Raw genomic sequence first — 113,144 nt, forward strand, 5'->3', positions numbered from 1 at the left:
CCAGCCAGGAAGGGGTTAAGGGGCTGCTTGACCACCACAGGGCTCTGCAGGATTTAAAGGAAGGGGTGGGATCACTTCTTCCCCCTTCCCAAAATGGCAGGAGGGTTGGGAGGTTTGTGAGGTTGTGCAGGGCTGGAGGTAGCCCTCTGTTTGACCAGACCAGGGCTGCCCGTGGCTTCTTCCATGCTGAAGTTCCAGCAAAATGCTGGTAAAAGAGAGCTGTGAAGCCCTGGTCTGAGACCCAGGTACTCCTGTCCTCCTTTTCTCCTGGAAGATCAAGTTTGCAAAAAGCCTGGTTTCCTTGGTCTGTTTTTGTGTCCCAGGGAGGCTGGTTGCAAGTAAATACAAAAAAATTGTGTCTGTTTGGGGTAAATACACCTATGTGAGCTATGTGCAAATTGCATGTTTTCCTTGAGGGCCCAGGGAAGCTGTTGATGCAGGCTGCAAGGTTTGGGCATGGGTCTGGATGACAGCGTCTCAGTTTTGGTGGGTTTTGTGTGTAAGTAAGCGGCTGGCACACAAACCTAAGAGTGGGCCGGCTTAGTTCCTGGTGAAAAGGGGTAAATCTCCTTTGGAGAGTGTGCAGTAACTCCGCTTTGACTAGCAGCAAATCTGCTCTTTCAAGACTTGCTGTCTGCCTTCCAGTTTTATACTTCTATGTGTTTTGTTTTATTTTTTGTTGTTTAAAACACCTCTGTCAGCTCAGTGCATTTGTCTGGGTAGAAGATTTTGCATTTTGTTCTCAACAAAAGCTTGCTGAGCAGAAAAATCCTCAAATGCCAGAAGGCTGGTGGAGCCCCACTCAATTACAACACATCTCCTGAAGTGATTTCCTCCTCCAAAGAACTCTTCTGCTATCAAGTATGATTATGTGGTGTCACATTAGTAAGAGCTTTGCAGCTGTGATTCCAGCTGCTCTTTCCTGGACAGTATCCTTTCTGTGAATGATTAAAAAAATATATGAAGGAACAAACAGATTTGATCACTTGGTCGGTGTTGTATCAACAGACAACAGACTGGGAGGAGGAGAGGAGGCTTTAAGGGGAAGTATTTTAGAGCATGTTTCAGTGCTCTAAAATCTATGATCTATGGAAAAGATGAAAATGAATTACATTCATACACTGTTGCAAAATGTTGTCTATCAGTTCATTATGCAAAAAAAAAAAAACAACCCAAAAACAAACCAAACAAATGCTTGGAAAGCTTCAGTTTTTACAACCAGACATTCTCATTTTTCTTCCAGATCTGGTTCAAGACTTGGAATTTGCTTTCTGAAGCCCTGGAAGATTTGGGAGTCAAGGTAGGCTCATGAAAGGGGTGGGGAGGCAGTGTAGATTTTCTCTGAATGAGTGCTGGTACTGACAACTTGCAAATTATGGCTCGGTGCAATCATGGTTAATTAAAGGCAGCCTGTGCTGGTATTGAAAATGCAGTCACCTAATGAGGAAATAGGAAACACCATTCTCTCTGAACTTGTTGACGACTGTTGTTTCTGTTTTGCACTTCATTAGCCCTTCCTCCACACACCTTGAAGTTTGATCTTAAGAAGGAGCAGTGTTTCTTACCGTTTGGTCTTGGATTTTTTTTGGACTTAGAAGCTGACAGCATAGTCAGGATCATAAGTGGTCACGTTGGTTTGCCTGTCTTTGGGCTGTCCCAGGATGCAGGTTCTCATCCCTTGGCTGTCTCGCCTTTTGGCATGCGGCTGGAGAGGAAAGATGATGCCTGAGTACAGGATGGTGTGTTGCTCTGCCAGCTGAATGAGAGGAAAAACTTGCAGGAGCACCCAGTAGAAAACAGAATTTACAATCCACCAGTTTGGTTGTTCCTCATGTAGATATGCTTGAATGTTTCAGGGCCCCCAAAGGGCTGCTTGCAGTTACGTATGTCCCAGTTTCCACAGGTGATGGGTATTGCAACACTCAGACCACCAAATGAGGGCCAAGTGTCTAAAGCTTCCTCTCCTTTGCAGTAGCCATTCAACCAGGATGGAGAGACTCTGTGATATGCCATTGAGGTAATTCTTCTTTTAAACATATATACTTATCTATCTGTGTCTATTAATCTGTCTGTTAAAACAAAAGGTTGGAAAGTCTGGAAAGGTGTTGTAATTTTTGGTATTGCTTAGGAGAGGCTGAGTCTGTCAGAATCAGTCACACCAATACTTTGAAACAGCTGTGTTGGGGATTAAAAGGTGCAAGAGAATACTAAGGCACTGCAGTGCGTAGCTGAAGGCTATTGACTTAAAATTCATCCTGTGCCAGTGAGATCTGCTGGGTAGCTAACGTTGGTGAAGTAAGTGTGAGGAGAGCTGAGACACTGAGAGCTTTGAAATGTTACTTCCTCTGCAGAAGACTAGGTGAGCGAGTTGTGTCTTCAGAGGCCACGCGTGCTTTGTGCCGTGTGCCTGGTCCTGGAGACCTGTGCCTTCAGGCTGCATCTCAGTCGCTCATCATTTTCTGTGTTCTGCCTGTGCCACATACCTTCCTCCTCTTCCCACGGTGCTGCGGTTAGCACTTTTGCCCCCAGCAGTGCATCGGGCACTAATATATTGGTCTTTGTAAACATATTAATGATGTTCTTGTCACAGGGTTTTCGTTTAGTTGTTTGGACAGTGCTGTTGTGCGGGCCCAATCCTACTAAATGCACAGCATCCAAGGAGACACTGAGTGCCCTTGTCTCTTATCAGCTTCTGTAGGTCTTGGTATGGGGTCAAGCCCAACATGATTTGTACCAGCTATTGAAAATGAAATGTCTGTGATGCTCTGCAGCTCTCAGCACTTCTCTTGCATGTGCTGTGGTCTGGTCAACCCCAGATGCTGACCGTGTTGATTCCAGACATGTGGTCTCCCTGGACTTCTCCCTGCCCTGCTGGTCCTGCCCCTGTCTCTGTCTCTACCCTGCTGGCCCTTTAAGCTCTCTCAGCCTGTCTTTTTCCATCTTTGTTTCTCCTTTCCTTTGTCACCTCCCACCATGCAGATTCTCTTTTCCTGCTCTTCATGCTAAACAGCCTTGGAACAATATATCCTCCCAAATAGCTTGAAGCTATCTGGGAAAGTAATTTGACCAGAGTGATGTGAAATTTTTGGTAAAAGATGACTCGATGGAATTGTACTGTTTCAGGTATCAATTCTTGAATGGAGAGTTATCTATGCCATTGCAGTTTAGTCAGAATGTTTTATTTAAGCTTTGATTTCAGCTGCTTTGATTATAGTGGAAAATGTTGGCAAGATAATGCTGAGTCTTCAGAGTAGAACAGAGCCAAATTTAGAACTCTCTTTCACTGAGGATGAGACTTGTTTTTCCAGCAGTTGTAGGATCTATCCAAGCTTTTGCCTAATTTCATTTTCTGGGTACGGTGAGACACCCTAGCAAATGAATACTGTATCTTACTGAAGTTTGCAAAATCACAACACTGTTGTAATTAAGTTAACTTAAGGCAAGACTTTGTTCTTAAAATCTTGTAAATTTAACTAAGAAGAACTGAATTTTCTGAACACCGCTGCTAATTCTCTGCATGTTTGCCGTCATATTTTCTTGAAGTACTTTCTCCTTGGACAAGGCATCCTGTCTTCATTGGTTAGGGAAGCTGAAATTGCCTCTTTGGAAAACATTCTCTAATAGATTTTCATAACATGCTGGTTTTGCTTTCAGATCCCTTTCAGTTGCAATAATATTTTAACAGTTGCTTCTGACAATTGTGGGCAAATATTTGTAGATCTGTATGCTCTCTGTAGTGGATGTTGTCTCTAATCCTAAACAAAGCTCTTAAGACTGTGGGCTTTGGGTTTTCATGGAAGTTGCTTTTCATCATATCTTATATAGCTATAATTTAAGAGCAAAACCCTGTGAATACATGCTTATAAAATTGATGCTCTGTCCTTTAATAAATAAATACGTGATCGCTGTGATAGAGCACCCTGAGTAGTTAAGCTTAACAGCAGAACAGTACTGTGCTCTGCTCTGGGTTCCCAAGCATAGCCTTGCACAGGACAGCACTTAAGTATGTGCTTAACTTCAAACATAGGAGTAGTTGCACTGAACTCAATGCATCTACTGTGGGTTTGAACTAAAGCACTTGCTTAACTGCTTTGCGTGGTTGGAACATACGAAATTTCCATAAATCAGAAATGACTGCATTCCACCTTTTAGCCCTGCAGAAATTTGTTTTAAGTCCTTTAACACAGGCATTTTGCTACATCATATGACGCAGTGAGCTGTCCTGAAGGCAGCCTCGCAGAGAGCATCTCGTAATCATCTTCAACAGAGCACAGGGAAGCTGAAGAAGTTCGGGTTTAAATTGGTCATCTATGATGCCGCTTCTGAGTGCAGTTGTACGTGAGCCCTCAAGGAGGACTGGCTATTAGGAAAGAAAGGAGCTTGTCTGCAAAGCCCTTTTCTGGGAAAAAGTGTGTTCTCCTGACTCAAAGCAACGTTGCGTTATACTGTTTTAAAAGTGTGGATAAAAACATCTTTCACATATTCCTGCACATTGCACTGGGAGATGTGAAATCCTTTTCCTTTCATGAAAAGAACTGGTGCGGGGGGAGCGGGAGGTAACTGGTTAGCTTTGCAGCTCAGCTGGTAGACTGTCTGGAAGGGAGCCAAGGGGCCTGGGTTCAGTCCTCTGATAAGTCATCAATCTCTTTCTCACCAAAAACATCTGGTTTTGGATGCTGAGTTATGAGCTAATATTAAATACAAAAGTTTATAGCATCACATATATAATATTGTTGATTAGAAGCATCAAGTAAAGTAATTGACCAGAGGGGACTTGGTGTGAGCAGCTGGTAGAGCATCTGGAGGGGAGCCAAGGGGCCTGGGTTTAATTCTCAGGTCATCTATTTCTTTCTCACCAGAAACATCTGGGTTTGGATGCTGCAAAGCTACAGACTATTGTCTCGTGCAAATGTTTCTGGGATCACACTTTTTCATGGTAACGTGGTTCCAGGAACATTTCCATTAAGTATTTACACCCAGCGAATCCTGTAAGAGTGACGAGGAAAAGGTGCGTTCCTGGACCCTGCTAAAATCAAACGTTCACTTCTGTGGAGTCGCGGTGTTTAACCGGATTCTGTATGGGTGCTGTTTTGAGTAGCCCGAGGCATGTATTTAGGTTGACCCTGCGAACCTGAGACACGGCAAGTTAAGGTGACGTCGTTCGCCTGTCACTGGTGGCTGTGGCTGCCAGGGTGCTGTGCAGGGGCTGCGTCCCAGCCTGCTGGGGCTGGCGCTGCCCTGGCCCCGGCTCTCAGCAGCCTGGGCACTAGGTGTCAGAAGAGGCTCAGGCTTGCGCTGGCTGAAGCCTGGTGCCAGTCCCACGCCTCCGAGCTGTCACCGGCCCCGGGGGCTGCGCTGCTCCCACAGCCCCCCGCAGCCCGGGAGTTACCGCTGAGGGGACCAGGAGGGGCATTTCTCTGCTGTCTGAAAACGCCTTGGTAGAGGCTGCAATGTTGGAAAAGCAAAAAGCGAGCTCAGGTTTAGAGGAGGCTGTCGCTGCTCGCTGCTTGTCCTTAGCTCCTTTCCCCCTGTGATTGCTCCATCACAGCGGGAGGGTGGAGGCCTCTGCTCCCTCTGGGGAACCAGAGGGGTAAATACTCCCCAAGGGAAAGGAGGCCAATTCCTAAAAACTGCCTTTTACCCATACTGCAAAGTCCTGCCTGGATTTCCCAGGCAGCGGTTGCTGTTGGCAAGCGGGGGGTTGGCTCTCACCTGGGGCAAGCTTCATCCCCTCTGGTAACTGCAGCAGAGTGACACCGGTTAGTATGAGCTGAAGATCTGGGCTCTGTGAATTAAATCAAGGAGTTATTAATAACTTAGCAATGAGTGTGATTTGCAGGTGATCAACTAGGATGGAGGTATGGCACACAGCTCAGGAAAACTTGGGTTTTACACCATCCTGCTGTCTGTCAGCCTTGGCAGTTACTTTTTGGTGGTCCTGTGCCTGCGTAATCTGCCAAGGTCTCTCCTGAGCCAGCGCAGAGATGGCTCTGGACTGATCTGTTCACTGGAGGGACCCGTGATTGTGAACCTCTGTCTGGCTCAATTGCATGCCGGAGTTCAGATCGTCTCTTATTTAGCTACCCTTATTTAGCTATTGAGCAGTGCTAATGTGAGAAGATACTGAGGAGTGAGCCATGCTCCAGTGCTTTGGCATTTTTGCCTTTAATTTATTAGGAAGAGGTACAGCCTGCTCTCCTTAATTATTCTGCCAGAATTCTCACAAGGGTCTCATCTCGGTTTTGGTTAAAGAAATAAGTGGCCAAATGGAAATAAAATATTAGTCTACCCAAGTTTACCAGCTGAAATGGTTTAGAACATCATTACTAGGCTAATTCCACCATTCCTGCCCCTTCCTCTGAATAAAAATACCATTTAAAAAAAGAATCAGAATGGGACATTTCCAGAGGAATATTACATTTCATAAGTATGGATTTTAACAGCCAATCTCAACCAAACAATGCACTATATGGTGCCAGAAATAATAAATCAGTGCAGCCCTCAGGACTGAAATGGAGAATTCCCTCTCCCCTTGTAGCTCCTTGGAACTTTAATCTGAAATATGCCACGAATCAAAGGATAACTTATTGGTACACAGGAATTCCCATGCTTGGTCAAATCTGATTTCCACAGAGTCTAGCACTTTGCTGCTAGCGGTGGCCAGAACCAGATGCTGTAGAGAAAAGACCAAAAGGAGTTGTTAGTGGAAGAATGTTTGCAGTAACATGTCTGCAGACAACACTTAACTTTGCTAACTTTCATCATTTAGGAGGGACTTCAATGCACCTGACCTTAGCCATGTAGAAATTGCTGCCTGGTCCTGCAGACTTCCTTGTTAGTGGAGAGAGGCACAGGAGTCTCCAGAAGGCAATTCACCCCATTCCAAGATATATTAAGGCTTGTTATTGATTTGATTAGAGAAAGCCTTAATGTTGTCTGAAGATAAGTGCCTAAGCTAAGGCACAAGGAATCCTAGTGACCTTTTTCTGCCCATGAGGGTGGACACTTCTGTCATAGCATCCTTCAAAGGTCTTAGCTATGGAGGGACACACTCACCTCCAGATGATTTCATCTTACTTAAGACTGGGAGGGGAAGTGATCCAGTGGCTATTGCCCAGGGCTATTGCTCTGTTTCTTACACAACTCCTGTATTCTATAATTTGGGGCAAATCCAATAGCTTCAAGGCAGTTGGGAGGCAGTGAAAATGGTCGCAAACAAGGCAATTCTTTCTCATGAAGGTTTTGCAGGGTGGGAAATGCCCTTCTTGTGCCTGGTCCATCTGCCCTGCTCCTGGGAGGATGTTCTAAGGGTTTTTTCCCTGGTATTTTATTTGTTAATCCCTGATCCAACCCTGGCTGTGCTTCTGGGGTTGAGCAGTGGGGATAGTTGGTGAATTTGGTTTCAGAGCTGCTCTTGTAGATGTGTCATTCCTCAGTTCCTCTAAAAGGCCCATTTTTGTATAATGAGAAAATTCAAATAGGATATGGGATTCACCTTCACTATGCATCATTCTGTGTACGCTTTTAAGAGTTTCATAACTGTAGGAATTTGAAGTGAAAGAATCATGATTTTTGTGATCTCTTTGTATGATGACCTCACCAGAACTGAAATAATTCATGCTGTTAGTTGGGAGTTGTTTCTCAATCTGCCTGTTCCCTTCCTGCTTTGGCTGAAATGGTGCAGACAGGGTATTGCACCAGGGCAGGGTGTACATAGAGTGCATCGTATGACTTAGTGCTGCTCTCGCTTGAATTTCACAGTATTCATCTTTAGTTTGCTTATTTTGAGCACTGGACAGTGATTTTTTTTTTTCCAGAGCTGCCCACAATGACTGCAGTTTTTCTGAGATATGCAATTCGTTCAGGACTCATTTACTTCCTCTGTTTTTCACTATGCTGTATTTGTCAGGGTGAAATTTGCTCTTTATGAAAGAGGGCGGCTGTTATTTTCTCCTGACTCACCTTCCTGTATAATTATCTAGCTCCGATGCGCCCCGGGCTATGTAAGATCTCAGTATTATTGTTATTAATAGCACTCCCCCATCCCAAGCATGTACATTCGCAGTGACTTCCCAATGTATGCCAGCAAGGCCAACCACAGAGTCAACGGGAGGACTCTATTATACATGTGCTTAAGTGTTTGCAGGCACTGAAGCTTAGATTTTCACAAGCAATTAGTGATGTTGTGTGCCTCAGCTTTGATGCCTCGTTCAACACATTTTAGACGGGGCTGTTTATTGCAAAGCGCTGAGCTCTCGCCCTTTGAGCCCTGGGCCCCTTTCAGGAGTCTGGCTGGGCAGCCCGAACTGGAGGAATTTGCTGGTCAGTCAACTCTTGGATTAAGAGCTCTGGCTGGGAGCTTGTCAAACGGCGTGTGTCTCTACCTTGGATGGACTGAATACTAAATGAATTATGATACATACTCTTCCCCCTCCCTTGTCTTACAGTATACATCCACAGTTCTTTTCTGTATCTATATTAGTGCTGATCTCTTATATGATCCCATGTGCTTTCATGGGACATAGTTGTCATTTAGCATCCATTGTGGTGTGCTAACCTATTTCTGTCCCTCTCTGGACAATATATTATGTCTGTAGATATTTATCCCTATTTGAAAAAATAAATATATATTTTAAAAGCAGTTGTGTGGAAATGAAGTACTGAGTTTATTCTTTTCAGTTACAGTATAAAAGTACCACCTAATCTATCCTTACAAAATGCTGCTTGCTTGTTGGCCTGGAGACAATAACTGTTTGGGCAAATGAATAAAATACCTTTTATTTCAGTGTATATCCTGCAGGTATGTCTTAACAGAGGAATTTCCGTGATAGCGTTGCCAGGCTGGTCTAAGCTCATGTTCAGGGCTGGATGCCTGAACAGTTTTGAGGTAGGCACATCCTTGTTCAGTTAGTATGAGTTTTATACTTATTTAATTCTTTTAAGTGAAGAAATCTTGGGTTAAGCTTAGAATGGGAGAAGGATTAAATGGCTTTTGAAGAGGGGAGTATTGGCTGTCTGCTGGGAAAGGCAGTATAAAAGTGAGACCTGGGCTTGGGTTGCGTTTTGATCAAGAGCCAGTTTCAGGTGCTAGTGAATAGCATTTGAAAATGGCACTTGTACAGCTGATTGTACAGTCTGTGCAGCTTAAGCTAAAATAATAAGGCCCAGGACCATGCAAATATTTCAGTGGGATTTGGAAACCTGAGCTGGATCTGGGCCCGGTGCTGTGGTGAAGAGCTGGGGCTGTCTTGTGGCCCAAATGGCGGGAACCCCTCAGGGGATTGTGTTAGAAATATAATGAGCTATGTTTGATCATGGATTAACTTTGGCTGGCAGTTAACACGTCAGGCATTTTGGCAATGGTGAATCCTGTTCCTTTGCTCCAGTCCTTCTCCTTAGGGCAGACTTCAACAAAAAGTGAATTCTTTGTGTGAGCTGAACTCTCTGGAAGACTTAAGGGCCTGTGGTTCAGATGCAACTTTCCCATCAGTGCCCAACAGATGTGTTATAAAGTGCTCATGAACTATGTAGAAGTGCTGCTGTTTTGAACTCCTGCAAACAGTCAACAGATTCACATGGGAAATTAAATGAGTGTAATTTTGTGGAGAGATACTGAATGCGGCTGCTAAATGAGCAGCACAAAAATAAAACACAACCAACAAGGGCTGTTTGCTGGAGCAGCTGGGGAGGGGCATAAATGACAACTGAAGGATATGATGACTTGTAAATTGGCTCCTCTGCTTAAAAACTTGTCTTCACTTTAGAGAATTCTTGGCATTTAGTGGGAGCCCGCAGGGATGCCTTTGTGGTGTGGAGTGGTGGGGAGAAAGCCGTGTAGAGAGGGGATTTGAAAGGCTCGTGGAAGAACAGCATGGGCCAGGGAGATGTAAAGGAACTATAGGTGGGGAAGGGCTTGAGAGGGGTGGAAAGCCTGAAGCATGCTGGGGGCGGTGGGGAAAGGGGGCTATGAGTATAGTTGGATATGATATTCAGAGGCACGGCTGTTAGTGCGTGGCTGTGGCTCCAGGTCGTGGCATCTGTTAGGGCCCCGTCTAGCATATGTATAAATCCAAGCGTGTCCTTTACTGCTTCTTGCTGTGGAAGGATGCCAAATGGTTCCCATTGCGTGAACTTCCCAGGAGCTTCGTGGCATTGTTCCGATATCGCAGGAAGCACAGGCTGTCTCCAAGTTTGTGTAACCCCAACCTCTGCCTCTGCTCGGTTTTGAACCTCGCCTTCATCTATAATACCCAATTAGTGTTTTGAAGTGTGTGTGTGGGAAAAACCAAACAACCTTTCAGGCTGTTGAAAAATGGCTTTTTACTTGAATGGAAATTGCTGCTTACAAATACATTTTCATTTGTAATGCCTATTTAAAATAAAAAAATCAAGTTGTATCTGAACCATCTAAACAATATTGAACTGACCATTCACCTGTCATGTAACCTATAAATCAGGCTTGAATCCTCTTAATACTTTGGGTGTTTTTAATACATACTAAATAAGGACTTCTAGGGAAAAGTGAGATTGTGTAACTTACAGCATATTGACATGAAAAATTTGGATTTCGCTTTTAACTGCTTTTGGTCCAACTGTTTTCTTGGAAGCAAAAGTCAACATTTGAGCTAGGGCTCCAAAACTTGGTCCTATTTCTACTACTGAAGCTTCAATTGTGATCTTTTATTCTACTGGATAGCTGTTAACAAAACCATAAATTTCTGTGTGTTTCAGTATAGTTACCTCTGACTTTGGGCAGTGACCGGGAGAGGAGCGATGTGTCCTCAGAGCACAGGGTGTTTCTTGAAAACATGGTAACGATTGCCTAGCCTATGTGATACAGGCTTTTTCATTCACATCCTATGCGAATGTGTTCTCTTCCTTGCTGGGAATACCCGCTTGACCATCTGGTTTATGTTTGCTTTGCTCCTGCCGACAAGGAGGAGGACGTTTCGGGAGGGCTGGGGAGGAAGGGTCTTGCGGGAGTCCCGTTCCTCGTGTAAGCTAAGCCCCATCAGCAACGCGCCGGGGGGCCTGCAGGCGCTTCCCGCTGACCTTGCGCGGCCTCTATTAGCAGAAGCAACCTGGCACCCAAAGCGCGGAGACTGCGGTATGTGCTGGCCCAACATCTGTTGATAGTATGGGCTGTGTCATAGGAAGGAGTGCTTTAATCACATAATGAAAGCCACATTCCTGTAATTGTATAATATACGGACACAGCTTTGTAACGTCACTTGTCTGAATGTGATACAAATTGGATGCAGAAGCTTAGCCTCTTTGGCAACAGCTTATTTGAGGATTATTATTTTTATTTATAATAGAATTTCAGTTGACTCCCTCATTTGAAGCCCTTGTATTTACCTTGATATTGCATTGGGATTAACCCCTTAAAGCTCTGCTTACCTTGACCCTGCCTGGTACCCAAGTGATTGCACAGCTAATGGGCAGGTTGAGTCCTGGGTCAATAGTATTCACATCTGGGTGGATAATAAAAATATTCCCAACCTGAGCAGTTGTAAACAGCACAAACCCTTGTTCTCCAGAACACGAAGCAACCACTGGTTGATCGGGATTAGGAAGGAGTGTAGTACAGGCCTTTCCAGAAATAAATACTGATGGCCAGAAAGAACAAAATGGAGAGAAATAAATACTGATGGCCAGAAAGAACAAAATGGAGAGCTGGTCCATCTGGGACCTGACAAACTGCAGCAGATGGGCAGTGGACCTGCAGAGGACTTGTTCTGCTGGGAGCAGAGCCACTGCTGCTCTCTGCTCACTGGAAGAGCAGACACACAAAACCCTTGTCCAAAGCAACAGCAGCTTTCACCGTAGTACTGTCATGGAGTAAAATGAGATAGAAATCTCTTCACCTAGCAGCTGATGCTTAGACTCTGGTGTTCTGATGTCAAATTGCTTTGATGCTCCTTTTTAGGATGAAGGCTTGGTTTCAAACTGATTCTTTCTTTGCCTTCTATGAACTGACTTTTCTTGCTGGTGTCCTGAATCCAAATGGGATGCTACAAACCAGGTTGTGGGAGCCAGGTCTGCTGAGAGATTTTACAAGCTGCAGTGAACTTGAATTAAAAAAAAAAAATATTTCATATTTGAGTAGGGAAGTGGAGGAAGACGCTTGATTGCAACAAGAATCAATTTCCTCTACTTGCATTTCTGGCTATTTTTTCTCTCCCCTGATGATTACAGGTACTGTGTTTCTGGTTTAATTGGGGATTTTCCCACCCAGTGCTGAAGCAGACTGAAAGTTGTGCAGCCTTTTCCCACCCCTCACATAATCACCACTGGGCTTTTCCAAGGGGCTTTGGCTGACTTCTCCTTGCATCGTCATCCCATTTGAAGTGCAACACAATATAATTTCTTGAACCATACTGAGGTGTGCACTTGAGCTTCCTATTCCTCAGCTGAAGCCATGACTTCAAATGGGCTCTGGTTTTTGACTTGTTGAATTTGTAGGCTTGAGCAATTCTTAACTTCACACTGAAGACAACAGAAGGGCAAAGCTGCACGTCCTGCGGTGTTTTGCTTGTGCTGATAGCGATACGTTAGGGCAGCCTTTCCTTGGAGATTTAAAAAATTAAATGCTGTAGGCTCTATTTCATAGACACTAACTGGGGACATAGGTACTTTGCAGAGGCCAGAGAGTGAATCCTTAGAGAGTGGGGAAGAGTCTTCCCATGTCCTGACTCTCTGCCCACTGGGCCATGCTGCTCAGCCCGCAGGTGCTCAACCTCCTGTGAGCCTGTTGTGGCAGAGGGGTGCAAATAGTTTTGCTCCTGCTTGTACTAATGTAACTCTGGTAAATCTGCTGGATTGAAACAGCCTGAAATGAGGAAAGATCTGTGGATAAACCTTTCAAAAAGTCTAGGATCCCTGTGGGTCTGAGCTCTTGATAGCATCCTAAACTGGGTTTCAGCAGCCCTGCAGTTTGGAGGACACTGGCTGAATGACCTTGGGAAAATTGTTTCATCTTCCTTGGTTTCTGGAGCTATTGAAGTGAAAGCCCTTTTAAAGAAATATAAATGATCAGCAGGTGCTGAAAATGAACAGTGTTAGAGATTAGTGTTTCCTCTAGCAAAAAGCCTTCTCTGAGGGGGACCTGAAGAAGAGGGTGAGCTTAGCTGACCTCCTTTGGAGCAGACTGGTACAGCTGAAAGCATAAAGATGTTACTTAGACCCACCTCCTGGTGTAGGTGCTTGCATGCCTGCATGCGTCTGAACGCATGTCCACATACTACATGTATATACGTCTATCAGACCATGTGGATGAGATCCAGGCACCTGCATGTCTGTAGCTGCAAAACTGCTGCTTTTATAGTTGTGCTTCTTTCCAGGGAGCAAAGGGTGGTAGATGGCAGAGAAGAAATTTGTTGAGGAATATAGAAGTGGTAAGAAGCAGACAGTGTTTGTATGAGAGTCAAGTGGCCTGAATGTGAAATTTCACTCTTCAGGGAAAGCTCTGGACAGATAAGAAGCAGGATTGGCATGGGAAATACTTCTACTGCAGGTCCAGAAAGCCTAGACCAAGCACTGATGGTATAATATCCATTGAATCTGAATAGATTCCCTTTTGTAATGATGTAAATTAGTGCCATTTCTCAGCTCTTGTTGTTCAGTGGCTTCAGCAAGAAGTTACATCTGATCTCCCTCTGGTCCTTGTATGGGCCTTGCAGATATTTGAAAGTGGTGGAGCTACCTGCTGGGCTCTGGGCAGAGCAATGCCTGCTCCCTGCTGAGGGCTGAGCGTTTGGTGTGCTTGCTGGGCCCTGGAAATTGGAAAGGAGCATAGGCTGGGTAAGGGCAGCTTGTGCCTGCTGCAGCTGTGGTGTCTTGTGCATGGGAAGATGATGCTGTCAGTGTAAGGACCCCTCCGTTCCATCCACCTCTCCCCTTCACCCTGTTGTTTTCTTCCTTTGGGAGTTTCAGCAGTTAAATGTGCTTAAGTAACAGATCCCACCAGCAGATGAAGTTTCTCCCCTGGTTCACAGTGAAAGCTGGTCTGCTCAATCTCATGTCTCATTTGTTACTGCATGGCTTGAAAGTACTTCTAGTTCCCCGTTAAGTAGTGTGGCTGGTCTGATTGTGTCTTTGTCTTGTTCTCTCTTTTACTGAGGACTCCTGGATCCATCCTGGAGAAAGTGCTGTGCCTTGTGCAGGTGACTCCTGCGCTCAGGGTTGTGAGTGAAGCCAGTCCCACTGCTGGTAATTGGTGTGTAACGAACAGGGCCAGGAAACTTTGGTTTTTCTCTGGTTCTTTTTATGTTTTTGTTTTCCCGTTGGATACTCTTTCAGATGGCAGTGGCATGCGCGAGGACACTTGTGCTGCCACCTTCTGTGCTGTCCCAGGGATCAGCCAAGGAACATTATTGTCATGCCCCCATCGTTTCCAAACTGAATTTTCTCAAGCCCAGCAAACTCTTGAAATATTGCTCGAGCAGACCTGCTCTGCTGCATCTAGTTAATCCTTGAGATCACTCGCATCATTGCAGCTTCTCAGTAGTGACCAGTCATACCCTGAGGGGATGCACCAAGTGGAGAGAAATCTGAGCATCTCTTGGACCTTCCACTGGCTTCAGCTGGACTGGGGGTGGGTGCTGGGGGGGCCTCTGTGGTTTGTGTGCCAGAAGGGAGATGAGCTGGTGTACGTCTAGGAGGGACAGTGCCTTTGTGTATAAATGGAGATGTGGTTTGTGATTTGCAATGGCACCAAAATATGGGAAAAACCCTCTTTGTTTTGGTCTGACCCCTAGTGTTTTTTTAATCCTGATCCAAAAAAGTAAATATTCTTGCCAAGTACATTTTAATTTAACGCTGGGCTAAACACTCTGGTTTAAAAAATATATTTAAAAGAATGAAGTTACCTCTGGAAAATTTATCATAGTTCAACTCTGGGGCACCTGCCCCTCATTTAGAAGTGAATTACCATTTGAAATTTAATTTCAGTTTTTTTCCCTTGATGGAAGCATTAGAGGCATTTGACCTGAACTTGTGAAGGGCTTAAGTCAACCTGAAACACCAAACTGTTCATGAGCAGGATTTCATCCCTAGCTAATGCTTGCTTGCTTGATTATTATACCAGCCTGTCCAGTCATGTAGCAAGAGGTCTGAATCTGGACTATGGGTCAATTTTACTCAGGTAAAAACTCATTTTTCTCAAGGACATCTCCTATTCTGCATTGTTCTTCCAGTTTTCAAAATGCTGTCTGGAAGGAGGCGTGCTCTGCCTGGCTGCAGCAGTGGAGGACCACTGTGCTCCCAAATTATACACAGGACTTCAGTAAAAACAAATGGTGTGGCCCCCATGCAGTGCATGGCTTTTGCGGTACTGCAAATAATCCCAGATAATATTTGGAGATCCATATCTTATCCTTCAGCCCCTGAGGGCGTGTGAAATCTCAGCCCAAGTTTACTCTCTTGCTCCTGAAATAATTCATATAATTTCTGCCAGGGAAAGGCGAAAGGGAGAAGGGAGAGAGGGGAGCACATTGGCAAATGCTTGTGAAGAAGGAGACAACGTGGATTTATATTCTAATGGGGGGAATTTGGCTGTGGGACATCTGAATGAATACAATCTGATGAGTTTCATTAAGGCTACACCTCATTCTTTTAATTAACTTCTTGTTCTTGTCCTTGGTGAAGTAGTAATTATTTTTTAATTAGCCCAACACTGCATTGCAGAGCTAGTCAACCCTAGCCTCATCTCACAGAGAGGTGTCATAAGAATTAAGTTAATTAGCTTGTCACCATCCCTGTAAAATATGGATGTGTTTGGCAAAAAGGAAAAAAAAAAAAAGACCCTTTGCTGGTTCAAGGTTAATTAAAAAACACAGTGCACAAGAGTGTCAGGTTGGAGAGAGGCAGGTCCTGGGCTTTGGCTAGTGCTGTGATTTGCATCCTATGTGGGCTCAGAGGCAGAAAACCTACGTATTGCTGGCATAACTCACGGATTCCTAGTGGTCATCTTGCAGCCTGCAGCTCGCACTGCGAGTCAGCTCTGCAGCTGGGCCATGGGACGGTGCGAACCGCAGCACGGGGCTGGTGGCTGTGGATGGCGAGAGCAAGTCTAGAAGCTGCGGCCAGCCTGGGCTGCAAAGCGGAGCCCTCCTGTCCTGGTAGTGGTGGTTGTGGAGGTGGTAAGAGGTCTGAGATCTAAGCCTGTCACCGTACTCTTGTCTGTGCAATTTCTGCAGTTTTCACTGGTGAGCAAATATTTTTCAGGTTTCAGCATCTCACAGAATTTGAGTATTGGACCAGAGGAAAAAAAACCCACACACATTTAAGAATTTGTAGAACTGATCCATTCCGCCCAGTTGTTTTGATTAAACTGAAAAGTTCCGTAAAAATGAACTTTAGGGTTGAAAAAGCTATTTTCTCTGTCAAAGTCCATCTTGGTGAGAGATTTTCCCCCACTTTTTGGCAAGCCCTGGGCCCTGCATGCCCTAGGCTAGCCCCACGGCTCTGCAGGAGGCATGCTCACGAGCGCTCTGGTGCAGTGTGGCAGCTTCTCTGCCTTTCACAGAGAGCCCAGAGAAATTAGGCTTTTTCTTCAAGCCTCATCTCATGCTTATTTGACAGTTAATTTTTTTTTTTTAAAAGGCAATTTCTAGCTCTCCTGATTGAAGAGATGAACTTGAATATATGATCCCTGTGGGATTTAGAGCTGTCTCCTAAATCTCCCCAGATGATAATGGCTCCTCTCTCTTTGCTCCGAGTGAATCCTTTTTTCTAGCTGTGTTGCCAATTGCTGCTTCTCCTGGATGGACTCTGTTCATTAATACGTTGCCCTGTGCGGTGTCCCAGGACAGAAGGATGGTCCTGACACCCCTCCTGTTTGCCAGGGATGGGCTGGGGGTTAAATCCATCCAGGCAGTTGTCAGAGGCAATTCATTGATCTGTGCAACATTTCACCAAGGGTAAAGGACCTCCAGCAGCTGAAGGAGCAGCTGTGAGGGATGGGTTGACTGGACGTGCTATGTGTTGGTTCAGGGTTCACATCAGAGCGGTGCAGCTGATGCTATGGGATTTTTTTGTGATTTACATCAGTGTAAAGGACACCTGATATTTGGCACAGTGTGATTCTAATTCTCGTGTCACGAAAGTTGTGCGCAAAGAGCGGGAAGGGAAAGCAGGAATTTCTTGAAAAGTTCTTGGCATAGGATGGAAATCCTCCATAGATAGAATGGCTTCAAAACAGCTATTTGTTGATTTGAGCTACACTTCTTGACAGTTTGCAGTACTGGTCTGTGGCACGGGGTGAACAGAGCAGGATGTAACGTGGGACTTGGAAGCATCAGTCCTGCCATGAGCAGAGATGGGGAAGGAAAGCATGAAAGGAGCAGGGGGAAGGCTGTGAAAATGGCATGGAAGAAGCAGAGCTTTAGCCCCGAATGGGTGTCTGGAGCTGCCGTGAGCTAGCCTGTGTCAGTCACAGGCTAGTTCAAAACTGCTGCTCTAGGGGCTGGCCTGTGGCAGAGATGTTAACCCCCTCCTTGGCTGTCTCCGGCAGGTATCCCCACCTTCTGTTGCTTGGCCAACAGCACTCCTCTGGCTCCCGTGACATCTCTGAATGACTTTGACTCAGTGCAGAAAAGGCCAATAACACACAGAAAACATCATGCTTCGTTGCGTTGTAGCCATTGGCTTTGTGGGGTTTAGGAGAAACTTCTGTGGAGAAACTTGTACCATAATTTTCTGTCTGATAGTTCTTGAGGATTTCTTCAGATCAGAGCTGAAGATACTTTTATAAAGAGATTTTTGGAATATTTTATAAACTGGGAATAATTTAATGGAAAATACTGATGAATATGAACATAATTTTGCAGAACATCTTTTTCCAAGAGAATTCTGACTCTTCACTGAAAAGCAATTATCTTTGATCAGAAGGCGAAAGCTTTCTGTCCAAAATACAGAATCATTCAGGTTAGAGACCTCTGTTTTTTTCATTGCAAAGTCAACATTTTCTGTAGGCAGCAAGCTGCTTTTTTGCGAAGAATGTTATGTAATGAAAAAAATGTATCTATCAGTAAAGCTTTGACAGAAAACTTATGACCAGCCCTGCTCTAGAGCAGCTGGCCACCATCAGAGACAGGATACTGGGTAGACAGGCCCCTGCTCTGATCCAGCAGAGTGATTTTTATATTCCAATGTAAATAATCATTTAAGAGAACTGTTTGGGGCTCCCTTAAGCTTTCAGCTGGGGGTCTGCAGGCTCTGTGTTTCTAACTCAGCAGAGAAGGCTCTTAGTAAAAAACTGAAGGGGGAAAAAATAATTCCAACAACCCCAGTGGTCTCCTTCAGAGAATAAGGATATTAACTTCGGCTTTAATAAAAACATAATGTTAACTAATCTACTGTGAAGAGCTTCAACTGCAAACCGTAGCAATTTACAAGTGAAAAATTGGAAGGGGACTGAGAGTTGGAGGGAACCTGGAGTCATTAGCTGCAGATTAAACATGAATTAAATTACTTCTGATTGTGTCAATCCATCTATCACGAGGATGGTACCTTTCCAGCATTCCTCTGCTGAAGGGAAGAAAAGGAAGCTTTGGCTGGATTCGATGCCTCGCTGTGGCGGAGATAACATGAGAAGGTGGGATGTGGGGTGCTTGTGAGTGCACAGATATTCTGCAGTGTTTGAAGTGGCCAAGGCTTCTGGTGTCTCTGGTTCTGCCACTGCAAATACTGCTTTTAAAAGTCTGTTTTTGGATCCCAGAACATACATTGTGGCCATGTATCTCCAGGATATGAGAAGTGCGAAATGAGAAGTGTTTCCAGCAGTCAGGTGGGATAATGCTGCATCCCCAGGCTGGAGAGCAGAGGCATCCATTCCAGCTAAACTTCTAGGATAAGATGAAGATCAGTTGAGGGGCAGTGCTGGGATCAGGTCCACTCAAGGCTTGTGTATTTGTATATGCTTCCAGGCATTTTTCGCTGGTGTGGGGCAGTCAGTCATGCAGATACCTTGTGATGTGTCAGGGAATGGCTGTCTGTGGATTCCTCAAGTCTCTGCTAAAGTAAGAGTCACTGGAACAGCCCCCTGAAAAAGACCTGTTCCTCTGACATCTCATAAAATACATGCATTTTATTCGGTACAACTGGTTACATTTATTAACCACATGGATCCTGTTGCAGTGCAGATGAACGCTCAACCCAAAATGACTAGAAAGTCTGAATCAAAAGCCTGTGTCCCATTTTTGAGGGCATCTGGCCCTTGTGAATGGCCTTTGCCTGGAACTGTGCTATAGTAATGGATAACCTAATTCTGAAAATTTTGCCTGCTTAAATTGGAGGGAATATTGGATTCAGCATCCATTCCACTCGGATCTAAGGCTTTCCTTCCCCCTTCAGGATGTTTACTACTAAATATGCAGTCTTGCCTGAAAATACAGAAAAATGTCAGCAACCTACAAGCATCCAAAAGACCATTCCAAATTGTGTGAACAATAAGCAGAAATGAAATCCTAATTGCATGGCATATGGCTCATCCCTACAAACCTTTGTACTCAAAGAGCTGGGGGGTAATAACTATTCAAACAAAGTGGAGGACATGTTAAGGCGATGCCTGTCTGAGCTATCAAGCCTCATTGCTTGCAAGAAACACATAATCCCTTTTAATCTCATTCCTTGCATTCCATGTAGCTGTAAGGCTGGTTTTCAGTAAAACTGATTTTCTAGTTGATGAGCAGAATTGTAAAGGAGCTCAGAAGGTGCTCACAGCTCACTGTAGGGCACAGCAGGTTTGTTGCAGCATTTGCTGCATGAACAGGGAAGAGATAAGGAGCAGAGCTATAGCCCAGGTCCAGCCTGCTGATGTAGCTTCAGGGTACAGGGATGGCTGTGTCCAGGCTTGCCTGGTTAGGAAGTGAATTTCAGGTTGTAGGTTTTTAAATGAAGGAAATGGGAATAGTCTTTTCCCTGTGGGATTAGACCAAGGGGCCGCTTGTGGCCTTGTGGTAGGTGGCCATATGAAATCGGTGGTGTTTTCTGTAACTGCGGTCCCCTAAAAGTTTTCAAAATCCCCCATCAGGTTTAGTAATACTCCCTGTTGTTCCTATAGCTTTTGCACTGGTCAGTAGTCAGCTGAGGGCATGTCTTTTGTTCCTATAGAGGAATAGGACTCTAGATGATGATTTTATTTTAGTGAGGTAAGGCATAAATCTTTTTCTCTGGGAAGTGAAAACACAAAACCAAAGTCATCTCTCACCTGAAAATTTCCAGTTCCTGAGATCTTTGGGGAGAGCTGATGTGGGAAATGCTGATCTTTCGAATGAGGGCGATCCGCGTGTGAGTGGCACTGTACAATATAATAAGCCTAGGGTAGTGGGGGCTTCTCCCATTGGGGAAAAAAAAATTAGGTTGTACCTTTCAGAGTGCTTTACTGCACACCCAGATTTATGGGAATGAGCAGTATGGGCTCCGGGGAGGATGTTGTGTTGCTGGATTAGCCTAAACTTGAGTGGGGAATATGTTAAATCCTGATGTATAGCCACTAAGGTCCAAGTTCGTTTTCATTTAGGAGCGGGGCGGAAGCTGCGGTACAGGTCTACCCTAGTGAGCAGAACCAGCTTCTAGGTGGGGGTTCAGATGAAACCCCCTTGAGGTTTAGCATGTGGAAGCAAACTCCAATGCTTCTATCCAGACACTGTGATGGGTGGTGTAATGTGAATGCTTCAAAGATAGCAATTGTAATAAAAAAAATCATCCACCTCCACCTCTCACTATTTCCCTGTATAGCTCCCCAGAGACCAGTGGGATTTTTAGCTCAGCTTCAATCCTAATCAGTTTTCTTCTCTTTAATAATCTGCTGTTTGAGAATCCCAGACCAACTGTGCTGCTCCTAAAATGGTCAATTGTAGCTGTTTAGTCTCAGTGAAATGAATAGGTTCTTTGAGCAACTCCAAGTTTAGCAGAGCTATTCCACAATTGGATCTGTCTGCAGGACTTAGTCTGAGGTGTTCAGAAGAGCTTGGGAGGTGTGGGAAAGACTTGTGGCAAGTCCTTTTCTTGTGGTAGCTTCACCTCATGCTGTAAGCAGCAGTCTGGGTTTTATTTTTGCTTGCATGGCAGAATAAAAAATTAAATATGTCGGAATTGTCATTGGTGGAACAAATCGAAGTTCATATGAGGGTTACTTCATCCTCTTCATTAAAAGTGGGTTAGTCTCCAACTAAAAATATAATTTGGCAAAAAAGGAGTTGAAACACTCATTCTGGATAATGTTGAGATTCAACATAGTGACCTTCCTGGCTCTTCTCCAAACTGTTTCACTCCTTTAATATACTATTTGCTGAAACTTTATCTTTTTGGTCTGCCCTGGCCCATCCGTTGCTGAGCCCTGCAGATGGGATCTAGTTGAGCCAAGCACTTCAGCTGTCACTGAGATGCAGCACAAACTGATGGGCTGAGCTTAGTAAGGACTTGTTTTAGAGAGGGCTACCTTTGATAAAGCCTTCCTCTGCTAACTGGAGTTGTTAAAGGTGTTTTCTTTTTGGTAGGCTTCGTACCCGGTGTGCCAAAGCTGAAACGGAGTGAAGCAGCCTGGGGAGAAGCTGAGGGTGGGATCATGGGATAGGCTGTGCTATGGAGGGACCAGAGTGCTGGTCCACACCGGGACGTGTTTTCTTCTGCCTCTACATCCCAGTCTGCCTTTAGCTGTACTTTGACCTCCAGGTCCCTGTAAAGGAGGTCACCTGTTTTGAGCTTTAGTGAAGGTTTTTTTGTGGGTTTTTTGTTGTGTGTGTTGTTGTTTTTTTTTTTTTTTCTTCTTTCCTTGGGCAGCAGACTGGAATGAGAAGCCAAGCCCAGAGAGGCAGACAGTGACCTGTGCTTGGGGGGAGCAGCAGAGCCAGGTGAGCAATTTCCTGCTGTAGGAGCAAGCAGGACCGGGTCTCCGATGGGAATAATTCCACTGATTTCACCCCAGGAGCTGGCTCCGTAGTGGCTGTTGTACATTTAGATGGAGTGGAGTCTGGGATGTGTAAATCACAGCCGTGGAATATTGTATTAGCAAGTCTCCTGTTTGGTTTTCATGGATGGGGGGGAAAAGAGGGGAGCGTCCCCTTGTCACAAAATATTGCAGCAGGTGTCACTGATGGGGCTGGGTAGGGAGAACAATACAAAGATAATGACAGTTCTCCCCCCCTACCAAGCACCTCCCTCCCTTTCTTTTTTTCCCTTCCCTCTTTGTCTCGTGTTTCTGAGTTAAGAGGATTTTTTAGGCACAGTAACGAGCTCTCGCTTTGAACTTGGAATATGCATGCTGCAAAGAAAGCCCCTGGACCGTCCTTACTTAATATGCCCAAATATGATTAGTGTCAGACTGTGAAATATCGCTTCCTTATCTCTAGGAGCCAGCAGACAGGAACATTTCTAGGGATCAGGGTCTTTTTATTTTTTTGGCAAAACGCAGACTTTGAGAAGGAGATGGCTTGTGTGCACAGTCTCTTCACTGGCGTGATTCTCGTAAGCCTCTGGAGAATCTCCCTGTTTCTCTCTCTCCCTCTCTCTGCTCTCTTTTGCTCATTCATTCCTTGCTTCATCTCTCAGCATCTGCCTTGACACTAATTCATGATCAAGGGACATCATTTTCAAAATGGCAGATGATTTGAAGTTGAATTTTGTTCTCAGCCATGTCACTGTCTTGCCTACAGCTGAGGAGCAGCCCCTTCGCTCCTGCCCCCCATCAGAGTTAGACGTGAAGAGGTGCTTCAAGAAGATGCCCTTGTTGCAGGAACTAATTATTTGGGCCATCACACAGGCTGCATTGTTGCTGTTTATCTGCTTTGACGAGAAAAAAAAAAAATGCCCAACCCAATTTATTTACATATTAAGGGTCTTGCATGTCAACAACTGCAAACTGTGGATAAAGGATTTGTATCTCCTGTAATTTCATGGATCTGTTCAGTGGTTTTGTTGAGCAGAAAGTGAGAGAGGAGGGAAGGAAATTAGTATTAAAATGTGTTTCCATCCTTGCTTCTTAACTGGCTGCCAAAATCTCCTTCACCGCCCGCCCCCCCAAATCCCAACTGTGTAGAATAATAGGAGAAACTCATTACAAATGTATCACTTCAATGCCTTGGAATGCTTTTGTTTTCAGTTCTCTTTGATCTTCAGATGGGCTAAAGATAAGGACTGAGACTGCTGTTTAATATCTTCAGTACAGATCTGGAGCTCACGATGTATGGAAAAGAGTTCTGCTGAAATCAGACGCTGGATTTTGAGCTCAATCAAGTAAGCATATTTGAAATGTAGGCTTTGATTGTGATCTATTTCTGCTTGCAACTTGGAAATGTTTAGGATTTAATGTATACCAAGTTTAATACTCTTACATGCACCATTGGCCTCTACTGGAAAGGATTAGAGTTCTTCAGTTATAAGTTCTAAACCTTAATACTACTCTGAAAGAATCTTCCATTTAAGTAACAGCATCCAGCACTGGGCTTTAAGCTGCAGGAGCACTGATCCTGCTGCCACTGCATGCGTCCAGGCCTGGCTGGTTTTGTGCTGACCAAAATGTTTTATGCAATCATGTCAAATGTCCAAATTACATCAGAAATGTCTTTGCTATTTTAGATGAAATCATGAAACTGCAGGTACTGCTCTAGATGGACCCATCTTTTTTGAAATGATTCAAAGAGTAGCTGTCCTAGTTGTAGCCAAAACTAAAGGAGAAAATAGCGAGATTACTGCGAGAGGGATCATGCTGAGATTTTAGCTCAAAGATTGGGCTGAACCCTGAAAATCAAGGGAAATGCTGGCGTAAGGAGTTTGTTGGCTTTGAACACTGGAGTGTTTTTTTTGAGCAAGGGTTGATGGTCAGGGATTCGGGAAAGGCCTGGTCCTCCTCCAGAACAGTCTGCAGGTGAGTGTTTAGAAAGACCTGGGAAAATGTGACCTATAAAAGAGAAGAAATTCTGGTGTGTTAATTTAAAGATGAAAAGACTGAGAGGAGACAGAAGGAACAGACTTCATGAGTGCAAAAAATTGTAAAGACGATCAGGAGGACTTCTTAATCATGTTGCCCTGGGTTTGCATTACAGGAGGGGCTGTAACTGGTAGGTGTTAGGAGAGGAGTGTCCAGCCATGAAGGCAGCAAAGCTCTGGAGGAGTTTGGAAGAAGCATGGAACAAGTCAAGATGTTTAATAATTGCTTGGGAAACTTCTAGCAGGAAAGACATAGGCAGAATTCATCCTGCTTTGGGGTACAAGCAGGAGATTACAACAGCCTTATGGCATGCCTTTCATCCTTCTTCTGTAGATATTAAGAAATACTGCTTTTATTCTTGATTCGCTTAATAGGCACCTTAAACCACCTCAGATTCATCACAACGAACTGCCATAGGCTGTAGGGAACATGTTACATTATAGTATTATTTCTTTTCTTTTTTTCTTTTGGGATCATTTACCAGCCTGCTTTGTTCATAATGGGCCTCTTGTTTGACGTATTCATTGATAACCAAAGTGCTATTTTCTTGACTGGAAAATATTGACTTTGAGGTTAGGGCCTTCAAATGTGTTCAGCATTTGCCAGCCCTTCTCCTGTTGAAGCCTGTGGCAATAATCCTCTTGATCGCAGTGGGAGTGGAATTCATGGGAACAGAAAATAAAGGGAAGCCTTGGAAATCCTGCTCTGAGCATTTTGTGACTCAGATGTCAGAGGAAATATGATGTAATCCAGTGTCAAAGGTACTCTGAAACCTTTCATGAAGAATTTTTTTAAATAAAAGTGACCTTTTAAATAGATTAACTTTTCTGAAGCAAAAAAAGTCTATTAGCATGAAAATACAGGGAGTTGAATCGCTTCTCTCAAGGTGTTGGAACAAACCCCAGGATGTTGTCTTTTTTTGCTGGGGGAAAAAACTTGACCTAAGTGAATATATTTTGAAATACAGAATAGATTTTCTTGTTAGCTTTGTTGCCAGCAGCAGGTAAGCGGACTCTTGGTGGAGAACAGGAGGAGCCTCACCAGAAAGTAGAGGATTTGACACTGTGGAGTTGTAGTCATCGTGATGGGTGAGCATCTCCCTGTGCAGTGCTGAGTCTTGTGTGATCACCTGCCTGGGGAGGGAGCCTCCCATGACACTGGTGCTTTCTGGACCTCAGTTGCCCACTCCTGTGACTCTTGCTGAGTGTGGTGCTGCCCTCGGTGGTGGCCAAGTACTTAGATAACGAGCAGGTTTCTTCCATTCAGACGTATATAGCAACAGGAGCAAATATTTGGAAAGAGAGGACATGACCGATGTAAATTTCCATTAGTCTTACTGTGAGATCCTACTTTTTTTTAATTGTGAAGCTGAAGGATATGGTTGTTTCCCACTCTGTGCTATGGAGAGTCCTTCTTCAAATCCTTCCACGGTTCTTCATTCCTCTGGGCTCACAGGCCACCTTCTATATTCCCCTGCACCAGTTCTGTGAAATGGTTGGCTGGGTAAAATAACGAAAACTGAAAGATTGCTCCCATCCTTTGCGTCAGCCTATGTTCAAAAAGTTCAGTTCTATCCACGAAATTTGCTCTGTCTTTTTTTTTTTGGAACCCATAATAACATTTTCTGTGAAAATCTTCAAAGATTTTACTTCTCCCTGCTTGATTTATGAACACAAAAAAAGCTGGTTATAAGTTCAAATGCTTGGATTTGTGGCTGCGATTGATTCTTGTATGTATACTTTGCTCTTCTCAGATTTTCAGTTCTCAAAATACTGACTGGAATAGTATACCCAATGTGACCCCTGTAATCTTCCGCTTGGGTTTAAGTTCAGCAGAGATTTCTGCCTCTAGTGGTGCTGCTCCCGTTCAAGTACGCTGGATGGCAATAGCTCCTCAGAGTCCTGCGGCTCAGCTCTTGCTTCCAGCCTGAGTTTTGCTAGTGTTAGGGCAGGTTTGCACCATTGTATGTTGGTGGGTTTGGTTCTGCTCTTGGCTTCACAACAGCCTCCTGCACAGCCTCGGACTGAAACGAGCCTAAGACAGTAAGCCATGCCAAGCCTTAGATGTGGGCTTTGCAGCCAAAGGGCTGCATCAGGACTTTTCACTTCTTCAGAGTGCTGCCTGGAACCAGAAGAATTAGATATCAGATACATGGAGTCAGTGCTTCTGGTCCCCTGGATGGGACTGAGCCCTGTGGTTAGATGGGTCCTGTGTATGGTTCCCAGCCCAGATTTGCCTTTTGAAAATAGGTGCTCACGATTTGCTCTCAGCCTTGCCATAGATTCACCCTCGCTTTTCTGTGACTCTGCTGAGGCATGTTTCCTGCATAGCCAGTGTCCGTGGAGCTCAGGGAGGTCTGTTCTATCCATTTCTCCATCAGAGGGGATTCAAGCCCATCTCTTCCACAGCTGGGGCAACCTTGTTGCTACAATATTTAGGTGCCTGCAGTGGGTCCAAGTTTTTTCAGAAAATGTGGAAAGTCTTATTTGCATGTTCTTTAAATTCAGGTTTTTACGGAAGAGAGAGAGGTCCATACCCAAGGATGTAGGCACGTGTCCTTGCAGTAATTTACACAGAAAATGTGAAGTGCTCTGTAAATGTGAAGTAGATGCTCTTATCTTCTGGTTAGAATTGCTATGGCAGTGCAAAGTGTTACAGTCTAAAAACAAAAAAAGCTTGTTTGGGATTTAGAAATGTTTCTTTTCTGAAGGCAGATTGGTATGAGGTGTGAATTATTGATGGGAACAAAGAACAGTGGCTGAGTGAAAGCTTTCCATGCAGGCAGGTGGGACAAGACAAAATTCTATGGATGCTTACTTTCCATCTAATACAGAATTTGGGAAAGTCTTTGCTTTGCCAGTAAATGGATCCCATGCAGGCCATGATTAGGTTTTTGTGCAGGAAACATTATGAGCTACTGTACTTAAGTTGTTTTCTGACAGCAGAAACAATTAAAAACTGACACACCGCATGCTTTCCATCTCCAGCTGTCTCACTGCGCTAACTGCTGCCTTCATACCCTGCTAAATTCATGCCTTAGCTTGAAGCGAATTTGCCAATGTGTCCAAGGAGACAAAAGAGCAAGCATAATGGTGAGAATCATTGTTCGAGGCTCAATCCAAAATTGCTTTCACAAAAGCCAAATGTCAGGATAAAGGCAATGGCTTGCAGGGAAGCTTCCCTCTTCCTCTAGAAACAAGCAAGCAAATAAAATAATAAGCACACAGCTCCCTGTATATGTGAGTGCAGTTAAAGTGCAGCATATTGTAGGGAAATCTCGTACAGCATCAAATTCTCGCTGTAGCTTCAGGGGATCTGGCCTGTGTGGCACTAATCGATGCCTGTTTGCCTCCGACAGAGTGGTGATGTGAGGCCGTACTCGGGCCTCTTGCAAAGAATTGTAGTGGCTTTGTGGTGAGTTATAACCCGGGTTTATCCACAGTTTCCAGTCAAAATGCTGTGGTGTTACCACAGGGACTGTGTGCAGTTTGTGTTGTGTTCTTCAGCTGTTGTGTAAGTAACTCGTGTTGCTGGGATCAGAGCGTTCCTCCTGGATAATAGCTGTGATGGGGTTTGCTCAGTGCTAGAATCATCCCCTGGGTGTAATCTGTGCTGGGGACTCCTACCAGTTGTCTTCATATGGGAACTGCAAGGAATATTAATCTTCCCCAGTTTGGGGACAGATTTGTGGTTTTTGTTTGGTGTATTTCTAGACTTCCCTGTTTTCAAGAAAGACAAATATCTAAATGCTGTCCAAGGCTTTTACGATGTGATAAAACAGCTCCAGTGTATAGCTTCTGCAGGAGCCTGGGCTGTGGCAGAGGAGACGGATGATGGAGCATGGCTGTTGCACCAGCTGATGTCTGGGAGCTGGACTTGCTTTGAGTAACTGGTCTCAGTACATGTGAAAACAAACAGCTTTTTTCTTTTTCTCATAATCATCTGTATGTGGCCTGCACATCTCCAACTGGCTGTGCCCGTCCATGGGAAGTAGGAACTGCTTGAATGGAGAGAGCTGGACAAAGAAGGGAGCAACGAGTCTGTCCGTGGGTCACCCTGACTACCCGTGCCGTTCTGGCCACCTCAGTCCATCACATCTGTCACCTTGGTTTAGTGAAGAGAGGAGTAAGATTCCCTGGAATCGATAGGATTTGCATTGAACCAGTGGATTCCAATAAGTGTGCTTTAGGTGTTGTGTTCTTTGTCATTGTATTTGCTTCAAAACCAAGGAACCGAACTTTTAATTCCTGAAGTAATTGAGTAAGTTTTCACGGCCTTTTCCAGCCCTCTCAGATACTGTGAAGTTTTGGGTTTGGATAGGTGCTCTGCTGTCAACACTTCACAGCATTCTCATATTGGAAATCTGCTGTGCTCTGGCAGTGTTAGATTGCTGGGTACCGGGGAGTTATGGGGTGGAAGGTGTACCTCATGGTAGCCACATTGAGAAGGACATGGCTTAACCCTTCAGGTATGCTGAGATACCACCTCTCTGTGTGGCTAAGGATGGACAGATAACTATATGACCAGATAGAAAAGATGCTGCTGCAGAGGCTCGATAGCAAAACTTGTTTGAAGGGCCACATTTATCACTGTTTCTAATCTGTCCTCTCTTTCTCTGCTTGTTAATTCAGAAACACCAAACCGAAAGCCCCTTCATAGCTCTAGGGCAGGTGGCTAGCTTAAATCCACCTCATTACTTTTAATGAATAAGACTTTTTCACTTTTCTGGACAGGTGGCTAGTACTAGAGTCTGTAGCCTTACTTTGAGGCCAGGAATGTGCTCTGGCCCTGTGTCAAACCAGCAAATCTTCTATGCCAAAGGACTCTAAAGTCACTGTTGTGACATTTCAATAGATGAAGAAAACAAAGTCACAAAGGATGAGAAAGCAGGTGATGTGTAATGGATGGTGATCAGTGTTTGCAGCACCTAGCATGTGTTATCCCGTTTATGTTATCTAGTGTGTTGGGGGAGCTGAGTAAATAAAAGAAATGCAGAGAGGGGGTTGTGAGTTGTTAGTGGAGGAACTTCTTCAGTCAGCTTTGTAGTACTTTGTTCCTGTTAGCTTGAATATAAACGATGGCTTGATGTTAAATTGTCCCAGACAGATAATGCATACATACAAGTTTGTGTACATAATCAACAAAGGTCTTTGGAAACGTATACAGTCCTTTATTGTTTCCTTATCCATCAACAAGCTACCATCTTTGGTCTTTGAGGTACGTTGGAAGATGCCTTATTATTTGGCTGAATTGCTTTTAAGAGAGGACTTAATCTTTTTCTTGCTATGAAGACCCGCTTGTGTGAGCCCAGAATAAGCCTGACCTGAAACGCTATTAGCGTGAACCTGAATTCAGCCTTTTACCATGCTCAAAAAATGTTGTTAGCTCTGCTCTTTCATTGCCTTTGGCCTTCCTGGGTTTGACCATACTGGAAATTGAAATGCCAAATAGCAGCAATAAAACTAAGCCCTCTTGTGATACTTCCAAGAAGAACAGGAACTTCCAGAAATCTCCTGAGAAGGGTTTAGCTCATGAGGTTTGCAGCCCTGTTCAGCCTAAATCAAGGAGTTTGGAGAAAGTTCAGAGGAAACACCCAAGCTTTTGAGCACTTCATCACACTGAGCCCTTGTAGGGTCTCCCATTACTGATGTCTGGTTATATACTGTTCCTCATCAGAGGCTCAGCATGTCTCCTCCACAAATGAGCACTGTTTGGCCCCCCTTTTCCATCCCGTGCTGTCTTCCTTCTGAGTCCTGTTTCCTTTTAATTGCCTCTGAAGAAAAGTTACTTGCCGACATAATTTTCTCTTGGAATGATATTACAGCTTCTAAACCAAGCCTGGGTCAGCAGTATCACATGGAGAAGAGACTCTTTCCTTCTCATGTGATACCATTTTAGTAGAAGATTAAGCTTTTAACCCTGAAATAAAAGCAGCTTTCCCTCTTTTCCCTCCCTCTCTCTTGTTATCGCTCCTGCTCTTTTTTTTTTTTTTTTTTCCTCAGGCCCCATCGTTTAGATACGACATCAATTCTGGCTGCTGGTCTAGTGAGCAATCCATCCTGAGACTTGATCTGGGGACTTAATTAAGTGTGAAATTGAAGGGAGAACCGGCACAAGAAATGGACAGGGTCCTGTGAGGCAGAAATTTTATAAGTCGCTAGAAAGCAAAGTGCAGATGGATATACTCCAAGATGCCAGGAAGTTATTGACTGTTACTGCTCAACACCATGATGATGAAAGATAGCATATCTAGAAGGTATTGTCAGGGACTAGATATTTTGCTGTGGGCCTCCTGCATTAAGTGAATACCACTGCTGGCTTTGTGGCTGAGTGGATACAACAACCTACCTGTGGCCTTGGATTTCTTGCTTCTCTTATATAAGGCTTTGCAAGGCAAGAATCAGCCTCAGAAATGAATGCTGCGCTCAGTCTGAGCGAATGCTCTTAGCTGCACAAAGATAGTCCTTTTGTGGCAGGAGGGACTGGCTGATTCCTGCTGGGAAGTCACCAGTGCTGCTTTGTGCTGGGATAGTCCGAGGTGCTAAGTCCCCAGGTCTCCAGCTCTGCTCCACGTCATCTTACAGCCTCCCTCTTTGTCCCCAAAAGGATCTAAGCTCAGAGCATAATTTCTTGGGATGATGTAGTGTCTGTCCTGTTGCTGTGGTGCTGGGGAGGGCTCCTCCCATCACCTTGGCTGCTCTCCTGGGCTGACCTCTTGGGGTGGGTTTGCAGCAGTAGTGAGGGACTGGACCCTCTGAAGCAGGGCTGTAGCTGACTTGCTCCCATGGGTGTTGAAACCCTACAGCTACAGGGTAGATCACCGGCTTTAGGGTTTTCTCTGGGGGAGATCTGTTATATGAAAAATCATTGTGGGTGGGTTTTGGCCTGACCTGTGCTTGGCTTCCAGACCTGGACACTTTTGCTTATGTTTGTTGGTAGAAACTTTGTTTGAGGGCTTTATTGTGGCAGAAATATAGTTGCTGGGGGCCTTTGAGGACTGGGAAGCTGAGCAGGGGTTGAGAATTCTCTGAAAGCTGCAGCTGATACTGAACACCACAGGTGTCAATGCTGTTCCTGCACGGGGGAGCGCGAGGCCGCGTTGGAGACCTGGGGTGAGCAGGGCATCCACCGGAGCGGGCTGGGGCTGTGCACAGATCTGCCGGGGATGCTGGCAGCAACGCTGCTGTATTGTGCAATGCGGTCTCCCATTGGGGCTGCCTAACCAGCACTGCTGTGCGACTCCTGCGACCCGAGTCAGCCCGGCTGGGCTGCCCGGGAGCTGCAGGGTGGAGAGGTCCCAAAGCCCCGTGTGCAGAACCAGCTCTGTCCCAGCACTCTTTCTCCTCCAGCGCTGCCACTAAAGATCTTATTTCTGGCCTGTGAGCAGGAGGTTGCTTTCCTCCCACTTTGCAGTGCTGATAGCTCACTTTGGTCAGCGGTGGGTTGAAGGAGCAGGAGGGCATCAAATGTTCCCACCTGGCAGGGAGGCTGCTTAAATGTGCTCAGCCCAGAGCCAGCAACTTAATCATGTCAAGGCAGGCTCCCTCCTGCTGGCCCTGTGAGCTCTGGGGTTTGCAGACCAAATGCTAATGCTTCCAGAGAGCGGTGCCAGTGATCTCTATCCCCCTTCACACCACTGTTCCCCCGTGCCTCATGGAGAAAGGAAAAGAGGGTGATGTACAGTAATCCGATCCCTTTTAAGATAATATATTGTTCAAAGGCACTTGCTACCCATTAGAGAGACAAGGGAGCATCCATCCTCAGGGACCTCTGTTTTTTCTCACTTTGCTTTCCTCTTCCTTCATCCTCTTCTTAATGTCATGAGACAGGGTACAGATTTGGAGGGGCTGCAGGTGTGCAGTGAAGGTGTCTGGGTGCTTGGATGTCGGAGTGGGGCAGAGCCTGTTGTGTGCAGGGACTGGCTGCTGCTGCAGGGTGCAGAGCTGGCAAAGGTCCTCCTCCAGGCAAAACATCTTCCTCCCCTCCTGGCCTGCTGGAGAGGTAAATTCCCATGGGAAACGAACCCAAACAAGGTGAATGGCTGTGCCTGCCTGGGGTGGGCAGGGGTTTAGTCTTGAACAGAGGCCAAGGTTAATATTTGAGTGAGGTCCTCAGCAGAGTGTGGAGAGCAAAGTGACAATAGCACTGAATCAGCAGATCCCTGCTGGTTGTGGGGAGACACAATCAGCCTTTCTCTGTTTTCCCTGTGTACTGGCCTGGAGGACCTACAGTTCAAGGAAAGCTGTCACATTTTGTGGGAGTTACAGCCCTGCTGCAGGGTACTTTCTGCTGCACCTACAAAGCTTTGCTTTAGATCATGGGCAGCGAGTGTATGGGGCATGTGTGGCAAGATGCTTCTGCAAACTAGGTCTCTGGGGTTGATGCTCAGTGCGTGGAAGATGCTGAAGTGTTTTTAAGGTGATAAATCTCCTCAAACAAGCCGTCCCATGGATGCAGATCAAGTTCATGAGAGCAGATCTGAGCCTCGCAGTCGTGCCTTGGGCATAATTTCCTTTGTGTTGATTGAAAATTTTCTGGAGAGTCATAAGGAGAGTCAGTGAAATCACTGGTGCTCTAGTATTTTACATCACTTGAGGATCTGGCTTTAGGCACTGACGATAATTGCCTGCTGAGATGACACAGCAGTAAATATTAAGCCTCAATTTAATGTTGTATTTATGTACAATAGAAGCTGACAAAGCTTCACTTCAATAAATTGCTTTTCTCATAAGCTCTCTAGAAACCTGGTGGTCTATCTACACTCCTCAGCAAAGGTTTAGTAACAGATGCCGTAGCCGTGTTTAATGTTAGCAAGATTTCATTAGCTATATATAGCGTGCTCCTCTCATTTCACTGCACCATGATGTTTGCTCAGAGATAGCTACTTGAAATTGAAAAGGAGAGTATTTTGTGATGCATTTATTTGTACTTCTCTTACTCCTTCTAGTCTGAAATATTCCATGTGGTTTCCTTGCCTTTAGTGTGAATTAGTGAGGTACTGTTGTATTAATCTCCTCTGGGCTCGATTCCAGTTTTGTTATTTGCACCAGCTAGGATCTGACTCCAAATGTGGCTTCCACAGGACCATTTGTGGATTAAGATACTGTTCCGCATAAGCGTACTATAATCCAGCTTTAATTATGTTTTTATAGTGACTGTAACAAAAGACTTAGTGGTAATGGGTAACTATAGACCTTCGGATTTGACCTGAATAGCAGGAAAAGCTTTGCAATGAATCTTGGAGAAAAGATTGTTAAAGACAGAGAGGCAGGGAAAGTAGGATGGGATGCGATGCAGCTTCAGTTCAGGTGCATTGGATTGGTTAAATGTGACACCTTTGTAAGCTACCCTGTCTTTCCTCTGTCTAGAAAAAGCAGGTATCTTATCCGTGGTTGTCCAAGTATTTGTTATTGCGCCACATGGGAAATTATTAGTTTCACCATAGGAAATAGGGATTAAGGCAAGATTTTAAAGTTGGTCTAAAGGGAACTGCTTAAAGGACATGTGACAGCTTTTGTGATAGGAGAGCTGTCAGGACAAAAGATGTTGTGAGATGGAGTCTTGTGAAATGGGCTTTATGGCTGATTTTATTAAATATTTCTGTTAGTGAAGTTGTGGCAGAGAGAAGGAGCATGCTGATGATGCACTGTTGGGAGGCATCAGCAGAGGAGGAGGATTGGAGAAGTGGAGCAATAGAAGTGGTTTGACATTTAAGTGCAAGGTGATGAATTTATGGATTAAGATCAGGAATTTTTGCTGTAAATTGGAGGCTCGCTGGCTGTCAGTGACAGAAGTGAAGGAACTGTCTGTGTAAATCAATCACAGATGCCTTCAAGACACTGACATAATCAGAAATGCAGTATGCAGGCTGTCACCAGCAGCGATAAGGAAGCGCTAATGTCATGGTACACGGTGGCCATGGGATCTGGGAATCCCGTGTGTAGTTCTGCTTGCAAACTTTCAAAAAAGGGAAAAATCCCAGTGGAGCAGGTCCAGAGAAGTCTGGATGCTGGAAAAGATTAGGAACAGGGTTATTTTATGTGGGCAAGGTCTTGCATTCTCTCATGCCACAGGTTTTCTTGTGTTTCAGCCCTAGCTTGGTGTCATGTCTGATCTAGTCTGTAGATACTGTAAATGTCCAACTCTGCATCTTCCCTGCTATTTTGGGATGAGGGCTATGTATATTGCAAATTACATATGTATTTGATGCTAAAAGAGGAAATACTACAAGTTGATAACAGGGGGAATGGAATGGATATGTTTTAAATTTGATAACTATCCCCAATGGACTTTCTTGCAACTTCCAGTGAAGCATCTGGACGTGGTTATAATGGGGGTAACTGGACAAGGTGTGCTGCTGATTTATCCAGTTGCCATTTCTTGTGTTCAGTGTATTAACTGATCAAAAGGTGCTGGAAATACAGAACAGAAATAAGAAAAAGAGGTGGAAACTAGAAAAAAGCAGTGAACTCCCTTGTGAAATGATAATCCAAGACACACATACCAGAAGAAGATGCTTGAGTGTTGGCAAGGCTGAGAAAGTATTGAGCAGATCTGATAGGAACCTGCAATGCACTAAGCAGCTGGTGGTTTTTGTGGTGGTTTTTGTTATTTCTTATTTTAGGGAAAAACAGTGCATTTTTTAACTGCCTCTGCATGCAGCACACCACAAACCAAGCAGGTGATGGTTTCTTTCGCTATAGGAATGAAAGGGAGCATTAATCCTTGGTTTCTTTCTTCCAAAACCAGGCAGGTGTTAGGTAAAACTGCAAAGGTAAATTGTGGAAGGCTAGGAGGGTTGGCTCATGTGGAAGGAGGAGAGGGATGGGTGAAGGAGCTCCCCTGGGCAGGAGGGATGTGATTTGGTTGGGTAACCTGCAGGTGTGGGGGGAATAGGGTTACACAGCCATTAAGGGGCTGGGAGAAGGGGAGCAGTAGACCTCAAGGCCATCAAATCAGCTTTAACTTTGTCAGTAATAGACTAAAACATAGATGAGGTGCCATGCTGAAAGAGATCCCTAGCCCCTGCCTGCTTGTGAGCATTGCAGCCAGCCCTTCAGGGCAGGGCAGTAACACCCGAGTCATTTCTAGAGTGAGCAGAGCTGGAGGTGGGCCAGCAAGAGCCATCCTGCCCCAGCCCAGAGGTGGCCATGAAGTGAACTTCTCTTTGAATGTTGTTAAAACACATTAAGTTTGTGGGAGGAAGGACTGAACTCCTGGTTTGTCTTTCCCACCTCAGTTTTCTTCATCTTTCTACCAAACTAACAAATCCCTCAAGCTTTTTGGAAGCTTGACAATATCACACCTCATCCTCTGTTTCTCAAGCTTGGACCAGTTCTGCATGAGCAAATACAGTCGTGTTCCCCACTGGGCCAAAATAAGAAACGTGGAGGAAAGCCAGAGGGGAAGGCTGATCTGGAAGATACCCAGTGTCAGGAGCTTCATGTACGTTCACAGAGCTTCCAGGCTGCTGTGGAGGCTGTCTGGTCTTGAGGCTTCAACATCCCTGGCCTTGTTGACATGCTTGGTGGCAAGCAAATACAAAGAAGTTCTTCTGTGGGGCTTATCCTCTTGGGTTCAGCATGGGACCATGCACACTGGGCTCCGATCCTACCATTTCAGAGTGTGTTTGGTGCAAGGTTATGCCTGCATGAAAAATACCAGTTGTCTGCTTCTTGCAGGTCAAGGAAATGACTGGACTAGCCCAATGTGGGTGTTGGGTGCTTCTTCCTCAGAAGGGCTCTCGTTGGCTCACTGCGTCTCAGCGGCTGCAGTGACGAATGATGCTGTTAGGATTTATAGCTGTGTTTGCAGAGTGGTGTACATCACCTCTGCTGGGTGTAAGTCAATATTCTGCTGCTAGTTAGGAGAGGAAAACACGGAGAAAGGTGATGGCAATCAGTGAAACTTTAAAAGAATATGAAAGGGAGGATCTTGCCCTCTGTGAGTAGAGCATGCTTCTCCCTGATGCATCGGGCAGAGGTTCTCAGCACGTCATCCCAACTATTTCTTGTAAAAATAAGTGGGTTTTGATCAAAAACATTTAACATGTATCAACATTAGGGATTTTTTTTTTAATTGCCAATCCAAGAAAAGAGGTAAGTCCCACCAAGGTGTGAGATTGGTGACTCTAGCCAAGACAGCAAAAGCTTTGCTGTTTGAAGAGCCAAGTTAAACAAGACACAATTAGGACTAACGTGCCCCCCACAGCTCCCAGAGGCCGGTTTATGGATCCTGAGGGGGCTAGAATTGGACCTTGCTGTGTCTTGTTTGCCTTGGCTACATAACATAGCAAACCCGTGTGCCTCTTGCTTGGCGTCCTAGGCACAAATCACACCTGCAGGAGGCTCAGGCACTGAGTCTTTTTTCCTTTCTCCTCCTCTCTGTCCAAGTGGTTTAGCTCTGATAAAGTGCAGTATAATCCTGATGCCATGGTGCTGGCTTTTCTGAGGAAGAGGGCTCACCGACGTTGCTGTGATGACCCAGGCTCCCACATCTTACAAGCAGCTCTTTCCCTCAGGATTTGCCCATGTTTTGTGTATCTCTTGTGGCTGGCAGTTGTCTCTTGCTCTGGTTAGAAACGGAGAGATTTGGAGATTGCTGGTGCATAGGTGGCATTTCAGGGACCTTTTTACCTTCCTTCAAATATTTGACCTTGGTGAATACTGGAGATGGAGTGGTAGGTTACCACCAGATTGACTGTTGCTCTGATAGGGACATGCAGCTCTAATCTCTTTGGTATTGCAGATCCCACTCTCACCTGAGCTCAGGGGAATTTTTGGGTCCATTACAACCTTATTTAGGAAGTTTTAATTCAGGCTTTATTGCTCATGTGTTTAAACTCTAGAAGCTTTCAGTCTTAATCAGGATGCTGTCTGTGAAATGTGCTCCTCTAAATGCTAGTTTTTCAAGGCTTGTCAGGATGCTTCATACACAGACTCTCTTTGGATTTTTGGCTGTAGAAGAGTCTAGTATCTTTTTTTATTTGAAACTCTTTCCTTCTGTATGAACACCACCAGGTACAAAGATGCTTTCCAGCCACTATAGGGAGAAGATAGAGAAGAAGGTAGGCAGGAAGAAGACTCCTGACTTACTGGTCAGGCCAAGCTCAGGCTGTGGAGGCACAGGTAATGCTTTATTTGTCCACCTGACATAGCTGGAAAACACAGACAAGCTTTCATGCCTGCAAACCCTCCTGCAGAGCTATTGCTTGCCTTGTATCATTAGGCCATATGGCTGCAGCCGCACTACATTAAGAAAGAGATACTCATCCCTATAAAGCCAGTGACACGTGACTGCAGAGGTCAATGTGCATCAACTTAATCATGTTGTTTTAGTCCTGGAAAGGGCTCGGAGGGGCTGAGGAGCCTCTGGTCTCAATAACTGATAGGTTGAATTTGCAGGCAGTGCTCAGAGGACCTGGGACCATCCTCAGTTTAAGAGGTTAATGTGTAAGCCCTGTGTTAACACTTTGTTCTCCATCTTCTTGTTTAGCATCTGTACCATGTCAGCAATTGTTTGTCTCTGCTTCTGGGCTCATCTGAAAGGTGTTTTATCTTCCAGAGTCACGTGAGGACCCCGGGAGGCTTCAGAGGGGCAGGGTGTTGGCGTGGATGAGCTGAGACACTGGGGCAAGGACTGATGTGATGTCAGGGAGGTGCCTTTGTCCAGCCATTTCCTCCTGTGGCTATTAAACTCACCCACAAATTAAAAAAGCAATAGCAAGAGGCATTTAATGGCTCCCCGGTGAGAGTGAGTGAGAGAGGGGGCACTTTTTCAGCTTTCCCATCGTTTTCATGTGTGCTACTGTCCCCGAGGGATGTGCCCTGGGTGCCTGCTCATTTCAAAGATGCAGATGGGAACTGTTGGAGGATTTGTTATCCCATGTTACAACTCCTTTGGGGGCAGTTTGGTATTTCTCACACCTCCACGCAGAGCAAGGTTTCCTAGAGACTCAAACTTAGGGACGATGCTGAAGTCACAAAAATGTTTCCTGGTGTCGCTTTGCTCCACCGCTGGCTTGTACGAGGCCATCCAGGGCTTCACCCCACCTCGCTGCGGGGCTGTGTGATGCTGTGCAGCGGAAGGCGGTGAGGTGTGAACAGTGCCGTTATTATCCCGGGGAGGTTAGATGATGGAGGCAGCACAGGTTGAGCCGACTCCGGTGAATGAATGAACTCATTATAGTTCACCGCCTTCAATAAAAAAAGTTGTGAATCTTAATTAAAAGCACAGTCGTCTGCATTTGTGGAGACATTGTTTTGGGCTGTTTCTTTAGCTGTTAACAGATTGTAAAACGTTTTTAAGAATTTTTTGTTTTGAGGGTATTACCAGTTAGGCTATTAAAAATGTTTTTATTATCAAAAAAAGAAATTTGAAGGAAGATTTAGTGGTTATGGAAGTAAGGACTTGAACAGACTCTTTGCTTGTATTGTGCTTGTCTCAGTCCAAAGTGGAGTTTGCATGCAGTGGCTTTGATCATGGACGAGCCTCGTGGTATCCTCTGTTTTGCACTCACTGTGGACTACAAGTTTTCTCTGCTTCTCCAGGCCACCAAAATATCCCCAGCATTCTCTTGCTCTCCATGCATGCGTCTGGGTCCCTCCTGACGCTGCAGCTCAGATAACCACTGTCTTACCTGCTCTTCCAGCTGTGGGCACGTTGCAGGAGGAACAGCTGCTCAGGCCCCGCAGTGTGGGCTGCGTCCCAGGGTGGTGAGCTCTGGCGGGGATGCCACTCAGTGTCTTTCACAAGTGACCGTCTCAGGGTTTCTACCGCCAGCACCTGGAAAGCAGGTGGCTTCAATCTTTTTGGGTTATGAAAACAGGACTTGTAAATGCACATGTAGCAGAAGCAAGGCTTAGGGCATGGCCTGGTTCTAATTTTTCCCCATATTGATTTTCCCATGTCAAGTTGCTCCCTTACCTGAGGGGAAAGAGGGTTTGGCTTGTAGTTATGTGAAGATTTCTTCTCAGTGCTATAAAGTCTGCAAAGGCAGCAGGTTGCAGAGCTCAGACCTGTGTGGTTTTCATAAGTGTCACTCTTATGTTATAACACGTCTATGTGGATAAAATATGCTTTCCGGATTCCTTTCCACAGAAGAAGAGGTGGAAATCTTGCATCAGCCAGCGGATTCGAGCGAGCTATTTTTGCACGGAACATAGAAATTGTTGGGTTGTTGTGTGAGAAAATTCAACAAAGATGACAAGCGTTCTCCTTTTTTGATTAATTATATACCAAATTTTTCAGTTGTTTGCTAAAAAGCCCCCTCTCTTTTTCACTGAACATCACATTTCTGCTGCTTTTGTTTCTCCATTGGAAACCTGAAATTTCCTTATGTAAATGGATATAAAAAAAGCAGTCCCTTTCATCGAAGGCTGTTTTATCTGTAGCAAAAATATTTTGATAGGCGCTTTTTTTTTTCCACGCCCCGTTCTAGTATCATTAACCACAGTGAACAAAACCCTGTTGTTGTGTGCGGGTTTCCTGTGGAATGACCTTGCTCAAGTCCGCAGCCTGAACGTGTTACCGCGAAGCAGCGCAATGATATGATCTTATAACAACTGAATGTTCGCTCCGGGTGAGATTTCATGGCAGGTGATATTTCCCCCACAACAATACCATCTGCAATTATTTCCCTACATCCAGTGTCACTGAAAGGTCTGTCCCAGTGAAAGGCTCTGAATGGTCTGTTTTCACTTTCAACACTCAAACTTTCACTTGGAGGTGAAAGTTCGCTTGAACCACGTCTTGGTGAAATATCATAATATCCAATTCCACAGCAGGTTCAGAGAGTGTTTCATAACATTTTTGAACCAGATGTCAAGCTGATCTAAGAGGGAAAATGGGGGCATCTTTAATGTGTCACCGTACTTTATCTTAGAACAAATAAACCTTCTAATTCTGCGAAGGGAGGTTGTGGCGAGGAAAGCAACTCTAGCCCTTGTTTTAGCGTGCCAATGACACCAGTCTGCCAGGGCAGTCAAAACAGCTGGAGCCCCATCCTGTGGGTGTTACTCAGGTAAAAATCCCAGTGATCCTCACTAAATGTTTTGCCTGATTACCAAGGACTGAACTGCTTGAGGACTGGGCCCCTGTGTTTGTGAAGGGTACAGTCTCTGCCGGATCGGCATTTATAAATAAAAAGCATGTTGTGTTTTTACTTGTCACTTGCTTATTTAACTACTTGGGTGATGGTTTGGGGGAGCGACAGGTATCTGTCCTGTGGCAGCCTCTCTGCTCTGGCCTTGGAGTCTGGGGTGGATATACCTGTGGAGTTACAGTACCCAACTACATTTTTGCAGCATTGAAGCTTTAATTCTCCAGGATTGCTGCTGGACTGATGCTGGGTTTGAGTCTAACTGGGGACAGAGCAGCTGCGCTCTCTGCTTTCATCTTTTGCTGGTCTTTTTGTTTCATCCCCTAAAGAAAAGAAAGGTTATGTAGCTGTGTATTTGCAGGTCTGCTGCTATCTATTTGCAGGCCTCTAAAATAGCCTTTGAACTGCAGGCCGATTGCAACAAGATTTGATGGCGGGAGTGAGGTCCCAGAGCTGTTGGGCTCATGGCTCTTTGACAAAAGCAGGTGATGGGGTAGTGGAAAGATGCGGCTGCGGGGAAGAAACATGGTGTGTGTTCGGGCTTTAATAAGCATCACAGAATATACAGGGGAAAACAGATCTGTAGGAAACGAGGCTTTGCTGGTTTTGCTCTCAAATAATGTGTGTGTGTGTGTGTGAAGCAAAGATCAAGGGAGCTGAGGCAGCGGTTCAGGCAGCCCAGCAGCAAGATGAGCAGTCCTTTGGGCATCTCTGCTTGGGTTTGCAGGGTTTGGCATCTGCTCTCCCTGCCAGGTGTGGCCGAACACCTACAGGGTCCCGCCATGCGTGCCGCTGACCCTGCCTTCCTCTGCCCACTCCCATGTGTGCACTTCAGGGCCGAGGGCATCCTCACCGCTGCTCAGCCCCGCTGTCCTCAGACCCCTCCACCTTCTGCCACCTCGAGACTGTGGGCATTTTCCCCCGCCATGCTGTGTTTTGTCCATGAGAGAGCAGCATCCCTTGCTCCGCCTGGTTAACCCCAATCCTTCTCCTTCCTCAGCCCCCAAATACAGTTGTTTCATCCATGATTAAGGTAATAAAACTACTAGCTGGAATAAGGCAAATATATCATGCTTTGGGTGCGAAGCTGCAGTGGTCAGGTTTGCTCAAAGCCCTGGGCTCTGCCCCTGTAGAGGAGGTGGGGGCCTTTCGCTCCTGAATGTCAGTTTAAAGCAATTTATCCTAATCCGATTAGGGACTAATTCAGTGCCAGTCTGCTTAGGGCAGCCTGGTTTGTGGGGGCTCAAGAGCTGGTGTTTACCCTTCAAGTGCAGGGTGCTTATCCGCTCAAGGGGGCTGGCTCTGGGAAGCCGACAGCTTCTTTGTGTCCACGTGTGCCGGATTATAAATAATAATAATAATACAGGTTCAAAGCACTTGCAGGCAGAGGCTGGGGCTCCCGGGCTGCACGGCTTTGTCTGCGCTCTCGGCTCTGCTTTGGCTGCAGAAGGGAAACTCGGGGGGTCGTTTTCCTTCGGTGGAGCGGCGGGAGAGTTAAGGCTGAGTGAATGGCTTGTTTCATTTGGATGTCCCCCTTTGGAGACATTATATGTGAATAAGTTTGTTGCCCTCTGTTTAACCCTTTTTGAGACCTGCCTTTCTTTTTGAAGTGTCCTTGGGGATTTGCCTGATTTTTCCAGGTTGTTTGCTTGTGGAGGGACGCTGAGCTGACCAAGATGGGGCAGTGACTTTATCCATTTACCTCTCTCTCTGGAGAGCTGTTTTCTGGCCCCACCAGTACAAGTTGTGGCTCCAGCTGGTTGCGGAGCTGCTTTGTACCCACCATGGCACTGGGGTGTCCCAGCTCAGCCATCCGGGTTTGGGCTGGTGGATGTGTGATACCAGTCCAGCGTACGTGCACACAGCTTGGCTAATCCCTGCCTGCGTGATGGCTGGTTTAGACAAATGCTCTTTGATTTCCTATTTCTTTCCCCGCAGGCTGGTAATACTGAGTAAGGCATCAGGAGAGATGGGAGGGTGCTCCAGGGCCTGCCGTCTGGATGTGAAATGGGATTTCAGCTTGTGTGGACAAACCTCTGGCCCCGCTTGGGCTGTGTCTGCCCTCTGTGATCACCTGCTTAGGACAGAGCTTGATTCTTGATAAGAAGAGTAATTATTCATGGCTGGTAGCAAATACATGTGCAAACCCCAGTGAGGACACGGCATCGTGCACGTTTTACTCCTGTGACATGGAGGGAGGTTTAGCTGTTAAGACATCAGTTTGCGCTGTTTGCTCTGAAGTTTTCCAGTGAGCTGTGTCTGTGTTAGCTGTCATGCTTGTGAAGACACCTATTTTCTGACCAGGATGGGATCCTGACCCTCCAGGAGCTTTGTGGAAACGTTTTGTAAACTGTCTGGCATGGAGGGATCTCCATCATGGTTTGGCTCCTGAGAGTACAATGTACAGATATAATTTTTGGACCTCTTGAAGTATCCTGGTCTAGCTGTCTATGTGAGCCCAGACTTCAGGAATTGTTATAACAGGAATATTTACTGCTGAAAGTTACGATTTATGGGCCAGATTCATTCTTTCTTGTATTGCTGTATACCTGGAGTTTCTTCTTAGAAGCCAGTGGTGTAACAGAGAGGTAAATCTAGGATCAGGTCCACTATTTTGATGTATGATAGACCATATGTTACCTTCTTCATCCTTCAGATATATTTGTACCAACAGACTTAGACTTCTTTTTATTTTTTTCTATGTCTTTTATTTAAAAAACCTAACCAGTGAAAGATCTTTAATGTATTACCAATTTTCCATTTTTCTTAACAATGTAGCAAATGTTCATTGATTTTTAGAGATGAGATCAGATAAGGGAATAAGAAGTAGAAAGACTCACGCCAGGAAGTTTAACACAGTTAATATGATGACCTTTAGATGTCAGTATAATCAAAGAATAACACAAAACTCGGGGCAGATTTGGAAATCTTCCTGTGTGGTGGAATTTGGTGGAGTCTTTCCTTCCACTAATTTGTTGGTCTCTGGCTCCTGGGAAGTTTGTTGCTGCTGATTTATGCGTTTGTCCGAGGTGCAGCTAACATGAAGGCTAGGGGTGCGTGTAACTAAGTGGCACGAGACCTTCCTGAGTGTTTCCCTGTGGCAGATGGTCGCTGAGGGATTTTGGCTCTGCTGGCCTCTGGAGCAGCAAAGCTTCTGCTTGGTCATTCAAAGGGGAGGACAAGGGAAAGGGGAACAACTTCAGTGGCATTTTGCTCTGTCCCAAATACTTGTAATAACACAGATAGATCAAAATAAAGTTTTTCAGTAAGAATTGTGGTAAATGCTTGTGGAGAAATGAATCCAGCAATTTTTTTAATCTGTAAACCCATTTCTCCACCATTACTGATATTTTATAAGCCCTTGGACAGTAGAAGTGATATTCTAGTCCTTAAGGATTTTTTTTTTTGTCAGAGTGGCTTGCTGTATTGCTGCTGACATGATGGGTGTGCTGCTCTGTTATTATAGACTTGCTTTTGAAGTGTTGAATTTTGTGTGCAAAAATGTGCATGTAAATATTCTTGTACTTGCCCGTCAGTGGTAGGTTACGTGTCCTGCGTTGCTTTGGTCACCATGTGCTCATGGGTTTGAACTTCCCACTCCAGGTCGATCGTGCTGTTCTTGAGTTCTGGATGGCGACTACTTATGGGTTATGCGCGATATCTGCACATAATATCTGCATATGAAGCTTCTGTATTTTCTTTTACTTCACTTTGCATTTTAAAAGCATACTTATATAAAGATCATGCAGAATTTGCAAAAAGCCAGGCAATGAGCTGGAGACCATTCCAACAATCTACCCTATCCACTTTAGTGTCTGTCCTATTGTTTTGAAACACTTTTTTAATTGCAGTTTTCCGAGGCAGTATTTCAAGGGATTGACAGGACCCCATTAAGTCAAATTTGGCCCCTGAATTATGTTCTATTTAAAAAATCCAGCACCCCTCAACTTCCACAAAACCGAAGACCAACAGAATGTTTCCATTAAAAGGAAATCCAAATGGAAACAGCTTTTAAATCTATCAAATATATGTTCCTTTTCTTTATTTGCCTGTCAGACTTTGTATGTGCATGAAGGCCAGACAGTGAATTGACTTGAAACATATTATTACCTAAAATGATATTGACATCAGAAATGCAAAAGCACCAGTGAAATAAGGTGGCCAGAGCTGGAAAATTCTGCTCTGGGCTTGGGTCCAGATTTTGAAAACCTGCTGCCTATGTTTTGGTTCAGGAGCTTGGGATACAGGGCTTGCATGTGAGCCTGGATCGGGCCATAAACAGTGATGAGATTTTGCTGTTTAATAGTCTCAAGCAGGGCTGGCCAGTATCTGGCTCATGAGCTGCATCTGGCCAGCCAAGACAATTCGTCTGGCCTGGAGCCCATTCCCAGCCACTTGCTTTCCTGAGGGCCTCTTGGACACAGGCAAGGAGTGGGCTATATAAATGATGTTGACTGGCCTCAGCTAGATCATAGAATTATACAATAATTCGGGTTGGAAGGGACCTTTAAAGGTCATCTAGTCCAACCCCCTGCTGCAGTGAGCAGGGACGTCTTCCACTAGATCAGGTTGCTCAGAGCCCTGTCCAACCTGACCTTGAATGTTTCCAGGGATGGGGCATCTACCACCCGTCTGGGCAACCTGTGCCAGTGTTTCACCACCCTCATTGAAGAAAATTTCTTCCTTATATCTAGTCTAAATCTGCCCTCTTCTAGTTTAAAACCATTCCCCCTTGTCCTATCACAACAGGCCCTGCTAAAAAGTCTGCCCCCATCTTTCTTATAAGCCCCCCATTAAGTATTGAAAGGCCGCAATAAGGTCTCCCCACAGCCTTCTATTCTCCAGGCTGAACAACCCCAACTCTCTCAGCCTGTCCTCACAGCAGAGGTGCTCCATCCCTCTGATAATTTTTGTGGCCCTCCTCTGGACCCGCTCCAACAGGTCCAGGTCTTTCTTGTGCTGAGGACCCCAGAGCTGGACGCAGGGCTCCAGGTGGGGTCTCACCAGAGGAGAGTAGAGGGGCAGAAATCCCCTCCCTCGACCTGCTTGGCCCTGTTGTGTAAAATAGGGGAGTTGATAGGGCTGGTTGGAAGGAGAGCTACGCAGCCCCAAAGGGAAAGGGCACCCAGAAGGTTTGCAGTCAATGGGTGGGTACAGGGTGACTGCTGTGGATGGGAGGAAGGCTGTGCAGCCTGCCATGGTAGAGGGAGGGGTTGGTCACTGGTGGCTTGAAACATAATGGCAAAGCTAAATGATAAGTTCAGCTCAAGAAGGATGATGCAGCAATGCAACAGGGGCTTGGAGGCTGTGAAATCTGTCTTTCGAAGGTTTTCAATACTTGACTGAACAGGGCTCTGAGCAACCTAGTCTGGCTTTGGCGACAGCCCTGCTTGGGCTTTGACTGGATACTTTCAGGGGTCCCTTCCAGCTTAAATTTTTCATTGCTTCCCTAATTGTAAGAACAGCCTTACTTTTGTTACATGAATGTACAGTACCAAACACATGGGACCTGAGTGCTTGCTTGGATAGTACGGCAGTAGGAACCACAATGTTGTCAGAGTTGGAAACCATGTGCAATATCGAATGGGTGGGGAATGGCAGCTTAGTCAGCATGAACCACCTCTTCCAGCTCAGAAACTGAGGCAATGACAGATTTAGTACTCATTAAGTTTCAATACAACTCAAAGAGAGGAAGCCTTGTCCAGTGTGAAGATATCCATTGAGACTTTATAAAGTCAACATTCAAGATCTTGGTTTGTGTTGAGCCCATGCTCATCATCTCTTGGTTCCCCCATCAGAACAGTGGGGACAATAGTTCTTCCCTGTCTCCCAGGGCTAGTGATGGTGTCAATGTATGAAAGGTTACAAGGTGCCCACAAATTCTAAGTGTGAAATACCTAATCCATATGGATCAATGTCCCATTGAATTTTCCTTTTTTTCTGAGGCTTTCTGAAATGTCTGTGATTTATTCTGCTTTGAACACCATGATTGCACTGTCTGCCAGGCAGTGCGGATGTTCTCATTTATAACTATAATATCTTTTACTCAAATTCCTGAGAACATGTTCCAGAAACATATGTAATTTGCCAGGTGAGGGTCTATAAAGATGGGATGGGTGAAAGAATACAGATGGAAGAACAAAACTCCTATCTCCCCGAAGAGTCTTTGAGAAAACCTTGCAAGTGAAAAAAAAAAAAAAAAGTTTCTTCTTCTCATTATTTCATCTATAATTCCAAGTTTCAGGCCAAAAGCAAAATGATGAGTGACATGGCCCATTGTCATCAGAATATATCATTATGATCTTGTGCTATTTCTAATTGGTCCAGAAGCAGGAAATTCCAGAAACCTCCCAGGCAAGCCCACTCCTCTGGGATTCTCAGTCTGTGCTGGCATCCTTCTCAGGTTTGGATCAGTTTTCGTTTAAAAAATGATTACGCTTCTAATTGTTGCTCTACCAAAGAGTCTTCCTACTGTAAACCAGCGCACAGCTGTCCTGCTAGCTAGCCCAGTTGGGATTTGCGCAGCAGTGAGTGCCGTGAGAGGAGATGAAGTCATCCAGCTTGGGGTAAGGGGCTGGGGGATTGCGGAGCTGGAGTCTGTCCTGTGCTTGGCTGTAGGGGTCCGTTTGCTCCATCTCTGTGTGTTCTCAGAGACATCTCAGCTCGTGACAAAAATGGGCAGGTTCCACGTGGAAGGTGACTGTGCAAGATGCTGCTGTTCCTTGATTGCTGTTTTGAGAGACGGAAGTAGCAGCTCTCTGAATTTGGCTCAGATTTGTGAACAGTTTTGATGAACTAGGTTCTGTGTTTTTCAGCAAACAGACTTTACCAGACGTTTTTGCCTCTCTGATTCTCAGCGCCATGAGGAGGGAGGTGTGCAGGGCTCGTTACAGCCACTGAGGAGGGAGGCAGTAATACAGTTCTCCAGGGCAGCTGGGGATGAATAACGGAGCAGAGCAGACAGGGCTCTGGATGGCAGGCCCTATTGCCAGACAGGGCTCTGGACCTGTTGCTGGCAAAGCTGTTTAGCCACGTCCTCTCTGTGTGAGTATACAGAAAGGAAGCAGTAAGGAAAAAAAATTGGTTTGTGAGCAGCAGAATGCTCCCTTCCTGCAGAGCCAGGTCTTGGGATTGGGTTCTGTGGTGCTGACTGCAGGAAATATTTCCCATAGTTGGGAGTATTCGAAATGTTTGTCTCGCATTGGGATTCCTCGGTGCCTGATAAAGATTGGGCTTATGCTACAGCCTGTCTCATGAGGTCTTTCAGCATGTATGTTCATGTATGTGATGATTTTGAAAGCTCTGCCCTGCTGTTGGATCTGGGTGAAAGAGGCCACTGGGCTCAGAAGTCATTGGGCTGGGTGGCCAAGAGAGACCTGTGATCTTGCAGCAAGGTCGTAAGATCTGCATTAGCAGGGTTGTTTTTAGCACTCGGGCTGAAAACAGCAGAGCAAGGAAGCCCCTGAAGTAATTCCACTGCCTGCACTGGCATCCCCCTTTGAGTAACTATGTGTATTTAGTTACTAGTCTTCAAAGGTGTTTTGAAGTGTTAACAGGTATTGCAAGTAAGAGTGATCATAGTATTGAGATTTGTGCACACTTTCTGTCCATGATCCGTGACAGCATCCCTCTAAACTATAAGCATGCTTTCTCTAATAGTCTTTTCCAAGGGCCTCTTTGTGGAAGCAGCAGCAGATTTGGAGCAAAAGAATAACACAGCAATAACTTCTAGTGATTCCAGCAGTGATGGTACAGTTTTTTTGATATACAGTAACCTCCTTCCCCTTATGAAAAGTTTTTCCCACTGCCTGACATGATCCTTGCACCCTGAAAAATCACTTTCCTATTTAAGGAAAACTGGTTGAATTAAGCCACATGTATGAAAGCAGAGGCTGGAGGTTTAAAGGCTATCACAGAATACCAAAGGTAGGATATTGCATGCAGAGTTCTCTCCAGATGGGACAAACTTCGTGTAGCTTCTGGATCAGCCAATATGTCAGTCTCAACAGGAAAGTTCTATAGCCTTATCACCATCCTATCTGAGCCTGGCAGTCTCAAGAGGAGCTTAAGCAAGTTAAGCCCTCAAACCACTGGGATACAAACTTCTACCTCTCTTAATATCCCGCCTGTCCACAAGCTTTGAGCTGGTGTTGGCTTTCCCAGATTCCTCTGACGTTGTACTGACGAACAAAATAGTTATGCTTGGGTTAAATCCATTGCCATTGCTACCAACTGCTGGACATGTTTCTGTCCTTGTCAGGCAGCTCGAGTGCCAAGGAAGGCAATAGTGAATTTTCAGAGACCTGCATTCAGGAAAGGATTAATCTGGGTTTGCCAAGATGTGGCTATGTTGGTGTGGGGTCTCAGACACACAAGTTGTATGTGTAGCGCTGGCAGTGTGGACAGGACCCCTGAGCAGGAGGCTGAATGTATGGGCCACAAGAATGGGGATATCCGTTCTTATGGTCCCTGAATTGGGAGAAATCTCTCACTACAGCGATAGTGGAATAACTCTTGGAATTTTTTTCTTTTTGTAGAGGTCCTGTGTAGCCAGGGCATTGATGAAGATCTGTCTGTAAGATGTTGAGTGCGTATCTAAATAGAGCTGGAAATTAAGCCGTAATGAACAGATCCGTTCAACTGGTCAAAAAGAGAGGTTTCAATGTCTTTGGGTAGTCATTAAAAGTGAATGTCATCTCTTGCAGTGTCACTAGCCTACATGATGAAAATGGGATTTTTTTTTTTTTTTTTTTTTTCTAGCAGGCTTCTGGGAATGATTATTCAGTGGGGAAAAATATATAATTCCTCGATAATCTAGAGCTGTTGGAGCTTTCAGTGAAATCTCTGCAGTATTGGCACAATGATGAATGACCTCTTCTGGAATACAGAAATGTATAAGACACGAAATAAATCCTTCATGCATTGCAGAGCTTTGGTGTAGTGCTGCTTATCTTAAGGGTATTATGCAAATCTGGTGCCTGTTTAAATCTTGACACTCTCATCGGGAGCAGGTGTATTAGAAACTTACTTTTCTCTGAGAAGGTTAATTTGTCAAATATTGACTTCTGATTTCATCTCAAATGACTCATCGTTCCCATGAGTTCCAGTCCAGTTCCTGGCCCAGCTTTCTTCCAGCTCTGCTGTAGGACCCTAGGAGTGACATTTTAATGGCAAGCTTCCAATCGTGAATGCTTCTAGGTGGATGGGGATCCAGCTTTCACTACCTGAAAGCTGCTAAAGCTGAACCTTTCTGAGGACAGAAAATGCAGTAGGAGATAGCCATTGATGACAAACATAGTATGTGTGCTAGGAGTCACAGAAATCCTTGCAGTGGGGTGAGCCCAAAGGATGCTGTTTGGGTTTCAGCAGGGAAATAAAGACTCGTTCAGTTAAACGTGCTGTCTAATGGTTAAGCGTCTTGGATGATAACCTGTTAATGATAATCTAAGCTGCATTTGTGGGATGTTACCATCGTAGTGTTGGAGTCCATTCACCTTGATATTCTGTATTGGATACCCTGGGCTCTTTAGACATTCTCTTACTTGTCTTTAGGTGAATTTCTCACTGTCACAAGGCAATGTCCATCTCTCTCAGTGGTGACATCAGTTGTCTTGCCTAGGGCTGATCCTCCTAATTATCTGTGGCCATTCAAGCAGCCATAAGAATGCTTTCCTACTTGTATGCCTTGTTTGGGAGTTGGCTGTTCTTTCTTCTTGTCCTCTGAAAGGACAAGAGTACTTCTGCATGAACAGAAGGATTGATTGTTTCCTCCCTTCTGTCTTTATAAAGTTTGCTATCCACTGAGGCAGTAGAAATGATATTGTACGACTTTTACGAGCAGTCTCACACATGGGTAATGAAGAGCAAACACACTGGAATGAATGGTCTATTGGATGAAAATGATTCATCCCAGCTCTGGGGTGAGCAGCTTTGAGTAATGAAGTCATGGGCTGGCTCACAAAAACTCACGGACTAGTTCATAGATGATGAAGATTGAAGCTACAACGACTGCTACTTGCAGTTAATTGTTTGACTAATCTAGGGGATAAAGTGAGAAATGGTGATGGAGTTTATTTTGTGCTGGTTCCGTTGGTGCTCATGAAGAGAAGGAGGAAAGTTAGTTTCATTCAGCCACTGCTCTTATAATATGTTCTGTCAGATGTTTTAAATGGTTAGGTAGGGCTGATGGAGAACTGTCCATTAAAACTGCTTCTCAGTAGAAGGTTGGTTGCGTCGAGCTAAAATTTTGCTGAGACATGTTAGCTTGCTATTGCAAAAGCTCATTTTTTTTTTTTCTTTGTGGAAAGGGTCAACATATTTCTGGCAAAAGTTCCTTTTTGGCAGGAGGGGTTAGAGGTTTCCAAACTCATTTCACTTCCATCAGTGTTTTCCCAGGAATTGACTCTCCCCATCCTTTGCCTAGATCTTTCCACTTGGCTAGATGTGAAAATGATGCTCGTTCCTGGCTCAGGCCCATCCTGTTTTGGGGTGGGTATCCCCTGGCCCTCAAGTAGAGAAGTAATTTCCTATGCAGATGCAATTATGGCCTTCATGTATAGCAATCCTCAGGGCGAGTTCCTAGCTGCTGTTTTGAAGGGCAGAGCACTGTGAGAGCTCAGCCCCTCTTTTCTTTTTGCCTTTTCCCTTGAAAGAAATGCATTCGGGCAGCAGCTGCAGACCTGCACGCACCGCTTGCAGGTCTGGTGGTTGGGTCCTTGTCAGGCTCTCCCTTGTGTGCTGGAGGACACGTGCGCGCTGCTGTGTGATTTAGCCTAGCCTTGGCCTGGCCCTTGGGGCTTTGTCCTGGCTGCTCGTGGTTCAAACTGAGTGTTCAAACGGCAATGTAAGATTTCTGCCTTGGGAGTCAGCAGAGATCTTTGTAAGCCAGAAAAATGAGTGCTGGCTTGCCAAGATGACCCAATGTAACCTACAGCCCGGGAGTTCAGCTCTCTCAGACCCAAGGCCTGGTTTGGTGCAGCACAGCTGTGTGACCTTGGCTCAGTTTTGCTGAGAAAATTGTTTCTGAGCTGTGAGAAAGTCCGTCAGCTAAAGACATGCAAGGTAGGAAAAGGGAAGACAGTGTAATTGTTGAGATAATGATTCGAGGATTCAAGAGGGAAACTGTTGACATGAAAAGTTATAAAACTGTAAGGAAAAATGTAGAAAAAAAGGAAGACGGCAGCTACGAAGATTGAGAATCAGCCTGTTTGAAGAAGGCTAACACATCCCCACCTGACTTTTGGCCAGCAGAAACTCAATGGGTGTGCTAATAGTTAACCTAGTAGCACATAACTCCTAGAAATCTAGTGGGGATATTAAAAAATAATTATTCTGTACCCATATATTGCATGTGTCCCACCTGCAGAGCTCTTTGCACACAGTGGAGGTGTCTGAACAGAAGTGACTCAGTTACACCAGCCATATATTAATGGTGCGCACATGGGAAAGTATCATTTGCCAGCGTTTCTTCTGGATGTCAAGGATCTCATCAGGCCCTGAGACGACACTTAATGAGGGGGTTTCAGATATCTTCCAGAATGTCTGTCCTTGTTTTCAGCCAGCCATTTTCGGTTACTGAGGCACAGTTATGGCTCAAGTGGCTCCTTTGTGAGGTGACTGGCAGGAACATCTTGGTGCAGAAAATAGGTCTGGAATTTGCAGCCCTTCTTAAATTAAGGCCGTGACAATGTCTTTGCTGAATATAACCTAGATAGCGGTCCATTCCATAAAAATGCCCAGCATGTTGCAGGCAGCTTAGAAATATAATGGACACGCCAATGGGTCAGGATGGTAATAGTTTGCAACTAAGGACTGTACTGAGAGTATCTTCACACATCACCTTCAGTCAAATATCAGTCAAGTTTAATTGTGGGGGAGGATGCATCTCAAAAAGAGAAGGTGACAATAAGGTATGGTTAAAATAATGTCCAGAATATGTCATCAATCAGGCAGATGACAGCAGGTTACCTGTTAAGTAATAACAAATTGTTATTTAACCCTAATAACTGATCCCGAGTTCCACATTACTAGCTCTGGTTAGGCTACCAGCCATCTCCTGGCTCTCCTTTGTTGATGCCTTAAAGGACAGATGGGTGGAGGAAAAGTGGAAATCCCAAACATGGCAACGTTACATGGCTGAAATGTTTTTGGCCTGCAGTCTGGGATTTTTTCTTCTCTGCTTAAACCAGAACCTATGTACTGAAGACCCTCAGACCCATAGTGGTCCCAGCTGTTGCCAGCAACTGAGCTGCATGAATGAGGGCCCCGCCATGCCAGATCCATCGCCTCAGGCTGTGAGCGCAGCTGAGTCAACAAATGAAAACAGAAGGAAAATTGACTACGAAGATCTTTGGAAAAAAATAAAATTAAACAAAATGATGCAGGCAGCAAGGTGCACTCCATCCTGGGTATGTATTATTTTTCTGAACTGCTGTGTCCTTATGAGCCGATGTGTGAAATCCTGCATCCTCTGAGCACCAGCCTGCTGGAGCAGATGCCTTGGGTGAGGGTGAATAAGCCCATGTGGTTACCATTGCTCCACTTCATCAAAAAACCCTTCTTACAAGGGGAAGTGAGCTCAGCAAGCTGGGAAAGTGTCATACCAGGGGCTGGAGGAATGGCTGGAGGGCAATAGGAGAGACTTTATACAAACCAGCTGGCATATGGGTGTGTTTGGTTACATCATGCTGAAAGATAGATGGATCCCGCAAGGTCTGGGTGCGTTCCAGGCAATCCCGAGACCTCCTCACCTCCGGTCTCCTAATAAAGACTTTGCTGCATGAGAACTGCTATTCCTTCTTCTCTGCCTTTCCCTATGAATCACTCCTTTGTAGTCTTATGCGGCTTTTATAGTTAATGTGAACCAAGTGGCTCATGTAGGAAAGGGAAAGGATTTGCCTCCCGTCCCCTTCCGTCAGAGGTGGAGATGTAGAGGCTGATTCAGGCGCAAGGGAAGTCAACAGGAGACTTTCATGTCAATGGGTTTGAATTGCAAAGTGCTTGAGGAGCGTAGGGACAACACCTCCCATAATCTGACCACAACAAAATACAGCTCAGTTCACTTATTTCTGGGCAGTGGCAAATTGGCATTGACTTCAGGGAAGTTATGATTTGTACCAGTGAGGTATTTAACCACATTTTTTTTTCTGGAACAGGCAGATATGCTGCGTTATAACCAGCAGCAACTGGATTTTTTTTCTCTCATGGGTAATGTTACCCATTTTCTGGAGACAGGGGAGAGGCACTAGAAATTGGTGTGGAGAGTATGTTTGGCGTTTTTGTCCCTTAATCATGGAATGCTCTTTCTGGTCTTACCTGTCACTAAACTTCTCGCTATACTCAAATCTTTCTTGAAAACCTCATGTCACCAATTGGTCAGATTGGACCAGTTAGACCTATGCAGTTTTGTGTCCTGTTTCTGGGACTGGATTGTGCCTCATGCTTCCTGAGAAATTAAGGCTAGGTGATAGCAGGGTTTGATATCTCCTCTAGTATTCTTATGTGATTTTTTAAATATTAATACGTAATATTAAATATCGTCTTGATTCCTGCTGAGTCTGTAGCCTGGATAACTTCTTGCATTAGTCAGTTTTGTGGTTTAATTGCATGTTTCTTTGGATTTTGATTTCTCAACTTCTGATGTCCTGGAATATTGCCTGTAAGGAGTGACGGGATTGATACATGGCTCTTCCTTTTGTCTAAAGGCATTCTTCTTCGGATGACTGCTTCATCTAATTGTTACTCTTGTCCTTCCTCTCCATGTTGTTGGTCCACTTGTGGTTCTGTTTGTGGCCCTCAGTCGTGTGATGCCAAGTTGGGATTTGGTCGTGCCGGTAGGGCTTTGGTGACTGACAGAAGAGGACTCTGAGGAATGAGATTTGGTGCTTTTCTCTGGGCCTAGGCTGTCAGTTCCTCAGTTGGTGACTGAAATCAGTTGGAGCTGTGAAACCAATCTCCAAGATAGAGTATTTAAGAGGCAACTTAGGCAGCACAGTGAAATAACGTTGCAAGTCTTGCGTGAATAGCACTGTTTGCCTCTGGCATTCTGCAGTTAAGATATTACACTTGATGACTTGTATCTCTCATTGATATTTGAAACAAAATTTACCATGAGGCTTTACCTCCTTGGGATTTTTAAGAAAGACTAGAAAACAGGGCTTTTTAGATGTTATTTAAGCTTAATGAAAAACCTTAAGGCTTTACTGATAGGCTAAAAGCTAAGAGGTCAGCTTCGTATCCAGAATTTATTTACCCAAGAGGTCTGGGTGATTTCATAGATCATAAAAACACAACTTCAAAAGTCATATTTTATTTCACAGCAGTGGTCTCTGCCATAAGGTAAGGTCAGGTCAGGAATCTATTCCTGGGAGAGAGACAGCAGCCCTGGAAGATCTGCTTTCAGATCTGCGGAGGAATGCCCTGGCGTGCCCTGAACCTTCCCCACACGGAAGCAGAAAGAGCAATGCCTGTGTATGAGAGTGCCTCGTACTCCGCTCCCCGTAGGGACAGGGGACATCTGCTGCTGCCTCTGGTAACATATAAATGCATCTTCAACTTCTTCTGTTCGTCTAGGCTGCAGGTACCTGTTGCCAGGAGTGATGGGAAGGCAGCACAGATACTTGTCAGTGTTGGAAAGCTTCAGAGATAAGATGTCTGTTTTCTCTAAAAATGAGCTATATTACTCATAATTATGGCCAAGGTGACCACTCTAATACTCTGCGGACAGGTTCTGCAATGCCACTCTGGTCTCGTCCAGCCCCAAACTGTCCCTTGTTCTATTACCAGCCACTACACAAAAAAACTATGGACCAGACTTGCTTGCTGAAGATGTTGCTGGAGGCATTTGCTTGGCTGTGGATAAAGGGTAACTGCAACGATCAGAAATATGCTTATCGCAAGAGAGCTGACAGATGTGGCTAACAGGATGCCTGAATTAACGTCATCGGGGTGATGAGATGTGAATGATACCAGAACTTGGCCCAGGGCTAAACTTAGTGCAGTGCAGGAAGCCAGAACAGCCAAACGGAGAATGCATTGGAGAAGGACCTGTGGGCATGCTGAAACTCGGACTGATGCCAGGTTTTGATACAGGAAAAAAGATCATTCAGTGAATGATCAGAGGTCCAGTTGCTGCTCTTTCAACAGAGCCCAGTGTCCAGCTTCAGGGCTGACCTACAAAGACCCTCCTTTGCATTGTGGAATTGCCTGTGCAAACCAGACACTTCTCTTACTCATTTCTAAGGGATAAAATAAACTGAAACAGAGATGGAAAGGTCCCAATCTCCTGTTCTACTAGTTATACAGTTAGATCGCAATCTACAGGAAAAGAATGTCCTTTGTAAGCCTTGGAGATCATACCCACCTTGTTCCCCATTCTGTATCAGTGCTGTCAAAGGCTGTCATACTCTAAATCCCAAAGCTTATAAATTTATCAACAGACACATAGTGGCAACATACCCTTGTTGTAGGGGCCTTGATCTTAAAAATACCATGGCAAAGGGCTTTTCAGGGTCCATTCTTACTCCCTGCTAGACTGGCTGGGTCTCCCCTGTGCAGGTTGGCTATGGCAGGGGTGAAGATGGACGTAAAAAAGGAGCGATTGTTCCAATCTGCTCTAAGCAGAGGAAGTGGAAGGTGATGGCTAATTAACTTAGCACTCAGCGTGGCTGCTGTCCTGTGAAAATAACAACTGTAATGAATCCCTACAGGATTCGCTTTGGTCTGGAAACGAGAAGAGATTGATTGAGGTAAGTGAGAAGGAAAATTACACTAAGAAAAAGATGTTGGAAGAAAGGAAAGAAAGGGAAGGACCAGAGATAGCTCTTGCTTGTCTTGCTCAGCTGTGGCTCCTTAAAGCCAGTGCTGAAGGTTGGCTGTCCCGCTGTTCTTCGCCACCATTTGGTGTTGATGTCTTGGACAGAACATGATGCAATGAGAACTGTCACAGTGTTGGTGATGATAGATCTGTTATGCCAATCTTTGCTCTGAAGTTTAAAATGTCGTAGAAATCTTAGTATTTGGGAAATTCTTATCTGCTCCATAACTGGTTAAAAAAAAAAAAAAAGGTAATGGTGCAAGGGATTGTTTCTTGCCTGCTGATCCTGGATATAAGTCCCACCTAAATAGAATGGGAGCATGTCCCATCCCCTGCTGCTGCCAGCAGGGAGGCAGTGGGACATCACAGTGCTGCTGGTGGTGGGTCCCTTGCTGGGTGGCTCCAGGCAGGCTACCACACTGCATTGGATTTGGTTTCTACTGAATGTTTTTCCTCTCTTATAAAATGCTGTTTGAGACCAAAGCTGCCTGTGTGAGAGAGCAATTTTTGACAGTTGTCTTAGTTTGCAAGTAACAAATTTCAAAGTAGGGGAAAAGAAGCTAAGAATGGCCGTGCTGGGATAGGTGATGGCCACAGCTTGCGCAGTGCCAGACTCCAGCACTGGCTGCAAGTGCAGGTATCAGGAAGAGCAATAACAAGGCAGGCATACCTGATAATTTCTCCCAGCACTAAAAATTTTCAAGAGTTTTCAATTCAGGAGTTGTCCTGCAATAAATGTGGATTTTGTGTATTCAGTAGCACTTGATGGACTTTTCTTCCATGTATTTGTCTCATTTTCTATTTAACCAAGGTAAACTTTTAACATCCACAACCTCCTTTTGCAGTGAGAGCTAATATATTCAGGGTAGAGAGTCATCTGCTTCACTGAATTGGAACCTGGCACCTAACAGCTTAATTTGATGCTCTTTCCGAATTCTTGTATTGGAAGAGGGAGTGAGCAGTATCACCCTCTCCATGTCACTTGTGGTTTCGTAGACTTTTGTCCTTTCTTTCCGAGAGTCAACTCTTTTCTAGGCTGGAGAGTCCTAGCTTGCTTGACCCTTACATATGGGAGCTGCAGTTACCTCTGACCACCCTTGTTGCCTTTTGCAACGCCGCGGTATCCTTTCTGAGACAAGGGAACACCAACTGCACGTGGTAATTAGGCTTCAGGTGAAGCACAGACTTATACAGTGGTATAATAGTATTCTCTGGTTTGTTCTTTACTCCTAATAATTTCTAATGATGCATTTTTTTTTTTAATTGTTGCTGAGCAATGAGCTGATGTTTCACAAATCCGTCTGTCACAACCCCAAGGTATTGCTCCTGTGTGGTTGTGGTCAGCTTAGAGCCCATCATTTTATATAGGAAGTTTAGATTGTATTTTTTTTCCTGGGCGAGTCCCTTTACATTTATCTGCATTGAATTTCATCTGCCATTTTATTACCTGTCACCATATCATAAAATTGTTTTGTAGTTCATCACAATGCTCTCAAAATTAGTATTGTCAGCAAACTTTCCCACCTCACTGCTCACACCCTTTTCCAGGTCATTTATGAACACGCATTTTTAATGGCACAGATTTCTCTAGGCCTCCATGTCGACCTTGCTCCCTTGCAAGATCTGACCATTCCCAGTCTTCTAGCTTTTAACCAGGATTTATCCTTGCAAGGACTTTTTTCTTTTTCTCTTGTGTTTGCTTAGTTTCCTAAATGGCCTGAGTCAACATTTTCTGAAATAAATTTAAAAAATCTGGTTTTGGCTGAAAATAGCACCTTGCCTAAAGACAAACGAACTAACCACATAAGGATTAAAACAAACCAAAACATCCTCCCATTTTTTATTCATTCAATGAAGTTTCTCCTCTCCTTCCTGTCTTTCAGCACCTGAAGATTTTTGAGACTAAATTTTCATCTGATTTTGTGTGGGAATCTCAAACTCTACTGGGAAGGGAAAATTGCTTCCTGATTGCTTTTCTAGTGGTAAATAAATATGCTGAAATTGAACTGTGCTTCCTCTCTCCCCCTTCATTGCTCATTTGATTAAGTCTGGCTAATATTTGATATGGTCACACTGGATAAAACTGTGATTTTTTTTTTTCTAATAACTGTACATTCAGAACTGTGTTGGCATAATTGTAATAGTGTAAGGACTTAGATTGGTACAGCTTATTTTCCCCATAAGGGGGTAACTCCACTGGTATAAAATACCTAAAAATAAACATTTATAAGTGTATTCACATCAGGAGGTTTATCAGCCTGCAATTAAGTTCATGTGGTACAACTTCCTAATGGAGGACAAGAGATTCAAGTCCCTTTTGAGCTTGCATGTAGTTGGGAGGGTAACTCATGCCATGCTGCAGATGCTGTAGAAATGCCCCCGCACCTCATGTACAAACCCCCAGTCCTGTCTGCCCCCCTAAAGTCTCTGGGCCTGAAAACTGCATGGGGTGTGTGCGTATTTTCTTCAAAATTTTCCAAAAAATGTTCTCTGCTGAAGTGTCAATGCCAAGTTTCGGCAAGAAGGGAAAACTTTTATTGCCATTATAAACCTTGAAAATATGTTTTTTATAAAGCAATTGCCAGCATAACCTTCAGTACAGCTGCGGTAACAACCCTACCTGATTTCCAGGGCACGTCTAAATGAGAAACTCCTAAACAGTGCAAAGAAAACAACTGAGAATTTACAGTGTAAAACCAGCCTGGTAATTGTATTAACAGTCCCTTCTAAGCAGAATCAGGCTCCCAGCTGTAGCTGAAACCCATAAAAAGCACGCCATTAATTTTATGAAGAGAAGTAGCCGTTTTAGTCCTCTGGAAGCTCTGGAGTCTGTAAAGATAAGGTGATGGACTTTTCTCACAGCTGCAAGAGCTACATCTGGAGACCAGGTCTGTACTGCACCGTTGATCTGTAGGAAGCCCGGCAAAACCATATCCTGCCAGAGAACGGTCACCACGGTGGGATCCCTTGGACGGTAACGTGCCCATGTTCACCTGTTCACCTGCAGCGTGCTGTGCCTGGCGTGTTTGCTGTTGGCATCATGTTCCCAAAAGGAACATTTTGCTTCTAAAGAAAAAAGGACAATCCCCTGCTGTCTTGAGCAACAATAGAAAGGCCCAGGATGAAAAGGGGGAAAAAAAAATACCTGCTGAATCTAATTTCATAATTACCTGCTCTTGATTTTTGTCTCTTCTAGCTGGCTAACTGTCTAGATTTCATAAACACTACTAATTTGCTGTTAAATTTGCCATTTATACGATCCTAGATGATTTGTTAGGCCTTATTGAACAGCAAAGAATTTTTTTTTTTTTTGGAGATGGCTTTTCACACCATCAAGGCCTCTTTCTCAACTTATTGACAGCTTTATGAGCACTGTTGGAAAAGCACCAGCTTCCTTCGTTTCACGGCACTCTGGCTTTCCGTCGAGTGAAAAGGCAGTTTCTTAATTAGGGCCTGAGAGCCTTTGCTTTGCTCCAGCATTCCCCAGGTACAAAGCAATACACTGGCTTTTCTGTAGTTAATCACTTTTCCAGACTTAAGCCCACTAAAATTAGGTGGACTTTTTGGTCAAATGTTTGCCTGGCTCGGGGCCATCTGAAGAACCTCTTTGGGCTGACACATCTGCACTTGGCATGTGTCTGCGTTCTGGCTGCGCTCACCAATTAACCAGGATTGCAAAAAATAAAATAAAAAAATGAAACCAATCTTGCCCTGCTTATAAAATGTCCTATTTTCAAGCTAATTCCTGCATGCACAAAAAAGGAAAACTCTTTTGACGATTCTCCTTCTTTCTTGCTCAGGTTTATAGTTGTGTCTTTGTTATTACTTTGTACTGGAGTAGCTCACATTTGCACCAGTTCCTCTGGCTCCCTTTCAAATCTGTTTATGAGAGTTTTAAAGTTTTATATTTGTGGTTACATTTAAACTCCTCATCATCATTATAGTCCTACGAAGCCAATTTCTTCCTCTTTTAAAGGGATGGTTGCAGCTTTATTTTGCTCAGGCGTTGCAGCAATGCCGTAGGCTCGGTGGCAGCTCTGTGTGGTGGAGTTGGCTGTATTATTTTGCCGTAGCGATGGCTCTGTGCTTGAAGCTGCCTAGGTTGGAGGAGCTGAGGACAGTAAGGTGCTGGCGTCTCCTTTGGTCGTTGAGAGTCCCTCTGCGGGAGCCTGAGGCAGAGCAGCAAACAGTTGCTGCTTGAGAAGACAGAGCCAGAATCTATCGGATTTCCTTAGGAAAGTGTCTATGTCCTCAACCAGAGGGGTATTTATACGGCTGGAGACTTAACCTCAGGCTGCAGCTGTGCTGGCTATTGCAGTTATTTCTTCCAGCTGTTTGTCCATCCTCTCCCCCAAGTCCACCCAGAAAGCTGCTCCGGTAATTGCTCCCTAACCTGTCCCAGTGCAAGCAAGTCTGACCAGGAAAGAATTGCTGTTTATACTGGTTGTACTGTTGAAATCAGGGAGGAGAGAGTGGCTGATGAGCAGTTGGAGGCGGTGTCTTGTGAGGATGAAAGACTGCAGCAGGAGGAGGGTCTGAGATGGGTGCAGTCTTCATGAAGGACAGGCTGATCCTGTCCTTGCTTCCATGGAGGGGCCAGTTGCACTGTGTTGTTTGTCCTGTAAGGCTTCATGGGAAGGCAGGAATTGTCCAACTGGTTCCGTACCTCGGTGTTAGTGCAGGCATGTGCTTCAGAGAAAGGTGTAAAGCGAAGAGTTGGGGTGGGAGATGCCCTTTGTGCAGAGGCATTGTATTAAGCCTAGAAAAATGTGATTTTTAGATCCTTTCCAAAACTTTTTTTTTTTAATTTTTCCGAGTCTTTATTGCTGTGAATATTATCTGGTTCACCTGGAGCCTGGAAAGGACCTACCACAGTGATGGGCAAAGGATGAGCATCTGCAGAGCTCATCTTGCCCTAAGGCTACAGAGCAGCGATCAGGTGGTAGCAGGCTCTGAGTACATGCTGGAGCTGGGCCACCCCTGTCCAACTCATCATATCGGTGATGTGAATTCCTAACCATATAATAATCTCTATCCGTGTAACCCAGAAAAGAGCTGGTCAGGAATGTCTGGGAAATGTAAGTATTGAGAAATCCAGTTTTTTCAAATAGCCCTGAAATGAGAAAGGGATAATTTGAAGGGATAATTTGACTTTTATAATGTTACAGAGTTAAATTTGAGCTCTAGCAATGACTTTTTTTCATACAAATGCTGTCTTGCTTTGGAATTATCAGTAATCACCATTAAAACAAACCCCAAGTTAATCTGTCTTGTTATTTAAAACAAAGAGGAAAGAGAAGACTCAAGCTGGTTTGATTTCAATTAAAAAAAGCATTGACATCAGCTCAATTCAGTTGGTGTTGGCTCATGCAACTCTGTCAAGGTGTGTGTGGTGTTTTTTTTGTTTTGTCTTCTCCAGTTTTAAGATGGGAGGGAGAAAATATTTTGTATTAGAGTGTCAGGAGCTGGCAAATATCCTGCCCAGCTGTCATCCTTCTTTTCCCTTTGATCCCCTTACCCCCAGCAAGAGAAGAGATGCTTCTTTCTGAGCTGTGCTAATTGTCAGTAAGAAGAGTAGAGGCAAACTGGGACAAAGGGGAGAAAGATTGTGGAACAAGCAGAGAAGGGGGAGTGAACACGTTTGTTTTGAGATTTACACTGGTTCTTCCAAATGAATTACAGACATTGGGCCATAAAATCTTCCAAACTGTCCATTTCCCTGAAGTTAGCTTACCACTTTCCTCCTATTCCTAGTGAACGGTGACAAAGAAATCGCTTTTTCCACCCGGGGCAGGTTGTGAGTGCAACGCGATCACAGGAGCTCAGCTCTCTGAGATGTAGCCTGTGCTCTTGCTCTGCATGCAGCAGCATGAGAATGATATGTTTTGGTAATGCCAGCGAGTGTTTAATGGCATTAAATGTGTTTGTTTAGGGATTAGAGCAAAAATCCCCTCATCTTCCAATAGGGGGGAAAGCTTTTTTTTTTTTTTTTTTTTTGCTTTAGAGGCTGCTTTGTGCTTGCTAGGCTGGAGTGGAGTGAGTAAGCCACAGCTACCGGCAACTGAACTCCAGCCTTTCCAGGGAAAACCACCCTGCTCCGTTATCCTTGTTTGGAGTCAGGAGGGCAGCACGCCGTGCCGGGATATCCTCTGCCCCCATCCCCCTGGTGCTGGCGGTCACCCCTCCTTCTCCACTGCACTGATTTCTCTTTTCTCAGCCTCTGGCTACTTGCTGTTTTCCTTGCTGCTAAACAAATTTCTACCATTGCTTTGCTTTTAGCTTTTCACATTGCTTAGCTGGGCTGGGGGTGATGTGGAAACTCCCTCGTGGACTGTTCCCTCCAGGAGTGGGCCCATTCGGGGGGCTGCTTCCCATATGGGCATTAGCTGGAGGGGAATTAAGTTCGCCACAAATAACTTGGAGGGAGCAGCTTTGTTGAAAATCCCAGCTTGGACTAAGGATCAAAGGAAATCTTTGCTCCCAAATGTAGCTGAACAATACCTGTCTGAAATGCAGTGCTCTGCTCTTCACCTCCCTTAAAGCAGGAGGCGAATATGGGAAGTCTTCCCTTACTTTGGCAGCAACAGAGAGATCAGCTTATTGGATAGAGCCCATGAGTTTGCCAGGAAAATTAGACTTTTCTTTTTCTGTCCCCTAAGAAGTCGGTGCTGTCCAGAGAAGAGAGGATTCTTGCGTGGGACATGTGATGGTGAAATCCTCCTCTCTGGGTCCTCTGCGTCTTTGCTGCAGGAGTGATGGAGGGTGCTGGTTTTAGCCAGTGCTTCCAGGAGGGGACACATGGCACTGGTCCCTAGCTGGGCTGTGTCACTCCAGCAGCACTGAGGCAGCTCTGGGAGTGATGAGCTGCCCAAGAAATGTCTCGTTTCCGTAGGAAAAATATTAGCAGAACTTAAGGATTATCAGTTTTGTCAACAGAGCTGACACTCCCTTTCCCAAATGGGAGATCCTTAGAGCCCATTGGGGTTGTTCTGATTGAGCTGGAAGTGTTTAGATTATTCTTCTTTAAAAAGAAAACATAAAAATAGCTTCCAGATTTTTGGTGTTCTGTCAAAAAGGGCTTTCCCACCAAAATTACTCTTTTGACAAAAATAGCTGTTTCAATTTTTTTAATAACAAACTGTTCGTGCTCCATCCATCACCGATGTGCACTGCTGTGATTGCACAGCCCTGGGCCCTGCCTGGGATGCCTGTGCTCCCATCAGTTTCTCTGCAATTTTTGCCTGTTATATTTCTTGTCAGGTCTAGATCATGCCTTAGGAGGCTTAACTGAGGATTGAGTACATTTTGGGACGTGCCCGTGTCATTGTGTGATGGAGACTGGGATCAGTGGTTTGTAGTAATAACCCTGCTATTGATTTGCCACTACAACTACAGAGCTGGGAGCTGCTTTGATGTATCTGATTGGAGACAACAGCAACCTTCCCTTTCTGTCCTGATATGAGCACCTGACAGGCGAACGGGGAAATCTGACCCTGTTTACACCGAAGCTCCTGGTTTGGTGGCTTGGGGTACAGCTGTTTGACTGGGGTTGACCCTAAGTCCTTGCTGTCTCTACCCATCAGCGCTGGGGAGAAGTCAGACGTGCCTGTTTGCTGGATTATTGTGCTGTAATTCCTCCTCTGGCAGGAGAGGAAGAGCGAGGGTGGAAGTGCAGCCTCCTGGGTCCAGGGGATGCTCCGGCCACCCCTGTGGCGAGCAGCACACCCCAACGGAGAGCTTGGGGCTGTCCAGGTCTTGCACCCTTGTGTTGGGCCAGATGTGCCCTCCGAACCCAGGTCCAAATGCTTCCAGCTGTCTGGAAGTGCTAATCCAGCTGTAATCTGGAGAATCCAGAACCATTTTCCTACTAACCAAAATATAAAACAAAGGATTTATGACTCGGTAATGGTGGTAGACAAACCCTGGCAAAGCATCTGGGGCCAACCGGGAGCTAATTGCCTGCAGTTTCCAAATGCAGGGCCTAATTCCATAGTTACGATTCAACCTCCGCAATAATTGTTGCGTGCAGAAAAAAGAGAGCTCTCATTTTATTCTAAGCATAATATTAATGGGAAGGGGCTTTTCTGTTGTGTTTTGTTTTGCCAGTGCCACTAATGAATGTGTAAACACCTCCTGGCATAGATTTCCCAGTTTACTGAGGTTGGAGTTCACGCTGCTAACACGCCTCCCTGTATGAAGTGCTCCATTCGTTAACCTTGTGCATCCACTAATTAGTGGGTCACTTGCAGGTCAGAGGTGTGCTTATGCTATGCTTCTTGGCTGTCTGTTGTATTATTACAGCAACTGTAAATGCCACATGCAGCAGACTTGAAGAGTGTGTTTGGAAGGCTAGCTATATAATTAGGGTACATTATCCCAAGGCAGAGTATTCCAGCTGACATTCAAGAGGCAATAAAAACAATGTTGGTTTTTTTTTTTCTTCTCCTTCCTTTGCAACACATTGGCTGTCAATGAAAAAATGTTGAAGTGTTGCTGATTTTAGCAAGTTTGGGGTGTTTGCTCCAGGACCAGCAGCTCAGCAGCCCCACCATCCATCCATCAGTCAATCTATCAGCCCATCCTGGCCTTAAGTTGCTACAACGGCATGGTGTATGGGGCTGAGCAGTTGCTTCCACTTTATGGAATGAAAGTTTATGGCATGAGTTGGGCCCTCCTTCATGAAAACATAATCATGAGTTTAGTTGAGGTTCTTAAAAACACATTTTTGGCTTCCTTTCATTGGCCCTCAGTTTTCTGGGCATTTGCTGTCTCCATTTTCAAGCTTCGTACCCATCCACCCCTTTGCAGAAAGTTCTTTGGAGGCATTTTCTGCTTGGCTGCGATCTTAGAGAGCAGCGTTATTTCTCACACCGTCGCGTGACTCCTTGTCCTGGGGCTTTAAGCTGGTCATTAAACATGTTGAGTGCTCTGCCTTTGCTCTTGACACAACATGAAGAATATGATGAAACTGCTTGGAAACAATTAGATGGTAAATAAGGTTGTTCAGTAAACACGCACAAACTGCTCTGGCTACATCCAGATGTTCTTGCTTTGTCAGATTTCCCTTCTGCAATGCAAGACTTCTGATAGTTATCAAAGCTGTTTGAACATATATTACCTGCTTCTTCTCCACCCTCGAGATGTATAATCAAATCAGGAGAACTGGTCAAAATATGCAGCAGAGTAGCATTTTTTGGTCTCCTTTAGTTAGCAGAAAGTGAGTATAAATCAGAAATGTTCTTAGTGACATTTTATTTTGCTTTTCAGTAGTCGAAGTGACTGCAAAAACTACATAGAAATGGCAAATTGGGCTCTTTGTGCTTTATCTGAAGCCTCTATATGCCTGTAAAAATCCCCCTAAAAGCAGGGAAGAGAGGGGAGAGGGAGTTTAAAATTTTTTGGAGGAAGAATGCATAAAATGCAGACAGAAAGGAGGTTGAAATATGAGCATATGAGACACTCCAGAGGGTCCCTGAGGTAGCTCAGGAAAGCCATGGATCCTGTTTAGTTTGTGAAATTACTTAGAAAAGGAAAGAAGTTTATATTCTATGCTATTCCCGCATTGTTCTGTGCTTAGCAAAATATGTTTAAAAGAAGAAAAAAAAAAAACAACAAACCAACAAAAAGACCTGAAAAACCAAAACTCCCCATTCCAGTTGGTTTCAGGCCTCAGCCAAGAGCTTTGCAAAGTGCTCTAGTCCCGGAGGGCTGTGCATGCTCAAGTGTGGAGCATCGCCCTACGCCGGCAGGAGAGATGGTCCTCGCAAAATGCCAAAGAATTACTGTACTGGAAACTGGGGACAAAGGAGCGATTTAAAAGGGAAGGAAGAAAAAGGCAGCTCACAGCATGGAGACGCTTGCTCTGTCTCTCCTGTCTATAGTTGATATGTCGGGGAACAGAAGCAGCCGCACAATGAGGAACAGGCTGTTCCCATGTCGGGCGGGAAGTGCATGAAATCCCATGAGCAAGTCTGTGCTTTATAATGATTTCCAGATGGCATCCTAGCCCAAAAGTGTTGTGGTTGTCTGGATACGCATTCACACATTGCGAAGCTTCTACACAAAATCAGAGGATCTCCTTTAAAATCATACCTTGGCCTGAACCAAGAGCCTTTGATGTAAAGATACATGTGGTAGGTTTGGCTTCCCCTCTACCAAGGGACGTTCATGCTCAGCCTATGGAGAATGTACTTTAGATGATTGCATAGAACTTGCATTTTTGGGCATTTTCCACCACGAGCTTGATCCAGACGGCAGAGTGTACTTGGATTTCCAAAAAGCATTTGTCGAGTTTTCTCATCAAAGGCTCTTACACTAAGTTATGTTAGGAGCTGAAGGCATGTCCTTTTGTGGGCTTCTATCTGGCTGAAGGATACGAATAAACGGTCGGTTTTCCTGGTGGAGAAAGGTCACTAATGGAGCCCCCCACGGCCAAAGTGTGTGGTGAAGTGACAAATTTTGCAGGTGATAAAAGTACTTAGGATAGTCAAAGCTTAAGTTGTAGGTGGAAATGATAAGAAAGAAGGGGGTCTGCCTCCACTCAACTTCATAAATATTAAAGTTTGAGCTCTGTGCTGTTTACCCAAGGCTGACCAAACAGCAGGCAGGGCAGGCTACGTTCAATGATGACTTGAACAGTTGAGTTTGTGACTCTGTCTGTCCATCCTCACTCCAGTTTAACTCATCTCCCTGTAGTGGTGCAGCGTGTTGGTAGTGTGCTCCTTGCAAGCATTTTCCTGGTGGAAATCTTCCAGAAAGGAAGACACAAACCAACAGTGTGGTATCATCAAGGGAAGAGAGATGAGTGGCCTCCTTTGTGCCATGTTAAACCAGCCTTTTAGGCAGGTAAAACTTTTAATCTGGGGAGAAAAGATGGCACGCATGCAGTGCTGCTAAATGCTACCCGTCTGCCATCCCTGCAGCTGCCATGCCATGAGATGTAAACTGCAAAAGGCCAAATGCAAATCTCTGAGTCCTAATGTGTCAATTATCTTTCTGACAATTACATATGGATTTCATTAGCTCGCTAAATGGTACCTATTACAGCATCTCACCAGCTGGAGGGATTTCCAGTAGGAAATGTGAGATGGCAAATGCTGACAAATCTCAAATTCCCAGAGGCTCTCTGGAATTTGTGCAGATGAAGTGTGATAACAGCAGCCTCGAGCACCCCTCCTTGGCTCCGTGCAATCCCATCTCCTTGGAGCGAGGAGGGGCACCCGGGTGGATCGGTGGTGGGGCGTGCCTGTGGATGCAGGTCTGGTACCTTGCCGTTACTGCAGAGCGGGAGGTTATCCTAGGGCAACCCAGTGATGCTTGCCTTCTGTGAAGAGCTTTGGCACTGTATTTTCCTGTAGTTTCAGCCTTATAAATTGTAACTTGAGCTGGAAGGTGATGGGGTAATTCCTGTAATGAGCGTATTTGAGTGAATGCTGCTCCAGATGGTGAAAATGCCCAGGATGGGTTTGGCCTTAGTGGTCTTTCTGCTGTGCAACCTCTCTGCAGTGTCTCCCTGAAAGTATTTACTACTTTCTTCATCTTTGACCTTGCTCTTTCCAGGGACTCATCAAATTGGAGCAGTGAAAGAAAGGAAGGGGGGGACTAATGAGTTGGAGAGGGTTTTCATGATGATTCCTGTGGTGCACCTTTGCCATCTAACCTAGTCCTGCTGAGCTCAAATGGAAGCTCAGTGGCTTCCTGGAGTGACCCTGCAGCCTCAGAGATTGACTCCATAGCTGGTGTGCCCTCGTGTCAGGATGCACACCGTCTCCTCTGGTACAACACCCATACAGCTAGCAGTTCAGGGACTTAACAGGAAGGGTAGTCGGCTTCCAGCGTGGTTGGGTCTTGCAGAAACATGCTGGGGACTCTTTCCAGGCTCGGGTGTGCGGTCTCCACATACCTCTCCTGGTGCTCCACGCTGCTGATTTTCCAGCCACCTCTTGGAAACAAGGCTCTCCCAGGTGGCTGTTTAGCTCAAGAAGCTCTATGCTCCTGCCAGCACATTCTGGATACCAGCCCCTCTAGCAGAAGATAAACTAAGCTTGGAGTGCGAGTTTACAGATGATAAGAAGGGGCAGAGAGGATTTCTGCAGGAGCGGCTGGTAAGCGGAGTGCCTGGGGGCGTGCGGCTTTCCTCAGCCCACCACGCTGGCTCCCGCTCTCAAACCGCAGTGTTGAGCGAGCAGGGCGTGTGTGGGTGTGTTTTTAAGGTGATCAATGTGACTCAAGGGCAAAGACTTGCCCCCACGCAGTGTGCTCTAGGTGAAAAGCCTGGAGAGGAATGATGCACTTTTGGTTGATGCGTTTCTTGAGAATGTCATGGGTCTTGTGAGGCTTGGAGGAGAAGGGACTGCTGTCTTTGGGATGCAACCACAGGAGAGCGCAGGCCCCCTTTTTCACTGCCCTTGACCATGTTCAGCTTCCCTGTTAAATGTTCTGCTGCTGTTTCTATGCTTGGACAATTTATCTCACGTGTTGAATTATGCCTGTGAGCCTGGCTTTCCTCTGGCCAATTCAGCATAGGAGCAGGTTAAAAACATATTTAAAGACTAGGAAGATATATGTTCCTTTACTGTGACACTTTCTACGCACCGGGAGAAGTGCAAGCAATAGGGATAGTGACTCTAAGGAAGCATTCTTAATTTTGTCATAAAAAAGACCAGCTTTCAGGGCTTGGGAGGGAAGCCCAAATGAAATGCTGCTTCTGTTAGTGCTTTCACTGCGGTGCCATTCAGCTGGTTTGCCTCTGGGATTAAGAGAGAAAAAAAGAAAAAAAGGTGGCTGCTGTGATGGAAAAGGATGCCTTGAAGGCACCTTCATTTATTTCACAGTGCTGCTGATGCCAACTGGGACTTGTGATACCAACTGGGACTTGCTTCCCACAGCAGTCCTGGTACATGGGGAAGGCGCTGCCTCCTCTGGGGTTTGTTCTATTTTCTGTTGAAGTTTTTCTGCTCTCCACGCTTAGATGTTAACTGTGGTTCAGCTCAGAGTGCTCTTTGGTCATGGCTTGGAAAGCATGCTCTAAATCACCTCTCCAGCTTCCCCTGTCCTGGGTGTATCTGAGGTTGGAGCACAAGCCAGAGATGTCCCTGGAGCCTCCGGGGAATCCCTGTTGGCAGGACTGTGCTCCAGACCTTCCCCTTTCCTCCTGAAGCATCCAAGCCAGGAAGGGCTGGGGTAGCCTGCTGAAACTTTTAGTGTCATAAAGGCCCGAAGGCTTTGCTGAATTAGAGCCTCAGGAGCTGTATGTAATGTAATGTAGAATGTAATTCTATCCCCATGAGGTGTGTGTGGACGGCTGTGGAGGCTGCTGGTTTGTACCTGGATGCTAAGGAAAATCACCATATAGACACAGCGAGACAGCATGCTGAACTGCAGTTAACATGTAAGTTAAATAAAAAAGTTAAGGAAAACATGTAACCTTACAATCCAGTCACCACCCCTTTAAATGAGAAGCCAGCCCAAAGCAGACCCTGTTGGGTGGTGGTAAACGCAAACTGCTTTAAAGATTTGATTCTGGTTTGATATGTGGCTGTGAACTCCTATATGTCAGACCCCATCATGTCTCCGTGGGGTATCTCCACCATCCGGGGGTCAGGTGTCTCAGTGTTAATTGTCTGGAAAATCAAACTAAAAGCTGCCTTTGATGCTTACAAGATGTGAGTGCCTGAGTGGCAGCTGGCTGGGGTTGGGGCAAAAGATTGAGCCGTTTCTTCCCCAGGTATCCTGCTCAGAAGGGCACAATCACAAAAAACGAGGAAAACTCCAGATTACATTAAAATCTTGCATGCATAAAAAAGGGAAGTTCTCCCTGCAGTTGCTCTCTCCTGCAGTGTGACTTTTCCTTGAATTTAACCACCATCACCAAACACAGAGAGATGTGTCTTTAGCAGTTGAATACCAACTTAAGTGACCAGAGCTAAAATAACCGGTTCTCAGAGCGTTATGGTTTTTACATATTTTTACATGTGCACAGACCAGCCTTGGAAGGAGCGCTGAGATGAAGAGCTGCAGCAAGGCGGGGCTGAGCGTGTAAGGCTGTCCCAAGTGTGCAGGTGCTATGGGCATGTTAACCTGAACTGGGACATGGCAAGTGTTTGGTTGTGTCACCCCTCCTGTATTTAAAAGCTAAGATCCTGAGGCTCAGCAGAATGAAAAAAAGGAAAAACTTGATCAAATTGCATTTGGGCTTCGGGATGTAGGCGATCTTTGCATCTGACTGTCTAAGACTAAATACATGGTTACCTCTCACGTTACATGGCATAAATGTATAATTGCAGTGTTGGTATCATATGTAGATATTAATATTACAGATCACATCTCGGTGTCTGATCTTAAAACTGTGATAGTAAGGCAAGGAAAGCCTAGTAGGTAGTTGTCAGCAATCTGGTTTTTATTTTTCTCTGTAAGCTAACTTTCTTGAGCTAAAGAAGACTTAGCAGCGGACAGACACAGAAAATGAGGGAGAAGAGGGGATTGCAGCACTCACATGGCATGGTTGTGTTGCTTGTGAAAGTCAGCCGGATCCATCCTGGTTTTGCACGCTCTGTGTGTGCCAACCACATCACCTGTGCAGCAGTGGTAACCCTATAGCCCACCGTGGACAAACTCAGTAATCTGCAGAGCTGATTTATCATGGCTCGTTGATCACCTCAACAGCCCTCTGCACACCAAGACCTTTTTTACAGGCACTGCTTATACTGATCCAAACTTGTTCGGCAGCTTCAAACAGCTGCCATTTTGAGAGCAAAACCTTCCAGGGAACCCTGCTTCCCCCAGGGCTCTAAATAAAAATGTCTTCTCTGCATTACATTGATTTAAACAGCACATGCAGCATTTGGCTTTGGTTCAATCCCAGACTAAAGGTCCTCTACATTATAAACTATCAGGGCTAGAAAGATTTGCTCTATAAATGGCTCCGTATGCATGCACACTGTGTATATATATACATAATGGATCTGCGTATGTCATGGAGCACTTCAAATATCCCTTAATAAAATAATAGACCCCTAGGTAGCTATATATACCGGCAGAAAGTGGTTCGGCCCTTTGGAGCCATGGAAAAAGTTAGCACTCCTAAACATTTCTTCTTTTTCCTCCGTCTGGTTTCCACTGTGGGTAATTAAAACCACAGAACATCCTGGATCCTATTGCATGAAGGGATGCAGTCGTGGTCCTCTGAACCTGACAGAAGCAGAAATGGAAACTGCTTAAAGAGAATGTGAAATGTGCTGCTTGTCTCCTGGCCGGCCTCGGAGGTCGATGAGCAGCACTGGAGAGATCTCTGATGAGCAGAGAGAAATTGTTTCTTAGCTCGGTTTACAGGGGCTGGGACATGAGACGTCACTGGCAGGTTCACAGCTTTTTAGCGCAAAGCTGTTGTTGCTGGTCGGAGAGGTCTTTCCAGCTGTGAGAATGACCCCCTGGCTGATCCTTTGCTCTGGAACGCATAACCCCTGACGCCCAGCGAGGGTGAGGGATGCAGCCAAGCAGAAAAGCTGTTTTTCCACGAGGGTTTGTTGGCTATTACCCGACCACCAGGCTATGACTGTTGTCTTAATCCAAAAAGGGGGTCAGGGCTCCAGGCTGTTGCTTGTCTCTGCAGGAATTTCCTAGGGGAGGAGGGGGGCTCTGTGAGTGCACTCGCCCTGCTCCTGGTGGCACTTAGTGAACTGAGAAAGGAGAAATAGCAGGGGAGAAAATGCATATAAATGCTAATTAATGGGTTGACTGATGGGGAGATACCCCTGGAGCAGGGGAGGGGAGAGCTCTCCCTCCTGGCTCTGGGGCAGTAGTAGTACTGCTCAGCCGGTCCTTATGGATCCTTCCCATAAGGCTGCACAACAGGGATGGTGTCTCAGAAACTGCTTGCCCAAGATGTCCAACCTTTTGTCTCTCCTGGCTAAAACCAGACAATAAATACATGGCTAGTTTTGCCACAACAACTGAAAACAAAGATTGACTGCCAAGCCGTGAGCACCTCTCTGAATTTAGCTTTCAATTCTCCCTTAATTTATTATTTGCAGTTAATTTAATCCATATTGAACTGCCTCAAAGAGAAAAAAGCTCTAGATTTGGTGAAAAATAATCTATTTTTAATTATTTCTGATGTAGAACACTAGCCCATAAATAAATTCCACTGCTACCCAGTGTTTTTTTTGCTGTCAGAACTGTCTTGTTGGAATCAATAAACAGTTGATTAAAAACCTTGTTATTTAATATATTCAGTAACCCTAATCTATTCATTAGAAACTTAATCACTTTCATGTCACCAGCTGCTGTGATGGAGAAAAGAGCTGTAGCTAATTATTAGCAATTTTACAAAGCTAATATTGAATTTCTAATGGGTCTTCTGTGGCCTCTATTTCAAGCAGTTTGTATATGCCACAAACACGTGCTCTGGCTCTGGGCAGGGCCAAGCATCTCAGACTCACACCCTTGTGGATAAACTTGAGACCTAGCAACCAAACCTCTGGTTATTTTGCGAGAGGAACACGTGTGCGTGGCGCTGGCCCCCGGCCAGGTCCACCCTGATGCTCCTCTGCACGATGGCTGGCCGTGGGACAAGGAGCTGCCGCTCGCCCGCGCTCACAGCGGCGGGAAGGGGCGCGCTCCCCTGTGTCCTTCACATGGAACGGGATCAGTGGATTGAGGGGGAGCAACCGTGTCCAGCTCTGGGGTCCGCAGCACAGGAAGGATGTGGACCTGTTGGAGCAGGTCCAGAGGAGGCCACAATGATGATCAGAGGGCTGGAGCACCTCTGCTGTGAGGACAGGCTGAGAGAGCTGGAGTTGCTCAGCCTGGAGAAGAGAAGGCTCCCAGGAGACCTTATTGCAGCCTTTCAGTACTTAAAGGGGGCCTCCAAGAAAGATGGGGACAGACTTTTCAGCAAGGCCTGCTGCGATAGGACAAGGGGTGATGGTTTTAAACTAAAGGAGTGGAGATTTAGACTAAACACAAGAGAAAAATTTTTCATGCTGAGGGTGGTGAAACACTGGAAGGTGTTGCCCGGGAGGTGGGAGATGCCCCATCCTTGGAAACATTGAAAGCCAGCCTGGATGGGGCTCTGAGCAACCTGGTCTGGTTGAAGATGTCCCTGCCCATTGCAGGGGGGATGGACTGGATGGGCTGGAAAGGTCGTGCCATCCCAAAGCATTCTGTGATTCTGTGAACTGGGCTGGGGCAAGGGAGAGCTGCGGAGGGTGCGGGCAGGTGTTTGGTGTGACCTGTGTGCTGCCCATCTGCCAAGAGCTTTGTTTTTTGCCTGCTCAGTTGGTTTTGCTCTTTGGTATTGGAGCCACTGGTTTGGCTACGTGGCCATGCAAAGCAGAGAGGAAGCTCTATGGATGAGATAAAAGTTTTAATTTTCTTTAGGGCTGCGTGAACTTTAAGGCCGCTCATCTGTCTGGATTGTTTGCATCTGCTATCACTGGACTTATATCCTTACTATTTGTGTTCTTGTGAGCATTGCTCTTATTATTTGTATTGTGACAGCACCTGCGGTGCCTTTCGTTGTACCAGACAGGGTCCCATGCACAGGGAAAAGACAGCATCTCCCCTCAGGAGCTTGTGCAGGACAGGGTGTGCAGGGCCACGTCGGTGCGCACACACCAAGTGCAAAGCTAAAGCACGCGTGGCTGCAGCAGGGCCTTGTGCCACTCAGAGGTGGTTGAATTGTAAAATATTTTCACTAAATGTGGAACCAGCTAAAACTTCCTATAGGTGAGATACAAGAAAAAATCCTGGATTGGAGTTGTGCAGGTAATGAGCATCGCTGTACTCTGTGCTGCGTGGGAGCGCTGGAGTGGGTGGGGAATGTCAGAGCAAGTGGCAGGCTCAGGCATTGGGGGGCTAATGGCCTTTTTCCTTGAAAGGATGATTGTTTCACACCTCTGTCCTGTGGGTTTCTTGCTGTCCCTGCTGATGGTGGTCATTACTGGAGCCGATACGTGGGCTAGACCACGCCCTGGCCATCAGCCCGTCTGGCTGCTTCTGGTGTAGCTGTTCTTGGGTGCCTCCTGCGATGTTCCAGGTTTCTGGTCTTTGCAACACTTTCTGCATCAGAACATAATTAAATATGCTCTAGGGTTCTGGTTTCAGAAATTTAATAATTTGGTCTCCTTTGCCTTCCTGTTCCTGCCCTGTTTTGCTGTCGGATAACTGAGCATGCAAGCTCTTAGGTTCAGTTGAACATAAAAAGCAACAGCGCAGGGCTAAAGGTGTCCTGAGCCTCAAGGCAGATGCAGACAGAAGAGCACATCCAGTGATGTCGTTCTGACATCCTCGAGCTCTGCCCGTGCAATGGCTCTACACCACAAGGCATCTTACTGAGGTGCTCAGGTCTGGATGGGTGCCTGTATGCAGGTGTATTGTGGGTCTGGAACCTGTGGTGTTACCCTTTCTCTGTGGAGCCTCTTCAAACAGCCTCAAGGGGAGAGAAAGGCTTGAACCATGTTGTGGCTGGATGTTGGGGTTTTAGCATCAGGAAAGCCTGCAGAGCTGCCTCTGCAGTATGCTGGGACCAGCCACCCTTGAGGTTTGCAGCCAGCAGAAGGGTCCTATTTTCCTTTGTGTGCCGTCAAAAGCGACAGCATCTTCTCTAATCTTCTATGCTGTTAGAAGCGGTGTGTGCTCTGGCTAAGGGTGACTGATGGAAATCCTGTTTCAGGAGGGTGGTGCTGAGAGGTGACTGAATGCAAAAACTTCCTCCCTGGGGCTTCAGCCCTCTGTCTTGGGAGGGAATTTGCCAGATGGAAGGAAACAAATACACAAATATATATGTAAACTCTTCCAAAATGGCTTCATGTTCTTGTTTTCGCAAATATGTGATTGAGCTTGTTTTATGGGCTTGGCGAACTTCTGGCGGCATCTGGCTGAGCTAAATATTATACTTAATAGCCCAAGACAGCAGTGATTGCAGAGAGCTGTCTGCATTTCATGTGTGTTTACAAATGTGCTGTAGTAATTCCATGGAAATTAGCATAGAGCCTTAACAACAAAACGGGATGGAGAACAAAGAGAAATGTCTCTCGGCCTCTCTCCTGTTTACAGCTGTATCGGTCCATGCATCTGTCTATGCATCCTCATGCATAGCACTATCACTCTGCTAGTCCGTCTATTATTATTGGTAGTTTTTGTGCTCCAAACCCTCCAACCTCCCCAAGTGGCTTTTTTCTTATGTATCAGATACTAGCCAGGGGAAGCCTTGGCAAGAGGTGGTACCTGGATTCTTTTAAGTTAGTCTGAAACATGAGGTTTTTACCCTCTTGTATGACGTTATGATCTATGAAGTTGCATAATAGTAACACTGAAAAAATATTTAGGGGATGGAATTTGCTAGTTTGCCAAATAGCCTGTTTAGTGAGGATGTTTTTGATTTCAGAGGTTTGAAGGCACAGCATCTCTGATGAGGAGCCCAGGGCTCCATGAGACCATGGCTCCAGCCCCTAGCAGCTCTCCCTGGGCCACGTCTCTGTTCTCTTAGGTGGGGAATTTCAAACACCTTAAATTTTGGCTTGAATCTGAATGAAACAAAGAAAAGGAGTATTGAAATCCTCCACAAAATGAAGTTGCTTTCCTTCAGACAGCTCTGATAAATGTAATGTGATGCAAGATTTGCCATCAGTGTGAAATGCTGCAGCAGAGCTGAGACTCTGGTCCGCCTTAGACGGTGTCAGTAGCAGCTACAGGGCATGTGGGAGCCAAGCGCGTTGCTCTGTTTGCAGGGTTGCTGTGGCAGGTAGGCTGGGCTGTTGACACAGGGAGCCTTTTTTCTTATGACATGACCCGTGTCAAGAATGAATGGGTCAGTTCTCCTCCTGAGCTCCTGCCATGCGGTGGCTGTGAGCATGGAAATGGGGAAGACCACGCTGATCCAGCCGTGGCAATGCAGTGGCTGAGCAGACCACGTTTTTTCATCTATGGTTTTCTGCGAGGAGCATAAGGTTATTCTGAGGATGCCTGGAAACGCTCCGTGGTGACGCAGAGGGCATAGCAGTGTCACCAGCTGGCCTGAGCTCCAGCTGACATTATCCTCAAGCAATGGGCTGTGCCTCTGGCAACACTGGGCAATAGGGATGGTGGCTGCTGGGCCAGTGCTTGCTGCCCAGGGAAGTGGGTTGTCTTGGCTGCCACAGACCGATGGCACATGTAGAGGAGCATGGAGGCTGTTCAGTTTTGTGCTGGAAGCTGTCCCAGATTTCAGGTAGCCCAAAGCTGGGGAGGAGCCATCAGAGGAGTTATTTAGGTGTGCACCCACACCCCACGTGCAATTAAATGCACCTGGCCTAGATCATCAGTTCATGTAAATAGGCAAAGCTCCATACCAATCTTCTGAGTCTTTGCATCTGCAGATGATGTATTATTGAATTATGCTTGATTAGCTGTTTTTCTGTTGCTTAACAGAAAGCAAATCTCAGCATAAATGAGATTAGTATGTGCCCTCCATGTACGCCAGCTCTTGCTCCCAAGAATTTAACATTCTTAATAGAATGACTTTTTTTTTTAAAGGAAGAGGGGGAAAAAAGAGTCTTTGAGGCTCCTGTTTCATTTGCCAGATTATCCGAACATTAAATTAAGCAAATATGGAAATTCAAAATATAGCTCTTCTACAACATGTGCTGACACTGGCATAACAATATCAGTAATCCCCCTTGACAGCCATTACAGCTTAATACTCTAAGAAAATGAACTACTTATTTTCTTTACCCCACATACACACTGTTTCAAAATCTTTCCCTGTCTTCCAGCCAAGATGACTCTTTGAATTAATCTCCTCCAGGTACCAGCTGTGTTTGTCTCATCCTGCTGAGCAGCACCGATCGCTTTGAGGCTGTGTCACCTTGACAGCTCAGAAAATCCCTGGCTGCTCTTGAGGACTTCATTGCACTGGGTTTTTGTCATGTGATAGAGGTCCTCAGACATCCTGAACTTGGGTTCGTGCCGGGGCACCCCTCACATCTTGTAGAGTCTTGCCCCCTTGTCTTTTTGTTGTGCCTCGTCTCAGTGCAGCTGAAGGAGATGTGGAATCCATGGTCATAAAGCTTGTAGGGGTTTTCAAGTGTGAATGAGTTCTCTTTCTGCCTGTTTTAAAGTTGTACCCTTCAAGAAACACCAGGGTTTGGTCTTTGAAGGATGCTAATCTGCAGCTGTGACAGTGAAAGCGTCGTGTTGAGCTAAGCTTTGAAAGTGTTGTTGAGTAAGGCTTGAGGAAAAGACAAGTTATGTTTACTGGACATGGCAACTGAGCCTGTTGCTTGTGATGAAATTTGTATTCTTGTCCTTCTCTTTAATAAGAAAGGCTGTTTTTCAAGCATCACCTTGCCCTTGGTGTCTTCGGGAAGGATCCGGAAGACTTGCTTAGGAGACCTTTTTTGGGATCATAAGGACTGTTCAGCTATTTCTTTGCCAGGTCTCTGGATCGTAGCAGGTCTTTGGCCCTCCAGACTGGGGAGGTCTGGGAAATCCTGGGAACTTCTGTTAGGAAATGAAGAGGCCACAGAGAGATCACTTGAGAGTTTTAAGGGCTTCTAGGAATAAGTGGTTGTGGTTTCAGGGACTTTCAGATGTGCTTTTGTGAAAGGAGGTGCTTAAATTCCACGAAAGTTGAATTTTTGGTACCAAATGAGCTTTTCTCACACGCACCACTGAGCTCAGATTTACCAAGATATTTAGGTACTTAATGGTGCAGCTGGGCACCAGGTGGGATTCCTAAAAGCCTTTTGGGGAGCTGGACTCCAAAGGTGGCCAAGGGCTTTTGGAGCAGCCTGTGGACATTTGCACAGGTTATACAGAGACCCAGTTTTGTTGAGCCATTTTAGGCCATAAAAGGACTTCGATAATTGTTTTTTCCATCAAAATTTTACTAAACAGTATCACTTCTTAGCAAGAGGCCATCTACAGGAGCTGAAGGAGGCAAGTCAGCTTTAATGGGCCTGATCTCAGCTAGTGTAAACTAATTTCCCTCCTTTGAATATACTAGAGGCACGGTGATGTGCATGAGGACTTACCTCTTTATCATCAGGGGTGTTTTACAGCTAATTCATAATGAGAAGAGAATTTCCACTGTCAGATCATTGTACCACTGAGCAAAATTGGAGCAGCTGCCTTGTAAAATGTGAAATGGCATCGATATACTATGCTGCGTTTCAGAGCATGTGACTGAGAAGGTGATTGCACTCGTTAATAATGAGCCACTAAATTGGATGCAATTGCAATAGCTCATCATTGGTATAGAAATATTATGCTTTATAGGTACATTACTGGGCTGTATTTTATAAGGCTGTTAAGCTTACGCACTTTCCCTTGCAGTAAATGTCAGCAAGGTTACAATAAAATTTAATACAATATTATTAAAGCTGAAGTGCATCAGTATGGAATGATCATGTACACACACTAAAAATTCTTTATTATTGCTTCCTTAACCTTCTTAAGGAACTGCTTGTTTTAAAATACAGCAATGAAAGGGATCAAAGCTTGGAGGTCTCTCTGTCCATCCAAAGGTTCATTAGAATTTTCAGTGTAGATGGGAATTTTGTGACCCATTAGTTCAAGTAAATTAAACATTAAAATTTCAGCTCTGCCAGGAAAATTTCAATACAGCTGCAGATTATAATACAGGTGGTGAGGTCTCCTCACATTCACCTTAGCTTTCATGAGGTGGAACTGATTGGCAGATTGTTGGCCTCCGAAGAAGCCAGGCATGCCCTCCATGGTGCGGTCTTGGAGGGGTGGTACACCTAACAAACCTTCAGGGGTCTGCCATTACCATGACAATGCCAACGTCCCTCCCCTTGTAAAGAAATCAATAGGCCGCAGGGCTCCGAAAACAATTTCCCTGACCTCCCAAGGTTGCCAAAAGCAAGGTCAAGCAGCAAAGATCAAAGGCCCAGTGGAAAGAGGCATCCCCTCCCTGACCTGCTGGCTTGGGGGAGGGATCAGTCTTACCTTGAATTATTTTCTTCATTTAAGAAACTGGTATTATTTGCACACACTCTAGCCAGAGGAAATCAGAATTAATCCCAGTGAAATCTGAGGCATTGTCTCCCAACTGATTAGATTTTGAGTACCATTAGGGTAGTTTTCATGGTAAAACAGCATGCAGAACCAAATAGCAGCCCGAGACAGTTTTGTTTGGGTTTTGGTGCAGAAGAGGAATGTTAAGACTCAGCTGTGTACCTTCGAGAAAACATCAGTGGTTGCAACTATTATTGGTGGTCACAAAGCTAATCCTTAAGTATTTGGAAAGAGCAAAATAGACCTTGACTACAGGAATCTTACAGTCAACTTCTTCAGACTTGTCTGATATGAGTAGCTGATGTCAAAAGATGTATTTCAGATACAGTCTCTTATCAGTAACCTTCAGCTTCCCATGGGCAGATCACAGGAGCTCCAGAAATGACTCCCCGCTTGAGATACATCAGCTCTGGGACCAGCTCAAACAGTCTGCCATGTGTTCATCTTCTAATTAGACGCTCTCGGTCTTGCAAATTACCTCTTATTTTCCTTTGTCATGAAATGGATTTTGACTCTCGTCAAAATATTTTGGTGCTTGTGAGCTCCCAAAGAGGGCAGGTTTTAGGCAAGCGGGTACTTGGTGCTTCCCAGAACCCTGGTCCTAGCAGGGGTTTTGAAGCGGCAGAGACCTGGAAGTGCTGTTGGGGATCATGGGCTCCTTTTCCTTTCCAAGCAGCAACTCCTGGAGGTGGCAGTTGGCTCGCATGAATTAGGTTCCTATCTCTGCCACTTCGGCTTTTGACCATGCTTTTAAATCACAGTTTTAAGACCTTGTGTCAGAGATTTCATCTCTGGAAATTTATGAGGAGCCACTGCCTTTTGTGCAGGCGTGATTTTGCAATAGCCCCACTGCAGAGCACCGTCCCCAGGGCGGCCCTGCGCAGCGGCAGGGTGTGCTGCGTCCCCACGGCCGCAGTGATGCGGGAGGAGAGCAGCAGCTGCTAAACTGGAAAAAAAGCAGGGATGGGTTCAAATGAAGGTGAAGAGACCTGCGGTGATGCTGTGAGGCCAGTGGGCAGGGGAAGGGACGGGAAAGAAAAGCAGGGGGCATTTGTTTGCAGCAGGGAGACCTTTGGGTGCCATGTGTCACTCCATTAGTGCACAAGTGCGTGCACACACTGGTCATACATCTCAGGTGGGTCTGCACACAGAGACAAGCATACGCATATAGACACACACGTGCACATAAAACTTGCTCCCTCTAGCAATCTCTTTCAGACGAAGACTTGTCCTAGCTTTTTCTTTTCAGCTTCTGGAGTGCCAAGCTCCTGGAAGATGACTGGGTCTGTTGTTGCTGCCCTGCATTGGGTAAAGACTCTTGAAGACTTTCTTTGAAGGCCAGCCCAAATTTGGGCATCCTACATAGTCCGGTGAGTCCTTCCTGTGCGCAGAGCTTGTGCTAGTGGTCACCTTGTGCATGTGGCATCAGTGTGTGGTGGTGATGGGAGGATAGGAGGGGATGGGGAAGGGCCACTCTTACCAAATAAAATCTTTTATTTTTTTTTCCCCCCCTTCCCTCTTGCAAAGCTATAGAAAGGAAGGGGTTATGACAGACCTCTGAAAAGGGTCAAGGAACAAATTTGCATGAGATTAAGCCCCAAAATCTTGCTCTAAATGGATACAGAGCATACTGCAACCTTTCTTCTTCTCACCTCGCTTGCTTGCTCTACTCTCCCTTCCTCCCCGCCCAGCCCCTACTGTCTGTTCTCCTGGTTGTCTCATCGCTGTAGTGTGGTACCTGAACAAAGCGCAATCCTTTTTCCCATGCGTGGGTGACGTTGTGACAGTGGCGTTCAGCTGCCGCCGTGAGCTCCCACCAGCTCCGAGTGGTCAACAGCCCACCTTGCAGCGGCTGTCCTCTCTATCTCCTCACTGCTTGTTTTCTTCTGCAATGATCCTCCACTTACCCTTCCGTAATTACTTTCTGGGGGTTTATTTTCATCTCGGTGCCTGATGTGACCGAAGTACATAAGTCTATATCTATTGATTTCTGACAGCAGAGTCTGCTTGTTCTCCACTAATATTTCTAACATCAGCATTCATCTTCCTTTCAATCTAAAAGATATGTCAGTACCACATCACTAAGGCTTCAGTTTTTTCTCCCTGTCAGCAGCATTCTTTCCTCATGATTCATATCCATAAATTGCTGTGGGAAAAATTAAGCTTTTCATCAAACCCTTAAATATTTTGAGACTCCACAGTTCTTTCATGCTTTCAGGAGGGAGGCCACGGCCAAGGAAGCTATTCCTAGTGATCTCTCGGTTTTTTGGGAAAGGCCTCCCCTTGGTCTGGTGTCTGTGGTCCCGTATAATCAAAGTCATCAGTTCCTTTAATATATTGAAGCTTGCATCCACATGCACACACACTTTGTTTTCACCATGCTTGAGGGTAGCCCATAGTCATCGATAGCCTTTTTTTTTTTTTTTTTTTTTTTTGACACTAACTCTGGTATTTCTGGGGGTTGTAGCAATGAGCTATGTCTGTCACTGTCATGTATGATGTAGGTTAATAGGTGTCTGTCAGTGCAATTCCCAGCTGCTTCCACTTTAGCCAGGGTTGTGGCAAGATAAATTCGATGTACACGCCGCAGAGGCTTGGTGGCAGGACGTGTGCATCACTTCTACCCAGTGCAAACCCACTTGTTCACTGCTGCTGTTCACAGTGGTGGTTTCTGTTTACAATGAGAAAATCACAGTGAATTTGGTGAGATGCTCTGGAGTTCCTTTATCTGATGGCAGAGGGGGATGTATTGGATATTTTGAGCAGCCTGTGAAATGCACAACCAATGGCTGCTGAAACTCTATTTTTTCAGTGACATGAAGGATGTTTTTAATTTCCCCATAGGTGCCTTTTCCATCTCAAGAACCAGCTGATGGTGGCATTAGTTCTGCTTCTATCACTTACTTCATGTGTCTTGAATTATGGTGTGCCACGCATGACCATCAGAGGGATGCTATGATACTTACAATACTTTGCGTGCTCCTTCTCTTGAACGGATTCCTTTCGTTGAATTGGCTGGCTGATTTCCAGGCATCAATATATCTTTACAAATTTTTCGCCTGAGAGCAATACCATGATCGCTGATCACTTTGAACAATTCTGCTGATTTGCCTTGGTGCGTGCCCAGGGTTCACGTTCAAACTGACATACGCAGTTTCCTCCACCCAGCTGATGTACCTGTCTCGGAGATCTCCATTTTGGGTTGGGGCTGCTGGACGTACCTATTATTTCAGGAGTGTTTCAGGTGGTGTTTGATTCCTGCACCCTCAGCAAAGTTCCTATTTTTATTGATCTTTTACTGCTTTCAGTTGGAGGAGAAGATTTGCAGTAAGAAATCTTAGTGCTGTGAAAAAACACCTAGTAAAACAGAACAAATGGACAGCAGTGGGAAACCTCTCTGTCTCTCATTGCAAAGTACCACAGTGGGGCACAGATAAAAATGACCCACATAAAGCACTTTGCAGTAGACTTTTAGGCCTGAAGGTTCAACAAAGTATAGTGTGGGCAGGTTCTTCCTGGTAGGAGGAGTTTATGGTAGGAGTAGGAGTTGGAGTAGGTAGGAGTTGCATTTATGAAGGTGCTGAACTGGATTTTGGGGGAATTATAGTGCGTGGAGGGAAAGGAACAAGCCATTTGAAGCTTTCTAAGGAGATGGCTGGAGCTGGCATTTGGAAAGTAAAGATGAAGGGACGCTTGCTGTTATGTCCAGACCATTGGAGAAGCATATGACAGATACACGTGGCTTAGGTAGTAACGGAAGAATTGGGTTCAATTTATGGCGACAGGAGTTGGATGCTTGGGATGAGAGAAAGTGTCGTTTATCATTGGCAAACCGACATCAGAGGTCACTCAGGGAGAACCCAGTCTGTGGGAGAATCGCCACAATCTGCCTTGGAGGGCCTCCAGTCCCTGCGGTGACCATGAAGGTTCCGTGCCCCTCTGATAGCAGCTGGTGGCAGGTGGTCAACAAGTCCTTCAATGACATGAAGAAGCATTTGTTAATGAAATTGTCCAGCAGTTTTTCTAATTGGGAAATTAATATTAGAGCTGGAAGAATAAGCTCTCTTAAAGAGGTAATGGCAAACAATAGTCTGTTTTTTAAAATGATGGAGATGGGTTTTGTAGGTTATCTTGGCTGCTGTGTTCACCTGCTTCCTCTGGATACTCGGGTCTTTAGCATGCGATGTTAAGACAAAAGACTGAGCCAACTAAGCTGACTGTGCTCTGGAAACTGTTTGGTGGCCAAAGGCTTTCCAAAGGGCAGGTTGTGGTCATCGTGATTTCAACCCTAACGCAAGCAGCTTAGAAGGTAAGGGCTGCTGCCCAAGGCTTGTGCTTGAATCAGTAGCTGCCTGGGTACTGCCCGGGACTGGGCGTGCTCATGAATTGTACTCCAAAATGGAAGCGTTCCTTGATTTCACATATTCGTGTTGTCAGCTTTAGGTTGCACCAGGATGACTGAAACGGTTGTTGAAGTAGCAAAGAGTGGAGGAGGAGTACTGGGAGGGGCCAGGGCGCAGAGGTGAGTGCTCAGAGTCAGGGGAAGATACTCTGGGGCAGCCCGGAGCTATAGATCGACGTCTGTGCAAACAGCCGTGTTTCTCCCCAGGGGAGCGCTCTCCCTCGGTGGCTGCTTCTGAGACTTCGCAGGGTGGCGGTGGGCTCGGGGTCCCTGTCCCCCCTTCCCATCACCATATGAGCACTAACCCCTGCACGCAGCCAGGAGAGGGAGAGCTTCAAAACAAGCCACAGATGTTTTGCGTTACCCCTGCTAATGCCTGGAAAGAGATTACACACCCATCCCCACGTGATGGCCGGGGTGACGCTGAGTGTGAGTGGCTGAAGGTGCAGGGAGCCTGTGTGGGTATTTGGCATGATAAATTTGACTGTAGGCTTTCAGGAGTCACAGAAGGCCATTTGTTGAGGAAGGTTGCTCCAGAGGGAGCTTGGGGGTGTCCATTCCTCTGCTTTCGCCCTCTGTGAGTAGCGAGGACACAGGGGCAGATTTCCTGGCACGGGATCAGCTTTTTGGGCTAGTGCTGCCCGCAGCATGCGTGTCCCTGGTCCCCTGCCTTTCCACCCAGCTCCTCCTGCCTGGCACACATACAAGGTATAACACAACACATCCATCCTCTGTATTCCATCATCTCCATGAAGCTTCTGCCTATTTTTTTTTTTTTCTTAAAAAGGGAAGATTTTATTTCAGATGTGTGTTGAGCTAAGACTTTGGCTCTTTGTTTTATTCCCTGTGATGGATTCCTGAGCTGTGGTAGTACAAAGAGCCCGATGCAGTGTCGCACTGCAGCTCCGGGCTCTTCGCAGGGTCTCCAGAAGGACACTGAGAAATCACCAATCACTTCTCAAACCCTTCAACAGGCATCTGCAGGGAATACCCACCTAACTAAAGGTAGTCATTGCCATGGAAAGGAAATTGTTCCCCTTTATTCATGGGATATGACTGCAGGATAAATAAAAAGTGAGAGCAAGTTTTAAGTGCTTACACTGAGAGGGTTAGAGGGGTCACTTGCATTTGTGAAATGTCCGTGCCTCTTGTCCCCTGCATAGCTGACAGATGGAAATCATTTCAGCTTGGGGGGTGTGAGTTGGGGTCAGCGAGGGAGAGAGGCAGAGCCTGTAAGGAACAACTCATTAATACCCTGGGGCCAAAGAAGCACCTTTCGGAGCTGTTTTCTTTGTGTTGGTATAAAAGACAAAGGCGAGCAGGCGGACCCGTGGGCTGTAGGAGTTTAAATCAATATGACAAATCCATAATTACATAGTGACTTGTGCAGTGAGAACATCATGGGTTTATAAGGAAAAACAAACACCAGTGTGAAGATGCAATGTTGTATATAAAATCCAGGTACATATATTCAATATATATAAATGCATATTTGTCTTATTTTGGATATTGTGTACACGAGTGTTTTTCTAATGTCTCTGATCTTTCTGCCTAATTCATAAATCATAACAGCAGATACAATAAAATGAATTAGGTGATCATTAAAGTAGTATGCACTGGATATATTTTTCCTTTCCTGTTTCGGTCTGAGAACTCATTAAAAGCTCACTTGCCTCTTGAAGTATCTTGACACTGAAGATGATGATGAATAGAGCTGCAACGAGTGTTAATAATTTGAAATACATTGTCAGAATCACATGATGCTGCTATAGGAGATTGTTACAGTGGAGTTATTTGTGTTTGTTTTATTCAGTTATCCTCTAATCGACCAAGATTAGAAACAGAGCATTAAGCTGAGCAAGTATTTATTTTCTTTCTTGAAGGACATTTTAATTAAAAATGAGCTATTAAAAAAAGAAGTCTAGGCAGGTGAAAATTATGGGAATGACAGCATCACGGCCAAGTTCGCCAAACCATGCTTAATTCCAGTCCCTTGCCAGAGTCTCCTTTGCTTCCCAGGTGTAAGTGCTTTGCTGGCTGGGGGACAGTTCCTAACATGCTGAAACTTAAGCGTATGCTTAAGTGCTTTGCTGAACCTGTCCCCCCGCAGTTGGAGCCATCTGTTTGTCCTTGGCATGGGGGGACGGTGGGCTGGACGTCCTCACTCCGCACTGCTCTGCTGACAAGTCCTGTATCACAGTTGGCGGGATTCTTATCATGGGGAACAGCTTGTTTGCTCTCCATGCAAAACTCTCTGCTGATGCTGATGGAAGGAGCACCTTTTGCTGCTAGGAGGGGACTTCTCCTCCATCCCGATGAGTGGAGTTCAGCTCATCGCAGAGGCGTTTTCAAAGGAGCCTGTACAACTCAAGGGTGTCTGTGGATGGGCTTTGTCTTCCCCGTTTGAACCACCTGAGATTCATCCTAATAGAGTTGTTTAATGTATTTAGGAGGACTTGTCCTGGGGAGAGACCATTTTCTGCAGGGAGCACAGAGGCACGTGGGCAATTGCATCCCTACATAGATGTGGCTGTGGTTCAGCCTCATGCACCCCAAAAGAGGTTTGGGACCTTGTCCCTTGAGCTTAGGCTGTGCTGGGGGTCCAAGCTGTTTAAACTCCGTGAGGTGCAGGTTTCTAAATGTTCAAATTGCTTTTGGTGATGGGAAGAGTGTGCTTAAATCCCCGCTGCTGATTTGCAAAGGAAATTGGGTACTTTGAGAGGCATTTCCAAGGCGCAGGGGGTGGCTGCCCACCTTCAAGCTGTGCTGCCCTTTAAGTGCTTTTATTTCTTTCCCACCCAGCTTTGCATCCTGCAACAGGGAGGCAGCGGCTGCCTCCCCGAAGCACATTACTCATGCCAGGCCAGCTCTTCATTTTCCTCCATCCACTCGATGGTCTCAGATAGAGCGTCCTGTAAATCATATTTAAAAATACATTAGTGTAATGTTTCTGGAGTTGATATTAAGCGAGCTTTGGGGACCCTGCTGGCTCCAAATTCCCCTGTCTCAGACTAATTTACAGTATATTTCACTAGGACAGGCATTTCCATATCCAGGGACCCACCCCGACCCTTTTCTCTCTCTCTTTCTCTTTTTTTGTTCTATTATTCAGCTGTTTTTAGAGGATGATTGATGGCTTCTGATGTCGATGCTAGATTGCTCTTCTGTTTTCCCACCTACCACTGTAAAAGGAGAGGGAAAGAATAAAAGGGAAATGCATTACATGGGGCAGGCGAAAGCGCCAGCTGATCCCCGCCCCGCGGTGGCTCCTCCGGCCTTTGCCGGGGAAGCGTCGCTCATGCAAGGGGCACAAAGCGTTTCAGCAGGTGGAGCATTTGGCGCGGGGGCTCGGCGCTTTTGTTTTCTGCCATGGGACGAAACACTGCCTTAGCAGGAGCTGTTCGCCTGCTCTGCTCCCCGGCGTCGGGTGGGGACTCGGGGGCAGCCGGAGGGCTTCAGGCCGCCTGTAGCAGCAGGGATATTGTTGGCAGTTCCTACAACCACACGGAAGCCGATGAGTGTTTGTTCAAGCAAGAAAGTTAAAGCAATTTAGTAAGGGAGAAAAGATTTCTGCCTCTGACATGCGCATGTGAGAAGTGGAGAGCCCCACAGTCCGGGTGAAAGCTTAGGAAAGGGAATACAATAATAATACTTTGCATTTATATAAAGCTTTTGTAGAATGGTTTCAAAGCACTTTGCAAATAATATGGACCTGAGCCTTGCAATTCCCCTGTGAGACAGGCTGGAAATTCGTCAGGACTTAGTGCTGCTAAGAGAAGTCCGCAGCAGGAAGGGAACGGGGCTTCTTGCAGATCTGTGCTTTGCTCTCTGGCAAGGGAGCGAGCAGTTTGGTTTTTAAATGTAAAGGCTGATCATCATCTTCAGAATACTGATCGGCCCATCAGGTGCTCGGCCTGTGGATCTGGGCAGTGCAATCATACCCGTTCTTCAGAAGAAATCTCTTTAAAGCAAATGAGATCTTGGTTGGACCAAGGAACTAAGAGGGAAACCTTGTGTTTGCAAAATGTGCTCCCAAGTTGAAGTCTCAGTATTTGCCTCAGTGAGAGTGCACAGATTTAAGGCATAACAGTGGTTCATGTCTTTTATCCTTTTATCCTTCATGATTATTAGGCTATGTATTTTTTTAGGTTAAATACTTTTTTAATACAGGTGAAAATCATGGAGAATTTGGGCTCTTGGTTTTCTTGGCTGCTCTTCTGTAAGATAATGTTCTTCACCCACTGAGCCTTTGGGGCGAAGGATGAGCTCAGTGGACTTTGTTCCTTGCTATCTTTAATTTGGATGACAGCCCACTGCAGAGAAGTCCTGTGAACTGTGGTCCTGGTGCCCTACAGCACCTTTGGGCAGCGATGCGTCTCAAGGTGAAATAACAGCTTGTTTTGTGTGGAGGCAGTCAGACCTTCACAGGGCCCTCTCACACCTCTCTTCCTGACCTCACCTCGCTTATCCTGCTCTGTTGAATTTGAAGTCACTCCAAAATACGTCAAGAAATTGTAACAGTCATATGTTTCAAATCTGGTTCACAGGGCTGGCACTAGAAGCCCTGACATCCAAGGAAGCTCCCTGGAGACAGAAAGCTGATAAAACAGCAAAGCTCACTCCTGGAAGCCGGGCGGACTCAAAGGCCTCTGCTTTTACTTGGTCTCCACCGAAGGTGATTGACTTTGAGTGAGCAATTGCTGCAGACTCTGCAACTTGATCCTGGAGTTTATGTACTGTGTAAGTAACCTTGAGATAGGGATAACTCATAACCTTTACCTGACCCTGGCTGTGCATCTCAAGTGAACAGGAGCTCTTTGTTTGAGGTTTTTGGAGCCATGGGAGGTATATTTAGCTCGTAGTCATGAATTGACGCTAAACATATGTGCTCAGAAGGCTGCTCCTTCATTTCATCTATGAGTAAGTATTGATTAATGGAAGTATAAATTTGTACACGTATTGAATTGTTCTGTGGAATTGGTACCACACCATCAATAGGTTGACTTGGTCTTTTTTTAATAAAATGAAACACTTGTTTTGAGGGAAGAGGGACTTTGGATATTGATAGGTGAGTGATGTAGTGAAGAAAATCAAGTGCAGTCCATGCTCTACATATTGTGAAATTGCCAACAGATGGACAATTGATTTGGCATATTGCAGGCTTCCGAAATGCCACGCAGATGAGGAATGCTTTGGTGATGATGGAATGTGTCGTGCACATACGCAGTCAAGTTGTGGCAGGAAAGCATATGCTTTCATGGGAAGGGGTTTTATCGAACCAGTTGGGACCAACAGCCGTGTTAGGAGGTTAATGAAGGACTGTACAAGTTGTCTCCTTGATGATCACCCAGCTCCTGCGGGAAGAGTGATTATGGCGTTCCTTAAACATTTGGTTTCAATCCAAATTTGGTCTAGTCTGGACATACAGACAAAGCATTTATGACTCAAAATTAATCTTGGATCTTGGAGGTTTGCGGGGAGAGTGACCTTCTTGATAGTAGTAGCAGTGTCTGTGATAAATTCCGTTTCAGTGCCTCTTTGTCTGGCAGTCTGAGGTCTCGAGCTGCTCTTACAGAGGCACAGCTGCAAGACTGCCGGCTTCATGGGCGGCCTTGAAAGCCTCAGAACATGACTGGTGTTGTCCCAGGCTTGGACAAGTCCTTGGCCTATTGCTTTGATGGGTCTTACTCAGAGCTAAGGACATGGTATGGTAAGGACATTCAGCCCATGGTATACTGCTCAATAGCTTTGCTCCAAGCCTAGAGCTTCTGGAAGAATGTGGGAGTCCCACCTAGTTTGTGGCAAATCTTCAGTTAAACCCAGGCTGGTTCAGATCAAGCATTCAGATTAAACATTTTCAGGTCTCAACCAAATATGTTTTTTCTAATCTGCTGTGTCTCCGATTCAGCACTCTCACACCTCTCCACTGGGCAGAAAATATATTGTGTCAAAAAACCCCATGACCTCACATTTTTTGGTGCCCTAGGAGAAGCCAGAGTCTTTACACCTCTGGCTTTTAAGCCTTTTTTTTTTTTTTTTTAAGAGAGTTGCTAGGTGATGACCACTACAAAACCTGCAGTGCTGCCGCTCTGACAGCAAAACACCCAGCAGCGAGGTGGGGTGCTGGGGCCAGCCTGCCCTCTCTCGCCTCTTGGGTATGGAACAGAAATTGTGTCTGCTGCAAGTCCCCCAGGATCCCACAGGCAGTGGGGTGGAAGGAGGCAGCTCTGCAATGCTGTAGGAGGTGAAGTTGAAAGCACAGGTCAACTGTATACACCAGGGATTTTCCTTTTCCAGTAAGATGTTTGCACAGAAAATCAACTCGCATTCAGCCTCCTGCAGCAGATACATGTTACGTGCAGCCATGCAAGACATGCGTAAGTGATAGCATGAGTTGTGTCCCTGCTCACCTGTGCAAAAGTGCACACGGAGCTGCGTGTGCATATCTGCAGCCTGGATCTGTGTGTGAAGGTGTTCAGGAGGATGCAGGCTGACTTTGCATCGTTGCACACGCATGTCCGCATTGGACCGTCCGCACACACCACACCCCCAGTCCCAACCAGCTGGCTAGGAAAGAACACAATATCGATAATCCAAATATCAATCCTGATATCAGTCAGAGGATAAACTGTAGAAATTGGCTCCTTTTTTGTGACATTTTATGTTGCAATTGGTTCAGGTTGCAGAGCGCCCATCAGTTTCGGTCTCTGAGCTCTCAGACTGAAGCGCTGATGATATGCAGGCTGGGTAAAAATGGATTATGGAGGGTTTTGTCTGCATGATTTCCACATGCTGATACTTTTAATCCTTTGCATCAGCCAACAGAATAAAAAAAAGGGTGAAGAAAAACAATTTACATGAGCAAATACTAGAACTATATCCTATCCTATTATTTTAAAATGTCTCTGGGGAATACAATGTTTTCTGTAAAAGGCAGGGTGCCTGGCTTCATAAACCCTTCTAAATTACCACCTCGCCTCCAGCAGCCATCCTAGTTCCCCCATTCATTTTTAGCATTTGAGAATTAAAAAGAACGCAAACCGCAGGCTTTGAAAGCAAAGCTCCCAGTGGATCCCTTGCCGTGGGGAGGGGGCTGACATTAGCCAGCCCTGCCAAGGAACAATAGGATCAGAGAATAGGGGGATTTGCTAAATCAGCTTGAACTTGTGGAACTTGTGTTTATGTGCATTTGCTTCCAGTGGAAAACAGTGGTGATACTATTGGATGAAAAACTAGCTTTAAAAAGAATTTATTTCTATCCACATAGGAGCTATACAGGGAGGGGGGATTAATGCGGAAAAAGGGAAATGGTCATGCAAAATGCCTCCCTTCTGCCAGCAATGTTCTGCGTTTCCCTCAGCAGATGCTGAGTTTTGTTTGGGGAAACAGGTCTGCAAGTGGAAGCACAATGATGGGCAAGCGTCAGGAGACTTGCAAGTGTGGTTGTTTTTCAGTTTAATGAAAAACAGGCCTAGCTCATGTCTTCCTTCTGGATGAAAGACAGGAGAGGTGTAGGAGATGTGTGAGTGTCTTCATCTCCTTTTCAGCAACCTCTAAAAATTAAGCCTTTAAAAAAAAAATACATCTTGTCTGCATGGCAATATGAAGTCATTTGGAAAGTTTAGGATCATTAATGCGGTTTAGCTACAGTGTTTGCCTCTAACGCTGCTTCTCTGCTGCTGCTCATAGGAGTTTGTCTTGATGTTTTGGAAGTTGCCATTTTGTTATTCCTTGTAATTATGCTTTTACCTGTGTATTTTTGTAGATGTCACCTGCCTGCCTATCTGCTGTCTCAGGGAGACTTCAACTGTAACAGTTGCTAAAGTTGTTGGTTGCCTTTAGTCTAACGTAAGAGTTCATCAGACTGAATATGGAGATGTAATGACTTGTAATGAAAAACATGACTGATTATCCGAGATGTGGATAAGCTTGGTCTCTTTTGAATTTTGTATTTTTTTGAATTTTGTATTAAAAAGTATGAGTTCAGCCTTCACGTAAGAGCCGATCTTGTGTGCACTATGTACTTGAGTTTGTGTGCTTCTTCCTGGTTTGCTTATTATTAGCAGTATAATTAGTTTGTTGAGAAGCTTAAATGTCCCCAGTGTGATCGCTTGTCCGTAGTCCTCATATATGTTCTATCACATTTACACCAGCAGCATCGTTTTTCACCAAATCGCTGATGTTGGAACAACACATCCTCTCCTAACGTGAAGCTCCAGTCACTGGCTGTGAGCAGTAATTGACTGCAGTGGGGCTTTGATGCTCAGAAGTATTTAGTCACTCACGCTGTGCTCCTTGAATCAATAACCTCCTTTTGTCTGTAACCTAATAGAATTGCTTAATGGATAAAATTTTGCTTGTGTCTCATCCACTTAGCTTATTTCACTCTTTTGATAGATTTGCTCCATCAAGATAACTACTGAAAATGATCACGCACTTGTCATATGCCTGTGACAATGAACATCGTTGTATTTTCCCACAGATGCTCCAGGACACGGGTAACTCGGATCCTTTGAAAAGATCTGGGATGGATATGTCCTCTGCATAATCAGAGTTGGGTGGAAATCAGCAGCTGCTGCTGGGGAAATGGAAGCAGGGCAGAGAAGATTGGACACAGGAGAGCTGCTGGGAAGATCTCCACTCATATTATCTGCACGAGCATGTAACCTGTGCTGCTCTCAGTCACCAGGCTTGAAGAGGCAGGACAACCTGTCCTCTCTGTGCGTGAAACCAGGTTATTCTCCATTAGCAGGTACGTTGTAGCAGAGCCCAAAATTTCCATGCGGGATTGAAAGCATCCAACTTGTGGAACAGAGGGAATGGTCATGTGGTAGATGCTAAAGGGACAGGGCAGAGGTGAAGAGGTAGAAAGCTGAATTTGGAGGAAATGAGAAAAAGATGATGGTGTAGGCCTTGGCTGCTTGATGAAAAGGAGCCAAAGGATTTGATTCTGCTGATGTGGGTGTTGGATACCTGGCTGCAAATGTGGATATTTGGGCATGAAGAGGTTAAGCTGTCTACACTCTTTTGTTTTGCCCTGCCTCTCCCTTCAAAAGAAGACTTGCCTATAAAGTTATTTTTAGATGCCTTGTGAGCAAGTTTTGTGGGAAGACAAGCAGCCAGCAGCCCCTGGCTAGCTGCGAAGCCCACCCCTCTCAGCTTACAGCATGTAATTAGCAGATAATCGTGCCAAAATCGCAGACTCCAACAGGCTAATTTTATCGCATGTGCTGACATCGGTAAGCTTGTTGAAAGTAAGTTGTGGGTTGTTGGTTAAATGTGTTTCCTCACTTGTTTATGAGCTTGTGTTCCCGCGTTTGCTGTATAAAGGCGAGATCAAATGCAGGTCTTGTCATTTAGCAGCCACTGCTGGTTTGATTAGGTTAGATAACACAGGACAGTAAAACTGCATTTTATTAAGACGTGGTCACTGCTAATGGTATTTCCAATAACACTATCGTGTTTTGCTGTAGGATTGGTATGGAAGGTGTTTGAGCTTTGGTTCAACAATATATTCAAGCACGTGCTTTGAGGTGTACTTATTCAGCTAACATGTAATTATATATTTATAAATGTATATATAAAAAACTGTAGGTGCCTGCTGGAATTGAGCTGTAATTTCCCATGATCTAATCGGGAATTGAGCACGTATTTTTAAGCTATGTTTATACTTAGGAGTTTTGCTAATTTAGGGCCTTAGTAACTCCTGCAGTTTTCTTTAGCAAAGAAAAATATTATGTGTCTGATGGTTGGGCTGAACAGCCTTCAGGACCTGCATACCTCTCTTACTGATGTGATAAAATAAAGATACTTCTTAATCCAAAACACAGCCCAGAGTCATCCATCTGGGTACAGTAAATCTGAGACAGGTAGATACAATAAAAACTATCACTATTTCCTCCTCATAATAGGAAGATTAAGTCAGCCAAGGTTATGGGGTCAAAAATAGGCTCAGTAACAGAAATCTTTGGGAGAGATGACCTGAGGAATGTGAGAAATGAGCCCGACCTCCTGCTGCCTGATTTCTTGCCCACAGGCTTGGAAAATCTGACTTTGGGAGAGGTACGAGCCTGCAGCGGGCAAAGGTGGTCCGGGCTGTGCCAGAGGTTGGGAAGGGGAGCGTTCGAGTTCCCTTGGTTTACAGAACTGCCTTTCGTAGGGTGGGTTTCCCTGCTCGAGGGCGTTTTAAGCTATGCTGGACAGCTGAAGGTTTGGGAACAATCCTGTGGTGGCCAGCAGAAAGGTGAGGAGGACTTATGAGGTCTTTTCCATTTACAGGTGTCTCTGGTTTTGCATCAGGACTCTTAGTGAATAGTATCATCCACCAAAATGCTTCTCGGTTCCTGCCCGAGCCTCTTCCCTGCGACATTTTGCATCTGGCTTTATAGAAGCAGATGTCAGGTGTGGGAATCAGCCTCCCTCAGGTGAGCATTTAGTGTTTTATAGGAGACAATAGACCTTTGTAACCTGTTTTCATTTTCTGAACACTTACCGTGACAAAAAGCGTCTGTAGCTGAATTGGACAGACCTTGAGGATTTGCTGCAATATTTATCCAAGTCCGTATGGCTTTTGGCTGTAAGGTCTTGCATATAGTCTCACCTGTGAGTTTGGATCTTTGTGGTAGTACCTTGTGCTTTCGGGCTAAATAAGAAAAGCAATGGGGGAAATAATAGTTCAAGCTGAAGCAATAAAAACCCAAAGTGACCCTTTGCTGATAGGCCAGCAAATAAATATTTTTCTAGGAGATAAACTTGGTTCCTTTTTTCCCTGATCATAATGGAGGCTGCATGCATAGAGGAAATGTCCCTTGTGAAAGCAAGTGAAAATCACTGGGCTCCAGGCATGTTCAAGTACTCTGTTTGCCTGTCATATGGCAAATTAATTCAATGGCAGAATATCACACCATTGCCTCAAGCAGGCAAGTGCCATTCTGCAGAAAGCATAGTTCATCCTAATAGCTGGCTCGTGAACAGTGTATCAGAGTAGCAATGAAGTAACATCTTGCATGCAGGAGGTGTGGCAGTAGCTCCAGAAATGCAATTGCAAGTCTGGTTCCATCACAAGTCCTCATTTCCCACCCATCCATCTAAAGGGCACTCGGAAGCAGTCATTGACTGCTCCATCCGTTCAGATTCAGGCAGTCTGAATTTGAGAGTCTTGCCTAGGTCTCCTTCGACACCCATTTTTGTTGTCTGAAAGCTGTTTGTGGCTCTTCAGAGAGAGAAAAAGTCCTGTTGGTGGAAGCATCACCATATCTTCATTTGGGCAGGTACTGAGCAGGTATGGGACAGTTACCAAGGAGGGTGCCTGTCCCATAGCACTGGGGTGTGATGTCACCTGATACTTGTTTGAACATATAGATTATTTTTGCCAGCTGCTTGTCAAAAACTTGATTTGCTCCTTGGGAGAGGGAGGTGGGAGGAGGAAAACCCTCCCAACACTCTCATGGGATGTGTTGGGGTTAATTTCCAGAGCTGTTTGGGATGTGTTTGGGTTCATTTCCACTGCTGTCATGGTAGGGATGGTTGTTTCGGTTGCGATCCAGCTCCCAGAGGAACTGCAGTTTCATTTTGCCACGAGCCGGTCCTGTCGCAGCCACTTCATGCAGCCGGCTCGCTGCGAGGTGCTGAGTGCGAATGCCATGGTCCGGGCTCCGGGACGTGCTTAGGGGCAGAACCTGGTCAGCTCGCAGGTTGCAGCGAAGCCTTCGCTGCCGTCCTTTGAAGCTGAACTCTTCCAATAAAACATTTCACTGGAGAAAATGGTGAATTCTGATAAAAACAAGATTCTTGAGGGTTTTTCCAATCAGATCTATTTATTGCCCAGCTCTCTGAAGAATCGCTAATTATTAAAAATTAATTACATTCACCCTTTTGACTTGGCTTCCAAGTCAGATCTGAAGACAGACAGAAAAATTACTGTTGGTGGTTCAGATCCTGCCAAAAACCTCATGAGAACCAGCTACTGAGATTTCTGTGTTTAAGCACTGACAGATGGAAACGGTATCTGATGCTTTAGCGTTCTTTAATTGAGCACTCAAAGGCATGACAAGGTCCAATGGCTGGAAACTGAAGCCAGAAAAATTCAAATTGGAAATAAGGTACAAATTTTTAACAGTGAGAGTAATTAACCTCTGGAACAGTTTACCGGGGTATGTGATGGATTCTCCATGGTTTGATCTCTTCAAATCAAGAATGCGTGTCTTCCTCAGAAATACTCTGTAGCTCAAACAGAAGCTAAGGGACTCGATACAGAATTTTTTTTTTTAATTGCAACTGTGTGACCTGGACGATGCAGGAGGTCAGCCTATCATATCTGAAGAGATAAGAATCTGTGAATCTGAACCCAAACATGATCCCTTGATTCCAAGCCCTGCATTTAAACTTAATCCGGACCTAAACTCTGCCCCCGCCTTCATTCTGTCTGCTCGGAGAAATAGAAGGGATTTTCTAAGGCAGTAATTTGGAGACTTTAATGCAGTCTTTTCTTCTCAGCCCAGGAAGGTCTATGGGGATTTTGGCTGAGATGCTGAAGAGCTTGAACCTTCACTTTGGGCTGTACAGAATGGCTCTTTCTCAGCCCAGATCCCAGGTGGTTGTTAAAGTCCCAGTTTTATGTGGTTAGCTAGAGCTGGCCCCCCGGTCAGAGGTGTTGCTGAGCAGTTGCACCTTTGGGAGCCAGGTATCCTCTCCCCATTTCCTTGTGGTTCCAGGAACACCTTTCTCCCCTACTTGTAATTATGGGGATTTTGCTCATCTTTAGAGTTAAATTTATCTCTGTGCCATGCAGCTCTTATGCTCTCCGGAGTTAATTAGTGGCGCCACAAAAGCTGAATCATGAAGTGCATCATTAAGAATGGCGCACAGGTTAGAAAAAAGTAAGGCCAGCAATGTTTCAGGCACCTCCTTTTTGCTGAGGTTACACATGCTATTTCCCCAGTTTCACTTTTTAATGGCACGTTGTAACGACCGGTGTCTCAGCCACAGGGATTGGACGCTGTTGCCAAGAAAAACTGGCAAGACAGAAGGTGGAAGAGGTCCATTAATTGGCTCCAAGTACCAATTTCTCTAGAGGTGCTTTTCTTAACAGAGAGAAACTGTTCGGCACTGCAGGGGCAAAGCATACCTGCAGAGCAAATGGCTTTTCTGAGTCTGAAGACATCTACAGACCGTGGTAATAATGCAGCAGAAATATCAGAGCTTGATTTTAAGGGACACCTGAGAATGCAAAGGAATTGCTCTTTATTAAAAAGCCCAGACCAGAGTCTCTCTTGGTGCATATCGAATACAGATTCTTTCACAAGGATCCTTTGCTGGAGTGGGGAGGAGGGAGGCGGGAGGGGAAAAGGAGGAGACAGGGAGGGAATTTAACCCTTAAGAGCCTTTCCTTGACCACCTTGCTTTGCAAAGAAGTCATTGCTGCAGGAGCATCTTCTCACCCATGAGCGAGTTATTTGCTGTGTCTGTAGAGAGCAGCTGGCATGCTTTTGTGGAAGAGCTGTTTGTGTCTCTCCTGTTTCACTGTGTGAAAGCAGATCATCCTGTGCATCCTGGGCTGGAGGGAGAACATACAGGAAAGTCTTTGCATGACCCCTCTAGGCTGTCATACGAACCCGAGCAGCCTAATAACTGTTTTGTTGTGTATCATCTGGTTATTGCAGTGCTCAGGAGTACCCTTACCTTTGGGGAGGCATCCGACAGAAGATTAACATAGCATTTGGGTTTGCTTCACTAGGACCATGGGTCCTCATTATTTTTTTTTTTGATGGTACTGTTGTTGGACAAACCTTTAGGGTTTGGTTCAGCCAGTGTCTTTTGTGCTGTGAGCAAGGCAGAAGAGACCCCAGAGCAGCAACAGTGGGACAACCTGCCCCAGAAAGTTTTCTCCTGACCTCATGAGCTGGCTCAGACTCCACATGTGATGCTGGGAGACACTTACTGAATGTAGACATGCACTTAAGTGTTTTGTGTTGGACCTTTGGACGTTCTGGGTCTCTCCAGGACTGTCTACTGACTCCTGGCCTTTGTAACTGCCTTTATTCTCAAAGAGGTCTTTGCTGCTTCCCTGCCACCCAATATACTCTATATTGAGATCTCATTGTCATCATGTACTTTGGTATTTGGGTAGGGAAAACCTGGCAGACGTGGTGGTTGGGGAGGCTTTGGAGCATTCACATGCGGCCTGCTGTGAAGTGTTTGCTGCCTGGAACGATTGTTTTGGGAATGGCTCTGCCGGCTCTATATGCTGTTGTTCTGAAGCCTTGGACCAGCTCCATGGCACTTGTTCTTGGTCCTTTGTTTTTCTGGAGGTGGATTGGATGGACAAATATAGCACAGCACAATGCTGATGCATTATCCAGAACTTGTGCAGACATAGGTCAAAGGTTAGCTGGAAAGAGCTGGAGACGGCGATGGAGTTTTTTAGCTCTAGAAGATGCCTAGCAGTTTTTGGTTGGGAAAAACCCTACCCCAGGGTCCTGCTGCTAACAATACAGAGGCACCCAGTGCGTGCCATAGCCACCACAGTGGCCCGTCTGGAAGAGCAGCCTGCGATGGCTCGTTCCTCCGTCATTTCTGCCTCTGCTTGTGGCCCTGCTCTTGCCAGCCTGTTGCCTTCTCCATGCCACTACAGCCCAGGAGAGTGGGCAGCTGAGGAAACACATGGTCTTCAACCCCATTTGGGGCAACTTGCTACTCCTTTTGCCTTTTCAGATAATGCCTGTGTCACAGACAGGGATGACTCCAGCATGGAAGAGGATTGCTGGGGCTACCTGATCCAGCCGCAGCAGAACTGAGCGTGCCAGCAGAAGGTTTCACTTGTGTTGCCTGTTGCAGCATGTTTGCTGCTTACTGATCTGAATCTTTGACCTTCTGCACACAAAAGAGAAAACCTTCATTTCCTCTTTTGTCCCCAGTATCTTTATTTCTCTTCAATCTGTGCGTGACATCCCTTACCAATTTTGTGGAATGCCTTGCTGCTGACTTATATTCATTGCCATTAATGTTTCTTGTCTTCCATGGGAATAATTTCCCATTTATTTATTACTTTATGATTTGGCTTTCGCTTGCCCTCCAAGCCAGAGCAGCTTTTAGCCAGCACAGCCTTCTTTCTTTTCCGTGGGATTGTGGTTCCTCTGCGTAGGCAGTAAAATGGTCTTGAACAGTTCCCAATTATCATTCACAGATTCCTGCTCAAATTCTTTCTCCCAATTGTTTTGCTTTGTAATTATTTTCAGCTTTGTTAAGCTGGCATTTTAAATCATCAAGTAGATACATTACTCGTTTGGACTTTATTCTATTTGCACATAACAAATGTAATCAAATCAGTCTCTTGTACCTAAGCTGCTACTATATTTTTACATTCTGTCATCAGTTCCCCTTGATCTGTAAAAATGAGGCCTAATATAGAATTTCTTCTATGTGAGATGCGATTGTTTTTGTGTCTGGATATTTTCAAGTATAATTTTAGGAATTCCAAGCACATTTTTAGTATTTGCAGCACAAGGCTCCAACATATGGCTTTCAAAATGAAATCCCCATAGAAATGCAGCTCTATTTCTTGAGTGATATAATTATGTTTACAATAGATCAGTGCTACATGAAAATGATAGTGTTGTTAGTAATATTGTACAGAATTTTGAAGAGTTCAGTAAATAGTTCTGTTTCTTACGGGGAAAAGGGAGATTATATGATCATGTCCTTTAACAATAAGACACCTTTTATATTGAAAGAATATTGTATAGCAGCTCTTAATTAGACATAATAAATACGAGCAAGTTACAGCTATGTAGAAGTAGTTTAGTTTTGTGCCATTATTTTTTAAGGGATAAACAAAGTGGCTCACATAACTATGGATTTTTCTGCCTGACATTAATCCTAGACGAAATAATGGAATTGCTGATAGGGCATATAATTAGTAAAGAATTAAAGGGATTAATGTAAGTAGTGTCAATCAACATGGGCTTATAGAATATAGTTCTTGTCTAATTAGCTTTTTTTTTTTTTTCAGGAAGATTACAAGTTGTGTTGATAACTGTAATAGTACTGATGTGATAAACTTCTGGAGAGGCCTGAGGATCCTGGTCCAATCTCATGGCTGACCCTGCTTTGAGGAGCAGGTTGGACAAGGTGACCTCTGAGGCCCCTTCCAACCTGAATCACCCTGCGGTCCTGTGAAAGTATTGCCTTGGCTGTGAATAACTTCTTACACAAGACTGGAATGATAGAAAACCAATTAGGCACCTCTGAAATGGATAAGAAACTGCTACAGTCTCCAGTTTTAAATGGGAATTCGTCAGTGAGTAGATATGGAGTCCCGGAGTTATCATGGATCTATCTTTGAGATGAGCACAAAATCTGAAGAAGAGATAACTGAAATAAAAGACAGATCACCAGTGCAGAATGATTTGGATCCCATTAGTAACCTGGATGAAAGCAAGCAATGTGTTTTAATAGGAGCCATGTAGAGCTGGGCTGTATCCTGGGAGCTGGTGACTCTGAAAAAGATGAGTAAAACTCTGGGAACCATCAGCCAAGTGGCAAAGAAGGTAAATGTTGTCTTTGGGTGTATAAAAAGAGGACTATTTGAGACAAGGAGGAAGGTGCTCCTCCTGCACTTTCCAGTTGTGACTTTGGTAGTTTGAGGAAGATGTTGATAAATTGGAGCGAATTGAGAAAAAGGTTTGAAGAATTGTTAAATGACTGGAAAACACATCTACCCAGCGGAGACTGAAGGAGACAGTTTGCATCATCTAACAGAGAGGAAGGTGATGGGGAGACTTTGAACACCCTGGTGGAGAGAAACATAAACACAACAGAAAGGCTGACTTCAGTCCAGCAAACGAACATGCACTGAAAAGCAGTAGAGAGATACTGAAGGTAGGTAAACTCAGACTAGACATAAACCACATTTTCAGCAGTGAGAGCAATTAACCACTCACAACAGCGCACCAAGAAACATGAAGCTTTCTGTTTCATTGGACATTTTGACATGTTTTTCTTTTCCTAGAATATCTGCTCTAGTTTTAGAAGGAATCAGTTCTGGGAAGTCTTGTGGCTTGCGTTATCCAGGGGGTCAGAAGTGAAAATCACAGTGGTCTCGTCTGGTTTTGTCATCGATTAATCCAACAACCCCTGACACTATGCACGCTAGCAGCTGAGCTGCCTGTGTGTCGCAGTGTAACACAAGAGGTGGTTTAATAAAAACAGGCTGATCTAGAAGTGAATTAGGCATTTTATTTGTTTCTTACCAGCTTAGATGAGAATTTCCAGAAGAACTAATGAACCGGGGACTGAATTTTCTGAAAACCTTGTTATCTATTAAAGAATTCCAGATACAGATTAATTCATTGTGCTGGTTTTGGCTGGGGTAAGGTTAATTTTCTTCACAGCAGCTGGTATGGGGCTATGTTTTGGATCTGTGCTGGAAGCAGTGTTGATAACACAGGGATGGTTTCATTCCTGCTGAGCAGTGCTGACACTGAGTCAAGGCCTTTTCTGCCTCTTACCTGCCCCCCCCACCCCCCCCCCCACCTCCACCAGCAAGGAGGCTGGGGGGCACAAGGAGCTGGGAGGGGACATGGCTGGGACAGCTGACCCCAGCTGACCCCAGGGCTGTCCCACACCATATGACGTCACGCTCAGCATGTAAAACTGGGGGGGGACATTGGGAGCGATGGCGTTTGTCTTCCCAAGTCACCGTTACACGTGACAGAGCCCTGCTATCCTGGGGATGGCTGAGCACCTGCCTGCTGATGGGAAGGAGGGAATGAATTCCTTGTTTTGCTTTGCTTGTGCGCGCAGCTTTTGCTGTCCCTATTAAACTGTTGCTATCTCAACCTACGAGTTTTCTCACTTTTACTCTTCTGATTCTCTCCCCCATCCCACCGGGGGAGTGAGTGAGCGGCTGGGTGGGGCTTAGTTGTCGGCTGGGGTTAAACCATGACGTTCACTTAGCTTCATATTGATTCTTTCACCTGCTCAGAGACAAGAAGCGCATCCACGCAGAAAAGCGGCTCAACAGGCTCCTTGCATCACTGCATCTCCTGGGAGCCCCTTTTAGGGGACATCTCTGGGCCATTTGTGCAGCCACTTAACTCGGTTTAGAAACGTACACAGGTAAATCAACACAAATCCCACTAGTGTGGACATTTTAAAATCAAGTTACATGTCTTGAATCAGTTCAGGCTTTATTCTTCTGTAATCTAGCCTGTTGCTGCAGTGTGCTGGGAGCAGCAGGGGCTCCCACCGCACACCCACCCGGGCAGTTAACGTCAGCTTGTGCAGTGCAGATTTGTCCCCTGTCAACCCACCCTGTCACTGGGAGGTACTGATGCTTTTCACTGACTAAGGAGACACCTGAGACTAGATGCAATGTTCAGAAGGTAAAGTCAGGAGGGAGGAACCCCTCCTGAGACATGTGCCTGCAGGTTGCTGAGCCAGCATGTCCCACTGGTAAGCTGATGTCCTAATGGACTGGCACTCCTTTTCCCTTTTCACCCCATGTGGCTGTTAATTCCTGGTGTGATTTGGCTCTGAAAGTCCCAGCACGTTTTTAGACTCCTGAATATTTTTCAAGAATTCACTTAGACACTGGGAAACAGTGGGGAAAAAGAACAGGAGCATGTGAATGAATGTAATTAAGGGGTCATGGTTATTCCCAGATCCTTCTCTTAAATATAATTAGTTCATTACAATACATCCATGTTACAGAACTTCTATAAACAAGCGTTAACATCTGTCTACTCAGACTCTTTAAAGTCTAGGTCTTGGAGAGAAAAAAAGATTTGGGATGGAGAAAAATTGCAATTAGAGTTAAATGGAAAAATGGGGAGCTAATGTGTAGTGAGCAAAACTCCTTTTAGTGGAAAATGTTTTTTATGTTAACTTTTGTAAGAAAACAGTTTTCCATACTTGTCAGGCTTGACAGTTAAAGTTAATGGTGTTAAAAAACAGAGTACTGAAAAATGTTCCCTTCAGTGTAAAAGATTTATTCAATGAGAGTTTGCTTGAAAAGTTATTTTGGCTAACGGTGCTGGCTTTTGCCTAATGCTTGGAACAAAGATCCTTGCTGTGTTACCAGGATGGGGACAGCCCCAAATTCATGATTTCCCAATTAAGATGACATGACCTATTTTCTTGTATTGTTGACCTATTGTTGACCCCTTTTTAAAAAGAATGCCACCCTTCAAATGTCCTTTTTTTCCCCCCCCGTCTTCTGGAAAAACACGTAAAGCAAGCGCTGATCTCACTTCTGCCTGGAGTAAAGCTTGATATGTGCTGGGATGCTCAGAGACAGAATTTGCGAGTTAATCTGCATAGAAAGCTGAGTGAAAAGTGTGTTGAACTGTTCCTACCTATTACATGCTATTTAGCAAGGTAGTTATGGACTGAAATTTCTCGTGTCATATTTGTATGGACAAAAAAGTCTGCCTGAGAGCGGAGCTGGCTCTCCCTTTGCTATGGTGGAGGCAGTGGTTTGTAAAGGACTTGAGTTACAGCAGGGGCATGGCTGGGTGCTCTTTGCTGGCTGACCTGGCTGCCTGGTAACGTTGAGGAGGGAAGGGATTTTCACCGCTGCCCGCCTAACCTACAGACACAAAGCTGTTTGAACTGAGAACCAATTTGCTCCTTACTCAACTCAGAACTTCTAAAAAATTGACCTTTTTTTTTCTTTTTTTTTTTTTTTTTTTTTAAAGCCTGACAAGTGGGTAGAAGTTGAGGGCAGTTTCCCTCTTAACATCAGGGGGGTTTGTCTCTTGAAGCATTCACTGGATTTTCATCTCCTTATGACAGTGATAGAACAGATATCACTTCACACTCTGGTTCCCTGTAATTAGGCAGGGGGGGCATATGTGTGTTTTTTGTTCTGGCTGTGGACCATGTTCTAAAGTAAAGGTTCATGAATGGTCTCTTGAAATTTGTCTGCCCATTACACCCTTTTTCACCCTCCTGATTTAGTGCTGCTTTTTATAATCTGGACCTCTCAAAATCTCTGAATTCTACCTATCGAAAATCCTTGTAAATACAGAGTTAGTGTAGATTGGCAGAGCTCCACTGACCTCCACGAAAAGCTGGTTGGCACCATTTGAGAATCTAACCTGGTGCTTAGAATAAATCCATCAAGACTTACGCCAGAGAGGCAGAGATTAAAGTCAATAGTGTTAAAACTCTGGTTTGGAGCCCACCCATGTCAGAAATTATATTTTCCTGAGCTACCATTGAGCAAAAACTTCATTGCATGTCTTTTTCAGAAGAAAGCCAAAAACCTCCTGAGGCCTTCCATGGTCCCTAAGCACACGTAGATACAGGTGCTGTATTTAATACACAGTTTTGGAATTGCTGCTCCCTCTAGCCCTCCCATTTGTCTTATCCTGTTTGGATCCTGGACAGTCCAGGAACTGAGAATCTTGTTCTAGTTACTGGTTGACTGGTGGCCAAGTGTCCCAGAGGCACCTTCTTTCTGCAGGATGGTCCTTGCTGCCCCACATGCAGGTAGAGGATGCTGGCAGACCCTGGATGCCCTCTTATCCAAGTCCTTTGCTCTTTTCCCACCTATACTCTGGCTCTTGCTGTGTCCTCCAGCTGCCAGGGTGATAGCACAGACGTGGTTACAGATTGCTCTTCAGGAAAGGGTGCAAACAGAAAACGGATCATGGAGGCCTCCCTGTAATTGCAAAAAATCTTGCAAAGAATTTTGCAAAAAATGCAAAATCTGTGAATGCAACATGTGCTTGGTTTAAGTGTTTCCCAATGATGTTTTTAATCCTTTGGTAAATCAAACTCTGAATGATAACCCTGTGGCCCCAGTGATGTGGGGGCTGAGGAGAAGTGATATCTGGAAGCTTTTGGAAGTGTAGAGTTTTGGCATGGGCGTTTGCCTCTGTAGTGAAAGGTTTGTAAAGCTGAATTAGAGCCTCCCACCCTCCTCCAGCTACACCTCTTTGGAGACACGGTAATGATGTTGCTTCAATGGATTCTGGGATCAGCACCAGTGCAGCAGCAGATTAGACTTAGGGAAGAATGTTGATTATGTCCCTCTTCCTCACATCTGTCCAAGAGAGGCTTTGTTAATATTACAACTGAGTCAGATTTCCCTGACCTGAGAGATGGATGTGTTTTTCCTGGAGAAGGTTCCACATTCCTCACATTGTGAGTTCTGAGGAGCCACATTTACCCGTGCGAGGGGCTGGGGACAGCAAGGAGGTGGCAAGATCCACATGAATAAAGTCATTAAATTGCTACTTTGGCAGGTACTTCTGGAAGAGAGGTGGAAGATTATCAGGTGGACAGAGGATTTGAACAAAAATGTTCACAACATGGTTCCCAGAATGGTTCCTAAATCCAGCTTTAGGTCCTGTATTAAAAGAAGCCTGATTTCTACTGTCACTGAAAAACTGCGTCTTTGAATTGCAAGTGCTTCTGGTGCAGAGTGCCTGAATGCCCAGAGATGGAGTCAGAGCCTAACTTTGTGCTCCTATAATTCAAAACCAGACACCAGATGATCATTTTCTGCAAACTACTTTGCTCGTGGATGTTTTCACTGTGATGGAGGCTTCCTAGCAAGATTGATTTCAAGTTACCCTCCTACTTCTTCTCTCTGCCAGTAGCCCTTAGGACAAATAAAACTACCCCCAAAATTAACTAACCTCCTTGCCCATACAGAGCTTTCCGTTTAGTTCAGTTTATGAGTGTGGATTTTGACTGATTATTATTGTGCCTGACTGGGTACAGAGCCATCTGCCGTGTGTTAGGTTTCCATGTGCTGCCTCTTCGGCCGGCCTTCAGATGGCCATTCTGGCAGAGGAAGGCCAGGTTCTCAGTTACATGGTAGGAACAAATGGATTTTTAAATGGAAGGAAATTATATTGTTATCTATTTGGAAGCAACACTGCAGTGCCCTGTGTGGAAAGCAAAAAGGTGCCCAGTGTGTTCATCTTTATTTTTATTATAACCCATCATCTTCTGTTGAAAGTAGGGGTAGCCTTCGAAAGGGTCCAAACTGCAGGGAATTTAGCTTTTTTCCGCAGAAATATGTTTGCTTTTAATGACATTTTCATCTATAAAAGCTAAAAATAACATGCCTCATTAAGTTCAAAGCACTCTGGGACACAGTTTGCACTTTCTGGCTGAAAAGTTGAAATTTCCCCTGGAGAGGATCACATTTTCTGTTGGGTTTGGTGTTTTGTCTGCCTGCCTGCCGCAGTTTTGCGTGGCTGTGGAAAACGCAGGGGAGCTGTGAAGCACCGTTCACAAGCCTGGGGCCTTGGAGGAGCTGAAGTCTCATTCCCGAATGGAGAAGAGTTGTTGCCGTCTCCAGGAGGACAGCGAAAGATGCCGATGCAGCTGATACGAGTGTTGAAGCCAATCATGCCAGTCTGTACCTGGGCTTTTCAAACCTTTGGTTTCATGAGAAGATGTTTCTACGTGCAGTCTAGCAGACATTGTATAGCAAAAGTCACCGAGAAACCCCCCTCCTATTGTTTTGATTTGGGAAGGGAGGGAATGGCTAAAAATACAACCGTACCAAACATCTGTGGCACTTCGCTGTACAATGCTGCCATTTGGTCCTCAGCACAGGCAAGAAGTGTCATTTCCTCTATATATGATCTCATCTAGATTGCTCCTAGAGTTGTATCTGAATAGGAAAAGAGATACGGTGCAGCCCAGCATGTTACGGCTTAGTAAATGGTGGTGCTTAATAAATGGTGTCAGATGTGCATGGTACAAAGAAGTCAGGATGCAAGTGCGAGGCTGGCCTGGACGCGGCCCAGGAGCGGCGTGGAGGACAGGACGCTCGAGCGCTGGGCGGGAGGCTGAGCGGAAACCTGGAGACTTGGAGAAAAGATGATTAATGGAGCCTATGTGGTTCCTGCTGAGAACAGTCAAGGCTGAGCTGACGGCCTGCAGAAAGGGCTTGCGTTGCAGAGTGTGAGGCTGGTGGGGGCTCCGGGAAGCATGGAGGTGGGAGGAGGCGAGTTTTTGTGTTCACAAAGGATGACGAGGTCAATAGCAAGGAAAGCACTGAACCACACCGACCTGCTGCCACCTCCTGTCTCAGGAAAGGCTGAAAGCTTAGAAAAAGCAGTGGCATCTGAGAATGGGGAAGCTTGAGCAATGTTGGTAATAAACTCTGCTGTGGCATCACTTGTGTCATGTTTCCAAGCAGGAGGAGAGACCCGTTGCACTTCATGCTGTACATGCAGGTAGCGAGAGACATCATCTGAATGTCCTGAAATGCTCACAGGCTAAATAAACGTGACATCCTTAAATCCTCCAGAAGTGTTTTGGAATGGCTGCAGCCAGGCCAGCATGTGTTACGCTTCAGATCCAAGCTTAGCTGGTACCAGGCAGCTCTGGGCTGGGAGCTGATGCATTTTGTGCTGAGGCGTAACTGTGGCACTGTGCTCAGGTGAGCGTGCCTGGGGTAGCGCCGATAAACATCTCTCAGGTAATCTTCAGTTTAAATCCCCACCTTAGTTTCTACCTGAAGCTTTGTTGCATACACCTGGGCTCAGGCTGAACCAGATCAGATTCTCATTTACTGAAATGCATTTGAGTTGCCTCCATTTTCTAGTCTCTTACGGATTGTTTTAGGACGGTCTCAGATGCTGTTGAGTGCAGGTTACCTGTCTTCTGGAGAGCAGTAAAAGGAGCTGTGGTATTATACATAGGTGATATCTTAGCCCTTCCACTCTTATTGGAACAACTGGATGTGTTTTTAGAATGCTAAGATGTATTTTAAGCAATTTACAGTCAAATAATAATCGTAGTGGGGTGATTTTGCTATTGATGCACTCTCCAGTATTTTTTCCATTTTCAGTGTGAGTTCCTGCCCCGATGAGAAGGAGAGGCTTTCTCAGTGCTGCTCCAGAGCAGTGAGGTTTTTTACATGCTGATCTGTTTTAGGCTGCACATGGTGACTAGACAGAGAAAAATATAAAAATAAGCAGCAGGAGTGATTTGTGAGGGGCATCTGCCACGTAACAGTTAGTTGCTGATAGCACTGCATGGCATCTTTGCCTGCATAATTAGGCACTTGTTTGCCTGGGGAGCTCCGTGGCCCTTTCCCAATTTTCTGAAAGATTGTGTATGGGTTTAGAGTGTTTTTGCAGCTGATCCATCTGAAATCCCATCAGGTTAAAGGAAAAGAAAAGCCATGTTTGTTGGATTATGGTTTCCAGATCCTCCAACTTCTGGAGCAGGCAGGGAGGGGAATGGAGAGGGAATCACGACTTGAGCGATTCATCTTCTTGTAGCTCGGACAACCCTCGTCACAGGCTGACAGTGATTTATGAACAAAGCTTTAATATTTTTCTACTTTGTCTTGTGCAGGAGCAAAGTTAGATCTGCCCCCATGTAAACTGGTGTCGTTCCATGGGAGCTGATGGTCTATCAGCCTTTCTGAGGGCAACACGTTGCCTCCTGTCATCATTGGGAGGCAGGAGTGATGATGCTGGTCCTCTGTCCTTCCTGCAGCGGGGATGTGTATTTTGAGATATGTGGCAAGATCCAGAGCTGTTCTCACCCCTACCTGCCTGTGAGCAAGAGACCGAGCCGAAGTCAGTGAGGTTCCTCTTGTGAGTTCATAGTTCAGCTGGGGAGAAAAACACGGTGAGCCATACAAAGCCATGGCTGTTCCTGGTGACATGGGGTCCTTCCCAGCCCACGCCACCCAGCGTCGAATGACTTCCACAGCCTTTTGCCAGGTGGCAGGAATTGAGGAAGGAAACCCCCCTTTCTGACCGCTTCCTTCCCATCTGCACAGGCACTTTTGCCACCGCTCAACTCTGTAAATCAAAACATTTGCTGTACGTTTGGCCCATAGTTCATGTTATCTTCAGCCAGGCGCAAGGCCCTAGAAGCTTGGGGGGTGGTGTTGGTACCCATCATCAGCATAGAGAGGAGCTGCCAGAGCCCCCAGAAACACCATGTGGACGTTGGGCAACCAGCTTTGTGCTGCCAGGGAAAGGGTTGGTTAGGTAAGTCAGGCCTCCTTTACATGTAATTTGCATGCATGCAGTCATTTGAGAGATTTTTTTAAAAGGGAAAAGACGCAAATCTCCTTTTTCACCCTGTTCAGAGTGAACTTTGCTCAGTTCTTCAGTTTGAAAGTAGGTGGACAAGAACATGTTCATGGTGCTGAGGGTTGAAGACTAGATGTGAGGCTGAAGACTAGAGCTGGGTCTTAATTCTTCATCCACCTCTAAATTCAGGTACTATTAGAGCTTTTCCCCGTTCAGACCATCACAGGTGCTGGTGGGACAGTGTCTGGTCTAATTTCACCTTTCTCAGCCATTTAGAAATTCAAGATTGCTGAAGTTTCCTGCTAAAATACAAACAGCCTCTTTACCTCTAATCCCCTTTGTTCCCTCAAGCTGCCCTCGTCTCCATCTTTCATCCAAAACCAGACAGAGGCTTCCACAAGGTTTTAAGCAGCCTTGTGAACATTTCCCCAGATGATTTTCATTTCCGCTTGCCTCTGCCCTTCTCTAATCCAACTAGGAGCTGAGGTTTCAAAATACCTTGAGGAAAGGCTATTCTTGTGGTTTTTCTACATGCTTCAGAGAAAGATGTACAGAATAGTTCTTGAGGGCCCGGCTTTGGGGGATTTTCAGTCTTGTTTTCCAGATCTTGCAGCTTTAGACAAGTTACCAAAATGTAGATGCTGAACTGAATTAGTGACCTTCTTGAAGATTACCTGTCACTAATAATATATTTGAGCATCAAACTTCGGACTTTTGGGTTTTTTTGTGGGTCAACCCCCCCCCCCCCCCCCCCCCCCCCGTCTCAGCTCTGGTGCAGGACAATGTCCTGTTGAAGCCAGAGGACAGATGTCATTCAGAGGTGAAGTTAAGTCAGTCCTGGGCACATTCAAAAGTCCTAACCACAGCTAAGCCTGTTGTAACTTTCTTGCCAAAATTTTTCTTTGATTTAAAAAACAAAATGGAAAAAGGAAAAAGAAAAAAAAAAAGTATTTTAATGAAATACGAATTTCTGTGGAATGTATCTGCCGTTTTCTAAAAGCATCCACGCTTTATCAGTAACTCAAAGCCAGAATGTCATGGCTGAACAAAACTATTTACGTTTGAAAGCTTTTCAGTTGAAAATGTGTATGTTTTGGAATTGAAAATCCTTTTTTATGGCTTTCATTTTTATGGGAACACTGGAAAATTTCTGCTTTGGGGAAGGGCTATTCTGACTAGTAAGCTTTTTATTCTCAGAAGCCAAGTACTGTTTTCTCAAACAGACATTTCTACGTTTTTTTTCTCATATCTTTTTCTTCCCTTTTGCTGCTCAGACCATTTCCCTTGACTTGCTTAACTCTATTTGAAAACCAGTATGAGAAATGGGGCTTTGTGTTACAGGCTCTGTCTCCTGTCTTGCTGTTTTGGGCCAGCTAAACAACCCTTCTGGATAACGCTCTGGACTGATTGCAGCCACAAAAAGGCAAGTTTCGCAGTGGAAGCTATTTAAAAGGTTATTTTCAGGCCTGAGATATATACCAGCACTTTATCCACCTGAGCCTAGCCTCAGCTGAATTGACAAGGTGCTATGGGCAGGGCAAGCCCGGATGATTTTAATCTAAATGGGCATGACAAGATGAGAGGCCAAATGCTGAGTGGATTTAATCATCGGACAAGTGCAATGATTAACCTTAAATATTTTGTATTCAGTCCCAGCGTGGAATTTCTGCATAGAAATAAGGCCATGGGCATTTATTTGCCGGCGGCCGTGGCCATGATGTGTGCAGCCAGTTAGGAAGTTCTGGTTATGTGTAAAGCTGTAAGCAGTGACAGATGATGAGTTGTTAAATAACTGCAGAACTTGTCAGGCGCGGGAAGGTGCTTCCAGCCTGAAGTGTGGCTTTCCCTTCCCTGGAGAGCCGCAGTGGGCTGGGGACGTGTGCTGCTCTCCAGAAATTGTGTGATTTGTGCTGCAAAGTGCTGCTGCATTCGCTCTCTGCAGGCTGGGGGTCTTCCCCTGCTGCTCTCAGCTCCTTTCCCTTTAGAGCTGCTGCTTATGGGGTCTTTTTTTGGCAGAAACTCAGGCTAGCCTCGTGTGCACCGAAAGAAAGGCTGAAGGGGAGATGGCAGAACCAGACTGCACACCCGTGTGGGGGATTTGCAACCTGGATCTGGCCTGTTGTATTTCTCGCACACGAGTTTAGCTTCCAACACAGATCCACATCCAAGCAGGGAGTGAAACTAGATTTCCAGGTGACTTCAGTAGCCTCACACAATCTCATCTCCCAGCCTGACCTGGACAAAGCAGCAGGTTTCTGGTTGCACTGGAAGGTGGGTCTGGATCAGACCCATCCTCCTCTGAATGGCGTTGCAGTGTGAGCACCTGGAGGGCAGGGAGATGCTCTCCCTCCTGGCTCTCCTGCATTTCATCCCCTGTTGCCTGTCCATGGAGAGCCAGCTTTATTTGCAGGAGGGCTCGGTTTAATTAGACTGGTCTGCATGGAAAAGGGCTTGGTCTGAGGGACTTGCCATGGGGTTTGGTGCGTGGTGGTTCCTGGCTTGGTTCTCTTTACCATCATATTCCAGTTGTGTGCACTATATCTGATGCGAGTGTGAAGATGTGGCCTCAAATTTCTACCAAACATGCTATCTTTATATCTTTGACAAAACAGAACAGATCTTGCTCACCTTGCATACCAAGGTAATTGAGCAGGGATTCTAGCAAAGGAGGTGAGCTTGTGGGAGCTGGCTGCTGATGAGCGGAGAACAGGCTCCGAGGCTGTGTTAAACTTTTAGGGTCACGTAGGCAGGACTTGGCACCAAATGTGGCAGGAAAAATAGTATGGGATTAATTGATGAGGTGGCATGGCTATTTCCTTACCTTTGAAAGCCTGATGTTTTGAGCTTAACAGCAGCATTCTAATATGCATTTTATGTGAAAGAAATACATCATTTGTTTATGCACCTCACAGCTTAAAGTTCAGTATGGGAAAGGTATTTCTTATCTCCACCTCTGGATGTTTAACTGTTTAATAATAATAGTTAGCATTAAAAGTGCATAGCATTTTATCTTTAATAGTAAGGCATTTACCTTTAGCCTGCAATACATTGCTAAATTTGCACATTACATACCTGAGTGCAACACTGATGATGTTAGAAAATGCTAGCCTGGCTTGGACCAAATTATACACTTCTCCACAAGCCTTCAGCTAGTTTTCTCTGTATCGGAGGTGGCAAACAGTAATATAAATACAGGAGGAAGAGAAGAAAGAACAGACAGAAGACGTTGGAAGCAACACACAGTGTGCAAGTATGTGTGAAATACTGTATATTCAAGCTATAGAGTCCTTCCAGAGCCTGTCCTTTGAGCGCCCAGCAAACACCTATCAAACAATGCTGGTGCTCAGTGTTCAGCAGACAATGCGGGGAAAGCTTGACAAACGTGATTTGTTAGAGCAGAAACTGCAGAGAATCTGGGCCATGAAAAATATAAGCCTAATACCGATTATTTATGGTGTGCTGGGATTTCCTGATGGAGTATTTCAGGAGCGCTGTGTGAGCTGGCTTGGTTAAAGACCTTCCTGAAGTGGTGTTGATGAGCTCCGCTAAATCTTGAGAAGGATGAAAAAACCTGAAAGCACTGATGCTGCCTCTGAAGTCGGACTTGTGTCCACTGGATTTGAGATGGTATTCCAGTCCGGAGCTGGGAAAAGAAAGGCTAGCAGTGCAAGGCAGGCTCTGCCCATCAAGCCCCAAGGCTTGCAGTGGGACAGTGGGGTAGAAACGGGTTTATTTAAACGATAAAACGTATTATCTAAATCCTACAAAATGGTTAAATATCCTCCCAAATCTGTGGTGTCCATATTGACTGTGGAGGTCTGGCTGCAGCCATCCTGTATTGATTTAATCAAATGCCTCTTGTTCATGGCTGGACTCGAACCCCCACCACCTTTAAGGCAAAAAGTGGTGGGATGTGCTGGATTCTTCCTGCTTGATACTATCAGGCAGCCTTTTCACCATCCCCCTGAGAAGCAGCAGTCGCTGCCTCCGCGTGACAGGAGAAAAGTATGTTTTAAAGAGCAATATTAATAATAATAGCAACATTAAAGTGTGGGGAAGGATTACAAAGGTAATTCCGAGATCTTGCTCAGTAATGCAGGCTATTAACAAAAGATAATCACCTTTAAGTCAGTCACCTTTAGCCCTGGAGTAAAATGGAGGCACAATTATTCAATGCAGTACAAAAGTAATTTAAATAGAGATGGATGAACCGTCAGCTCTCTCAGCTCTTGGGAAACCAGCCAGGGCCAAGTCCTAAAGGGAGGAAAACATGATGAAAAAAAGGCAGCAATAAGTGAATAACTCCTGGTGTACTTCTCTCCCTTTTTCCACCAGAGCCAAAGTCATTTACTCTTTAGAGTAAAAAGGAAAAGGGGATAAAATAGGAGAAACGCGTTGAAAAGTCGTTTGTCGTGTTCCTTTTATAAGTCGCGTTTGGAGGCTCTTATGCTCCAGACTGCCATAAGAACTCTAGATCCATCCGCTGCGTCAGATCGTGGGCTTTTGCCGTCGGAAACCACGTGGCTGTGTGGGTTCATCATTTCTGTCACTTCGGGTCCGTGGCTGAGGAGCAGCCTGAGGTACGAGGCGGGATGAGTTTCTTATGGAAAAGCTACTGTGTCTACTGAAAGAGGGCTCAGGAGCCAAGGAAATTGTTATCAGCATGACTAAAAAGACATGGCCGTGGGGTTGGTTTACGTGCATAGGAAACCTTTCTGTGCTGGAAACAGGAGTCTCTTTGCAGCAACCGCTGCGTGATCCCTTCCCTTGTCTCCATACCGTTGCCTTCTTCCCAGAAAGTGGCCTGTGGTTGCTGAGTATGGGGGCTTGCTAGTTTTTGTAGGGTTGCTTCG

At 45.2% G+C, this 113,144-nt stretch overlaps 1 long non-coding RNA gene across 1 annotated transcript; it reads left to right on the forward strand.

Annotated features, from left to right (window-relative positions):
* Window positions 1–1,976: 1,976 nt before the first annotated feature.
* Window positions 1,977–100,045, forward strand: LOC148056470 (uncharacterized). The gene is made up of 5 exons (XR_015703321.1): window positions 1,977–2,017; window positions 87,814–88,006; window positions 91,749–92,018; window positions 93,545–93,690; window positions 99,276–100,045. It is a non-coding gene; the product is annotated as an uncharacterized LOC148056470 (long non-coding RNA).
* Window positions 100,046–113,144: the final 13,099 nt, after the last annotated feature.

This window comes from Nipponia nippon, unplaced genomic scaffold (assembly GCF_047370975.1).
Source record: "Nipponia nippon isolate SJK-2023a ecotype South Korea unplaced genomic scaffold, ASM4737097v1 scaffold_14, whole genome shotgun sequence".
NCBI classification, from domain to species: domain Eukaryota; kingdom Metazoa; phylum Chordata; class Aves; order Pelecaniformes; family Threskiornithidae; genus Nipponia; species Nipponia nippon.